General features: G+C 40.6%; 1 protein-coding gene across 1 annotated transcript; it reads left to right on the top strand.

The window, feature by feature from the left end:
* The first annotated feature begins 28,322 nt into the window (after positions 1 to 28,322).
* Positions 28,323 to 121,469, top strand: COL6A5 (collagen type VI alpha 5 chain). Its single transcript, XM_080818735.1, has 40 exons — positions 28,323 to 28,412; positions 29,811 to 30,404; positions 35,080 to 35,712; positions 41,081 to 41,641; positions 45,121 to 45,675; positions 47,673 to 48,248; positions 50,902 to 51,477; positions 53,197 to 53,528; positions 53,642 to 53,723; positions 56,383 to 56,525; positions 57,106 to 57,198; positions 58,751 to 58,804; positions 60,603 to 60,674; positions 61,011 to 61,037; positions 61,148 to 61,192; positions 61,282 to 61,335; positions 63,428 to 63,490; positions 64,395 to 64,460; positions 64,905 to 64,958; positions 68,612 to 68,647; positions 69,132 to 69,194; positions 70,689 to 70,751; positions 71,787 to 71,849; positions 73,211 to 73,273; positions 74,722 to 74,772; positions 74,893 to 74,928; positions 76,353 to 76,415; positions 77,675 to 77,737; positions 80,090 to 80,125; positions 80,242 to 80,278; positions 83,808 to 83,819; positions 85,849 to 86,333; positions 88,711 to 88,795; positions 89,341 to 90,000; positions 92,737 to 92,824; positions 95,183 to 95,391; positions 108,178 to 108,867; positions 110,245 to 110,341; positions 111,079 to 111,323; positions 120,654 to 121,469. Exons 1-40 carry the CDS (start codon positions 28,346 to 28,348, stop codon positions 120,671 to 120,673), a joined length of 7,812 nt encoding a protein of 2,603 aa, XP_080674861.1. The 5' UTR covers positions 28,323 to 28,345; the 3' UTR covers positions 120,674 to 121,469.
* The last annotated feature ends 22,710 nt before the right edge of the window (positions 121,470 to 144,179 follow it).

The following is a 144,179-nucleotide window of genomic DNA, read 5'->3' as shown; positions in this document are numbered from 1 at the left end:
TAGGGTCTCATGAAATGCTTTAATTTCTTTAATAATCAGAAGGAAAAAAATTAAACTTTGAGGGTCAAAAATATTTAAATTTTTTCTTCACATAAAGGCCCACAAAAATCTGTTAAGTTTTGCCTATGACAGGAAAAAAAAAAAAGCATTGTTAAGTATCAAAAGTTATATCAGAAATAGTTTTTAGGGGTGCCTGGGTGGCTCAGTCCTTACATGTTTGCCTTCGGCTCACGTCATGGTCCCAGGGTCCTGGGATCAAGCCCTGCATCAGGCTCCCTGCTCAGTGGGGAGCCTGCTTCTCCCTCTCCCAGTCCTCCTGCTTGTGTTGCCTTTCTCGCTGTCTCTGTCTCTCTTGGTCAAATAAATAAATAAAATCTTTAAAAAATAATTTTTAATTAATTTTATTCTGATGGGAAACTCATAAGGCAAAGTTCATGGGACCTGCAGCTGTCCTAACACAGCTCTGTCGCCATGCTCAATTGTTTATGTGGGTTATCTGTGGTAGCTTTTGCAAGGGCAGAATTGGGTATTTGTACTGGAATCAAAGCCCAAAATATTTACTATCTGGCTCTTTACAGGGAAAGTTTGCTGGCTTTTGGCTTAGTGTGTTAGCACTCATGATATAAAACCAAATTATCTTTATGACCTGGATTTTATTCCTCCTTATTACTTCCACTTACACCATCAATCTTTCAAGACAAAAAATTCTGTTTTTGAATTCCTCACATTCCCTCACCATTTGTTAAAGTTTGGGTGGGGGGATGCCCTTTATGTCAACTCAAAATTTGAAAAGAAGGAAAATCACCAAGTAGTCCATATTTATATTAAATTATCTTCATCCCATACATCATAAAGAATATAAAAAGAATGGGGAAAGGCGCAGTGTTAAGGAAAAAAAAGTTTCTTCACATAACATGCTCTTTGTCATCTGTAAGCCAGTATCTTCTTTGTGTGGCATGAATGCAACACAGTGGCCTCAGGAAAAATCCAGAAGATGACCATGCTAGGAATATTGTTCCTGAACTGTAGTACCTATGGCTTATAATTCTGCTTTTAAAGTTTTAAGAAAATAATTATAGTTTATAAGTTTGGCATAAAATTTCAGATTTATTTTTGGATCCCTCAGGTTTATACTATGATGCGGCCTCAGTTTTGACTATATATTAATGTTGAGAATCAAGTTTGCTTTTAGTCAGCATGCGTTGTGATTCATTTACGTGTAGGACAGCTCCTGGAAGAACAATATACAAACTGGTGTGAGTGTTGTCTGTAGGGAATGGGACTATGTATCAGTCGGGTACACCAAAGTGGAGGTGTCTTAGAAGTAGTCTGTGCAACTAGGAATGAGTAGATTGTTACTGACATTGATTAGAATTTTCAGCTCATTGGGTTAATATAAAGCAGGTCAAGTTGGCTTTACTACTGTTTTATTCACCAAGAGTCTATAGTTTACATTACAGTTCACTCTATTTATAATGACCTGTATCCATCATTCTAGTATCACACAGTAGTTTCACTGCCCTCTGTCCTTTTCCTATTCATGTCACCTTCCCCCACCTCCTGGCAACCGCTGATCTTTTGACTTTTGCCTTTTCTGGATGCTTCTACAGTTGGGGTCGTAGAGTATGTAGCCTTTCAGACTGACTTCATTCACTTAGCAATATGCATCAAAGATTTCTCTGTCTCTTTTCATGGCTTGATAGCTCTTTCTTTTGAACTCTGAATAATATCATAGTGTCCAGATGTCCCACAGTATATTTATCCATTCCACTTGGTGAAGGACACCTTGATTGCCTCCAAATCCACTTCCAGATAAAACTGTGTCTCTCCATGGGTACAGCAAATACCTTATAGTAACCAAGTGCCCCTACTTCATCCCTCCTGTCCCTCGTATCATTATCATTCATTTCACTTACAAACTGCAATCATCAATTACATTATTATTACTATTTTGAAGAAACTATTATTTCTTAGGCTGTTTAAGAATAAGAAGAATAAAGTTTGTGTTTAGCTTTAATTTTTCCTTTTCTAATGTTCTTGTATTATCTACATTTTCCTAATTTCTGTATTCTTGAGGCTCTGGCATCTGGAGTCTTGCTGACTAGGGAGGGACTGCCTCACCCCATGGCTGACTAATTCCTAGAGATAGGAAAGAATTTGCCTGCAAGCCCTTCTTTGTTACGTAAACATACCAAGCTTGAGCCCATACTGGCACCTGACTCCTCTTATTGGGCTCTTGAACTCTGGGACATTATCCCCTTTTCTTAATCATCCCAGGATCATGCTAGACAACCAGAGACTGCTGTGACAGCCCAGAGCCCCCTGCAGTTCTTCAAACTACCCAATTCTAAATCCACCTGGCTTGTTGACTTGGCCGCACTCATTCCTTCCCAGGAAAACTGCAATGAAAGCTCCCACCCTCAGTTCCTCTCTCTTTCTCTGCCTGCTCCTCTTGCCTTAGTTCTTCCTAGATGGCCCTTTGTCCTGTGCTTTGCCTCCTGTTCCTAGGCGGCTGTGAGTAAAATAAACATTTCTTCTTTCATGACAATCATTTTTGTGTCTGCATGTCTTACTATACCTGATTAAAATAAATCCTAGGTACCATTAAAACTTGAATCTTTATGTAGATTCAGGTGTCTGACCTCTATTACTTTCTCTCCCTGAAGAACTTCTTTTAACAAGACAGTTCTAGTGGGGAAAAATTCGATCCATTTTTGTTTGAGAAAATGTGTGTTTTTCTTTCACTCTTGAGGGATAATGTCCCAGGATGCAGAATTCCAAGTTGTTTTTTTTCCTTTTAATGCATTGAATATTCCGCTCCACTCTTCTTGCATGCCTAGTTGCCAAGAAGTCAGATGTAATATTTATCTTTGCTCCTCTGTAGGTAAGGTGTATTTTTTTCTTCTGACTTCTTTCAAGACTTTTACTTTATCTCTGATTTTCTGTACTTGGAGTATGATATGCCTGGATATAGTTTTTGTTGGTGGTGTTGTTTGTTTTTGTTTTGTTTTGGCCTTTATCCTGCTTGTTATCCTCTGAGCTTCCTGGATCTGTGGTCGGTGTCTACATTAATTTGGGGAAGATTCCAGTCATTATTGTTTCAAATACTTCTTCTTGTTAGGTCCGTAGTCAAAGGAGCGAGACTGATACAAAGCGAAAGTCAAGCAAAGCTTTATTTTGCGCGAAGCATCGAGACCCAAACTGACCATTCGGCGCCGCCTCTTACAGAGAGGGCGACCACTCCCTGCCTTACAGACTAGCTTTTATAGAGCAAAGGGCCATGTGGTTGAGCCTGGCCACATACAGGTGGCCAGTGAGATTGTAACACACAGAGAAAGCTGCACAGTCATGCTAGATCACACACGGGTGGCCAATTGAATTACAATTCACCCCATAGTAGCTATTTGTCTTTTTTTTTTTTTTTTTTTTTTTTTTTTTTAAAGATTTTATTTATTTATTTGTCAGAGAGAGTGAGCACAGGCAGACAGAGAGGCAGGCAGAGGCAGAGAGAGAAGCAGGCTCCCTGCTGGGCAAGGAGCCCGACGTGGGACTCGATCCCAGGACACCGGGATCATGACCTGAGCCGAAGGCAGCTGCTTAACCAACTGAGCCACCCAGGCGTCCCTAGTAGCTATTTGAACTAGCCTATCGTCTTGGTCAGAATGGGCGCCCGAAAGGTGGGGCCCACACTCCTTGGTAGCTAGGGAGACAATATGCATACTCTACTGATGGGATGTCTCCACCTGACCCGACTCATCCCTGCATTCGGGCTCTGTTATCTCCACCTGACCTGACCTGCCCTTGTATTTGGGCTCTGTTATCAGGGACTGGTCGACCATATTTTACTGGTTTCCCAGACTTGCTTTTAAGTAAGTTCCCCTGGGGGGGGGGGGGCAGGGTCAGTTTAAGTTTTACTGCATAAACGACAAAATCACTGTTTAACCGGATGGAATCGCTCTGGCTAAATAGGCCCTTACACTTCGATTCCTTTCTCTCTCTCTTCCCCTTCTTATATTCCCACTATAAGTATGTTCTAATTTTTGCAGTTGTCCCACAGTTCTTGCATATTCTATTTCATTTTTTTCAGACTTTATCTCTTTGCTTTCCAGTTTTTAAAGTTTCTATTGACATCTCCTCAAGCTCTGAGATTCCTTCCTCAGCTGCATCCAGTCTACTAATAAGCCCACTAAAGACATTTTTCATTTTGTAAGTGTTTTTGACCTCTTATATTTCTTCTTGATTCTTGATTTTCCCATGTCCTGCTTACATTTCCCATCTGTTCTTGCATGCCATCTACTCTTTCCATCAGAGCGCTTTGCACATTTATCAGGTATTTTAAATTCCTGGACTGATAATGCCAATATCCCTGCAGTTTCTAAGTCTAGTTATGCTGCTCGATCTATCTCTTTAAACTGTGTTTCTACCTTTTAGCTTGCCTTACAATTTTGTGTTGAAAATTGGATATGACGGAGTGAGCAAGAGGGACTGCGATAAGTAACTGTTTAGTGATGGGGTGGTGAAGTGTGGTTGGAAGGGATGGAAGGGAAGCATTCCATCATCCTATGATTGGGTCTTGGTCTTTTAGTGAGCTCGTGCTCCTGGCCTGTGAACTTCAGAGATACTTCTCTGTTTTCTCACCCCCTCTGGTCAGACAGGGGGTTAGGGAGCTGGAGGTAGGTAATTCCCTTCTCCCAGGTTAATACGGTTCTGGTAAAACCCCAGTAGGTTAGATTCTGGTAAAACAGTGTCTCCTGAGGGCGTGTCTTGTTAAGAAGAACAGAACTCTGGAATGTTTCAAAAATGGTTACTCCCCCACACCACCCCTCCTGCTGGAAGCACGGGGGTTTTTCTCAGGTCCTCACTGGAAGAATGTGGTAGAGCTCTTGGGGGTAAAACTTACAGAAGTGTGGGCCTTCCCCTGGAATTTTTAACCCTCCTATTTGTCTACATCGAGCCTCCAACAATTTGTCAGTTATGGTTTATGTTCCTATAGCCTGGCACTAGTTCCCACAGAGGTATCCAGAGAGATGTCTGCACATAGATTTCTGCTCTCATGAGTTGAGATTCTCTGTATCCACCTCTTTCTGCCTCTAATGGAGCCGTGGCTTACCCTCTGACTTCAATTCTCTGATGGATCCAAGAAGAGTTGTTGATTTTCAGATGGTTCATCTTTTTACTTGTGTTAGGACACATCAATGACTTTCAAGCTCCTTACATTCCAAACTGGAACCTGGAAGTTCTGGGATGCTTATGAGAGAGAAACAGGATGCTTTTAATCACTATACTGGAACGACAGTCTTTAACTGGTACTATTCTAGAAAACTACATCGTGTGTTTGTGGATTTTTCCACTCAATTTTTATGTTTGCTTTACTTAGGGAAAAAAAGGAATATTTAATTTAAGAATCAACTAAAAGTGCCCTCAACCCCACACCCTAAAATTAAATATATTTGATAATTTTAAAAAATTGGGATCATACTCCACACATTCAACTTTGCATTTATCCCCTAATCTACTATATACTTTTAATTAAATTTAGCAAGCATTTACTTGCTTTGCACTATATTTGGAGAACCCGAAAGTAGACTAAAACATGACCCCTTCCCTCAAAAATTACACTAAAGATGGATCAACTAAACATGTACATAGAAAGAAACAGTACAGATAATAAAACACACACACATGAGCTATTAAAAACTAATGGTGTAGGCTGAGTGTTTGGGGCAAATGGGAACATGGAAGGTAGATGGAGCCACAGTAATCAGGAGATAGGCCAGGCAGGTCTGAAAGTACAGCTATGATTTGAAGTTGTGTATAAGACAAGGGCTATTCAGGGGCACCTGGGTGGCTCAGTGGGTTAAGCCACTGCCTTCAGCTCAGGTCATGATCCCAGGGTCCTGGGATCAAGCCCCACATCGGGCTTCCTGCTCAGCAGGAAGCCTGCTTTCCTTCCTCTCTCTGTCTGCCTCTCTGCCTACTTGTGATCTCTGTCTGTCAAATAAATAAATAAAATCTTAAAAAAAAAAAAAAAGACAAGGGCTATTCAGGCTTGGGACAGAGGAAGAAACTGTGTGGGTACCATGCTGTTTGGTCAGCTCCAGAGGGACTGGGAATTTGAGAGCTCTCTAGAGGTTCTGGTTCTTCAAAGTTGCAGCAAGAAGGAACCATCCCAGAGGACCCAATCCTGAATTTCCCAGTGGATCTGATATCTAAGCATATTCAAAGTTGCCAGTACATGATGATCAAGATTCTTTTGTCTGTGAACTATCAAACTAGCTCAAGCACAAAATGGGATTTATTGGCTAAAATACCTTAGGATGTCCCAGGTTCATGTCAGGCTGATCAAAGTGTTCAGTTGATGTCGTCACAAACATGTCTCTCTTGATATTGGGGTTCTCCTTCATGGTGGCAAGGTGACGCCAGCAACTGTAGACTTATAGTCCACCAATTTAACATCCTTGCAGTAAGAGAGTGTCTTCCTCCCAATAGATCTACCAAAAGCCCACATATTGGCAGATGCTTATCGGCTCTGAAAGTCTAGGTCAGGTGCTCATCCTTGGATCAGTCACAGAAATTGAGCAGTGCTGGCTTAAGTCAGTTGTTTTCTCCTGGAGTAAGGGCAAGCTCATGATTCCAGCAACTACATGGATTGAAAATAGGGAAAACAGTTTCTTATAAGCAGTTGTGAATGTTGTGCTCACCAAATAGATGTCTATTACAAGATGCTGCATATATATATATATATATATATATATATATATATATAATCTTATATAAAAACACAATGCTACAACCATTACTGATCACAAGTTACAGACAAGGTCATTGAAGGTAAGATGTTTTTCTCTTTGGGACTGTATCCCTGTACTCTCTACAGAGAACTTGCTTAGGCCCTTTGGGGTGGCCTAACCCAGAGGTTCTCAGCCTTGGCTACACATCAGAATCTCCTGGTGTGCTTTTAAAAATCCCAGTGCTGTGGCCACACCCCTGACCAATGGAGTCAGAAAGTCTGGGAGTGGGACCAGGCATCAGAATTTTTTAGTGGTTATCCATCAGCCATGGCTGAAAACCACAAGCCCAGAGAATGAAGAGCAGAGCCTTCAAAACAGCATTCCATTTTGTCAGCAGCAGCACCAATAATGAGGCACAGACTCAAGGAGATCAGACTACCACAGGAAAGCCAACTACCACCCCAGTGGAAATCAGGCATTGAGAATATAGATGGAGATGTTACTAATTTGGGAGTTTTATGATTTCAAGGGCATCTATGGTTCAATGTTATTTATTCCTATGTGGATATAACAAGCCTTTTGAAGTTTTAGCAGATGGAAGTCTCAGAAACATAAGCAAAACATTCTTCTCTCTGGGGATGTTTATTTTTAAAAATCTGGCCTATAAGATTTTGGATGAGATTTTGAAGGGTAATAAATAATACTTGAAAAATGTCAGTCTTTGATGCCTGAGGCCTCTGGTATAGGAACCTTCTGGATGTACTCATGTGTTTTCTGCTCATGTTCTGGCAAGAAGTTTGACTGCCTCCTTTGAGTGGTCCAGACTTTGGAAGTAAGGACCTTCCTGTTTTATGTCTTCAGCAGAAGAACTTGGTTCTGATTCACAAAAGGAAAACATTTTATTGCTGAACTTCAACCCTCTTGTTATGCTTATTCGGGAACCAAGTCTCAGGAGATCACAATTCGAATGATGAATTCCAATGATGAAATTTTTCATCAAACTTGTAGAAGTTCTTAGAATTTCTATCAAGTGGTTTAGTATGCTTTTGTTGAAATTTTTCATAAAATAAAGTTTTATTTTTTTAAAGTTCATTCTTATTCCATTATTTATAACTTATTCTGAAATATCATATTCATTATTCTTTCCAGTAAATATTTACTCTGTACGCATTGTATGTCAGGCACTGGAGTAGGTGCCACAAATCATTATTGTATGTTGGTGTTTGCAGTGACACTTTAGAAATCAACAAGTTCTGATCCTTACTCTTTAGCATTTGGAGCTTTTTATATTTTATCTTTTCACATGACTATTCTGGCTTCCTAAGTAGGATATATGCTCTCAAAGGGACTATTTTATGTCTTTTACTCTTTGTGTCCAAAAGCCTATTAACAGTTCCATTAATTATCTATAAATGGCGATATTGGAAGACTGAGCAAATGACAGCTGGTAGATTTGTTAATTAAGCTGCAGCTCATGTTTCTTAGGTTCCTTACTTGTCTTGGTTTTAGAAGATAGTGGCATAAACATTTCTGCCTTCAGTCCTAATCTAATTTGCTCTGACGAGGATATCCTTAGGATGGAATATAAGTCATTCCCCAAATAAGAAAAAGCTGGGAAACTGTTTCCTTGTACTGATGCTCTGTGCCACCTAGCTGTGGACTCCTCTGTATATTAGGTCCTTGATCTGTCTGCTTGCCCTTTGGGCATAAGGTCACCCTTTGGTTTGGAAAGTGCAGTGAGGGGATCTCTGGTCAAAGTGCCGTTGATGCAAATCTCAGTGCTTCCACAGTATCCCCGGGGCTTCTCCTTGCCTCCTCTTCCTTCAACTAAGAACTGTCATCAGCTCATAACTGCCAACAGAATAAAGTCACTCCTAAAATGCTCCTTAGAGGATTTAGAGCCCTCTGCCTTCTTGCCATCTCAATCCTTGTCTCTTCCTTTAGCCATGTCTTCCACCTCTCCTCATTGCACAGCCTGCACCACAGCCAAAGCAGAAGCTGGCCACCTCCAGGACACACTGGCTGCTTGCTGCTATCCCTGGTCTTTGCTATTCCAGCACCATGGACACCAGAGCTGTCTCTGCCCATTATTTCTGCCTTTTATATTCTAGGCATTCATCAAGTGGAATCCAAAAGCTACCTCTTCTTTGAAGATTTCCTTAATTCTGATGTTTCCCTGCATTTTGTTCAGGCCCTCATTTGAGAGGACACATCATTTTGCCTTATTTGAAGTGTTTGCATCAGTGTTTGCCTTCAGACCTGTCTTCGATTCCTTCTCTGCTTTCTTCCTGAGCACTCACTCTGTGCTGAGCACTGGGGTTGTAAAGAAGCAGCAAACACACTGTGATCTCTGCTCCAAAGAGGTTTACAATCTGGAGGGGGAAGCGGATATGTGAGCAACCAGAATGCAAATTTCAGGAGAGCCAAGATTTTTGTCTCTTTTAGCCACTACTGAATCCAAACTGCCCGCAACATGCAGAGAACAGAGTTATTCTCAAGAAATGTTTGTTGAGTGAATAATCAGAAGTGTAGATGTAGATGCACACGTGGTACATATATGTACATACACGTGTGTGTGTGTGTGTGTGTATGTGTAAATATATAGAAAGAATAAAATAAAGTCCAATGAGACTGCAGAGGAAGGAAGACTTTCCTGAGTCAGTTTCTTTCTTTCTTTTTTTTTTTTTTAAGATTTTATTTTTTTATTTGACAGAGAGCAAGAGAAAGCACAAGCAGGGGGAGCAACAGAGGGAGAGGAAGAAGCAGACTCCCCACTGAGCAGGGAGCCCAATGTGGGCTCAATCCCAGGACCCTGGGATCATGACCTGAGCCAAAGGCAGACGCTTAACTGACTGAGCCACACAGGAGCCTCATTGAGTCAGTTTCTAAGTTATGAATTGGACTTTGCCTGGCAAAAATTCTACTCTTGTTTTAGGCAAGGACTGGGTCTTAACTTTTGTTTTCCCATGTTTCCTACCCTGAGCTTCATGCATCATGATAACTCAGTAAATACTGATGGCACTGAACTGAAGCTGTTTTTAGCTAATCTGGAACACTGGACCCTCACTTCTCACCTGTTTTGCCTGACCTATATTAAAGGACATGTTGGTCCTAGTACTAATGCCAAACTTCTTCCCTCCCCTACCATCTGCTTTCTCGATGAGTTGACCCTAGGGATTAGGAAGGCTTTGCTTTTTCTAACAGTGCAACTAGGACTGTCCACCCTGTGTGGCCTCTGCAGGCTCCCAGGGACTTGTCTAGAATGGTCAATACAGCTTTGTACACTGTTGCTCAGATGTGGAATTTGCTTCCCCCTCATAGAGCATTACTTTATCAATCTCAGGATACTCCAAACATGAAGTTTTGCTTCTAGAAAAACCTGGAATTGCTGCTGTGAGGTTTGTTGAGTAGAAATGACTGGATTGATGGAGCTTCTAGCACCTTCTAAGTAATTAACTTAATTCAACAACTATTTCTTGAGCACTCACTATAGAGCAGGCACTGACCTAGGTCAGTGGGACATTCAGTAGTGAGGAATGAAAGGCCAAATCCTGCCTTCGACAAGCTTGCAGGTGTTTGTGGGGTGTGTGTGTGTGTGTGTGTGTGTGTGTGTGTAGAAGTAGGGGACTAGGAAAAGTAGGGCAGTAACTACAGAACAAGACAAAATGTGACAAGTGCCGAACAAGAGGATGGTCTTGGAAGTCTGAGTGGTTAACTCAGTCTGAGTGTGTTAATAGGTTTGGGGGTGTAGTTGAGAGGGGACATCCTCTCTGTGGAGTAGTGCCATGCGAGAAACAAGACAAGTATGAAAACCAAGGGAAGCAGAGCCATGAGGCATCCACAAGGTGGGCATCCAGTACAGGAAAATAAGATTGGGTAATTATCTGGACTGGCTGTCCCTTCTGAGAGAGAAACCCATGTGCCTCCCTGATATTCCCAGAAATGCACCAAAGCACCAGGGAGGCTGAGACCTGGGCTTTAAGCCTCAGCTCTTCCATGGACCATCTGTGTGACCTTGGCCATGCTGTACAACATCACAAGCCCTCAGCAGGTAGTGAGTGGGGACCTACAGGGAGTCGTAACCAGCTGGAGGCTGTGATTCCTAAATTGTATCCTTCTCCCTCTGCTGGAGCGCCATATCCTGGTCAGTTGGCCTGTTTGGGGTGCAGATACCCTGAGTTAGGGGTGAATACCCAGGGATGGTGGAGAGCAGCCACTGGTGAGAGGGGAATCAGGTTGGAGTGCAGAAGGTGAGATGGCCTGTGTTTGCTTTCTTGCCATCATTTAGTCCATCCTGCTCCTTTGGCTGCAAAGGGAGAGAAAGAGAGAAATGAAACTTGGTGTTTGTAGAATGCTCTTTGTATTATGTTTGATTTAGGATTTAGCAGTATAAACCTCCAATAAACTATTTACATATTTATTTCCAATCCAGTGGGCTCAAGATTGACACCAGTGCCTTTGATGTGTTCCTATAACTTACTGCATAATTGTTGTTTTCTTTCGATGTCTGAACCTGTCAGGAAGTTGGAAGCTTGTTTTGCACCTTGGTATTTCACTCAATTAAGCTTCTTTGTTTTCTTGCTTCACCAAATCACATTTAGATCTCATGCCTTCTGTTTTTAAACAGACCTCCTCGTAGAAAGTACAGTTTACCATTCAGAATGGGGGAGCTTGGTGGAATGTAAACAAGAGAAGGGAGATGATTATTCATTAATCCACTATTACTCTCCTACTTTGTCTCCTGGCAATGGGCAGAGGAGTTTCGTTCTCCATCTCTCCATGGTTGGCCAACATGGGCTGATCATCCCTATGGAAAATAGCAAGGCCACCTCACTGTTGTCTGGTACTGCATGTGGGACCTTCTCTTCAGATGTGCAATTTGGCTATCGATCCCCCCTGAAGTGGGCTTGGGTATTCCCCACGAGACCATGCTGGCTTGAATTCCCAATCAGCCTCTGAAAGTTTGAGCATTTGAAAGTGGGAGAATGTACAAGTCGATTCACATGGCAGCTGTTTGAGCTTGGAGTTTCTTTGTGCCCAAGTCTGGTTTGGGGTATAAATCTTCCAGAATGGCTGACTGGCTTCCTCAAGGTACCGCTTGTTCCTGCCGCTCTCAGCTTCAGGACCTTCCATCTAAGTATCAGAGATACTTAGAGATAAGAGGATCTGTGGAGATATGAGTCAACCTTCTCCTATGTGCTTGGATCCCCGCTCTGATGCCTTGGGACCTCTTTATCCTCATCTTTCGTTACTCTTTCTCTGCTGGTTTGGACAGGATGGCAATTTGCTAGTAGCTGCTATCTTCTTCTACCCAATCCAAACTGGAGAGGTTGGGGAGTTGAGCCGTGGAAAAACCAAGAGCTGCTGATAAGAAATAATTAATAAAGGGTAGCTGCTCAGGAATAAGCGCAGGGCCTGGGGTAGAAGTGCGTGGGGAAGAGGTGGGGCTGGGAGGGGGGTTGGGAGTGGATGGCTTGGTTATAGCACTGCAGATTTTCTGCTCCGAGAGGCTGCTCTCTTCCACCCCACCCCATGCAGAGGGACGCCAGCTTTCACCCTTCCTCAGGAGCACATTACCAGCTGAGGGAATGAAAAATGAGCTTACATGTGCCCATTAGATTTCTCTCAAGAGCATATGAAAGACAAATCAGAAGAGCTTATACTAAAGGAAGCAGAATAGACAAAGCAAATGAAAAGGCGAAGTGAAAAACATCAGCTAGATGCCCAAATAAGAAACCACTCACTCATATCCCCCAATCCCCAACAACCATAATTTCTAAGCAAAAGTATCTTTTTGTGAGAGCACTGGGATCCAGGTAGGAGATTGTGAAACCCGAGGTAGTACAAGAGCAAGGAGAGCCATTTGGAGAAGGCAGGTCCCCACCCAGGTACCTGGGTTTTTTTGTTTTGTTTTGTTTTGTTCTGTTTTTTATTTCTTTTCAGCGTAACAGAATTAATTGTTTATGCACCACACCCAGTGCTCCATGCAATACATGCCCTGCATTATACCCACTACCTGGTTCCCCCAACCTCCCACCCCCCTGCCCCTTCAAAACCCTCAGGTTGTTTTTCAGAGTCCATAGTCTCTCATGGTTCATCTCCCCTTCCAATTTCCCTCAACTCCCTTCTCCTCTCCATCTCCCTATGTCCTCCGTGTTATTTGTTATGCTCCACAAATAAGTGAAACCATATGCTAATTGACTCTCTCTGCTTGACTTATTTCACTCAGCATAATCTCTTCCGGTCCCGTCCATGTTGATACAAAAGTTGGGTATTCATCCTTTCTGATGGAGGCATGTACCTGATTTGCTAACTGTGGTCTCTGCCACAGACCCAGAAACATGTCTGTATCTCCGAGAGCTCAGTTACAGTTTCCCTGGCTTTGGTCCTGTCACCGGTGCTATATATAAGGGGTCTGGCCAGAGTCACCCTCACCTGTGGGCTCTGTAGTGGCCTGTGAATAGCTCAAGTCCCTCTTGGCCATGGTCCAGGAGCCCCTGGAGGTGATGCCATCAAGATGGCCACGTGGGTTTTCCCAACTTTAGTCCCCTTCTCAAGAAGACCAACTAGCAACTACCCATAGGCAAGATACCATTGTGAAAATCCCAAAATCACCCCCAGACAACAGAGATTGAGAAAGACGACTTTAGAAGGTAGGAGGAGCAGTTTCACTTTGATCATGTTGCCACTCCTCCAGACAAGCACAGGGATCACTGGGGGAATCTGCTGGATTCGACCACCGAGGATCAAACAGAGATGAAGCGGAACATGGCTTAGCACAACCAGCACTCACAGCTTGTTGAATCCCACGTCAGTGTGCACTAGCACCTGAGTGAGGGCCGAGCCAGCAGCTCTGCCTATCCACTAAGTCAAGCCCATTGCCCTGTCTGGCCAGGGAGTGGTCTGAATCCCTACCCAGTGGGCCGAATAGACCAGTGAGCTCATTCTATAGCCTCACCCAGGCAAGGAAGCAAATTCTCAGCCTCATGCAACTGCTGAGCATAGCCTCCAGCCCTGCCTGACAAGCATCCTGGGCAGAGAATCTTGGCAGCTATGGAAACTTCTCAGAGCCCTGGTCAGGTGGGGAACCAAGCCAGCAGCCCTGCCCAATTGTTGAGCATAGCCTCTGGCCTTGCATGACCTAAGAGACTGAAGAGTGACCCTGGGCTGGGAGCCCAGCCAGTGACTCTGCCCAGAGACTGTGGCTTCAGTCTACCAAGGTTCCCAGAGAGTGACCCCACCCAACCTCAAAACTCAGTCTCCAGCCCCACCCAACTACAGGATCCTGTGAAAGTCCCTGCCCAGGTAGAGAGTCTGGACAGCAGTGTCACCCAATAGCAGAGCATAGCCAGCGGGCTACCTGATTGTGAAGCTCAGCCTGCAGCCCCATACATTTGAGGGACAGCCTATGCCCCTGCCTGGTTGCAGACAGAGCTCTGTCCAACTGTGAAGCTGTCAAAGGTTTAACATAGTCAAAGTAAAACCAATGAATTGCTGAGGTAGTGATTAGTAAAAATTATTGTGCACAGTTTGCAAACCAGGAACACTCAGACCAGAACATGGAATGAGTCTCAGGTATATTATTTATGGCAGCTTAGAGAGTGAGAAAGCAGTGATCCTTTATTCTTCACAGGAATTGGTTACGATATTAAAATTTTCAGTGGTTACGTCATATCAATTTTAGAAGACAGTTCAAATTTGCTAATCATTTCTAGAGGCACAAGGAAGAAATGATGCAGGTCAAGGTAGCCTTGCAAAAAAAGCTAAATGAAACTTTGCCTTCATGACTAACCAGTTCTGTCTGCTCAGAGAACCTTCAAGGATCATCTCTGTTCATCCCTAATTTTAACAATTCCCTCTGTTCAGGCTTTCTCTCCGCAAGCTGAAAGTTTGTCCAAATCATGATAGCATTATTCTTGGTTACCAAGAATTGGTTAATGTAGTCATGCCAAAGAATCACACATTTGCTTTTTCCATTAGTCGGGTCATCAGGCCAGAGGGCCATGTAATCACTTCTTCATCATTCATGTGGTTATTGTTAATTTCATCCAGTTGTCTGGTCCTGATGGATACCATTTGGCCTATAGAGTGGCTTCTGATAAGAATTTAAAACCTTTGAGAATATATGGCCCACTTGATATGTTAATATGAGAACAGCCAAGGCTTGAGAAACTCTCCAGAGCACTGATTCCCAGGAGCCAAGATTTAACCAATTAAATAAATCAAATGGGTTATAATCAGATTCAGGCGTTACCTCTCTAAGCCCCTGTATGATTTTTTCACAAGTTATCTACATAAGCACATGATGTCTTAGCAAACACACATCTTCCTGACCAGATAAGAACAGGTGAACTTGAGGAGGTCAGATTTCAGGGGGCCGTGTTGCAGGGGGGCTTTCTTCTAAATTAGGCCTCTCTATGATGTCAGCAAGCAGGCAATTTAGTGAGAGGTGTTTCCGTGGAAACAAAAGAAAAACAAAGGTTAATAATTTGAGCAAAGTATAAATTTAGCTTTCTGAGTCTGGAGAGAGGCCAGTTGAGAAGATTTCTAGATGTCGGGTTCTAAGCATCTTTAGATAGAGGAAGACAAGCCGTGGTAATCAGGCAGATTTTCCTCATTTGCAGTGATTGTGCCTGGTGACCTTTCTGAGTGGCCACAGAGGAAAAGGCAAGAGGGTTGTTCACACATTGAGTTGTTGTGCTGTCTCTGAAGTTTATATCAAGTTGTCCAACTTTAGCTTGCATGGCTTTAGGAAAAGGGCAGCTTTTAGTTTCATAGTGGTTCCAAGTCAAATTAGTGGCAGAAAATTGAAAATGTCAGATTGGAGAGTTTTAGACACGTATTGGAGGAGGAGCTAAGAACAACTTAAGTCTTTAAGTAGGGAAAATTCAGTTTTCTTAGGAAGTTCAAGGACTTGATAAAGACAAAACATAGAATCTTTGTTTTTTATGCAGAATACACGATGGTAAAGAAAAATCTTTGTTTACAGACCAGAATCTAAGAAAACTGTGTCCTTTTAACAGAAAGAAAACCAGATGCTAATTTTGTACCAGTATACTTTTGATATTGCATTTCCCCCTTTTTTTTCTTTTTAACTTAACTAAATTCATCATAATCTTAGCTTGACCACACATAAAATTCCTTTCTCAAGATGCCTAGGTGGCTCAGTTTGTTAAGCATCTGCCTTCGACTCAGATCATAATCTCAGGGTCCTGGGATTGAGTTCCACATTGGGAATCCCTGCTCAGTGGGGAGTCTGCTTCTCCCTCTGATGCTCCTGCACTCGTGCTCTCTCTCTCACTCAAAAATATAAAACTTTTTTAAAGAATTCCTTTCTCAAAATTGATTTTCTACAAACCTACCACAGCTTTCTATATCTATATTCTGCATTCTATATTCTTATTCTGCAACAATCATTTTACTTTAGGATAAAATAACCTTTTATTCCCCTTACCAAACATGCATCTCCATTCTTCATACCTTCTTTTATTGAAAACACACTTTCTACTTTTCATGTATAGTCATTTTTTAATCCTTATTTTGTCTAGTAGTTATACAAAAACAAAAACCAGCAGAAAACCAAAACAAACAAAAACTTCCCCAAACCTCTCTTCTTTTGCTCTTAATTTCAACCTTATTAGTTCAAATATTATTTTCTCAATTTCAGAACTTACAAAGCTTATCTGGACAAGAATGCAAGGCAATTGTTACAGAGTAATTACAGATTTACTCTTATAGGAAAACGTAATTGCCTAAATACTACGTTAAATGAATATAAACTCCTATGTAATATAGTTTAAATAAACTGTATCCCTTTTGGGTTTTACAATGTGAGATTCATTCATGTCTATAGGCTCATCCTGACACTGCTCTTTTAGAATGCGAATGACAGAACAGGTAAGGGCAACAGGATCCCCACGTTATTATTCAAGAAGCTTGCTCTATGTTGAGTAGGCAGAATAGAAATTTGGAAAATGGGTCAACAACTTCCAAACTGACAGCAGCAATATAAATATCTGGGAAGCCACCAGCAGAATTCCCAGCCTTGTAAGAAGTTCTAAGCAATGCGGAAAGTTCTTTTAAACAAAGATTGCTATCTGGCTACAAAAAGAGAAGGTAATCAAGTTTGAACCTCTCCCAGAGTGATCACAGCCTGACCTGGGGAGGGGGTCACCACTATGTGTGTACAGGACAGAAATGGTGATTGTTCTTGTATTGGTATTTTTAGTTGGTTGCACAGAACTTTTTGTTACTCAGTTTATTGTTTTATAAGAGCAGTGGCTTTAAAACATGTTGGATCATTTCACGGCAAGAAATATAGTGTATGTTGTGACCCAGCACAGACTTACATATGTAAAACCATATAAGTAACTGAAATAAAAATTCAATAAGCTGGCACATATTTTCTATTTTCAGTATATGCCATGTATATAACACTGTTTTGCACTCTATGAAGTTATTCTCTCTTATTTATATGTAGAATTTAAATCTATAATGAATCAATCTATAAATTATAGATAAAATGAAGATATATATTAGCCACTTTTCTGTATGGATCAATATAGATAATATGTATGTCTTCTATTTAAATAAATATTAATCACCATTCACCAATGGTCTGAGACCACAGCTGGAAAAATGAGAAGTTACAGTAAAGCCTTCTGCTGTAAGAGAAAGCACTCATGGGTGGCCCCATGCTTCTCACCTTCCAAAGGCATGCTTGCTGCATTGCCCACATTCTCTTAGCACCAGCACACACAGTATGCAGAATTCATTTATACCTATTACTCTAAATGTTATGACAGCTTCTCTTTGGTTCATTTTGTATTCTCAGCTCTTCCAACTTTTTCAATGATTTGACAGTTCAAGTTGCTCTCCAGTGAAATCTAGAGAGCACACAATATGAACTACCATAGATTAGCATTCTATAGATTAGCCAGTTTATAAGAATATTTCAAAATTGTTAGAACCATATTCTTTCTCCTAATAATTTTTTTCATTGTGACATAAAACATGTTTATTAATAGACTCAAATGTGTTTTTTTGGGGGGTCTCTGGATAAAAATTAAAAAGCTGAAAGTAGATAAACTTATGTTTAGTATTCAGTGTTTGTCTTATTTGGAAATGATTTAGATATCCAATGAATATCCATTATTCAGTTTAACTTAGTACAAACTTTGATCTTATTTATATTCACTTAAATTACTTGGCTTTAACATTGTGCTTAGATTAGTTCTCAAAATAATTACCATCATCTTAAATTCTTTTCTTGTTGACAAATTTTTTTAAAGATTTTATTATTATTATTATTATTTATTTGACAGAGATCACAAGTAGACAGAGAGGCAGACAGAGAGAGAGAGAGAGGTATGCAGGCGCCCTGCTGAGCAGAGAGCCCGATGCGGGACTCGATCCCAGGACCCTGAGATCATGACCCGAGCCGAAGGCAGCGGCTCAACCCACTGAGCCACCCAGGTGCCCTCTTGTTGACAAATTTTGAAGAAATGCCTGCTTTTATTAAGTCGACAAATTGAAATTAGCTTTTATTTATCAAAGATTATCCCAGGTCATATGAACTTGGAAAAATTTTAGGTTAGTTTCTGTGTTTCTGAGGGTACACTTGATTTATATAAATGCTTAATTTTCTTTGAGCCAATTAAATGGAGCTCTTTACAAATTAATTTTGGCAATACCATCTGGAGATAGAAAAATATCCCATATCCACAATATACACACATAGACATATGTAACATGCAGATAGACACAGAGATCTTATAACTTTTGTTTTAAAACTTTTAGCCATGTCTCAGGTACAAAAGTGAAAAAAATATTTGAATTCAAATTGTGTTTCCGACAAATGGACCAAGTTAAGTAAGCTTACCTGCTCAGATGGCCAAAGTCTTTTACTATAGATTTTTTTATTTGTATGCTGCAGGGATCCTTTCAGAACTATATTTGAAGTTATTTTGTCTTTTAGAAGCTTCTGCATACCAATCAAAGAATGAATTCCATTGTCTCTGAGAGGTTTGGGATCCTTTCTTTTAAGGGCGCCACTTAAGGTGAACCTATCTAAAACAAAGATTCTGCAGAATGGCCATTGCGATTCTGCATATTAAAAACTTCACCCATTTTGCCAGAAAGGCACAAGATAATGGTCCAAGGGCCAAGTAGAATCTATCTTGTCTTTGGATATCCTGAAACACCCTAACTATGAGGGGCTTTATTTTCCAACAGCTGTTCTAAAACATGTGGAATCACATGTTTTCCCTGAAATTTGGACAGGATGGGTGACTTACACACCAGCAAACAAAAGCAGAAACCAGAAAGCAAAGCAGAAACAGAAGACAAGTGTGCACAATACAGTTGGTGAGTTTAGAATGCAGAGAGCAGAACTCAGATCCAAGAAAGACTTCCCTTAAGCCCCAGGGTTAGGGAGAAAGCTGTGAGCTCAGTGGGCCCTGTGGGTACCAACACTTTGTTGCTCACCAGCACTGGAGGTGCTGGAGGTCTTCCATGCATCCCACTTCTAACACCATAAAATGTCAAAAGTTCAGAAGAACCAACATAAAACCAATGAATCACTGAAGTGGTAATTAGCAAAATTCTACACCACAAAGAGACAATTTGCAAAACAGGAGCACTCAAGCCAGAACAAAGAATGAGTCTCAGGGGTGTATTGTTTAAAGGCAGCTTATATAGCAAGAAAGGGTGACTGTTTATTCTTCACAGTGATTGATTACAATATTACAATTTTCGGTGGTTGCCTCATATCAATTTTAAGAAACAGTTCAGGTTTGCTTATGATTTCTAGAGGCAAGAAATGATCCGGGTTGAGTTAGCCTCCTAAAGTAAGCTAAATTAAGCTTTGCCTGATTACTCACTGATTCTGTTTGCTCAGGAACCTTCAAGGCTAGGTTCTATCTGTCCTTGATTTTAACAAGGCCCAGATGGTGGCCTCACCTAAACACAGAGTCCAGCCAGTGGCACCATCCAGTCACAGAGCACAGCCTAAGATTCCACCAGACCAAGAGCAATTGCGGAGCCTGTCCCACAGCATTGCTCAGTCACAGAGTCCAAATGTGGACCCCTTCCAGCCAGGGAGCACAGCCTGTGAGCTTGCTGGACCAGAAATGATTACAGAGCCCTGCTAGGGGCTCTACAAAAATGGAAACACAACATTCTCAAACTTCTGGGATGTAGCAAAAGCATTTCTAAGGGGGAAAGTTTACCACTATCAATGCATACATTCAGAGAAAAAGAAAGATCTCAATTAAATAACCTAAGTTTACATCTCAGGAACAAGAAAAAGAAGAAAAACCTAACCCAAAGTTAGCAGAAGGAAGAAAATAATAAAGATTAGAACAGAAATAAATGGAATAGAGAATAGGGAAACAGTAGAAAAGATTGACAAGAATAGTAGTGGATTCTTTGAAGAGAGAAACAAAATTGACAAAACATTAGGTAGAGTCACCAAGAAGAAAAGAGAGAGGACTCTAATAATGCAATTATAAGTGAATTATAAGTGAAAGAAGAGATATTACAGCTAATACCACAGAAACATAGAGGACCACAAGAGACTACTATGAATAACTGTGCCAACAATTGGATGACCTAGAAGAGATGGATAAATTCCTAGAAACAAAACCTACCAAGACTTAATCGGGGAGGGGCACTTGGGTGACTCAGTCATTAAGAGTCTGCGTTCTGCTCAGGTCATGATCCCAGGATCCTGGGATCTAGAACCCCATCAGGTTCCCTGCTCAGTGGAGAATCTGCTTCTCCCTCTCTCTCCCGCTCCTCCTGCTTGTGTTCCCTCTCTCACTGTCTCTCTCTCTCTCTGTCAAATAGATGAATAAAATCTTAAAAAAAAAAAAAGACCTAATCAAGAAGAAATAGTAAATACAGAGAATGGACCAATGGGTAAGGATACAGAATCAATAATCAAAAACGTTTTAACACAGAAAAGTAGAGGACCAGATGGTTTCACTGGTGAATTGTACAAGACACTTAGAGAAGAATTCTCAAATTTTCCTGAGAAATTGAAGAATAGGGAACACTCCCTAACTCATTTTACAAGGCTGGCATTAACTTACGACGTTAGCTTGAGATAAATACACTATAAGAAAACGACGGGCCACTATATCTGATGAATATGTGTATGCAAAATTCTTTCTTTTTTAAAAGTTTATTTAAATTTAATTTACTTAACATACAGTGTAATTAGTTTCTGATAGACAGTTTAGTGATTCAAAGCTTACATACACAATACCCAGTGCTCTTCACAACAGATGCAAAATTCTTAACAAAATACTAGCAAACTGAATTCAACAACACATTAAAAGGATCATATGCCATGATCAAGTGGGATTCATCCCTGGGATGCTAGGATGATTGAACATGTACAAATCAATAAATGTGATACCTCACATTAGTAGAATGAGAGATGAAAGTCTTATGATTATTTTGATAGGTACAGAAAAGGTACTTGACAAAATTCTACATCCTTTACAGATTAAAACAAACCTCTCAACAAATTGAGTAGAATGAACATACCTCAACGTAATCAAGGCCGTATATGACAAGTATGACATATACTCAATGGTGAAAGGTTGAAGGTTTTTCCTCTAAGATCAGGAACAAGGCAAGGGGGCCCACTATTACTATACTATTCAACATTGTTGAAGCAGATAATCAAGAGGACATGACTGCTAGTTGACTCTCAAGTTTGACCTAGGCAATCAGAAGCCTCTCACCTCTACCCTGTCCTTGGTATATATGCTATATCTACCATTCCCATATTAGGAATTGTCCAAGGACATCACCTCAAGAGAATAAGGTGTGGTTGAGACCATCTAGACAATATATGTGACTGAACGCAGTCAAGGTCTCTACATAAACTTTTGAGATTCTGGTGGGTGACTGTGGAGATTTATTTATCTTGCAGCCACCCAAGAAAAGCCTCATGAGTCATTTCCCTTGTTTATTAAACCTGCCATCTATCAGTCAGGAGTGGTCTGCCTCTTTCTTTACTTTGTCCTTGCCCTCTGGGTATAGGGGCCAGTCTGTGAACCAACAGATATAGTATTAGAGATCCTACTGCAGAGCAATCAGACAAGAAAAGTAACATAGTCATCCAAATTAGAAAAGAAGTTAAATTGTCTTTGTTTGCATATGATACGATCTTATATATGGAAAATCCCAAAGACTACCAAAAAATTCTTAGAACTAATGAAAAAACTCAGTAGGATATAAAATAAACATACAAAAATCAGTTGCATTTGTATATACTAACAATAAACTCTCAGGAAAAGAAAAGAGAAAAAACAATCCCATTTAAATAGCATCAAAAACTATAAAATACTTAGACATTGATGAGAGAAATTGAGAAAGACATAAATAAATGGAAAGATATCTGTGTTCATGGATTGGAAGCATTAATATTATTAAAACATCCATCTTACCCAAAGCTGCCTACAGATTTAATGCAATCTCTACGAAGAATCCAGTGACATTTTTCACAGAAATATTAAAAAACAACACTAGACTTCATATGGAACAACAAAAGACCCCAAATAATCAAAGCAATCCTGAGAAAGTAGAACAAAGCTGAGGTATTACATTTCCTTATTTCAAACTATATGAGAAAGATATAGTAATCAAAACAGGCTGGTACTAACATAAAAACAGATACATAGACCAGTGGAACAAAATAGAGACCTTGGGAATAAACTCATTCATATATGGTCAATTAATTTACAACAAAGGAACCAAGAATATTCAATGGTTAAAAAGATAGTCTTCCCAACAAATGGTATTGGGAAAATAGAACAGCCATGTACAAGGGTATGAAACTGGGCCCCTCTCTTACACCACTGACAAAAATTAACTCCAAATGGATTAAAGACCTAAAAATATAAGGCCCCAAATCATAAAACTTCTAGAAGAGAGCAAAGGGGAAAAAACTCCTTGACACGGCTCTTGGCAACAATTTTTTGTATATTACACCGAAAGCTCAGGCAGTGAAAGCAAAAACAAGCAGGGGTACATCAAACTACAAAGCTTTTCTTCACAGCAAAAGAAATGATCAACAAAATGAAAAGGCAACCTATGGAATGGGAGAAATTATTTGCAAATCTATCTGATATGGAATTAATATCTCAAATATACAAGGTACTGAAACCTGATAACATCCCCCCAACAAAACAAACTCACAAATAATCCAGTTTAAAAATGGACAAAGGATCTGAATAGACATTCTTCCAAAGGAGGTATACAAATGGCCAACAGGTCCATGAATAGGTGCTCAATGTCACTGATCATCAGGGAAATGCAAATCAAAACTACACCCCACATTTATCAGAATGGCTATTACACAAAAGACAAATGATAACGAATGTTGGTGAGAATGTGGAGAAAAAAGAACTGTAATACATTGTTGATGGGAATGTAAATTGATGCAGCCACCATGGAAGACAGTATGGAAGTTCCTCAAAAAATTAAAAATAGAACTACCATATGATTTAGCAATTCCACTCTAGCTACATATCCAAAGGAAATAAAATCACTATTTTGAAGAGGAATCTGTATCGTTGTTTATTGCACCATTGTTTACAGTATCCAAGACATGGAAACAACCTGTCATTGACAGATAAATGGATAAAGAAATGTGATACACACACATGCACACACACACAGCCATGAAAAAAGGAAATCCTGATATTTACAACAACATGGGTGAATCTTGAGGGCATTATGATCAACGAAATAAATCAGATGGAGAAGGCAAATATTGAACAATCTCACTTATGTGTGGAATCTAAGATAACCAAATTCATAGAAACAGAGTAGAGTACTAGTTTTCAGGGGGGTAGGGGAAGGAATGAAGGTAGTCTGAGGATACATACTTCCAGTTATAAGATGAATAAATTTGGGGTATGATTACATCTATGGTTACAGTAACTATAGCACAGTATGGTTACTATAGTTAACAATACCGTATTGTATACTTTAGAGTTGCCAAGAATATAGATCTTAAAAGTTCTCAGCACACATACACATATATACATACACAATGGTAACTATGTGAGGTGATGTATTTGTTAACTAACCTTATTGTGGTAATCATTTCATAATAAACACATATATCAAATAACCAGCAGTACACCTTAATGTAATTTTTCAATTGTATCTCAAGTTGTAAAAAAAGACAATGATTTGAAAATTATGAAACATGCTTTTTGTGGAGTTGGGTATTGGAATATTATTTGATATAACCCAATGGTTAGTAGTTTGGCAATACTCATAAAATCTTAAATATACCTTTGACCTAGTGATTCCACCTCTACACAGTTAAGTTATAGATATATGTACATAATCATGAAATAGTTTATATGCAAAGTTACAATATTTATTTATAGTGTTTATTAAGTGCCTACTATGTGCCAGGAGCTGGTGATATAATGATGAACAAGACAGATAGAAATCCCCATTCTCTTAGAGCTTGATTCCAAGATCTAGGGAGAGAAACACAATAAAAATAAATGAATAAGGGTGAGCTTGGTGGTGGGTATTAAGGAGGATACATAGTACATGGAGCACTGGGTGTGGTGCATAAGCAATAAATTTTGGAACACACACAAAAAATAAAATTAAATTAGATTAAAAACAAATAAATAAATAAGACATGCCTGCCTACCTCACTTGTTGCTGATCCACAATTTTGGTGCCAAGACCTGCAGAGTGGGGACCTAGCTGAAGAGGGAACCAGAGTGGAGCCAAGCCAAGGGTTGCAGGCTGCAGCGGAGCTGCACATGGATGGCCACCCATGATATCTTTGAGGTTCTAGCACCACAGGTGAATAGGGCAACTAAGTTAAGCCTGAGCTGGGTAGAGTCCAGTCTCACTTTCCAAATATACATCCAACCAGAGGAAGGATATATAACAGCTCTGAATATTTATTGACTCCTAAATCAGGATGGCTTTTTAGAGAGGACTTCCTTTTATCCCTGACTTCTAATAATTTCCTCTTCTTGAAAAACATTACAGAAATATGAAGCAAAGAGTTAAAACAAATTCTTTTCTCCATAGACAATCTGTATTAATTGATTGAAAGACTTAACATAATTAAAATAGCAATACTTGGGGCATTGGGGGGCTCAGTCAGTTAAGCATCCAACTTCATTTGGCTCAGGTTATGATCTCAGGGTTGTGAGATCGAGCCCCGCGTCGGGTTCTGCACTCAGCAAGGAGTCTGATGGAGATTCTCTCTCTCCCTCTCCCTCTGCCCTGCAACCTCCTGCTCATGGTCTCTTGTGCTCTCTTTCTCTCTTTCTAAAATTAATAAATCTTTAAAAAAATAAATAGGAATACTTCACAAATTTATCTATATGTTGAAGGCAGTCTCTATAAAAAGTCCATCTGTCTTTGCATAAATTGATGAGATGATCCCAAAAGTCATTTAGAAATACATGCGGCCCAGAACAGCCGAAACGACATTGAAAAAGAACAAAGTTACAGACTGACTTCAAAACTTCCTACAAAGGTAGAATAGTCAAGACTGTGTGGTACTGGCATAAGAATAGACATATAGGTATAAATGAAATAGAATTGGGAGTCCAAAAATAAATTCATATACTTATGGTAAATTTGTTTTTGATATGCATACCAAGACAACTCAATGGTAAAAGAAAAGTCCTTTCAACAAACGGTGCTAGGACAACTGAATATCTACATAAATAAGAGTAGAATTCAATTCCTACCTCATACCACCTACAAAAATAATTCAAAATGGACTAAAGACTGAAATGTAAAAGCTAAAACTATAAAACTCTTAAAAGAAAACATCAGAGTAAATAATCATGAGGTAATGGTGATTTAGCTATGACACCAAAAGCCCTAGTAACAAAAGAAAAAATAGATAAATTGGAGTTAATCAAATTTAAAGTTAGTTGTGTCTTAAAGACAGCCTTAAGAAAAAGGTTACAACCCACAGAGTAGGAGGAGCCTACTTGCAAATTATATATCTGATAATCATCTAACATCCAGTATATATAATAATCATCTAACATCCAGTATATATAATGAGCTCTTATTACACACTAAAAAAAAGATAAATAACCCAGTTAAAAATGGGTCAAGTGTTCAATAGGTATTTCTCTAAGGAAGGTATACAAATTACCAATAAGTAAATGAAAAGATGTTCAATGTCATTCATTCTTAGGGGAATGCAAATCAAAACCATAGTAAGATACCCATTTATACCCACTAGAATAAAAGAAGACAGAAAATAAAAATTGTTGGTGAGAATGTAAAGAAGTTGGAACTTTTATTCATTGCTGGTGGGAATGCAAAATGATGCAACCACTTAGGAAAACAATTTGGCAGTTTCTCAAAATGTTAAACATAAAATTACCATATGACCAAAAATTCCACTCCCGGGAGTCTACTCAAAGTATTTCCTTAAGAAATGAAAACATGTATCCACACAAAAATTTGTACACAAATGTTCATAGCAGCAGTATTCATAATAGTAGAAACAACTCAAGTGTCCATCAACAGAATAGATTTTTTAAAAGATTTTTATGTATTTATTTCACACAGAGAGACAAGTAGGCAGAGAGGCAGGCAGAGAGAAAGGGGGAAGCAGGCTCCCCGCAGAGCAGAGAGCCCGATGTGCGGTTTGATCCCAGGACCCTGAGATCATGACCTGAGCTGAAGGCAGAGGCTTAACCCACTGAGCCAACCAGGTGCCCCCAGAATAGATTTTTTAAAATGTATATCCATACAACAGAATTTTAGCCATAAAAAAGAATGAAGCACTAGTACATGTCACAACATAGAAAAATCTTGAAAATATATTAATGAATAATTCCAAACACAAAAGGCCATATGTTATATGATTCCATTTATAGTAATGTCCAGAATAGGCAAATCAATAGAGAAGAAAAAAAAATCAGTGTTCACCAGGGTCAGTGGGAAAAGGAGGTTGGGGATTAACAACTAACTGGTATGGGTTTTCTTTTGGGGGGGGGGGGTCATGAAAATGTTCCAGAATTAATGATAATAGATATAAATTCTGTGACATACTAAAAAATGTTGAGCACTTTAAAGGGGGTAAATCTTATAGTATGCAAATTATATCTCAATACTAAAATTAATGAATAAGTAAAATATATGGTATATTAGAATATGATGAATATAGATTTAAAAGACATTGTTGCCATGATTCAGCCACTAACTACTGGGGAGCCTTGTTAGTGGCCATCCTTAGCAAAATAAGGGTTTAGCCTCAATGATCTATGGGGTCCCTTCCAAATCTAGATTCCAATGATTCTCTCAACCTTCCTTAATAATCAACAACTTCGGGGGCGCCTGGGTGGCTCAGCGGCTTAAAGCCTCTGCCTTCGGCTCAGGTCATGATCTCAGGGTCCTGGGATCGAGCCCCATATCGGGCTCTCTGCTTAGCAGGGAGCCCGCTTCTCCCTCTCTCTCTCTGCCTGCCTCTCTGCCTACTGTGATCTCTGTCTGTCAAATAAATAAATAAGATCTTTTAAAAAATAATAGTCAAAAATTTCAAAAGAAGTGTTGCGGAAAAAAAAAAAAGGAATTGCTGGAAAAGTCAATTCTAGAAAAAAACCAAGCCCTTATACTTTTGGTATCTGACTTAAGGCAGCTTTATTTTTGCGTATTGGTCATTTGATCTCTTTTCCTCTTTATAAGGAACAACTCTGAATCGATGGAATTTCTAAAGGCTGTAATGTCCCCTGAAGATTTCTGATTGATTGTGAGCTGCATGGAGAGAAATGCTGAGCTTAAGTAATTTGTAAAACTGAGTATCTCTGTAAATGTGGGAACGGATTTCACAAGCATTTCATGAAGAAAGAGACGTGGGTAGCTTTGGCTTTTTTGAGCCAAGGTGTAAACATACACAACAGTCATTATTGACATAAAAATAGAAGGTTAAGGGAGTGCCAGGTGGCTCAATAGTGAAGCCTGACTCTGGTTTCAACCCAGGTCATGATGTCATGGGTCATGGGATGGAGCCCCACATTGGGCTTCATGCTCAGCGGGGAGTCTGCTTGAGGATTCTCTCCCTCTGCAGCCCCCTCAATCTCACTCTCTCTAAAATAAATAGATAAATCTAAAAAAAGAGTAAAGAATATGTGATTTGTGAGGACACAGACTTCGTATGAGACCTATGTACGGTGGTGAAGAGCTTGGGCTCTGCAGTCGCCTTGTCTGGGTTGGGATCCTGGATCTACCACTTCCCAAGCCACTCTGCGCTGTTTCCTCAGATGTCACATAGCCACAGTATTTGTCCCTCCCTGTAGGACAGTTGTGAAGATTAAATTAGACAATACTCATAAAGCACTGAGAAAAGTATCTAAGCCATGGTGAGGACTCAGCAAATGTTAGCATTCTCTGTTTGCAGTAAATACTCCAAATGCTTAATGAGCGTTTATAAACACACCAGGCATTACTTGACAGACACTTGTGTTGTGAATTGCGTTCTAACCCAGGTTCTCCAGTCGTTATGTCTTGTTATACAGTGAGATTTTTTCATATTGTAAATAACTTTTTTTACAGAATACAAGCAAGAAGACTTCATTAACAAAATGAAAATCCTGCTAATCACATTCATCTTAATCCTTTGGACTGAAACATTGGCAGATCATAGTCCAGGTACTGGTATATTTTATGTTTATTATCATTTAAGAACATAAACATTTTTATGGCTTAACTGACTCTCATTTTAATACACAGAAACAAAGGATTTATTTATTTACCAAAAAAATCAAAGCAGACAGCATTGAATTATAGTTGGAGGCACACTGTCAAGCAAACAATCTCTCCAAGATGACAGAGAGCCAAGGGCAAAAGCATGAATTATGCTACACTTGGCTAGAAGAACTTTAATTATTCATTGATTTGCTTAGTTCCCAGTGTTCTGTCTCTTTGTGAATAGAGTCGATCCATTTGTTTTGGAGGTCAGTCTGCATCCTAGGATTCCCTGACAAACTTCTGAGTTACTTGGAAAGAGGGAGCAATCATTAGGCATTTACTAGCACATCCCTGATTTCCAGCGTGGAGGGGGCTGACTACTACAGTAGATCCTGGTGGCGTCTGCCTTGGGCCCAGACCCTCTATCAGGCTGGTACCCCTCTTACCACCCTTGCCCTGGGCCCAGCTGCTGTGAATATTGCCTGTGACAGCTCACAGACAGGGCCCGCTTTCTCAGGAGAATCGCTCTCCGCTCTCCGAGAGTCAGATAATGCAGGAGATTGTGCCCATAGCCTTCCGCTCCTTTCCTGCAGTGCCTGGGGATGGTCTGTAGCCAGTGACTGGCCGAGAGAAGAGTATAAAAAACCCTGAGAGACTATGGACTCTGAAAAACAACCTGAGGGTTTTGAAGGGGCGGGGGGTGGGAGGTTGGGGGAACCAGGTGGTGGGTATTAGGGAGGGCACGGATTGCATGGAGCACTGGGTGTGGTGAAAAAAACAATGAATACTGTTACGCTGAAAATAAATAAAAAATTAAAAAAAAAAACAAACAGCCCTCTTGCCTCAGAGAGCGACATGCTCTGGAATCCTCTCAGATCAGGCAAATACGGGGCTTTGCTCCTCTCCTACTTCCCTTAGCCTGCTTCCCCTCAGTGAAGCCCTCATCCCCGAAGTCCCTATCTCAGATCTGCTTCTAAACTCTCCAACCCAAGACACCTGATTAGCTGATATGGTTTCTAAAAGTTACTCTTAATCCACAGACTACTTGGGGGCTTTCTTGTTTATTCTTTAGTATATTATCGGAGTTTGGGGTTCCCCAGCCAAAGAAAGAAAAAAAAATGTCTCTGGGATAGAGTTGAGAAAGAAAAACATTATTCCTTCACTTTACAAAAGTCCTCGTTTAATATTTTCACAAAAACCAGTCTCGTTTCTTCTGTGTGACCTCCAGAAGACACTTCCCTTGGGATGCTGAATTAGTCTTAACCTAAGACACAGTCTCAAATGAGTATTGTGGTCTCAAATGTAAAGGCTGAACAATCAATCACCTAGTTTAGGTTTGTTGTCATTTTATTCTGATAGAGCCTGGCCCCGAGTATGCAGACGTGGTGTTTCTGGTGGACAGCTCAGATCACCTGGGAACGAAGTCCTTCCCCTTTGTGAAAACGTTCATGAACAAGATGATCAGCAGTCTGCCCATAGAGGCCCACAAGTACCGCGTGGCCCTGGCCCAGTACAGCGACCAGTTCCACAACGAGTTCCAGCTGAGCACCTTCAGGAGCAGGAACCCCATGCTGAACCACCTCAAGAAGAACTTCGGCTTCATGGGCGGCTCCCTGCGCATCGGCCAGGCGCTCCGGGAGGCGCGCAGGACCTACTTCTCCGCGCAGGCCGGCGGGAGGGACAAGAAGCAGTTTCCCCCGATTCTGGTGGTCCTGGCTTCCGCGGAGTCCGAGGATGACGTGGAAGAGGCCTCCAAAGCCCTGCGGGAAGACGGGGTGAGAATCGTGTCCGTGGGGCTGCAGGGTGCTTCCGAGGAGCAGCTGAAGGCCATGGCCACGGCTCAGTTTCATTTCAACCTCCGGTCGGTCAGGGACCTTGGCGCGTTTTCCCAAAACATGACGCAGATCATCAAGGAAGCCACCCAGTACAGGGATGGAGCTGCCGATATTCAAGGTGAGGAAGGCCTGCGTCCCAGGCAGGGGGCTCTGTGCATTCCGCCCTCATCTCCTGTAGCTCCCGTTCTGGTTTCCGTGACTGGCCACACTGAAGTCCTGGATATTTCTACACATCCCTGTCAACTCCACCTGCCGTGTCTGCTTGTGCCTTTTCTCTGACGCATTCCCTTGCACTCCTTCGTCTTCTTATATCTTGGATGACTCCTGACATCATTTAAATCTGAGCCCTATAGTCCTATCCTGTTGGAAGGCTTTCCTTTCACATTTCTTTTTTGTGTGTCACAGTTCCCTGTGCATGCATGAGGCCAGAAGCACCTCCGAGAGTGAAGGATGTCTCATTTCTGTGTCTGTCCCCTCCACCAATGAACTGGTGGCACGTTGAGGGCAGAAGTGGACATGTAGGTCTATCGCTATATTCTTCAGGTCTACACAGTGCCTGACAATGAACTAGCATTCTCTTTCTTAGTGAGCAAATAAATGGAAGTCTTATAGATAAAGAAAGAAGTTCCAGGTCTGTTCTCTGGCCCTCACAGGCCTGGCTTGGTGTGAGGCCCTTGCTGAATGCCCGGTAAATGCCTGTCAGCTAATACAGGGAGATACTTAAGGAGAAGGGTAACTTTGAAATGAGAGCAGGCAGAGAAGAGTATACCCTTGGGTGTACAACAGAGCCACAAGCGGGCTGCCATCTGGAGCCCTCCACCTGCTGTGTTGGCTTAGCCCCTCCTGCCCTGTTTCTTCCTCCTTCCAGGTAAAATCTCTTTAATGAGTGTCAGGATCTACTAACACCAGGACTTTGACTCATTCCCCCTCTCAGTTATGCAATCATCTTGTGCTTACATTTTCCATGTCTAAGATACACCCCCCCCACATACAAATTTTAACATTTTTGATATTAGGATGTGTCTTGGCAGTAATGCTATTTTTTTTAAATTTCTAGGAGCTGCCATTAAATAATAGTATATACTTGAAAGTTGAAGAAATACTTGAAATATTTGAGTGAAGAAATATTGGAAATATTTCTGACAAGCTTATGGTATGACAGGGACCCATGCATAGCTCAGATTAAACTGACTCAGCACCCTTTCCTGTGTAACTTACCACCTTAGCTATCGCATTCCTCCCAACATAAAATTTCCTCCAACTTCTTTCCTGAGAGCCCCCAAGAGTTTCTACTGTGGCAGCAAGACCCTCCCTCAAAGGCTCCATCATCTGTGTTGATACCTGTTGTGTACACAGCTACTTGAGAGCAGTGCCTTACCTCAGTCACTGCAGCTGGCTTCCCTTGGGGACTGCTGTTTCTCAGCTTTATCTCTAAGCAGCCACACATCAGAACCACCAGGTGCTACATCCATCTTCCCGTCAGCCCCTGGAAATCCCTGTATTTCATACAGAAATGCAAAAGACCTCCTCATCTGCTTTCATTCTTTTTTTTTTTTTCTGCTTTCATTCTTGATCCCTTAGGCCAAAAGGAGGAAAACTTATGACCTCATGCCTTGCAGTGTCTCACGTGAAAAATGCTTTATTTGTGTTTTAAGTGAGTGCTCCATGAAGACCTCAAAACAGAAGACTCTTGAGTACAAATGGTTTACTTGGCAGGTGATTGGAGACAGCATTAGGAAGGAATGGGTAAACTGAGATTGGAAGCCACCCATGTGGTGTTGATGGGCAGGCTTCAGAACAGGCCAGAGTACAGCCCCAGGGGAGCACTCAGTAAAGGTCCCAGACTCATGAAAGGCTCCCACCATTCTCTCCAGAGTAAGGTAGAAAGAGTTCCTGGCAAAATGGATTTTGCTGCCTGCCTCTGCACTCAGTTGGTCATGATGGGCCATTCTGAGCAAGTACTATCTAGTTCTAAGACTCAAGGAAGCCACCTGGTGTGATACAAAGTGCTCTGAACACAAGGTCAGAAGACCCAGACACTGCCACTAGCTGGTTGTGTGAACTTGGGGAATTGATGTCATCTCTCTGAGCCTGGCATCAGCATCCCCATTTGTAAGTCATGGGAACTAAGATGACCTTGAAACTTCCTTTCTGCCCCATCATTACTGATTCCATGACTATAGCTACAGCCTAATTCTGTAATAGGACCAGTTCAGGCCTTAATAACAAATAGATTCTCTGAATAATAGCAAATTTATTTCCCTTGTAACATTCTAGCGCCAGTGGTCAAAGTGACCAGCTGTCTCTCCTCTAGTCAGATACTTGGGTTGGTGGTGGCTCTTCTGTCTTCAACGTGTGACTTCCAAGGTGCTCTGGGGATTGTTATACAGCTGGTGGGTGGGAAAAAAGATGAAATATCACCCACGGGAGAGTTTTATAGGATAAGCTTGGAAGAGACACACATTTTTTTGCTCACACTTCATTATCAAGATCTTAGTCCCATGGCCACCCCTAACTGCAAGTGAGGTGGGGAAGTCAGGTCTAGCTCTATGCCCAAGAAGAAGAAGTGGGTTTTAGTGAGTATTTACGAGGTTCTACCACAGTTAGGGTCACTCCTGAGACACCAGGGAATCCCTTTTCTTCCACTCTCCTGATCTCTCACTCCTGCCACCTTGGAAAAATAGCAAGTTTTTATGATTTATGTTCTTCTTTCAGACAGGAAACCCTTCTGTAACCATCCACTCTGGGGACCTGGGAGATCTTCCAGGTGGCTGCTTAGTCTGTGCTCTTCAGGACTGTAGGGTTTTACCACCTTCTTAGAAGGTTCTGTGTGTTGATTGTGCTTCTCTCCTAATTAACTTCACATCAATATGATACAACAAGGTTTTGCTTGATGGGACACTATCCTCGCCTTTAGAGGTTAAGGGTAAGAACTTCAGACTCTGTAAGGTCTAGATTCAGACTCTAGATTGGCTGTTAATGGCCTTAAATAAGTTACTTAACCTCTGAGCTTTCGTTTCCTTACCTATAATGTGAGGATAATAGCGTCTACTTTGATATGTGTGAGATGGCTTGTATGGCATTTGGCACACAGTTTACTATTATTCATAGTAATAGCTATTTGCAAATAAATACTAACCCAATTAGGTCATGCCAGGAGTTGGTTTTAGCTAACTGTGTGGAGTACAGAGTGCATTGGTAGATTTATGAGAATTATCTTTAATTTGAGTTCTCACTAGGCACCAGGTACTGGAGGGATAGCGATAAGACAAATCTTCTGGTTTCTAGAGTTCACAATCCTAGCGGGTAGCTCTTGGCAAGATTGAACTTATCTCTTGGCTATGAGTTCCACAGATATAGTTCTTCTACCTGTGCCTAGAATAGGCTTTTTCTATGCATATGGTGTTCTGTTCCCTGGATTCCAGATTTTTACAACCAACTGCATACCTGGCATCTTCAGTAATATCCCAAACTTAACGTGACTGAAATGGAACTCTTGAATCCCTCTTGCAACTTGTTCTTTCTACTGTCTTCCCTGTCTTGGAAAAAAAGATACCACCAATATCCACTCAGTTGTTCATGCCAAAAAGCTAGTTCTCACCACTTCTTTTTTGTCTTTTAACACTAGCATCCAATTTATCGTCAAATCCCTCTCTGTTCTACCTTTAATTCATGTATCAAAACTATACTGTTGTTTCCTCCTAACTGCTATTATCCTTGTCCAAGAAACATGATCCCTTTCCTGGATTAGGGCAATTGTTTATTAATGGCTATCCCTGAATTTTTTTTTTATCTCTGCTCAACAACTGGGTTGATGTTTTAAAGATTTAAATAAGATCATGTGACTCTCATATGACTTGGACGCTGCTTCTTTCTGGCCTCATCCGTCATTGTTCCCCTCACTCACTATCACCAGCCACTCTGGTCTTTTTTCTTGTTCCCACCTCCTCCTGTTCCTTCTGCCAGAACTCCTCTTCTGGCAGGAATAGGAGTATGTAGCTGAATCCTTCTCTTTGTATCTCAGCCCCAGTGCAAGCCTCTTAAAGAGTACTCCCCTGACTTTTTTTTTTTTTTTTTATCTCAAGTAAGTCAGTCCTTCTCCCACATCCCCAGAAGAGTAACTCAGTTGACTTACTTGTTTCAGTTCCTTGTGAGCACTGAAATAATATAATCTAGTTATCTGTCCTCCCCCTAGAACGTGAGCTTCCTGAGGTCAGAGATATTTCTGTTAATCCATCCCCGCCTAGCACTTGAGAGGGGTGGTAGAGATGGTGGTCGTGGTTATGGTGGTGGTCATGGTGATGGTGGTGGTTGGTAATTGTTGTTGCTGGTAGTAGAGGTAGAGGTAGAGATGGTGGTGGTGGAGGTATAGGTGGTGGTTGGTTGTTGATGGTTGGGGTGATAGTAGAAGTGGATATAGGGGCATTGGTAGGTGGCGATGGTGGTGGAGGTGAGAGTGGTAGCAGTTAGTGGTGGTTGGTGGTGGGGTGGTCATACTGGTAGTGATGGGGGTCATGAATATCATGATGGCACTGATGGTGGGGAGTGATAGAAAAGTTGGTAAGAAGCATTTTTCAGAGAGAAGGAACATTATTGCAAAGACTCTGAAGTCAGTGACCTTGTAAGTCTTGTTCAGAATTTTTATCTGTTGTTTATTAAAAGAAAACAACGCTAACTACATCTGTCATGACCACCTCTGTTCTCACTAATGCCTTTTGACAATCGGTAAAGTGCCTTTCTCACTCTGGGCCAGTAGTTTACACTAATCTTTGTACTTTTTTCTCTCTCCATAGTCTCCTTCCCAGTGGCCTGTCAGAAAGATTCATTAGCTGATCTCGTGTTCCTAGTAGATGAATCAGTTGGCACCAGACAAAATTTAAGGAACCTGCAGAATTTCCTGAGGAACATTACTGCCTCCATGGATGTGAGTTACAACTGCACACGCCTTGGACTTATGAGTTACAGTGATAGAGCCAAGACTATTTCCTTTCTAAATTCAAGCACAACCCAGTATGAGTTTCAGGAGCAAATCCAAAAGCTTTCTGTCCAGGCTGGGAAATCCAATGCTGGGGCTGCCATTGAGAAGATGAGGCTAGAAGCCTTCTCAGAGTCAAGTGGCAGCAGAAGGGCACAGGGAGTGCCTCAGATCGCAGTCTTTGTCACTCACAGACCATCGACTGATGAGGTGCGCGACGTGGCGATACAACTTCGGCTGCAGGATGTGACTGTGTTTGGCATGAATATTCAAGGAGCTAGTGACGTCCAGTTAGAAGAAATAGTGTCTTACCCTCCGAGGCAAATGGTTTCCAAGCTCGAGTCCTATGCAGACTTGGAAGCTTACAGTAAAAACTTCCAGAAAAAACTCCAGAATGAAATTTGGTCCCAAATTTCTACTCGTGCTGAGGGAATGGACCTTGACAAAACTGGTATGTTTTTTTAAAAAATACTTTTCTTATTGTAAAAGTAATATGAGTTGTGGCCTAGAGTAGGGGCAAGAGTGAGGACTGACTGTAATTGCCTGAGAGAACTTCAGTAGTTAGGGAAATATTCTAAGACTAAATTTGGTTCTGGTTGCAAAACTTCACAAATTTACTAAAAATCATCAAATGATTACAAAGGGTAAATTTTTTAGTGTGTAAATTGTACCTCAATAAAATGTAAAGAAGTAATATGTGTTCATTATAAAAAAGTTTAACAATATGATGAACATGAAGAAAAGAAAATCATTTGTAATCCTATCTTTCAGATAAAACCATTTTTAACATTTATTTCTCATGTCATTTGGTTTCTTCTCTTTCCCAATTATGTACATACACTGGCACACACACATATTTTTAATTTATTTTTATTTATTTATTTACTTTGGATGGGGAGGGGCAGAGGGCAGTCACTAACTAGCCACATGTGGCTATTCAGCACTTGAAATGTGGCTAGTGTAACCAAAAATCTGGATTTTATTTAATTTTTCTGAACTTTAATTTTAATTCAGTTTAGTTTTGATAGCCACATGTAGCTGGTGGGTATTGTATCATACAGTGCAGGAATATAATGTTGGGTAATTTAAATCAGTTATGATTACATTTGTGTGTGACCAACAGAAATAAAAACAGCATTTAACTGTGAGGATGAAACTATTTTTTTTAATGTTTCACAAATAAGTCCTAAGGTAGGTAGACAGAGCTGGTGTGGTATACCACAGTGTCAGGAACCCTGTCTCTTTCTACATTCTACATTATTTTTTTGCCATTTGTGGCTTTTATTCCCAGGATCATAGTCCAAGATAATTCTCCAAGCATCACATTCACATCCAGCAAGCAAGAAAGATGAAAAAGGAGGAAGTGGGAAGGTTTCCACTTCCTTTTTTTCAAAGATATTCCTAAAAATGACACATATTTCTGTTTACACCCCAGTGGCCAGAACTTAGTCACATGTCACACCTAGTTGTAAAAATGGGAGCTGGAAAATGTAGTCTTTATTTAGGGCAGCCAAGCACCTTGGTAAAAACTGGGGGTTTGATTAGTATAGAAGGAGACAATAATATTGGGGATAACCAATGTTATCTTCCTTACTTACTTTTCTGTCAACCTTGTATCAAACTTTCATCCATTTCCTTAAATATTATTTTACAACGTTCTTTTTAGGTTGGCAATAAAATTCCATGGTATGAATGGAATATAATTTGCTTAACATACCCTAACTGTTGGATATATACGTCATCACACATATTTTTCCCTTCTGGAAGTCTTGGATAATATCATCCTAATCCTTACATCTTTACACACAACCATAAGTATTTTTGCACTTTTGACCTTTTCTATTATGTTTGTCTTCCATCATTCTAGTGAAGATATTTTAGTTAAGATGCACTGTGAATCCTCTATAGTTTTACTTAGCTCTTTTCAAAGGTACATGCTAAAAGAAACTTGATGTGACTTTGTGTTTCCCTAATTCTGAGATACCTGCTGTTTTCACACATTTCCTTTGCAGATAAAATGCTTCTGAACAGTTGGAACTGGAATTTGGCAGAACTTACATAGAAAAGGCTTGTGATTTTCCAATGATTTTAAAGGCCAATTTTAAACTCAGACCAGTCAATTGAAGGTTTAAGAATTTATTCTGGGCCAGCCCTGGATTTCCTGTGGCATGAATACATTACACACAGGAGCAAGAAACAAGACCTGTGTTCCCTCCTGAGTGACATGTGGGGGAATTTCCCTAGCCATTCTGGTCTAGTACCAACTACGAGGGCATAGGAGGAACGTGTAGTGTGGTCTCTCTTGGAGAGTGACAATGACATGACAAAAAATGATTATTTTCAATATGGAAATTCTAAATGGGAAGGTATAGGACCTAGACTAGAGGCAAGGGCCATGTGAAGGGGATAGCTGTTCTTCATGAGGCCGTAGTCTATAGGTGGCTTCTTACTAATTGAGTAGTTCTCAAAATTTGGTACCTGACTTAGGTTGGGTTCCTCAGAAATAGATGCCAGAAAAAGCTTTGTGTGAAACTGATATATTGGAAAATATACCCAGGGAAAACTGGAGATTAGTAGGAAAGTGAGGATTGGGGCCAGGAAGGAGAGGATGATAAGCCAAGTCCCATAGAGGTTCAATTCTACAGGGCCATTTTAGAGACAGTGTAGTTTAAACATTAGAATTGTCCCAGTCAGGGGGCAGTGTAGCTAGAGAATTTGTATTCTAGCACATGAGAGAATGCACATTTCCAGGCACTTCTTCAAGCCCCATGCAAAGAGGGTTCCAGCACACTGAGTGCAATCTACCCACAGACAGACCTGGTGCAAGCTCTCAGAGTGAACGTGTTAGGAACCAGTGGGCAGAGAAATGGTAGAGTTTGAGGGGATACAGGCTAAGTACCAACAGGGTCAGCTATAAACTTATCAAAGTTTCCTGAGGAATTTATTACTAATTCATTTGTCCAAGCCCTCCCAGAAACCTAGTGAATCAGTCTCAAATTAAGGCCTGGGCACTTGCATTTTAGCGAGCTCCCCTATAAATTCTTGTTAGCAATGTTTGAGAGCCTTGACCTTAGTGAATTTAACATGGTCTAGAGTGTGATGGCCAGGTTTGTAGATTCAGAATGGTCAAACCCAGAGAACCAGTCTATACTGACTTAGTCATTGTCTCTACCACATCTGTCACAGGGTAGGTATCTAGTTAAGTCAGGTTTCATTAAATCAAGAAGAGATTCACTGTAATCAAACCAAGAGACTGATGTATAGAAGAGTGACAGTTATATTTATGATGTCCAGTGCCCAGGGACCTGGACATTCATGTCCTCTGAGAAGTATATTCTCTCCCTATAGGCATGCATACTTAGAAGCTAAATTGAAATCGAGAGATTGCTGGAGGTTGCAGAATCATAGCAATGGAGTTAGTTTTATGATTGAAATGTCTGGTATCATTCAGCTGGGTAGATGATTCTATTTTAAAGTCAAAATATAGATCTCCCTCTCCCTCTCCCTCTCTATCTCTGTCTCTGTATAACTCTACAGGTGAGGGGCTAGGGCACATTCTTCTTCAACATTTTCCAATCGAACATTTTGTGACGATGGCAATGTTCCATATTTATACTATTGGACATGATAGTCACTAGCCACATGGGGATGTTAACTTGAAATGTAGCTAGTTCAACTTAAGAGCTGATTTTTAAATTTCATTGAATTTTAAGTAGTTTAAATTTTTAAATTGACTTTTTAATAGCAATGTGTGATTAGTGGCTAGTGTATTGGACAGCATAGCTCCAGGTGGGCTAGGTGGGCATTGCCTTGGTTACCCACTGTGACTCACATTTTTTCCTGTCCTTCATTGCTGACCACCACTGTATTTATTCTGGAAAACCCCTGATTCTTCTTTATTAGGTATATAAATCAATCCATTCTGGTTGCTGTTAAGTTTTTCTGGCCTGAGATTAATCCTATCTTTTGCAGATAACTGCTTATCTTTGCCTTAATATTTTATGGATTGATTCATAGTTTATTTTTTAATTTTTTTAAAGATTTCATTTATTTATTTCACAGAGAGAGACACAGCGAGAGAAGGAATACAGCAAAGGGAGAGGGAGAAGCAGGCTTCCTGCCAAGCAAGGAGCCCAATTTGGGGCTCGATGCAGGGCTCGATCCCAGGACCCAGGGATCATGACCTGAGCCAAAGGCAGACCCTTAATGACTGAAATGCTCAGGTGCCCCTGATTCATAGTTTAATTCCCAGGTCCCAACTTATTGCCAGTATTTCTGATTTCTTAAGGACCAACTCCCCATAGCCTGAAGTAGTGTCAATAGCTACAAGTTGCCAAAAAGCTGTCAAGAAAGAAAATATTGTGGAATGACTAAATTATCTTATATTTTAAAGATCTGTTCACACACTCGACCAGGTAATTGCACAAATAACCAAAATTTGAAAATACGCTCTTTCTCCTACCCAATTTCAGTGAGTAATTGATAGAGTTGTAAGTAGAGAATTAGTAAAGTTAAAACATGTTTTCATGTTTTAGCATGAACAGAATCTACTCAACAGAGGAAGGAACATTGAAATCTCTATTTTTTTTTAATATTTTATTTATTTATTTGACAGAGAGATCACAAGTAGGCAGAGAGGCAGGCAGAGGGAGAAGGGGGAAGCAGGATCCCTGCTGAGCAGAGAGCCCGATGTGGGGCTTGATCCCAGGACCCTGGATCATGACCTGAGCCGAAGGCAGAGGCTTAACGCATTGAGCCACCCAGGAGCCCCTGAAATCTCTTTTATTTAAAAATTTTTTGTTGAAATCTTGTGATACACCAGGTGTACTAGGTAAAAACAGAGAAGGCAGTTTTTGCCCTTGTGGGGCTGACACTCTGTGGCAGGAAGCAGTATGTGTTCATGAACAAATGAAGAAGATAACTTCAAAAACTAGGATGTCATAGAGAAAATAAGGTAATAGCATAGGCAATGATTGATGTGTTTTAGCTAGAGGGGAAGAGAAGGTCTTTCTGAAGAACTGGCATTTGAATTGGCAAATGATGAGATAGGAAGGAATCAGCTGTGTGGATATTTAGGGGGATGAATATTCTAGGAAGAGAGAAGGGCAAGGACAAAAACAATGAATACCGGTTACACTGAAAAGAAATTAAACAAACAAACAAAAGCCCTGGGGCATTTTCGAAGTAAGGAAAGCAGCTCAGAGTGGTGGGAGCACAGTGAGTAAGATGAAGAATTGCTGAAAACAGGGTCCAAGAGAAAAGCAGGGAGAACATTCAGGCCAAGTTTTTATTTTTAAATTCTAAATGCAGTGATAAACCACTTAAGTAGAAGAGTAATATGATCTGGTTCTAGTTTTAAATATATTGTTCTAGTTGCTCCAGGAAGAAGAGGTTATCGGGGAAGTAAGGCAGTTGGTCATCTTCATTCCATTTCTCAAGGAATGATAAGGCATAAACTGTCCAAAAAGTCACATGTTAATACTAGAAAAACAATTTTAATTGCAGCCTGGAGACTTGGGAATCTGGTCCTTCCTTTTAATTAACTGGCTGTATGACCTGAAACAAAGCACTGGGGGTCACTCTGTTTCAATTTCCCATCATGTTGTCGTGAATTTCAAAGGAGAAAATGGACATGAACAGGTTTGATGTAGCAGACAGACTGTGCAAATGATGAAGGGTTCTCATTCTCTAGAACCTTCATGTCCTCCTGTTCCCCTACAAACCCTCTTGCAATGTTCTCCCCAGAGTCTCTGTAATTAACAAAGAATTCATTTCCTTCTTTTCTTTTCTTTTCTTTTCTTTTTTTTTTTTTCTTGCAGGCTGTATGGATACAAAAGAGGCTGATATCTATTTCCTCATTGATGGCTCAACCAGCATACAGAAGAAACACTTTGGGCAAATCAAGGAATTTATGTTGGCTGTGACAGGAATGTTCAGCATTGGCCCAGACAAAGTCCAAGTTGGAGCGGTGCAGTATTCACATAAGATGAAAGTGGAGTTTTATATCAATGATGGTTCTAATAATGTGAACTTAAGAAATGCTATTTTGAACATCGAGCAACTCAAAGGCAGGACCCATACTGGGGAGGCCCTGGATTTCATGCTGTCAATAATAAAAGAGGACAGGAAGCATAGGACACGCCAGGTTCCCTGTTACCTCATTGTGCTGACGGATGGGAGGTCTGCAGATGAAGTCCTAGAGCCTGCGGAGAGAGTCAGGGCTGAGCAAGTCACCATTCATGCAGTTGGCATCGGGGAGGCTAACAAAGCACAACTCCAACAAATTGCTGGGGGAGAAGAAAGGGTTAGCTTTGGGCAGAACTTTGATTCTTTAAGAAGCATAAAAAATGAAGTTGTTCACAGGATCTGCAAAGAAAAAGGTAAGCAAAACAAAAACGGCTTTATTCTCCATACTTCATTAGGTACTTCAGGCAGACTGATAGCTGGGCTGAGACAAGAAGTGACATGACCAGTTGTCTGGTTAACATTTTGCTAACTTCCTTTATCATCAGGGAGGGATTCAGCACCCACCCCCCCTTTTTTTAAAGATTCTATTTATTTATTTGACAGAAAGAGAGATCACAAGTAGGCAGAGAGGCAGGCAGAGAGAGAGAGGGAAGCAGACTCCCTGCCAAGCAGGGAGCCTGATGCCGGGCTCGATTCCAGGACCCTGAGATTGTGACCCCAGCCGAAGGCAGAGGCTTAACCCACTGAGCTACTCAGGCACCAATTGCCAAGATTGGAAAATCCCTCAGTAGACAGATGCCCTGAGGCCATGTTGAAAGTCGTAAGTAGGAAGGTTGCCAAGAATATTGTGGCCTTGACAAAACCCACCACTATGGTGTGTAAGAGACTCTATTCTGTGTGTGCATGTGTGCACATGTGCACGTGTGTGTGTGTGCGTGCGTGTGAGTATGTGCATGGGCTAATTAAAGCAGATGAGCACAGTGGAAAGAAAATGGGCTCTGGCTTTAGGATCCAACTCACTTTCCTACTTGACCTTCAGACTGCCTCGTCGATTAAGCAAGGGTAACACCTACATCATAGAACCCTCACAGGTTTAGCATAACACACATCAGCCATCATTTCTCTATTCATGCATATCTAGTACACGCATAACAATTGTTTATTTTTATTTGTAACAGAAGCACATATTTGCATTTTCATTCTCACTAAAAATCATGTAGCAAAAGTTAGGAAAAATAATTTTCAAATTCCTGTACCTGATTATGATTTCTCTTGTTAGTAATAGCCACTTACTAATTGAAGATGATATGTGTTGATTGCTAGTATGAACACATGAAAATTCCATGTGCTGAGAGATATGTTAACTTCTTGGTTAAGATAAGGGATGGTGGAGTCAATGAGTCAAAGTTCAAACCCCAGCCTTATTACCTGTGGACCCTGAATGGGTTACATATTGTCTACCTGCCTTCATCCCTGTGTGGAGCCTATAGTGAAGCTTGAAAGTGATAATGCATATGGAAAACTTAAAATAATGCATATGGGCCCATAGTAACTGCTACATAAAAAGGAGCTATTGTAGAAGTTGGCTAAGGTATTCACTGATGAGAAGACAAAAGAATTTTCACTTATTTGAACTTAGAAAAGTGAAAAAGTTTGGGGATTTTCTGAGTCACTAAAATAAAAAAATAGATAAGCAATGCAACTAATGAATCATGGAACTCTACATCAAAAACCAATTATGTACTGTATGCTGGCTAACTGAACATAACTTTAAAAAGCAGAAAATGAAGAAACAAAAAAGAAAAATAGATAAATGGGGCTCACAGCAAAATCAGAAATCCCAATATTGCTCATTGTTCTCCCCATTATGGACAGTAGTTGGGTCTTCAGGATGTTCTAGAAAGAGTACAAGAGCAAAGTTTCCCCAATGTTTCTTGGGGTCGATGCAAAGAAACGTAACAGGGTTCCAGGAAACAGGAAGTAGACTGTATCTCAGTCCTTTCAAGGGAGACAGGCCTGCACCAATGTGAGGAGGTGCAGTACATAATCTCCTGTGGGTCAGGTTGTTGTCGTGCAGGTGCCTGAACACTGGCACACACGAGAGAGGAGACAAGCTATGGACAAGGAAATGAGCCATAAGATGGTAAACAGAGGCAGGGAAACTAAGGAACCAAAGCTGGAGGACCCAGAAAAACACTTGACTAGTCTTACAGCAGATGCATATGGAGCGAAACACAGTGTATTTATTGCTGAGGGGGCAAGAAAAGGGGCTTTAACAGAAAGACCCCAAACTACACAATGCAGAGTATTCTTTCTCTTTTGTATAATGGTCCAGGGGGAGTAGTGGAGGTCTGTAGAGAGACCAGTCCATGCTCAACACATAGCTCCCATCTTTAGGTCAAAAGTGAACCCCTAGTTCTCTTCCCCTTGCATTTGTAGAAAGGGAGAAAGGGCCATATGAGTCCACTACACTCAATTGTTTTAATGTTATGATCCAGACGTGGGAAAGTCACTTCTGCTCATATCTATTGACCAAAACTTAGTGACAGGGCCACATAAAGCTTCAAGGAAGACTAAGATATATGGTCTTTTCCTGGACAATCACCTGGCTAGTTGAAGCTAGTTTCTAGTTGAAACTAGTTGACACAGAAGGATGGGAGACCAGGTATTAGAGGATGGGAAGCAGTCTCATCACAAACAGATATAAGAAGGTAGACCCAGTGAGCACTAAACCACATGTAAAAGTCTACTCCTTTTACATATGTTTCATGGAAGGGAGGCTTCCACATTTCACAGCAGTGGGGCCTTGTCAAGGCCACAAATATATTTAGTGACCTCTCTATTAATGACTTTCAAGATGGTCCCGCAGCTTGGGTCTTAAATGGTGGTTTTAATGTTCCCTGGTGGGCCTTACATAAATTATTAAAAAATAATAAGCATTGTTTTATTCTTTTTGACTAATGCTAATTGTCTATTTTTAAATAGTATGGGGTAGACTCTGTGAGTGTTGAGGGAAGGATTACTTAAGATGGCAATGAGAGCAGGTAGACCAAAAGGATAAAACTAAGGAGATACATGCCAACAACAATATCTACATACTATATGTAGAGAGAGAGATAGATGTACTCACACACACCTGTACAATGGATTAGTAACACTGGTTTTTTTTCTGTGGCTTATAGAAATTGGTCTTCAATGTGTACATCCATGCACATTTATATATATATATATATATATATATATATATATATACACATATATATACACACAAAAATATGTGAATTTCCAGTTGGTACCTTTCTTCAAATTTTATATATAAATAAAGGAACAGTCCATGCTGAATGGATATGCGCTTATTAATACACTTATTATCTCTAGTAAGTTTCTCACCCTGATTTTTAATATTGATTTATAATATTTATCAAATCATGTTAAATTATCCAAGAAAATAATGCAACATAAAGATTGCTTAGAATTTTGTGTTTTTACATTATACATAAAAACCTGAACTAGTAGTCCTATGAGTGTAGGGAATTGATTGCTTTTTCTCTGATTCCTTTTTTTGATCATCATTGCATCCTTTAACACATAACCTGATACTTGGCATTTCATACACCTCAAGAATTATGAATAAATGAATTATGGATAAATGAATATATGCTTTGGAAGTTGCATTTTCTCTTTAAAACTTCGTGGATAATAATTCAGTGGATTTCTGATTCAGAATTCTAGTCAGCAGGCCTCTACAGGTTAAATTTTCAAATGTAGTAGCAGGTGCTTGAGTTAATTTTTGATGTTTTCTGACAATGCATTTATTTCTGTCTTACCATTTCTCTATATTCTGAAAATCCTGTCAACCTGGCTCATTTCCGGTCTTTTTGACAACATGCAGGATGTGAAGACATGAAGGCTGACATCATGTTTCTGGTGGACAGTTCTGGCAGTATAGGACATGACAATTTTGGAAAAATGAAAACCTTCATGAAAAACCTATTAGCCAAGATTCAGATTGGTCCAGATAGAACTCAGATTGGTGTCATTCAGTTCAGCCATCAAACTCAAGAAGAATTCCAACTTAATAAATACTTTACACAAAATGAAATTTCTGATTCAATAGACAGAATGTCTCTCATCAACCAAAACACTTTGACCGGAAATGCACTGACTTCTATAGATGAATACTTCACCCCTGCCAAGGGGGCCCGTGCTATGGCCAAAAAGTTTCTTATCCTCATCACGGATGGAGAAGCGCAAGATCCTGTGAGAGACCCTGCTAAAGCTCTTCGGGACAAAGGTGTGGTTATCTTCTCTGTGGGGGTGTACGGCGCCAATAGGACGCAGCTGGAGGAGATCAGTGGGGATGGCAATTTGGTCTTCCAGGTTGAGAAATTTGATGATCTGAAGACAATAGAAAGCAAACTCATTTTTCGTGTTTGTGCTCTCCATGGTGAGTAACACTGTTATCCTTCAGGACTCTGAAATGTGAGCTGTTGACCTCTTCAGGTGAACAGTGGGTTGTACCATGGGCTTGGACTCTCTCTGGACTGTGGTGTTAAGTTTTAGTCTTATTTATGTTTTATTAAAATACCTGTGACCTCCAGGGATATTCCACTTGAACAATCTTGTCAGCCAGTTTAGCAACAATGTAGTCTGGCTGTGGAGACTTTGAAGCTATTCCAAAAAGTTCTCAGAATTTTCCATTGAACTTCCAACTTTTTACTACCTGAATACCTAGATTTTCCAAAGGAAATTTTTAATCCCAAATGATTCCCCAGAATGTTTCTTGCCTACCTGTAATCCTTGTCAAGTGGTAAATACCTAGAAATACAAATTCTTCTTCTTAGGTAAACGAAATCCAATATCCTAAGCATACCCTCCCCCCACCCCCAAATCCTGTTTTAAAGGATTTCATTGATTCACCTATTTTTCTCCACTTCTATGAGTGAGCTATTTTACATTTGTCTTTTCATGTATCTATCTCTTTGGAAAATTTTAATTTGTTACTTTTTAAAACTGATTGTTCAGGATCATCATTTTTATCTCTCACAAACTGTAATGCTTTTCAAATTGCGTCAAGCAAATCTTCAGTTTGAGTCCATCAACTTTAATGGCTCTTGGATGAGAACTTGGCTATAAATCCACACATAAGACTAAAAACAACTCTGCTTTTAAATCTATCATGTGCCGTTATCTGTGTTTTGGATACAACCAGGACAACACACTGAAGTATTGGTTAATTTGTTGTATGTTGTTCCCCGGGCAACATAGAGACCTCCCTTGGACTATATTATTCAGAATTCTGTGTGAGAAATTTTCACAAGTTAACAAAATGTTTTAGTGTAAACTCTGAGTTTTGGGCAGTGACACTGCAATTTCTCTCATAACAGCTTAATTAAAATGGCAATGATTCTCAAACTCTTGGTAATGTTGAGACATTCTAAGACAGGCCACATCCCCACCTTTGAAATCCATGGAGATCTTCCTGGCATTCCTTCATTTTGATAAACATGATGTTTGTGAAGGCCCTGTCTATAGCATGAGGTGAAATTTCAGCTGACTCACACATCAGATTGACTCATAAATGTCAAATCATGTCATTGCCCCAGGTTCCTACAGATATATCCTGGGCCCACCCACAGCATCTTAGCCTTGAGAATTTGAGACCATTGCCAGAAATAAGGATTGAAGTTACCATACTTGGGTGGGAAGGGGAGAAAGTGAAATTGTAGAAGGCATGTACTTAAGTTACTGAGGGAAGAGAAAGAGGGGAGAGAAACCCCATACTTTGGAGACCTTTCCAGAGTGCTCACTTGACTTCCAATGTGGAGGAGAGCTTCGGGCTGAGCGGAAGTGATAGGGCCTTAGCTCTCCCCCTACTTGGGGTCTTTCGGGGTTCTAATCCAGGAGGCGAGGGGAAGGAGTGGAAATGAAAGCAGAGAGGCATGGTGCACATGGAACAGCTCACCTAGCAGAATCTGAAAAGACAGCTGGAGCCAGAGAGGGTAGGATAAAAATCCCAGCTAATACAGAGAGCCTCCGAGCTCTTTAAAGCAGCAGGCCAGTTTGGCAAACATCAGTCCTATCTCATCATTATACTGATATTAAACTACCTTCTGACATTTCATTTCAGTTGAAAGCCTGCCTAGGAAAACGCATCACTTGTCCTAATGAGATATAGCAGAAACGAGTGGTGTAGCTTAAGAACCACCCACTGCAGAGTCATTGTCAGCTACACTTTCCGTGGAATCATGATCTGGGCAAGTTGTACATCACCGAGTCTCAGTTTCTGACTCTGTAAAATGGCAACAGCCATGTCTAACAAGTGAGAAGCAGTGTCTGGCACATAGTAGGTTCATGGCAGACGTTCGCTTCCTCGCCCTTCTCAGCTGTCTGTGTAGAATACACTGCAGAAAGATTGTGATGCCTGTTTTCTTTCTCTTTCAGATTGCAAAAATATTAAAGTGTTGGACATTGTGTTTGTGCTGGACCATTCAGGCAGCATAAATACAGAAGAGCAAGAAAGCATGATGAATCTAACTATCCATTTGGTGAAGAAAGCAGATGTTGGCAGTGCCCGAGTTCAGATTGGAGCTCTCAAATACTCAGAGTATCCTGAGGTTCTTTTCCACCTTGGGAAATACTCAAACAGATCTGCAGTCATTGAACACCTGAGGAGGCGCAGGGACACAGGAGGGCGTACCTTTACTGCCAGGGCTCTTGATCACACAAACATAATGTTCACGGAAGAACATGGCAGCCGCATCCAGCAAAATGTGAAGCAGATGCTGATCATCATCACCGATGGCGAGTCTGATGACCGAAATCTGCTCAATGACACAGCATTGAAATTGAGAAACAAAGGCATCGATATCTACGCAGTGGGTGTAGGAAAGGCCAACCAACTTGAACTTGAGGCTATGGCAGGGAATAAAAACAATACTTTCCATGTAGATAATTTCAACAAACTGAAAGATATTTACCTGCCTCTGCAAGAAAGAATGTGTATCAGTGCCCGTGAGCGTAAGTTGTAATTTTTAAAGTTTCTCTGGGGGTGGCAATAGAAGGTTAAGAAAAAAATAAATTAAATCTTGGCTTCTCATTACCTGGATGTCATGGGCTGAATCTTTCTCTGCTCAGGCTATTTTCTTATTTCTAAAAGAAATGCATTGATTGAGCAAGATCTGAAAGTTGCCTTTCCATGACAGCATCCGTTGAAGAGCTTATGGAAGAAGGTTTCAGAAATGTTCTTTGAGGTCTTGCTACCCTGTTCCCTTTTTCTTGGCAGAAAGGAACTCTACCTGGGATCATACTGACCTTACCCCATTTCAGGGCCTCTTGTGCTATTCCGTTAATGGTCTCAATGCAACCACTGAATACCAGTTGCAGGCCAGACTCAGAGTTGCATGGTTTCACAGATAGACTTCTGTCTTCAGAGATCCAGGACAGTCTAAATGGGATTATAGACATTCTCTTGGGCCATTTGAAGTTGAAGTAGTCTGTGTGTTTTTCTAGATATGGGCCATTAATACAGACAAAAGGATATGGGAGTTCAATATGGAGTAGTAGAGGCTGGTGGGTAGGCATAGGGAGGGAAGGGACGTAAGTGGATTCCATGAGATACCAGTGGATTAGGGACGGCCACAGGCATCCCACTTGAGGAAAGTGTAAGATTGGCCCTCTGGGCTCAAAGTGAGCAATGAATTTGTTTCCTTGGTTTCGGATACTGAATGATGGTATTATCTTTAATAAAAATTGTGACTTTTCCCAAGGCAGCAGGACCTTTTCAATTCTGCCTGTTCTAGCCTGTCCCTAGACTCCCACCCTAAAATTTGGTCTTCTTGCCTTTCGTCTTGCCACCTTCTAGTCCGTTCTGAGCACTGAGTGATCTTCCTAACACACACTAGATTATGTCACTGCTTTGCTTACAGTTTATAGTTTCTAAATTCCTGAGTTCCATCTAGCCTTGTCCATATCTCCAACCTCATCTGTTGCCACTCCCCACTTTACAATCTCTCCTGTCAATCTGAAATACCTCTGCATCTTTGTACACAACATTCTACCCACCACGAATACACCAGCCCATTTTCCCACACTGTATCTAGTATTTCACATTTCAGCCTTTGTTTGCCAATTTCCTGTCCCAATACCTGACAGTGATCCCACTGGGTATCCCTGATTCTGCACCTTCTATTTCTCCTGGTGGTAGCACCGAACACATATTTGCTATTTTTTTTTATCTATAGCTGTCACAAGACTGATTTCCTTGGGCAGGCATGGCCTCCTGTTTATCACTGGGTCCCCACCAAATCTACTACATCACCAGGACTACAGTCTTTTCCTACAAAGATGGAGTCTGTTTTATTCTCATCTCCCATCCCTACCTTTTAGAGGCAGATACTGAGGCAGAGTCTAGGATACATGGTGTTTATTAGGGATCCACACCCTGTGAAGGAAAGTGGGAAAGAAGGATGGGCAGAAGTAGTTGCACAGTGAAGCATGCTTGACAAAGCTCCAAACCTGGCGAAGAGCTCTGGAGTGTATATTGCCCATCAGTGTTGTCCAGCATCAGACTAAGATGACTGGGTGGTTATGTCCCCTTCCCACTTAGTCCCCAGATATGAGCTTCCCTAAAAGGTCATGGTCTTTTGCAAGACCTCTCTTTGCAGTGAGGCTAACCATGAAGGAGCTGACAGTCTGAGGCCCTCTGTTGACCACACTCCCACAACTGGCAGCAAATTCTTCCTTGAAGGTCTATTTGGGCAGATAACTCTTAGAAAGAATTGTGTGATAGCGGGCATTCTTTGTTCTCAACTGCCTTTACTAATCACCTTTGTGTTGTCCCTATCCCAGCCATTGCATTTGATTGGAACTGAGGGTAGAATATTATCCCTGGGTTTGGGACATTTCACCTTGGATTTCAGGGAGATGACCCTTTGCCCTCTTTATTAGCTATTAGCACTTGTCCCATTGCATTTTAATATTTGGGTTATGATATTATAAAAAACTGCAGCAGAAAAAAATACTGGATTTAAAGATAAAAAGAATGACGTGGTCCAGGTACCCACTCCACTGCATAACAATTGTGTATTCTTAGGCAAGTTACCTAACCTCTAAATTCCATTTCTGTATCTATAAAATGAGATTAATTCCTTATAACATGATCATGAATATTAAGTTACTGTATGCCAAAAACATTTTTTAAAATGGTAATTCTCAACACAAATGTAAAGTGGTAGCATTAATAGTAACAGGAATACTAACCATAATACATGGGTACCATTACCTTGACTTCGGTGAACCTTCCAGTTTGAGTGTATCGAAGGGATTTCTAGCCTTTGCAATTACTTTTTAATGAACTTATTCAATCTATTCAAACTTCTTTCTCTAAGCAACTTTCACTGTCTTTTCAAATGAATCACATAAATATTAAAATTTGAAGCTCTTTGAAGTTATTAAATATATAAATATTAAAATTTTAAGTCTATTATCTTTCTCCTTCCCACTGTTTTTCCTTCTTTCCTTCTTTCCTTCAACCAGTAATTCTCTCTTCTGTTGACTTATCTCAATTTGCTACTAATGTGGGGATTTAGTAAAGCAATTGAAGAATTTGAGGAAAGGGAAAATTTAGAATAATTCGTGAGGAAAATAATTGTTTTGTTTTTCCCAATTGCAGTGTGTGACATTCAAGAAGCTGATGTGGTTTTCTTTTTTGATGGCTCTGACATGGTCTCCCACTCAGAGTTTGTTACCATGACAACTTTTATGTCAGACTTAATTGATAATTTTAACCTTCAGAACCAGAGAATAAAAATCGGGTTGGCTCAATTTGGGAGTGGATTCCAGAAAATTATTGAGTTGAAAAACTCTCTGACAATACCGAAGCTGAAGACTCAAATTCAAACCACCACCAAGAGCAACGGGTTTCCGCGAATTGACCTGGCCCTTGAAAAAGTGAAAGTCATGTTCGAACCATCTTCTGGTGGGAGAAGAAATGCTGGTGTCCTTCAAACTTTGGTTGTCATCACATCCAGGGATCCCTACTACAATGTGGCTGATGAAGTGAAAGTCCTGAGAAACCTCGGAATTTGTATCCTGGTTTGGGGCATAGGGGATGTCCATAAGGAACAACTTCTGCCAATAACAGGCGATTCTAGAAAAATAATCACCCTCAAAGACTTTAATACATTAATGGATGTGGATACGAAAAAAAGAATGGTTCGTGAAATCTGCCAGAGCTGCGGGACCACCAGTAAGTGCTCCCCTTGCTCTGTATTTGTTTTTGATTTAACTGCCACCTTCCTGGGGCTTCATTTCCCCAAGATGTCCTGGCGGCTAGCTGTAGCTGAATGTATTTTTTGAAGAGTGCTCAGTGCAAACAGACCTCTCCTCTGTTTCCAGGAAGCTTGGGATTAGCTAGCCTCCCTCAGAGGTGAGGAAAAAGGTGCAGAGGCTGGAGGAGGTCCTGGGTTGTGTCCTCTGGTCAGTCCTGACCCCTCACTGCAAGCCAGGCTTTGTGCCTCTCTTACCACCGAAAGTCAGTCTCCTAATTCTGCCCCCCTCCACTTGTGGCAGGCCTTGAATAATGCCTTGTGTTCCATGGGAAGTAAGTGAAACAGACTTTGGCTAGTTGGCAGCTTTACTACTTTAACTTTGTCAAACCGTCTTGTAAGGGACTCCGTGTTCCTATGTGTGTCTCTGTGTTGTGTGTCTGTTTGAGCCTATGTGTGTGCATATGTTCTTCTGTTTTTAATGATGGCATTTGTATAATCATAACATAGTAAAGATTTGAATTTGCCCTAGTGATTATTTGATTCCCAGAAGTCAAAAAACCAATGGCTGTAAAGGCCAGGAGGTAAGTGAGTCAAGAGGGGAGGAAGGGAAAGAAATGAAGGGACAGCAATGAGCCATCTGATGGGGAGGTCACTATTCGTTTCAGGTGAGAGTCACCATGTAGGACTCAGGTTCTGTACATTTGGGCTGGGAGTTGGGAGGATGACATCTCAGGATATAACATTTTGTGTAATTTGTACAACATGCAGAAATTCCTCAGCGTGCTTCTGTTTCTGGAGTCATGACTGAAGCCACTTCTTTCACAGAATGGGTTGGTCTTTCCAAGCTTTCCAGATGGTCTATGCCCCATTTGGGGTGCTCAGCTAGAAGCAGATTACAGTGGTGGAAAGGGCACTGGCACCGGAATCCAAAAGCCAGGGTTCTTGCTCTGTGCAGTAGTAACAACTTCCAGGCATCATGATTTCCTTAGTGATAAAATGAGCAATCAGGCAGGGTCAGAAGTGACCAAATGGCAACTTACAGCTGAATTGTATTGGTCCTGTCTAATGTTGACAACTTGTTAAAATTAGTTGACAGCTTTTACAAACTGAAAGTTTTGCACATGAAAAATGGAGATTTCAGGCTTTCCTTGGGAAAAAGAAAGGCAATCTGATTACACCAGACCCATCTCCCGCATGGCTACTCTCAGTGGGAATTGAGTAGTGAACAGACGGGGTGGTCATTCTCCTTTCATTCTCTTTGCTCCCTGTCCATCTAACTCCTTTACATCATCCACCTGGCCTTTGTAGCCATTTACATTTGTGACCTCTGGATTAAAAAATCCCTAAGGATATTTCAAATTCTTAAAATGTTATGATTATATGAATCATAATATGTCATCATTAAAAGAAAAAATATGCATGTGTGTACACGCACATACACACACACACACACACACACACACACAGCCAGCCACTGAAAATGAGGCTAAACCATGATTGGAACTTGAAATATTTGAAAGAGGAGAGAGGAAATATCTGTGTTGATCAAGCAGACAATATCTGCCTTCTTGAACACTGGGTATTAGGGACACTCTAGTCCTGAGCCATGCCATGACCACTCTCCTTTTTTCTGCCTGGTCTGCTCTTCCTTACTCTTGTCTACTCATTAATCTGGCCTCGTTTCTCTTGGTCTCCAGATTGCTTTATGGATGTAGTGGTCGGGTTTGACATTTCCACTCACCTGCTGGGGCAGCCGTTGTTCTATGGCCACCCCCGGCTGGAATCCTACCTCCCAAGCATCTTAGAGGACATCACCTCCATCCGGAGGGTCAGCTGTGGGGCAGGCACAGAGGTGCAGGTGAACGTGGCCTTCAAGGTGAACAATGACCCTGCCAAGTTCCAACTCTACCGGAGAGCAATATTTGACAGCCTGCTGCAAGTCAATGTCGATGGGCCAACTCATCTGAATGCACAGTTCCTACAGTCGCTGTGGGAGACCTTTAATGATAGACCTAAATCCCATGGACAGGTACTCTTGTCACATTCAGTCTCCCATCTCTGCATTCTTTCATTTGTTTCGTCCTCCCCAGTTATATGTTTCATTTTCACATCATCCCATCCTCTGCTTTTCTCTTCCTCTAGGTTCTACTCATCTTTTCAGATGGTCTTGGGGGTGAAAGCGAGATAATGCTTGAAGATCAATCAGACAGGCTCAGAGCAGCAGGTACAGAATTGCAAATTTAAGTGGTGCAACACAGAATGTGCTAATGAGTCCTTTCTTACTCAGGTGTGGTAGATCTTGGGATCTGTCTGGCCATTGGAAGCAGATGCTGTTGATGCCTTCCCCAACCCCCTTGACCAGCCTGTATGGTTATCCCCCAGATACTGCAAATGCCACAGCCACGTGCTTTTACCTGTGACCTTCTACAGTCATGTGTCCTTGGCTGACCTGAACCATTACCTTGGAGTGGGGGGTGGGTTTACACAATGTCCCACCTGGAAATGGAAGGGCGACAATCGATAAAGGGATAGAAAACATAGCACCCTTCCTCAAGTGGGTCAACTCTGATACAGTTTACACACCAGAGTCCTTCATGAGTCATATCAAGGTGAAGACTTTACTGAGGCACATTCTTGCTTACAACATCCTCCTCCCCTTCCTCTATCTCTTTCTCCCTCAATAAACCATGTATACACAAATTCTTCTCTTAGATTATGGTTCCAGGGCTCTTGACCTAGGACACTCCCTACTGTTTCTGATTATCCATGTGAAATCCACATAGATCTTGAAAAGCATTTCTTAGTATACAACCCCTAACCCTCATCCTAGTTTCAGACCAAGCTGGAAGCTAACTGCAGAAGTTTTGAGAGTCTTATGCAGTGACATGAGGCTCCACTGATTGTCAGATGAGATGTATTGTTTGAGACTTTCTGGGTATAGACCCACACTGGTTTCTGGGGTTTAGTGTCCATGGGCAACCTCCCTAGAGGCCATAAAATTTCCTGCTTGATTGCTGGGTTGTATTGTCCTCTTTTCCCACTGTTCTGAGCACATCACGTTCCTTAGTACAACCTCTGGTCCTTTATAGGATCTGGCTCCTCTCCCCACTCTGACCTCCCCTCACTCCCCACACTCAGCATCTCTGGCATACAGAGCCATCCCCTTCTTTCTTCAGCACACCTTCCGCCTCAGGCCCCCATTCCTGGCATACACTTTTCTTCTACCTAGAACTCTCCCAGTCCTTCTCCACTTTCTGTCTCTGGTTCTCTACCTCGACCAGCTTCCATTTGTCCTTCAGGATCAGTGCAGGTATCTCCCAGAAACCTTCCATGACTTTCTAAGACCAAGTTGGGAGCTTCTCCTTTAGGCCTTCAAAGCACCTTGCCATTCCTTCTCAGGACAATTTCCACTTCTCAGAGCAGCCATCTGATTCCTGTCCACCTTTTCCATTGGACTGGACTTCTGTGAAGGGACAGAGTGTGTCTGTCCTACTCATCTTGTGTCCCTGGTATAGTGATTAATACACAATAGGCTTCTAATAAGCAAATATTTGTTTAATGAAAGGATAAGTGGAACAAATGGACTAGTGAGCAAATTAATGAGTGAGTGAATGAATGAATAAATGGAGTCCTGGCTATGGTCAGGAGTTCACCCTGGGCTATCCTCAGGCTCTCAGGGCCTGGGCCCCCAGGGGTGTTCAGCCATGGAGATGACTTCGAGAACTATTATTAATTTACATTCAGAAAAATTTAGAAAACCTCTGAAGATGAACAATGCCCTATCTACCTACCTAACTATCTATTTATTTTTATTAACATATACTATATTATTTGTTTCAGGGCTATAGGTCTGTGAATCATCAGTCTTACACAATTCACAGTGCTCACCATAGCACATACCCCGCCCCCAGTGTCCATCCCCCAGCCACCTTATCCCTTCCACCCCTGTCCCTCAGTTTGTTTCCTGAGATTAAGAGTCTCTTATGTTTTGGCTCCCTCTCTGGTTTCATCTTGTTTCATTTTTCCCTCCCTTCCCCTATGATCCTCTGTCTTGTTTCTCAAAGTCCTCCTATTAGTGGGATCATATGATAATTGTCTTTCTCTGATTGACTTAATTCACTTAGCATAATATCCTCTGGTTCCATCCATGTTGTTGCAAATGACAAGATTTTGTATTTTTAATGGATGCATAGTATTCCATTGCATGTGTGTATATATACCACATCTTCTTTATCCATTCATCTGTTGATGGACAACTAGGCTCTTTCCATAGTTTGGCCACTTTGGACACTGTTGCTATAAACATTGGGGTGCAGGTGCCCCTTTGGATCACTACATTTGTATCTTTGGGGTAAATGCCCAGTAGTGCAATTGCTGGGTCATAGGGTAGCTCTATTCTTAACATCTTGAGGAACCTCCATACTGTTTTTCAGAGTGGCTGCACCAGCTTGCATTCCCACCAACAGTGTAGGAGGGTTCCCCTTTCTCCACATTCTCGCCAACACCTGTCATTTCCTGACAGGTTAATTTTAGCCACCTGACTGGTGTGAGGTGGTAGCTCACTGTGGTTTTGATTTGTAGTTCCCTGATAACAATGTTCTTTCTTAAAAATTGCTTTCAAATACCTAAGAATTGCACCTATCAAAACTTGGTGGTGAGGCATTAAACACAGTTTTCTGCTATTGTTTTTCTGTTGGGTTTGAAGCCTAAACAAGCAAGCAAGCCTGTTTGGTTCTTCATATGTCAAGAGTCCTGCTTCTTCCTATGTTTCCTTTTCCCTTTTCTGATTCTCTGAATATCACTTACCGAGTAGAAATACAACAGGCTTTCTTCTCTTTCACGTGCAACTCCTTTGGTTCGAATCTCTTACGTTTACTGACTAGGACTTGATGCTCTGCTGGTGGTGTCCCTAAATACGACTGCCCACGATGAGTTTTCCAGCTTTGAATTTGGAAAGGGATTTGGTTACAGGACTCACCTGACCATTGGCATGAGAGAGCTGGGCAAGATGCTGTCACAGTACCTGGTGAGTTGTGGAGCAGAAATGCAGTTATTCAAAAGGCCATCAGAATGAAATTGGAATTTTGATGAGTATTTCTAGAGAGCTCCTTGCTTGCCCCACTAACTAAAGTGCATGGTTTTTAGTAGATGAAAAAGTGTGAAAGACCAGAGTAGCATTATTTTTGTTTTTGTGTGTCCTTCCCTCCTTTATTATCTCACCAAATGAAGGCACGGGCATTAAAATCAACAACAACAACAACAAAAACAACCAGCCCCTAGTCACATAGAAAAGCTCCCAGCAGTTTATGCTGCAGTCTGTCAAGGACGAGCCAGGCAGTCTTGTGCAAAGTTGGTCTGTGGCCATCTGTGGGGCAGGTGCCCTTTCTGTAGAGAGAGCATTTTCGGGGAGAGGGGATGCTGTGTCGCAGTTGCTAGCTCAGTGTCCCGTCCTCAGTATGAAGCCAATAGAGCCCCACTGATCCTCTGCAGCCCCTTCCCCAAAGAGAGAGGATAGCTGTGTAGGCGGTGCCTTAGGATCTCTGAATACAGTTCTTAATGCCGAGAAGTTCCTGACCATTGTTGCTCACTCAAGTTTGCTTTTCTAGGGAAACACTGCAGAGAAGACTTGCTGCTGCACATTTTGCAAGTGTTTGGGGGATCCAGGTCCTCGTGGATCCCGAGGACTGCAAGCCACAAAGGTGCCATTCAGTTGTGAAACTATTTTACCCAGTGTGCCTTGATTTGGTGGGTGGGACTGAGGCCACGCGGTGCACTTGCAGTCTTCACTCAATGCCGATGTAATTGCTTCAGACATTTATTTCATGCGACTTCTGAGGTGCAGGAGGCCAGTTTCGAAAGGCTCATTTTGGATACTGCTGTCAAGAATGACTCCCATTTTTCTTCCATATCCTTCTTGATGTTGCTCCTTGGTTTTGCCATTTGTACTTTTGCACCTTTGCAGCTTTGAACAGTTTGAGGAGTGCAAGAGGTGTTGGAGACCGTGGGGAAGGCTGTAGTTCATCAGCAATGAGTGAAACTGAACCACAAAAAGAGCAAGGCATTGCAGATTAACAGCCCTTTAAAAAACGAATTCTAGAAGATCCATTACACAATAGCGTAAATAAATATGTCACGGTGTCTTTGCTAATGGAATGCTCTAAGGTGATGAGGATGAATGAACTGCAGGTACATAAAACAACACGAATAAGTGTTATAAATACAGTAATGGCCAAAAAAAAAAAAAAAAGCAAAATGCAGAAGAATACATGTAGTATGATTCCATTTATAAAAAGTTTGAAAGTGAGCAAAACTAACCAATCATGTCTAGGGATGAATAATTCAGTAGTGAAGTATAAAAAAAAAGGCAAGAAAGTATTGTCATAAAAGCCAAGAGTGTGTCCCCTGGGGTGTTGGTGGGAGTGCTTGGCATTGGCGGGGGTTGGGGGAGGGCGGCAAGTCTGCGTCCTGTTTCTTGGTCATGGTGGTGGCTACATGGACATTCACTTTATAATAATTAAACCATGCCTTTAGATTTTATTTATTTTATGCACTTTTTCAAATGCAGTTTAGATATCATAAGTAATGGAGTCTTATTTTTTTTTTTTAAGAGAGCAAATACTTACTAATAAGTTCTGCGCTGTCTGTCCGTGGGTACGTGATCTTAGGCATTTTACTGAGTTACGATGCTTTGTTCAGCAGTTTCCTCTCCCCTCACTTGGCTCTGGTCAGTCTTAGAGTTACATTCCAAGAGCACAGCCCCCAGGTGTACTGAGCAGAGAGCTGGGACCTCTGTTTTACGGTGAGGAAAGCAAAGCCCTGTTGAAATCTTTGCCGTAAATAAGCCACGAGGCAGTTAAACCCCACGTGGTAGAGGAAGTGATGATCGCCACTGAAATATATGTAACCTCGGGGGGAGAAGTGCTTCTTTTTCCTTGAGCTCTCAGAAAAGCAAAAGGAAATAAAATGATCTCTCTGGAAATGTGATCGATTTGCCTTCTAGGAGAGTTGTAGCGGCTATAGCTGCCTACCACGCAGCCTCTTAGGCGTAGGAACCCCCCAGACACCCTAAGCTGCAAAGCCAGCTCCACAGGTCAGACTCCAGCAGGAGTCTGGGGTTGTCAGATTCTCCCCCAGACTCACAGCCACCCCTGCAGACACTGTGACCAAGTTGAAAGGAGGCAATTGTCTAATGATTCCATAAGTTCAGATTGAAGGGAGCTGACCTAAATGTATTTTCCTCTTTCCTCCCAGGGTTTTCCAGGTCTGAAAGGCAGCAGAGGACACAGGGGAGAGGACGGAGACCCCGTAAGTTTTTCTGACCCTCCCCCGCAACACAAGCAATGATTTTCTTTTGCATGGACAGCTTTATGTTCCTACAGAAGGGGTTTGTTTATATGGGGTGTTTTGGTGGATTTGGAAGAAAATGCGTTTCTCCTTTGCCCCTTTTTTTGGTCTGGATCATGAACACTCACCAAATCCACTTTTGCAGGAAAGGAGGGAGCAGCCTTGCCTACATGTTGCCTGGCATGTTTTTATCAGTGGCAGGGAGGAGGGCATGGTCCTGTCTCCCCTGTGCAGGGCGCAATAGGACTGACTTCTAGTGAGGGGCTGTCTTCAGACCTGGAGCTCAGTGCTTAGTGCACGGAAAGGCACGGCTTCGTGGGTCCATGTAACACAGAGGTTTTCTAATCTCAGTCTTTGTTTGACCCTTAAACCAGAACTCTCACGTGGTTCATCGATCAAATTATGAGGATAGATTGGAAGGAACTGAAATACTTGAGTGGCTCTGTTTGGGGTGGGGAAAGTTCAGGAAGCATCCAGCCTGCATCTCCATCCCCTTAGAATCCAGCTAGCTCTCCACCAGGGCAGCAATATTTAAAACAAAATTATATCATGCTTGGGCAGGTATAATTAAAAGCATAAGCTCAGTTAGACAGCCAAAGGCTGACCTAGACAAGAAACCCTAGCAAGACATTTAACTTCCTCTCAGTCTCCTGATCTATAGACAGATAACATTCCTCTAAGATTCTAGTGTTGACCTAGTTTACAAAATGACCACAAAGGGAGTGCCCTAACCCACCTACCCCATACCTGCAGAAGGGTCTTAGAGCCCACCGACGCAGCATAGAGACTTTGAGTGTGAGTGTCTGGCCACAAGCCCACATCTGGCTGGCAGTCCCGTCAACAGGAGGTCACGATGTTCAGTATCTCTCAGTGTCCTGTGACCATGAGTGCGGCCTCCTACTTTCCTGGGAGTAACCTCCAGAATAAAGAAAGCAAAGCAGGAGGAAGGAAGATCCCTTCTCCCCTAAACTACCAGGGAGGAAATAACCAAGCTCATTGCTAAACAACTATTTATCCAAACAGCAAACCCTAAGGACCCACTTTACAGCCAGATCTGACTGAGCCAGGCACAAGGGACATAATTGGGTAAAGAGAGAGTGGGGGGATTCCTGTCTTCAAGGAGCACCACATTTCTTTTCTCTGGAAATTCATTTTACTCAAGCATTTTCCTGTATTGAAATATTTCCTGGGAGAAACAGGATTGATGGGAGATGCACACACCATTGACCTTGAGCACTCTTCCCCCAGTGGACGGTCTGACTTTGGGACTCTTTCCCCTGGTGGTCCTTTCCATGAGCACTTACACTCCCCATCTTCGAGTTCTGGTAGCAGTGGCTCGTCCTATCAATGGCTTCTCCTCAGCTCCGGTCCCCCGGTACCAGCTGGCTTCAGTACCATCAGCTGTGCTGGCTTCTCCAGGGCCGCCCTGGGACCTTGGCTACCATGCTGGGGCCAACATGTATTACCAGAGTCTTTGAAAGGGGGCTGGAATGTGACGTAACTTCCGAACGTTTGGCTGTGCTGTCTGCTGAGGACAGTGAAGCAACTGGGCTCCTCCTGCACCTCTGTGTGATCTTGGGTCTATAAGGAGGCCTGGAAGGTTGACGGGGAAGACGTGTTGAGTAGAGGGGAGAACCAGAGGTAAATGAATGCATTTGCAGAAGGAAGAGCTTCACTTTTAAAGGGCAAACTGCTGGCAACTTCTGACAAAAGAGTCACTGTGGTTACCTGTTTCACCTGTTTGGCTGCCTTTTCTTAGGGAAGACGAGGAGAATTTGGACCCCCAGGAGATAAAGGGATTGCAGGATGTCCAGGGGAGCATGGTCAAAAGGTGAGGCTCTGCGAGAAATGTGATTTTGAATTCCCTACAACATGCTGTCTCTTCTCCTTCTCTCCCTCCCTTTCTCTCTTCCATGCCCCCCATTGCCTTGTTCCAATTACACATCTATGTCCTCACCTGTGGACTAATTCGACTTCTTAGAAATCTCAATGAGTTCAGAGCCTTCGTTCAATCCCTCTATCATCCCTTTGTGCTTAGAGAGCCAGAAGCAATTAAAGAAACACAATCGCTTCTTTAGGGAGGCAGCCGCTGCCTGCTCCAACAGTCTGTGAATCCAACTGCTGTCTGTCTTTGATGTGTCAGTGAGAGAGATTTCGTCTTTTACAGGGAACCAAAGGATTTTCTGGAAGTAAGGTACTGTAGTTGTCTTCTCAGTGCAATTCGATTTCCTGACGGAATTAGCTTCCCATTAAGCATGTGGCAGAGCCCTCCTCTGACCTGAATGCACTCCTGTTGTCCCTCAGGGAGAACAAGGAGAGGATGGGGTTGACGGACTGGATGGGGGAGAGGTAAGCCGTGCTTCAGGTATCATAACATGGTCAGGAGGTTGATGTATTTCTCTTTAAATGGGAATTTTGTTTTCCTCGACTTCCTTTAGGGCTTTCGTGGATTTCCTGGGGAAAAGGGAGAAAAAGGTGATCCAGGATCTCAGGTAACACTTTCAATACATCAAAGAAGGAGCATTTGGTAACAGGGACAGTCTTAACTGATGTGTGCCAGTGCTTCGTAGGGAGAAGTGTGACAGCTGACCTGACCATGCAGTGAAGTCCTGTTACTACTGAGTAGATGCTGCATTCCCATTTGGGAATTTTCAGAAATTCCAGAGAGAGGGAGTCAAGGCATACAAGGTTCTTCTATGGGCGTGTTCCTCAGAAATCTGAAAATGAATGTTTTTGCCTGTCAGTGGCTTCCATGTTCTCTTTATTGCATCAGGGGAAAAAAGAAAACAACATAAAAAGCAAGAGAAAAATACAGAATTATTTTGATGGCCTCGCTGTAGCAAATCACAGTGAAATTATTTTATCTTAAATTCAATTCAATCCTTATTAACATGTGCCTACCTGGTTCCAAGCAGCTCTGTTTTTATGTTCTGATCCATTTATTCATCCAATATTTTTGAATACCTGGCATATGCCAAGCACTGGGTTATGTGCTGAAGATTCAGAGATGAACCACACGTCCTTATCCTCAAGGATCCTGGGATATTAAAAGACTGACATATTAATAGCCAAAGACAGTGCAGAATGTTTTTGAGGCCATGTTGGCCCAGAGAAGGGCACCTAACTCAGCAGGGTAGGGAGGAAGTCCAGGAAGTCTTCCTAGAGGAAACGATCCCTGAGCTGAAGATGAGAGGCATTAGCAAGACATGGAGGAAAGGGATTCCAGACCGAGGGAACAGCATAAGCAAAGACATGGAGGCTTGGGGGCACTGCAAGTTGAGCATCAGAGTACAGGTAGATGGAGGTGAGGTTCTAGAGGTAGTGGGAAGAGATTGGGAAGGCACTGGTGGGCCATGTGGAGGACTTGGGCTTTTAACCATTAGGCAATCAGGTGTCTTTGAAAGATTTTAAATACAGGGACCACACGTGAATTTGCATATTAGAACTATTACTTGGCAGTGCTGTGGAGGATGTGTCAGAGACGGCATAGATACAAGGCATAGATGAGAGAATCTGGAATAATCAAGATGAGAAGTGATGAAGCCTTCAAGTAAAGCAATGTCAATGAGAACAGACACAAGACATACTAAGGACATAGCAGGGCCCGGGCTGGAACGAGCAGCCAGAGTGCAGGATTTAAGAAAGTACTCCTTCGGGACGCCTGGGTGGCTCAGTTGGTTAAGCGACTGCCTTCGGCTCAGGTCATGATCCCAGCGTCCTGGGATCGAGTCCCACATCGGGCTCCTTGCTCGGCGGGGAGCCTGCTTCTCCCTCTGCCTCTGCCTACCACTCTCTGCCTGTGCTCGCTCGCTCTCTCTCTCTAACAAATAAATAAATTAAAAAAAAAAAAAAAAAAAAGAAAGTACTCCTTCTCAGAGATATGCAAAGTGTGAGTGTCTCCCTAAATTTTGCACCCTAGGTGACTTGCTTCTCTCACCCCAGTTCTGTCTCCAGGACATAAGATCTCTAGATCTAGGTGACCAGAAAAGCAGGAAATGAGGAGTCAGTCAAAATGCCTTCAAGTGCCCTGGTTTGGCCCAGCTGAGTTGGGAACACCTGAGTTTGAGGTGACAAGTGGAAAACTCCTGTGAAGGCTTCCAGTGGGCAGTTTAATCATAAACATCAAAAGTTTCTAGACTGGCTGCAATGTCCAATGTAATACTCACTCCCAATATATGACAATTTAAATTCAAATTAGTGACTGTAAAAAATTCTGCTCTTCATTCGTCCTAGCCACATTTCATGTGCTCAGTAGCCACATGTGGCTAGGGGCTACCATATTAGACAATGCAAATATAGAGCATTTCTATTACCGTAGAAAGTTCTGTCAGATGGTGCTATGCTAGATCATGAGAAATTTCCCATTGCTCAGCCTCCCTATAGATAATTCTGACCATAGGCTTAAAACTGCACTGAGTACTGCCTAAGAAGTCTGAGGAAACTGGCTGGGAGAGAGAAACATGGATCATTTTGTCCGATTAATTTTTGGCCTCCAAAACACACATTTGACATTTTAACACCATTATAAAACCCTCATACAAGCTAACTCAGAAGCTCATATACTTTTTTTTTTTTTTTTTTCAGGGCAGCCCAGGTTCCAGAGGTCCCCCTGGGGGATATGGGGAGAAGGGCTTCCCAGGAGATCCTGTAAGTTACTTGGGTCTAGTCAGCTCTGAATTGTGTAGTTGTTCCAAATTCCTCTCTCCTTTCCCTGGTGTCTCCTGCTAAGCTGTAGAAGAGGGCTTGTCTTGGGATTTGGAGTAGTAGCTGTTGACTGAGAAGTAACTGCTATGGAAAAAAAATCTGTGTGCATCTGACCTTAGCTGATTATTTGAAAATTTGGAACTGGGAACTAAGGTTCGATCCTAATTATCCTTAATGTTACATTGAGACTTTCAAGCTCATTTTGGGGAGAAATTTTCACAATTTTACTTATTGGGCTTCTAATCTTACAGATTCCCTATTTGCAGACTTGATCAAAAAGGAATCTTATTGCATCTCTGAGGGAGTAGCGTAAGCATGTTTGGACTAGTGCATCAGTGACGGTGCCAATACAGAGAAGAGAAAATCATCATGGTTTCATCAGTCATTAGCAAACACTCTTAACACTTCATTTGTCACCAAACCCTCTTCCTTCAAACTTAGGGAAATATTTTCATTTTTTCAAAAATCTATGAATTTCAAATATGGAGAATTTTCTCTCACTTTTCCTCACTTAACCCAAATTAACACAAGATAAAACCAGAGGAGGAGACAAACCATAAAAGACTCTTAATCTCATGAAATAAACTGAGGGTTGCTGGAGGGGAGAAGGGTAGGAGGGGCAGGGTGGCTGCGTGGTGGAGATTGGGGAGGGTATGTGCTATGGTGAGTGCTGCGAATTGGATAAGACTGATGAATCACAGACCTGTACCCCTGAAACAAAACATTATATGATAATAATTTTAAAAAACCAAATTAGCTTCCTACTTTAAAATTGTACCATGGTATGTGGGGAAAAAAAAAAGCTAATATTTCTTGGTTCTAAAATCCTTTTTAAATCTTCCTCCAGGGTAATCCAGGACAAAACAGTAACATCAAGGGACAAAAGGGCTCCAAAGGAGAACAAGGAAGACAAGTAATTGGATCCATTTTACATACATAGCATCTATAGATCTATTTATATATGTATGAATAACTAATTCTGTTACTGAAATGAGACTTTCATAAAGTCTAAATTAATTACTTAGTAAAATATGTAACCCTTCTATAATTGAATAACAACCCTAAGTTCACATTTCGAAGAACCTTATTTCCTGAAACAAGACACATCTGTAGTGGGTTATACTTCCACGGGTAAAATTATTAAGTTTCTGGCAGGTGATATTATATGGGAAACTGATAGTTAGCAGTGCACGTTGCTATGCCATTTTCCTCTCTAACAGATACCCAGTAGTGTTAATATGCAGGTAGATTCTAGCATGACACATTTGTTCTGCTGTTTTAATAGTGCATGAAGTTTTTATGCTGATGTAGTTGTTCAGAATGCCTTACAATCTTGGGGAAACAATTATATTTCTAGGGTAGAACTGGACAGAAAGGGACACCAGGCAGTCCTAATTCCAGAGGAAATAGGGTAAGTATGTTCTGTGAACATTTATTTTCACTCCTTTTCACCCGAAGGCGCCACAGAGGCATTCACAATATTTGCCAGTGCAGAGCTGGCTGGCCCAGGGCTGATACATCGGTGCTATTGTCATCTGGGGCCAGATGATGTGCGGGGCTATGATGCGCTTTTATAAGATGTGTCAGAGCAACCCTGTTCTCTACCCACTAGATGTCAGTAGCTCACTCCCCCCAAGTTGTGACAGATAAAATGTCTGCAGATTTTGCCAGATGCTGGGATGAGGGTAGTGGGGAGTGAGGACAGAGGACAAAATCACTCCTTGTTGAGAACTTCTGTGACAGTCTGCCTTCCTCTTTCCGCCTTCCAGAAGCTTCTGAATATCTTTGGAGACAGTCAGTGCCTCTAACACGAAAGCCCTCCTCCAGCAGCTTAGCATCCTTGAGCTTCTCTAAGAATATGAATTGGATAAACATACTCTCTTTCTCTTCAAGTGTTGCCAATGGGAAAGAAAAGTCACTGATAAATTATTCCTGAATGAACCAAAACACTGGTGACTAGGGCCAAGCCTGCAGTAACCTCCAGACTCTTTATAAGGGCAACTTTATAACATCTCATGTGATATCAAGCCTAAAACAGGGATATTGGATTTCCCATTCTTTTTTAAGAACAACCAAGAAATCACTTTTTTTTAATGGACTACTGAAGTGAGAGGTGACATTTCCAATGTGTTAGAAAACCTTTTATTGGGAGCCTCGGTGGCTCAGTCAGTTAAGCATCTGCCTTCAGCTCAGGTGGTGATCCTGATGTCCTGGGATCAGCAAGGGGTCCGGCTCCTGGTTCTGTGGAGAGCCTGCTCCTCCCTCTGCACCTCCCCCCACCCTCTGTCTCTCATGAATAAATAAATAAAATCTTAAAAGAAAGAAACCCTTTTATAATGCACTCAGAATGAAGACTATGAAAAGACAATAATGTACAGCACCCTAGATCTATCTGACCCTAAGCTTTGTTCAAGAGGGAACGGAAAATAGTTGGCTTCTTTTCTATTACAGACTTGGAGTCTTATCACCTTGAAGTCTGCGGCTGATTGCCTTTCTCTCTGGAACAGATAGTGGAGGAATGTGTTTTAATTCCTTTTGCCTTTGTTTATCTTGAATCATAGTTCTTAGGGATAAGATCTAGTCAGAGGGCTTAGGCTTCCTGGTGCTTCTGGTAAAAATTCTCTGGGACTCTGCAGTCTTCTCCATATGCAAGAATTAAAATTAACCAGAGGAAGCAGCAGAGCAGCAAGATACACTACATGAGATAAATTTTTAAAGATAAGTACGTATTTTTGTTGGTTTAAGAGAAAATACTCTTAGTTTGAGAGAGCTTTATAACTGTCACCATCAGTCAGGCACGTTTTGAAAAGAGATGCTGGGGTGGGGTCGGGGGTTTACTACTTGGACAAACCAGCCAATGACTTGAAGTCACTTCAGAGAGAGGAGGCTCTCAGCGTCCCTCTCCTATTTTCACCAGCTTCCCCACCAAGATCCTACCTTTGCAGTCACTTTTCTTCTGAACTGAACAAGGCAACGTGAATCTAAAGCAACATCAAGCTTTTCTGCCTCTTCCCCCAGCTCTCCAGTGAAGGCCAGAATTCTCTGTGAGGGTCAGAGGATCTTGAGTAGATAGATTCTGAGAACACAAGCAAGTGTGTAGGACACTGCCTCCTCTGTGACAGAAGCCAGCTTATGTGGGTTAGTTGTGCCAGCTGTTGCCAAAACGGTGGACTGATGTGCTGAGAACCAGACGACTTGAAACGACATTATAGGCCCCTTGTTTTTGGCCTGCCGCACACAAAAGCTTGTAAATAATAGTACTTCTAGCATTTATTCTGTGCCGGGTCCTGATCAGATCACTTTCAAATATTAAATCCTCCTAAAAAACCCACTAGATAGATTCTGTTATTATATCCATTTTATAGATGAGAATAATTAAGGACCCTTGAGCAGCTTGCCCAAGATCAGGATAAGTAGCAAGTGGCAGAACTGGGGTTTGAACCCAGACCATCTCACTCCAGAGTCCAGGGTCCTAACCTGGCTAAGGCTTATTGCACAATTATTCTGTACCACACAGGCTTTAAAGGGCAGTGTCGAGCTTAAGAGTGCCTGACTTCTAAAGACATGTCCCTAACCACTGTGGAATATTGTCTGTATACAGAATAAATGCTCTTCTACCCTTTTTAATGGAGTTATGACATCACGGGGTAATAGTGGCCTCAACTTCCATTTGCTAGTTCTTCTCTGCTTTCATCTGTCAAGAGCTCTATTACATACATCAAGGTACAAAGAGCTGACAAGGTACAATGGGTAACTTCTCCCAAAATGCATTTGCATTTTGATAGGAGAGTCCCTGAATGGGGGAAGCAGAACCCCAGTGGAAGAATTCTAATCATCAGCCAACCTGGTAGAGATGATACTTGGTTAGGAAGTTCATTCAAAGGGACTCCAGAAGGTAGGCAGTTGAAAGAAAACCGATTCTCCAATAATTTCCATGGCTACCTTTCTGAATGCATGAATAGAATTGTTTAATTTATTATTATTATTATTATTGATTTTTTTAATTTAAATTCAATTAGCCAACATATAGTACATCATTAGTTTCAGGTGTCGTGTTCAATAGTTCATAGAATTTTTTAAAAGTCTTTAGGAGGACACGTGATGTAATGAGCACTGGGTATTATATAAGATGGGTGAATCACTGACCTCTATCTCTGAAACTAATAATCCATTATATGTTAATTAGTTGAATTTAAATAAAAATTTTAAAAAATGAAATCTTTGTCTTGTACCTAAAGTAGTCATAGTTGTTTATCACAAATTGATGGTTGAGATGTTCCACGGCTTGCTCAAATAGGCAGGGGTGAGGAGGCCATGAAGGTACAGATTTTATTGTTGCTGTTTAGGGGGAAAGAAGTTAGGATCTAGGGTCTGCATCATCTGCGTTGATCACTCGCTGGAAAGGACAGGGTGTGGCAAAGGAGCCACTAGAGGGAGAGCCTGAGCTGGCAATGTGGAGATCACTTCTGGTTAAGTGCAGATTCTCAGCATCAGAGATCAGCCCCTTTCTCAAAGGGGCATGGCAGTGCCATTGAACCGCCATGTAGTTGAGCAGACCCACAGCCGTTTCCTTCTTGCAGAATTCCATGAAAACAGACCTCAGTGGGCCCATGAGAAGCACTGAATTTCACAATTTCTACTCTCCCCTGAGATACATGCAGGGCCTCGGACAGAGAGATGGACGGGACACAGCTTGTCCTCACGTAGGACGCTTCTGATTAGCAGACGGTACTTTGTGGGATTTGTTGAAGAGGGGAGGATAGAAGACAGGTTCTTCAGAATGATTTGATTCTCCAAACAGCCTCCCGAATAATTGTCAGAGGCGGTTAGACGAGCTGGATCTGTAATGACTTTCAGATTGGCTTTCAATCAATCCCCCAAATGTTAGTCTATAATGAAGTGCCCAGTGTGAAAACTTGTCTTTGGAAAGTGCCTCAGGGAAGCCATTTCTGTGAGCTACTCATTACTTACGTCTGTCAGGGAATCAAACAGGCCAGTCTGCCTCTAAAGGACGCTCCATCTGGATACAGACACAACACTAACACTTTGCCTTTTCTGTTCTAGGGAAGGGAAGGCCGAAGGGGGCCCCCAGGTGCCTCGGTAAGTACCCTTTACTTCCTGCATTCCGTGGTAGACGGTCCAAGGAGGTTCCTCACATGCAGATGACCCTGGGAATAAATGAGCATTTGACAAGGACATTGTAGGAAGTGCAGAGCGTTGGACATGGCCCACCAAAGGAGGGAAACACTAGTTCAGCTGCCAGAAACTGGACAGGCCTGGCCGAAGGTAGAACCCTCTTCACAGACACCTCCTAGACCCAAGAACCTGCTGTCTGTTTGCCTGCTTTTCACCCACACTGCGAATCGACTGCACAAGAGTGCAATTCTTTACTAGAATCAGAAACGATCTTGTGTTCATTTTTTAGTATGGGAAAGAGTAAAATCCTAGGCCAAGTAAGGGGTGAGCCAAGATTCAGTCACAATAGTACCCATGTACTATATATTATAGTACTAGATAGTATAAAGAGAGAAAGTATATGGAAACTGTGTGGAAAAAGTGTTAACACTGAAAATTCATTCACCAGGGGGAGCCAGGAAATCGTGGACCTCAAGGTGTTCAGGGAGCCGACGGATTACAAGGCCCCCAGGTGTGTTGAAGAATTTCCTAAATATTGATAAATAATGCTGAGTTATCCTGATGGGAAGAGGGTTGGTAGTTCTGTATAAAAATAAATGACTGAGAAATGTTTACTCTGCTCCTGCCTTCCTCCATGGACCATGTTTCTGGAATTCTACATTTCCCATCATGGGAGAGTGATTTTGTTCCATCAAACCTGCTCCTATTTTGAACAGAGGAAATGGATGCTCTTGTGTTCACCACTGTTGTTATCAGCTTGTTAGTAATAATGAATTATTAAGACCCTAATATTATATTAGTAATGAATATCAGGATCAACAAGTTGGTTTTCCTAAATGGAAGGCCTGCACACAGATCCCATGAAGGAAAGTTAGGAATTGGAAACTGTCATTTAATTCATCTAAAGCTAATTCACACAGGGTGAGTGTCCTTTTAGAATATTAATTATAGGGCTTGACATGAGCCATTTTTTCTTGGCCATATCATTACTGATATGAGCATTGGAGTCTGGACATCTCTGTCTTCCTTCCATGCTGGAAAGATGCTGGGGTCATCCCTAGGTAATGGCCTTGGAAACAGGAGTATTTAGTTACCTTATGGGTCCCACTTTAAGCCAGAACTTGCCTGGAAGGTGTGCATAGACCTGAGGCCTTCTCAAGAGTTCATTTTTCTTTCAGGAGGTTTCAGATGATTCACATTAAGGCAGAATTTGGTATTCTCTTGAGGGTTCTGGGGTTCCTAAACCAAGCCAACAGTTAGCAAATCCTTTAGGTTAAGTAACCATGGGATCAGTCCTGATCTATCCCCAGGCCTTGTAGGGAGACGGGTGACATTACTTCAGCTACTCCAGAGTCCCTTTGATACTTAGGGAGTGAACCACATCTAGTCCAGTGGGTGCAACCACCATTTGCACTGGGCAGCTGGGGCCATTTTATAGCTGGTGCTTTGGTGAGGGCAAAGTTGACCAGCACCTCTGGTTTTTTCTTCTGTGTGAGAGATCTATACGTGTATTGTGTGGTAAATATAGTATGTACACATGTATGTGATAGTAAACGAAGTAGAAAGTGTGCTTACATTCCTCTGCTAAATGTCCTTTTGTGGGAACTTGAAACAACTTTGTTCTCTCTTTTACACATTGATGGTGAGCGCTCTGGCCCAGGTAAACTGCCCCAGCAAAGAATCCATCTGATTGTTGTTTATGTCTTACTTCCTTCTTCTAAGGGCTTTATTTCTCCCTTTGGTTTCCTTTTCATGTCTCCCTGTTAGAGCGGGATGACAGTCTTGGGCCCAGGCAGGGATTCCTTGATAAGTTCTGTACCACTGAGTCTGGTCCTCCCTTCCATTCCTATTGTAAGATACGCTTAATCTCAGAGTTAAAAGGCTACTTGAAGGGTTGGAACAGTGCCTTTCTGTGGACGTGTTTCAAAAGTACATTTCCTCTGCTTCACTGTACCATATTTCTTTTATTTATTTATTTATTTATTTATTTATGTTACCACCGAAGGGGTTAGATGGAATTCCCGGCAGAAAAGGAGAGAAGGGAAGCGAGGGGCATAAAGGACCTCAGGTGAGTGACCCAGGAACCTTAAAGTCAGTGGCCTCCAGCAACACCATTTCTTCCTCCTTCAAAAACATCATCTTCTGTAGTTTATTTTATATTATCTACATATGGGGTATTTTATTTTTCAATTAACTTGGGACAGACTTGGGACAAAAAATCGGGGCAAATTTTTAGCACAACTCCGATTCCTTGCATGTCTCTTAAGCCCTCCTCTCTCTCCTTCACTGGGGTTTTACTGTGAAGGTACAGACCCACTGCATCAGCCTGAAGAAAGCATTCGCAAGAATACGAATTGGGCGGACTTGGGGACATTTCGAAACCCAGTACACTATTCTGGTTTTTCTAAATTTTAAAAATCTATCTGTGCCATGCGTTTCTCCATTGATTGTAGATATTTGAAATTGATTCTACAAAGATCCCTCACTACCCAAATTGATTTGATTTCTCAGTTCAGCTTTGAATTCACCCTCTCAATCTATTTGGCCCTGAGTTTCTGACAGTGAGTAATGACGGTTGGGATGGTGAGGGATTCCTATGAAAAATGTTTTGGAACTGCTCAGTTCTGCAGCTCCAATAGCCGGAGCCCAGAAGGCTAGGAATATGTGTGTTTGCCCAGTCACTGTCCTAGTAACTTTCGCCCATTTGCAGATTGGGACTGAAACACATCCTGCTTTGGACGTGTGCATGGCACATTGCATGCAAATGACAATATCTCGTCCTCACACAATCAGTACATTACAACAAATCTGCTGCACTTAGAACTAACATTTGGCACGTCGAGGGCCCCTTTTCTGTTTCTTACTAAGGCCCCATATGGACCAGCAGTATCCCCGCAGAGGAAGACTCGTGGTCCTCTACAGAGCACTATACCCCGAGTCACCTGCTTTGCGGCAGATGTCTCTCCCCGCTGGGTGGCTGGGTCTCTTGTTAAGGAGGCATCAAGGAGCTGCTGGAAATGACACGAAGAAAAGCAAAACTAATCTAATAGGTTTTCTAAGAATTGCTACAGGGCCAACATATGTGTCTCGCAATTTCATTCAGGGCTCTTCCGGGCCAGTGGGAGCTAAAGGGAACATCGGAAGTCCTGGGCCTTCAGGGAAAAAAGTAAGTGTTATCTCTTTAAGATGTCAAATACTGAGAAAAAAGTACCTCCCTTCTTTTCTGGGTTTCCATGTTAATTCCTCACATGATCTAGGCCCCATCAACCACCTACTGGCTTTCTGCTGATACATTCTTTTGCTTCCATTGAGCAAAGAATTTCTAACTGCTTATCTCTTCCCTGAAACGGCCCCATTTCACTAGAGAGACACAGAGATCTCATACGTCATGAAACAACTCTGAAAAAATCTCTTCACCTCCTTGGTGTCCTGAATGCATGAGTGTGCATGATGACGGAGTCCAGCAGGGGGCTGAGGGGTGTCCAGACTCAAATCTGTTTGTGCATACGGTTCTCTGACTCACCCATCTGTCTCTGATGTGGCTCTGTGGGAGACTGGCAGACTGGAGACTGGCAGACCGCAGACTGTAGGCCCATTCAGAAGCCCACTCCCCTGTTTCAGACCTCTCAGGGGGCTCCCTGCTCTGGGGCCAACTCCTTGGGCCTGGCACCTGTGTGGTCACAGTAGGGGCCAAGCTCAGAAGGGCCCCAGGCTTGGTTTAATGCTGTACTGTCACCATCTTGGAAGTCTCCATATTTGAGCATGGGGCCTGTGCTTTTGTTGTGCACTGAGCCCCGTAAATTATGCAGCCGGTCTTAACCTCCCTGCGGCTCTTTGGAGAATCCAAACTCTAACGAAGTGTTTCGAAGGCCCTCTGACGCTGTTTAGTTCTGAGGTTTCAGAGCTCTTCTCCCTCCTGCCTGCCTGCCCCAGGCTTCTCACCAATGACTTCCCTCTACCCAGACCATCCTCGCTCCTCCCGAATCCTTCTTCGGCTTACCTAACTCAGCCTTCAAGCCCCAGTGCCCCTGCTCCTTCCCTTCAGCCAGCCCTCCTCCCTGGCCCCACCAAACCCAATTCAGAGGCCCTTCCCCTTGGCTGCCATGGGCCCCTGAGTTGGTAACTGCCTGTCTAATCATCTCTCTTCCCAACCAGACTGTTTTTGGCGAGGCCAGGACCACATCTATCTTGTTCGACAGTTTATTTTCCAGGACAGTAAACACGTGTTGGATGGGCAAACACATCAGCCAATGAATCGACTTGCCCTGGAGTAGAGTTTCCACTCTTTGCCTTCTCCTTCCGTCCTTGCATCACACGGGGAAAGCAGTGCTTGCACACGGCCTTGGGCTGTGCTGCTGTTTCCTGCTCTGCTCTCCTTTGGACACATCATCACCGGTTTCCTACACCCATTCTCCTTGCTGAGCATTGAACCCTCACTGAGAGGCTTGAGACTCCCTTCGCAACTTCCTGTGGTGGGAGCCGGGTTTGATTTTACTGATCCAAAGCTCTTCTTGTCTCACTCACTAGGGAGAACCTGGAATTCTTGGAGATCCAGGGCCAGTGGGGCAAGTCGGACAGAGAGGAAGACAGGTATGACATTTTAGGACCCTTATCTTTCCACTGCTCCAAGTGCTCAGTTCTGTGGTAAAGACAAGTGGACTGATGCCATCAGCCTAAGCACCTGGGGTATTGAAAGGTATTTTAGAACCTCCTAGGAAGATGCACTCCCACCCCCTGCAGCTCTCATTCCATAGCTAGTCTGTCTGTTAAAGCAAGGGGAAACAGCCAGAGGGAAAGGGGGCACGCAGAGAGGATAATGGATAAGTCACAGCCGGACATTTCATTATTTTCACAACTGGTATGGCCATATAGATGCATGGTGGTTGAAAAACAGCACTATCCACATCTCTCCCTGTCTTGCAAAACTCTAGGGCAACAACAAGAAGAGGGGAGTAGAGCCAAGGAATGAACCAGCTGTTCTAGTGACTCTGGCCATACCAGCGTCTCTGTCCACGGAGCAGCAGATATAGGAAACATTTTTTCCTTTCTTTTCGAAAATAATGTTTATTATAAATGTTATGTGTAGAAACTGTAGAAAATTTACCAAGCGTAAGAGATGGGAAATAGGGAAGAAAAATTACCCATCATCTCACTATTTTGAAATACATGTTGACATCCTAGAGATACCAAAAAAAATTGCTCAATTTTCCCCTCTTACCAGTATATCATGAGCGTATTTCCATGTCATTACATTACTTTTAATAGCTTCAAAATATTCCACTGAATGTATATACCTTAGTTCATTTGGCCAATCTCTTGCTATTAAATACCTGACTTGTTTTCATTTTTTACTGTCATAAACAGCACAGCAATGAACATTCTTGTATCTAACTAAATTTTTAGGCAAAAATCATAATTTCTATGTAGAAATTTCTAGAAGTAGCACAAATGGTTCAAAGAATATATGCCTATTTAAGTGAGGCTTTGAACTCTTTTGCACAGTGGCCTCAGGAATATTCAAATGATATACGCCCCCATATGTTACATAGGGGAATGCACACTTCAGGGCATGCACACCCACAGTGGGTTTTGTCACTTCCTTTTTTTGATCTTTACCAATTTTATTACCAAAAAATAGCATCTCCTTACTGTTCCAGATTGCATTTCTTTGGTTACTAGTGAGGAGGACATTTTTCCATATGTCTATCAGCCGTTAGCAATTCTTCTTTGGGGAAATTCCTCAGCCATGTCCTTTCAATCAGCCCCTAATATTCCAGGCAAGTAACTGTCACTGACTCCCTTGGTCCTGACTCGTCTTCCCTCTGCTTCCTACAGTGTTTGCAGAGCCGAGCTGGCCAAAGTACCAGGGGACATAGCAGGAAGTGAGGAAAACCCAGCAATGCTCATGTCCCCAGAGCACAAAGTCACTGATAAGGCCCCCTCTACCTGGAAGTCCCTAGTGCTTATCTCCTGCTACCAGTATAGATTGCAATTAAATTTCACTTTTGAGAGATTAAAATGAACTGGTATGTTCACAGGGAGATTACGGCATCCCAGGCTATGGTCAAATGGGACGAAAAGGAGTAAAGGTAAATATGGAAAGTAATTATTTCTTTAATTGACGAAACAAACCTAAATAATGTAAGAAGAAATGATCGTACTGCAGGAGTGGGCTGTTGATCCATTATGTTCTCTTCTGCGAATTGTAGGGCCCAAGAGGATTCCCTGGAGATATGGGTCAAAAGGTACTGTGCACACGACCTTGTTTTGAAACTACCATGATCTTTACTTTCTACTTGAGAATTAAGGTTAAAAAAAAAAACAAAACAAAAAATCAAAAAAGCAGGACAGTTGTTTTTCCAGGGCTTCATGAATAAAGGATGATACTTAACTACTATGAATCTTTAAACTGGAAAAGACTCTCCTGTCCTTCATTGTCTGATGTCCCTGGTCTTGAAACTACCTCTAGACATCTTCTCAAGTCTAGTCCTTCTGTCCTTTTGATTTCTCTGCCTGGAGAAACTCATTTCAAACTCTTGGCTTCAGCTATCACTGTTTGTTCTTTGTCATTGTGGCCTTTGCTTCCCATTGCCTGGAAGGTGACAACATTCTTCTCATGGTCTCCATTTCCACCTTCTCCCTGCTTCGGTTAGTCCCAAACACTGCTCTCACTTGGTGTCTTCCACAGTGTGACCTACACATGTTCCTCTCCCGAACAGTTTCCAGAATTCCTCATTGCCTACCAGATTGAAATCCACCTCTGCATTCTGTCACCAAGGCACACCTTCCATTTCCATCTGAGCAGCTCCTGTTATGTCGTTCTTATACACTGGAATTCTGGATTGAGATAGATTTCTTTCTTTCTTTCTTTCTTTCTTTCTTTCTTTCTTTCTTTCTTTCTTTCTTTCTTTCAAGTGTCCTATCCAGAAGAGTGTCTCCCAATAGTTGGTCCTCAAATTAAAATACAAAATATGGATTACTAGAAATTGAAGTCCAATCAAATCAAATCAACTACAGGAAAACAGCCAGTTTTTGAATCTTCTTAAAAGTGCTTTGAATGGTTGAACTGCCAGAAGAAATTCTTAACTAGAAATTCCTTAACTAGAGAAGAGTGCAAGAGAGAACTGTATAAATAACTGTTAGGACAAGAGTTCTCTTTGTAGAAGACCAATTTTCTAATTTACTGATAAAAGGAGAAAATTAGCATATTTCAGTTTAGAGATAAACATGAAATTAGTTTTTTGATAAATAGGTACTAAAATTCATTTCCTACCAAGGTCAGAGTAAATTTTTTTTTGTTTTACCTTCAGCTTTTTCAGAAATGATCCATGAATTTAGGAAGTAATTAATTATTTAGTATTTTCTGTAGTTAATATGTTTTCCCTGATTTTCAAGCATTTTTTTCTTTAGATATTTTTAAAAATGGATTAGGTAGACATTGACTTGATATTTATTGTATAAATATTTGTATTCTTAGAAAATTAAAAATAGTTTGGAGAATAATTAAGTTTATCAATGACTGAGTTACAAGCAACAGGAGAAGGTGACATTTAATGTTTAAGATATAATATAGTTATAAGATCAATTAAGTTTTAGATTAGAGAGAATTATTTTTATTCTTTCATAGCAAATATTTTAATATATTGATTCCTTATATCTGAATCTTTAGGGTGCTGTCGGTGATCCTGGAACTCCTGGGGGCCCTGGACCCAAAGGATTTAGGGGATTAACAGTAAGTGGCTTATAATTCCAGAAGTAATAAATGTTTCTTTGGAAGACGCTGGCTTTTATGTTGTAATAATAAATGTGGATTATTGATCTAACCCAGGGGCATCTGAAATGCCTCTCCCGGGCTGTGTGACCTTTACCACACCTTTTCAGGGTCTCTATTTCTATAACATGAGACTTGAACTTGACACCAAAGATCACTTTCAGCTCTAAAATTCTATGGTTCCATGAATCTGAACTATTTTAAAGATTTATAGATTGATAACTGGCTATTCCAAAAAATGTCAGTGCTTTCCAGTATTTTCTAAGGCTTATATTAAAGTCCAGAATATTAACCCTGAGCGGATATGCAGCTGACATCTTCCCGGGGTGACCCTGAGAGTTTTCTGACAATTCTACCACCCATGACCAAGGTCATCTCAGGCATTCATTTTAAAGAAGGCTGTTGAGATCTAATTAGCCAAGGGTAGAGTAAAATGTTACAGTTTTTTTAAAAAACAAAACGCTGAGACAAGCATCTTTTTACTTTGAAGTGGGAGTGTAATATCAGTGGTCATTATCAGCATGAAAGAGATGCAATTCAACAGATATTTTCTATCCAGCTGGATAAATTTCATTAGCGTCCATATCCATCACCTTGAAGTATGGGAGGGACACAGCCCACCCGTGTCCTCTTATGTATGTGGAGAATTATTTTTTGTATTGGATCCTTTGCAGATGGGAAGTTTTTAATTAGATCTCTGTGTGCCCTAGTGTATTTGCCTTTTTTTTTTTTTTAGCACCAATCCTAGTTTATGACTAATTTAGATTCAAATGCACAGCCAGTGCCAGAGCAAAGTATGTCACTAAATGGAGAGGCTAAGAGGGAAAGGGAGGTTTTCCAATGGTTAAGAATGGCTATTTACATTATAAGTAAGGAATTTACTTGACTTGAATTAATAGTTGCTTTCTTTAAAAACATTTTTTTTTTTTTTTTGGAAGGGATGTTTGGGTGGCTCAGTAGGTTAGGTGTCTGACTCCTGATTTCAGCTCAGTTCATAATCTCAGGTCGTGGGTTCAAGCCCCACATCGGGCTTGTGCTCAGCCCGGAGTCTGCTTGAGATTCTTGCTCTTCCTCTCCCTTTGCCCCTCCCCCAGCTCATGCACTCTCTAAATAAATAAAATCTTTAAAAAAGTGTTTTTGAAGTGTAAAGTCTCATTAAAACTGAGGTGGTTTCCATGGATATAAACAGTATGGAAACTAAAGCATGTTCTTATCTGCAGCTCACTGTAGGCCTGAAAGGTGAACAGGGACCTCCAGGACCCCCGGGCCCTCCTGGACGGAGAGTAAGTACACCACTAGAACGAAGTAGCCTGTACTAGTTTTTTGGATGTTCCCCGGAGGGGCACAGATTTTAAAGTCAGAGCACTGGGTTCAAGTCCAAGTTCTGCTTCTTGCTAGCTATGTGCCGTTGGGCTGGTCAACCTGCTCTCTCAGTTTACTTCTAAAATGGGACAACAGATCCTGTCCTACCACCTCAAAGGGTAGGAGTGAGGACCAGATTCTCAAATATGAGCACTCTTTGTGACTGAAAAAGTTCAGTGCAAATATTAGCTGTTACTGTTATTTCTTTACTAAAGTTTAAAAATAGGAATGGGCATACGGAAGCTCCATAAAGGTGTCCTGGTAAAGTTTAGCATGCAAGACAAGTTGATAGTTTCCCCCATCACTGCGGTTGTCACCCCATCTTCAAAATGTAGACTCCAGAGAGATCGGGAAATATAACCACAGCTTCCTACTATGCTTCCACTGCAAGAAAAATGTCACCTCTGGGAGCATTCCCAGGCAGAGTCAGGCCCATCTCCCAGGGATGAAACATCCATATCTCTATTTCAGTGCCTCTCCTGTTAGCATAATGATTTATTTACACATCTCTATCCCCTGATGAGCATAGTCAGGTAAGAGCTAAAAGTTGCCAGCGCCTGGGTTTGTGTAGAGGTGTAGGAAGCATTGTGTACAGCCCATCTTGTTCTGTGCACCCTGAGTGTTTTGTGACTACCTGGAGTTCTTCAACTTGGGACCTTAGAGAGAAAACAAAAGCACGGATGTTTTGTGGACGACAATAGAATGAGAGTCAACTGGCTATTAAGGCTTCTCTAATACACCTTTTTTTTCTTTCTTTCACGTCAAGGAGCTGGTGAATATGTAGTCCCCTGGGTGAGAATTAATCTCTGAGCTATGCTGATCTGGTCTGGATTGATTTCCTTTCCAGATTCTGGAGATCTCATGTGGGGGTCCCGCATCTTCCCAGCCTTGTGCTTGGCCCTGCTGGTCCACTAGAGCCTGGTTTCACTGTCCTGGGCTTGCTGCTCTACCAGAACGTGACTTCTCCATCTTGGGTCTGCTGGTCTGCTTGAATCAGATCAGCTTCTTTGTCTTGGGCTCTCAATCCTCAGCCTTTGCTTAAGAACTTGCTTGAAGTTCTTTTCTAACTTGGTCCTTTAGGACAGACGCTCTAGAGCTCTGATCCTCTATAAGATGTGGGCTGCCCCCTCTATTTATTAGCCAAAAACTGTTCTTCTCTCTGTTTTAAATCAATGCATTCTGTTCTGTCTTCTGCCATAACCTACGAAAGGAAGGATGAGACTCTGCCTCTCTCAGTCAGATATGTAATTTCCTGATTCTGGCAGGAAGAATCTGTGCTCCCAGTGGGTAGAATTATGGATGCCACAACATTTCTGGATAACACCAGCAGTACACAATGGGCCACCTCAGCATTCAGCAGACATTTAACTGTTTATTCAATGGATGGATGGGTGGTTGGATGGACAGACGGATGACCCAGTTGTCATTTAGAACAGGGGTCTTACACAGACATCCCTGGTTGAGCCTCTGAGGCCAGTGAAATTGTACAAATGTAAGCCTATAATAGCATTTTCTGGAGCCAGCATAGTAGCATTCACTAGTTCCCCAAGAGATCTGTGTGTGTTGAACATGTTAAGAACTGCTGCAAAGAAGAAGCCTGAGAAAAGGAAGTAATAAGGGGAGAAAAGTTCAAGCTGTGAAGAAAGCATTGCCTTTATTTATTTGTTTATTTATTTACTTATTTATTTTTTAGGAAGCTTCCTTGATTCATTTCAGCCAATGACATGTACTCCTTTGTTTATAACTTACTCTTTGTGTAAAGCTCTTCTTTTGTATAATGCCCATTTTGCTACATAATTATTTCTGGTTCTTTCACAAATGTAGAGGTTGTATGTTACCACCTTGCATTTTAAATTCCTTGATGCATAATACATCTGTACCTCTGAATTCTCAACAAATTCCTCTCCCTGTGGCATGCTTTGGGAAGCCTGCAGTTTACATTTCAAGTTTTCTCATGAGAAGTACCTTCTAAGTGTTATATCCTTAGTACAAACATCTTTAAGAAATACTTTTATTTCTTTACTTCTCACCTCAAAAAGTAATTCAGTTCACTCTGGGCAGACATTAGCTTAACTGATCCAACACCGAAACAAAGAAATTTACACCATTGATTTAAGTGGGGAAATAGCACTGTAATCTACCAGTTCTGGAATACTTTAACTGTTCTCTGCCAGCTGTGTTTTTAAGAATGAGGTATTTTTTTCTTTACTCTTGCTTTGTCACTAAAGACTCCATTTCACATCTCAATAACTTGCTCTGTTTTGTTTTCCTAGGGCATGAAAGGCATGGCAGGGAAGCCTGTATATTCCGTATGTATCTCCTTATTCACAAGTGAAAACCTAACCAGTCCACTGGCCAATAAATATGGCCACTCAGAGGTCACGGTGCTCATGTTTCTGTTCTCTTTCTCTTTTTTTATTTACAGCAATGTGATCTGATCCAGTTCACAAGGAACCATAGTCGTGAGTATCTGTGTGTCATAGGACAAGGGGGTCTATGGATTGGTGAGGGCACTTAGGATGAGTGTGGTGTGGGTATGCAGAATTAGTAAGCTGAATCCACTGGTGGCATGTGTCCTCTGCAACAGCTTTGTCCTGAGTACCTGCTGTAGGAAGAGCTCACATCAAAGATGGGAGGGGAAGGGGTATAAGTAAAAGACTTAAGAAGTGTGATTCATATAGGAGAGAAAATGTGCTTATGGGAAACAAATCCAACTCAAATGGTATGTGAATTAGCTCACATGTTGTACAAAGGTCTGCAAGGGCCTGGTGTTCAAGGGATGAACATGGAGATCTGTGTTTAGTCTGTTAGTTACTTAGTAATGAAGTCTCCTTGGATGGGGTACTCGAATCCAGTTATGGGAAAGTAATGGGGGAGCGGCAAGAGAATATTTTGAGCAGAAGAATAAAGCAGGAGTCAACAAATATATTGTCTTTGGTTAGGAAGAAGGGGAAATGAGGTAGAAAAAGCCCAGTGATCTCATTTCTAACAATTTATCCTAAGGAAATAAAAGAAAAATATATATAGTCAAATATGCTTGTCGAAATACTATTCATTAGAGCAAAATGAATATACCTTTAGACTATTTGCACTTAGAAAATAATTGGGTTATGGTACATCATCTTCTGATCAAATACTAAGCAGATACTGGCTTTTTTGAAGACTCCTATCAGAATATGAATAATATTGTCATTAAAAAGCAGAAAATTAAATTGGATCCTCATTATTTTTACATATAGGTAAATATGTACACAGAAACAAGCTGTCAAAGCAAAAGTAGAAAAATGTTGCCACTTACTTGCTAGAGTGGTAGAATTTTAAATGATCTTTTTTCTTGCTTCCATGTTGACTTACAATGATGCTTATATGATCACTGTCGGAAGAATTTAAGATGGGAGAATTGGAGAGACTTTACTGCAGGAACTGGATAAAGATGTAGTCATTGCAAGTATGGGGTGAGGAAAGAATAAAAAGAAAAACAAGTTTGAAATAAGTACAAGGCCAGAGCGGGAGAGGCTTAGTATCACTGTGGATGAGAGGCAGGAGGAACTGTGAAGGGAAACTTGCTTGGTGGGAAAATAGGATGACTTTAAACATTTTAGAGGTAGGGGGACATTGTGTGAGCTCTAAATTAAGTGATCTCCAGGCAGCTAAATAAACAGACTGTCATAAATGTACGGATCAAGTAAGGAGGCTGCGGTGTTGAAGTCACTCACACACTTGTGGTCCTTGAGGCCACAGGGATGGGCGAGGTCCTAAGGATGTGAAACTACAGAGAAAGAAACAGAAACCCAAAGGATGAATCCAGGAAGACATCTTAGCAGAAAGAGTGGGGCCAAAGGGCAGCAAATGGCATTGCGGAGATGGGGAAGTTCCGCAGATGTCATAGTTTGAAAAGAAGCAGGAAAAGGCCAAGGGAGAGAAGATTCAAATGAAGGGGACCCTGGTGGAAGACATTCCTTGAGAAGTAGAAAGGCTCTCCAGTACCCAGAGGAAGTGAGAACCAGGGCCTGGGGCTCCAGGAGGAGGACAGAGGAAGAGCCATTGTAGGGCAAGGGAGTTCTCCTCAGGAAATCAACAGGTATCTTCCCAAGGAAGAACAAAGGAGAAGGAAGCAGTGCGGGAGGTAAATACCAGGCTGTGGAGGGTTAGGGATTTGAAGACAGTTTTCCAACACTGAACGAAAGAAGTTAGCCAGGAAATTAGGGGGCCAGGGGAGTGTGGGTTCTGTAACCAAACAGTGCTGACCGGGGAGCATGGACCTCCAGAATGCAGAACTGAGATGGCATTTGGGTGACAGGTCTTAGAGCTAATTCAGAGGGCTGGCTTTATAGGTGACATCATGGGGGCCCTGAAGGGTTGGACTCTTGCAGGGCCTCCTGGTCTACCACATTTGTTCCTCAGTCCTGTAGCACCCCAGTCCTGCAACACGCCCATATCCTGAGATGGTGACTGGGACCCCACCCAAAATAGGGGGCTAAGGGGGATGCAGAATGCTGGTGGTTGTGTTAGGAGTTAATTGGACAGTTAGGTGGTCAGGGCCAGGGTCCCCAATAAGAAAACGGGGAGCTGGGACAACTAAGACAAAACCACCCCAGTATCTTATTTTATAGCTTAGACAGGACCACAGTATCATCCTGTCTAGCAGGCTCTGAAGAAGTGACCTTTGCGAGACATCCTGAAACAAAACAGTTAACCATAAAACATCGGTCACTATCAGAGGTTGAGACAGTTAGTCTCCTAATGTCAGCCTAGAAGACCATCAACACGTGAACAATAACCCAAGTAGGTAGTCAGGTGCATGATCAAAGCCCTGATTGGCCCACCTTAGCAGCCCATCCACCAGTTGCAAATAAAATAGGAGGGCCCAAATGATTAGAATTAGGGACATAAGTAAAGAAGAGTTTTAGGAAAAATAAACACGTGAAAAGAGATCAAGTGGTTTCCCCCAAAGTCAAGTGGCTTTGTCACACTCAAACCTGGACAGGTGCGTCCAACTCCAGAGCCCGTGTTTCTAGCCTCACAGCAAGATGCCGGTGAACAAATGGAGGTTCTCAGAGCAAAAGGGATCCATGGCAGGCCTTGAGATGCAGAGGAGGCTCTGGGTTCTGAGTCCCGTCTGTTGGCGGTTAGCACCTCAGCAGCCACAGGATTAAGACAGTTCAAAGGTGTTAATAGGGGTGACATGAGAGAGCATGAGCTGTGGGACAGCAGGGTGGAAGCTAGGTTGTTCCCAGTGCTGATAAAATCTTATTATATCGAAGGGACTCATTTGCTTTTTAAGAATTGAGAACATTAAAAAAAAAAAAAAAAGAATTGAGAACATTAGCAAAGAAATTGTCAGGCCAGTGCTTTCTAAAGATTTACCAACATCTCCCTCAGATTGGTCCCCAACTTATAGAGTAAATCACTTAGAAAAACCAGATGCTGTTTTGCTCAGGAGAAACCCTTAGGGGCTTTCCCAACTCTCCCTAGATACAGAGAGCACTCAAACGCAGCAGCTGTATTTTTAAACAAAGACCAAGATTATTGGGAAATCCCCACATTTCTGCAGGGAAAGAGAGGTTCCCAAGGGGTTCATCTGGGAAGAAAATAAGCCTCATATTTTAGCCTTGCCTTGCTGAATGACGCTCAAGGCTATAGGAAGAGAGACAAAACAAATTGAATTTGAACTATCTTGCCTTTTAATCAGAGGCTCATCTATTCTGCTTCGAAGACAAGTGATCAGTGTTTCAGATTTCAACTGAGATTGTGCTGAAAATTGCTGGCCATGGCTCACAAGGAGAAAAGGTCAGGAAGGTTCCCCATTAGTGAAATTCTGTGTACATGTTCCTCAGGCCTCCAACCTTGGCTTCCTATAATTTAGGAATTAGCCTCATCTGTAAGTAGAGTCAAACAAAATATTAAGGTTTGCTGAAATTTTGTTCTAGGGGATTATTTTTAGTCTGTGCCAAAAATATAACCAATTCTTCTCTCTCTCTGTTTTTACAGCTTGCTGGAAAGGTGAGTATTCTTACTGTACTGTGCTTCTTGTTGAAGTAATTAACTGCATTCTGACAAGACCCATTTAAGAGAAACTCTCAGCCACATGGGGAAAAGGACTTCTTTCTTCTATGCAGACACTTCTATCTTGTGATTATGGCTATAGTTGTCATGTTTCTACCTGATTGTTAAGATGGTGACACCCAGCCCCGATCCCCTTCACACTATTGTGCTTTCTAGGTCTTGTCTCAGTTCACAGTTCAGTCTCTTCACGGAGGGGGCAGCGTTACTGGGGAACTCAGGGACGGGGCTCTGAATGACCACGTTCTTTTGCTCTGTTGCTGACCCTGTGAACACTGGCTTCTTGGACCGGTGATATTTGCTTTCCTGTCTCTGACCCACACACGTCTTTCATCTCACCAAGTGCCTACATCTTGTACACCTGACCTTGCTGTGGATGATCTTCCTGGGGCCTGGACTGCAGTGGGTGTCCCAGGGCACCGTAGATCCCTTGGACTCCCTTGTTGCTGAAGCAGTTATGTCAAGGTGAAGAGCTCCTGGACTTCCAGAATCCTGCTGAAGAAGGCCCATAGGGACTTATTCCAAAAGTTTGCGCTTATCCCAAAATTTGGCATCATGAGCTTTAATTCTGAAAAACAAACAAACAAACAAAAACCCAAAAAACTTACACATATACCCAATTTACCCAATAAAATTTCATGGATTTGAATTAAATTTATCAGATACCCTGCTGGGCCCTAGGAGAAGAAGACAATAAAAATAAACAGAAACTGGTTCTGCTTTCTGGGAGAATCTGTGACAATAGGTCAGTCTTGAAGATGCTTGCCTACCCCTTCTTTAATAATTTTTAGTATTAGGGCTAAGAAGGGAAGAATACTTAATTTTTCATATTTTATTGTTCATTATTGGCTTTGATATTTTTTTCTTCACTGAAAATTCCTTGATTCAAGACATCTCTAGATCAACCTTTCCTCTCCTATCCTATTGCTGAGAACAGTGGGTTGGCGTGTGGGTTATTTAGAGTCTAATGTGCTTGGGGACTTAGCCAGATTGAGTATAGTAGAGCAGCCTATATAGATGAGGGTGTTGGTTTTTTAAATAACCCCTTTTTCTCTTCCTATATTGAGAATTTAATAGCACTTTGAACAGTTAGGTTTGATACATAGTGCAGATTCCCTATGAGATTCCCAAAGCCCAATCATCAGAAGAATATTAGCATTGAGTTGGAAATTGCAGACAGCCCCATTTTTATAACAGCTCATTGCAAGCCTGCTGGGGTCCAGCCACCCTTGCTTTCATTTAAAAGCTGACTTCCATGAGGGCCCTGAGGACCCCTCTCTTGGGAAACAGCCTCTTTGTCCTCCAAATGCTCATCAAGAATAATAGTCACTCTGTACCCTTCCGTGGGGCAATCCTCTCCAGGAAAGAGTCCTTGAGGGCAGGCTTGAATTTCGGTCATCTTTGCATGTATCTTGGCGTATGTCACCTGTCATGTCAGCCAGCATGCTACTGAGTGAATATTTGTTGCCTAAGTGGATGAAAATCTTCCAACTGACTATAGTCATTAGTAGATCATGTCTGAAGATTTTCGAAGACAGTAAACTTTCAAAACCCTCAAAGCTATCGTTTCCTTTTATTCATGTTTTTAAAAATTTACTTACAGTAAAACTCATTTTTTTGTGTGAGTTCCCTTTCAGCACATGCGTAGATTCATGTAGCTACCAACGTGATCAGGATTCAGAACGCTTCTATGAGCCCAGACACTCCCATCAATTTCCTTATAAATAGCAGGCTGATTGTGGGCTGTGAAGTCTGAGCACTCATACCAACACATATGAACGCTCTAGACTCATGTAACACCTTCACGGGAACAACGAGTTACTTGTACGTCCCTCTAGTTCTGGAGCTGGAGGCAGCCCCTCATCTCCCTAGCCCGTGGTGTGAACCAGCCTCAGCCCTGGAAGGAAAGGCACGGGAAGGGCCTCTGATCAGCAAAATGACTTCATACTTCTGCTTTTCATGTTTGCAGAAAAGTGTCCAGTGTACCCAACAGAGCTGGTATTTGCCCTGGACCAGTCCTACGACATCTCTGAACAGAGATTTGATGAAATGAGGGAAGTCATCACATCCATTGTCAATGACCTTAACATCAGGGAAAGTAACTGCCCCGTGGGAGCCAGAGTTGTTGTAGTTTCCTATGACTCAGGCACCAGCTACCTCATCCGTGGGTCAGACTACCATAACAAGAAGCAGCTCCTCCAGCTTATTTCCCAGATGAAATATCGAACCCCCACAGAAACCCAAGACATTGGTAATGCAATGAGGTTTGTGGCCCGGAACGTTTTCAAGCGGACATATGCAGGAGCCAACATGAGGAAGGTCGCTGTATTTTTCAGCAACGGGCAAGCGGCCAGTCGGTCATCCATCATCACGGCCACCATGGAGTTCAGTGCCCTAGATATCAGCCCAGCAGTCTTTGCTTTTAATGAAAGGATTTTCCTTGAGGCTTTTGAGGTAAGAACCTCCCTTGGATAGCGAGGAGTAGAGTTGGAGGTGGGATAGAGGGTCTCTCTTTTTCTGCAATTTCCCCAGCTGTATTGTTGCCAGGATCCATGAAATCTGGTGTCTGATAACAACAGTAGTCAGAAATGACGGTGGCCACACTTGCTCAGTTCCCGCTGTGCACCAGGTGCTGTCCCTAAAACTTTACCTACATGCTCACAGTTCTCTGAAGTGAATGTTGCTGTTATCTCCATTTAAAAATGAAGAAACTGAGGTCCAGAGAGTTTGAGGGACTTCTCCAATTTTGTGCAGCTAATAAATGGTTAAATCAGAATTCCAGCTAAGGCGTGTCTGACAGAAGGGGCCACGAATTTGGGGCTCTACCAGCCCCCTGCAGATCAGGTGTTTCTCACATCTGTCATCTGCTTGCTGTATCTCATTGACTAGCTGGTCTTAACTTATGACAGATGAGGTTTAGGGGCTCTCTGAACCCTGATGTTTTATAAAACATTTAATTAAAATGAATATATGAACCCAAGAGAGGTTTGGATCAACAGATTCTTATGAGAATCTATGTTTCTGCCTCTCCCCCCAAAACTGAAGAATTTCTCCATCTACTGTTCTACTGTTTTTAAACATATTCAGATTGTCCATGAACGACATGCTCCTGGAGCTGGGTGAAGCCATGGTGTCGTCCAAGAGGTTATAAAAGTCTAGATATATACACAAATACCTATATTTCTACTTTAAAAAGAAAAAGAAGCACTCTTTAACACAAAGAGAATTAATCTGTTCATGACACATCCAAGTAGTTTTGGGAATAGGAACCACAGGGAGAGTCACAATAGAAATTGACAGAAAGGATTGTAGGAAGTCAGTTTTCTCTATTAAAAAAGATTATCTCCCAGCATACTAGATTACTTACTTATTTGTTATTTTATGGTATATGTCCCTGCTGCACTAGACTGTAAGGTAGAGATTTTATCTGCTTTGTTCGTTTCTATGTCCCCAGTTCCTAGAATACCACCTGTAACATTATCGACATTTAGTAAGGATTTGTTGGATGAATGAATGAACGAACAAATGAATGAAGATCATATGGTTTATTCCTATGAATAAACTTCCTTGATTTACCAAGGCAGCCTTTAGTCTTTCCACGGGGGACAAGCAAGGTCAAATGCAAAATAATACCCAAAGCATCCAAAGTTCACAAAAGAAATAGTAAGGAATGTGGTAAACACTTTCTGATTATAAGACTGGAATAATTATAAGTATTTTCAAAAGCTCACTCAACACTTTGCAGTAAAACAGGGTGTGGCTTTTCTAACCCTTTACTTTCCCAAGGAGAAAAGGGAAAAAACATGAGTATTCTTGTGATTGAAAGATACCTCATCACCACCTGGGAATGATGGGTTTCTTTCATTGTAATGAAAGTATCTGCCTTCCTGGTGCCTCAAACAGAGTAAATGTCCAATAGATAGCTATTGACTCGCCGAATGAATAAGTGAATTAAAGAATGAATGAATGCCACATATTGCCCATTTCAGTAAATATTAAAGCAAGAAAAGCAATTAAAAAAAACAGATGAAATCAAGCCATGTACTACCAAGAATTTTGAATAGACAATGTTTTTTGTCTACTATCTTTGGAAATAAACTTTTAAACGAGAATTTGTGATTGAGGAAGTCCACTTGACATCTGAAAGATGTACTTTCTTCTAAATAATGTTATTGGGATGGAAATAGTTGGGATCACTGCTTAAAGAGGCCAAAGGAAACTTGTATGTAGATAAGATTTCTGCAGGATCCGATTTCTGCAGGATCCAACTTCAGAAGCTGATGTGTGGTACATAATCGGCTGGTACATAATCAGAAGTATATAGGGGCGCCTCGCTGGCTTAGTCGGTAGAAAATGAGACTCTTGATCCTGGGGTTGTGAGTTTGAGCCCCACATGGGGTACTTAAAAAAAAACCAAAAAAAAAAAAAAAAAGAAGAAGAAGAAGACTGTAAAATTCAGTGATGAATTTCAGAATTGGAAATAAGTGTGAGATTTTAATTCTTGTCCTGGTGGGTAAATCTGATGGTTATCGTGTGATTTTTTTTTTCGCCATAAAATAAAGATGCTGATACCTCCCTTACATACTTCTTTGTGTTGTTTAAAATAAAAGGGGGATGGTGTGTGGGTGTGTGTGTATGTGAGAGAGAGAGAGAGAGAGAGAAGGAGAGAGAGAGAGAAAGAGTGATGTACTGAATAGAAAAGGCTATAATGCAAGATAATGGTAATTAGTTAGGGGTTTTTCAAACTAATCCTTAAAGTAAGCACACAATGGCTTCCTGATAATGGTTAAAGAAAATGATCAAATAAGCATATACTTGTTTTTCTTTACAGTTTGACGACACTGGAACATTTCAGGTGATCCCAGTTTCTCCAAATGAGTCATTAGAAAAATTTCGACGCTGTACACTTTGCTACGGTAAGACCCTTGAGAATTTATTGTGCAGAAACACATGCCTTCTGGGTAAGTTATTAAGTCTGACTTTATCAAATATTTCTGGCTTTGAATATAGATTCCATTTTCAGTTTCCCAGTCTTCCAATACCATACATCAGGGCTTAAATCTCTGTAATATTTAGAGCATCCAGAATGTGAAAATTTGTTAAGAATACTATCCCAATTGTTGTGGGTTTTCTTTGGAGACAGTTTGGTATTGTGTATGTCAAAAACCTCTAAAATATTGAAAATATTTTCTAAATGAGTTAGACATGACTTGCAGACTTCAAGCATACATGCTACCTACATCTGCTTTCAAAAAAACCTTACCAAATTGCCTTCTGGTGGCCACAGAAATATTGGGACATTGAAAATTCTTCATTAACTGAAATAATGTGAGATTAAAGAGGTACTGATCAGATTATTAATACTTGGTAATCAGTCACTGAATCACTTGAAAAAGATCTCAAACAATAGTGTCTTCTTGTGCAGACATTGAATCAATCATGAGTCTCTCTGTATTTTCAGATAAATGTTTTCCAAATGCTTGCATCAAAGAGATTTTTCTACCTGAAAATTCATACATGGATGTAGCCTTCCTCTTAGACAATCCTCGGACTATAGCAAATGATGAGTTTAATGCTGTGAAAACCTTGGTGAGCTCCGTGATTGACAACTTCAACATTGCATCAGACCCTAGAATCTCAGACTTTGGTGATAGGATTGCCCTATTGAGCTATTCTCCTTGGGATAATTCTAGGAGGAAAAAGGCTGTGGTAAAAACAGAGTTTGGATTTACAACTTATAACAGTGGAGTCCTAATGAAGAGGCACATCCAGTCTTCCCTCCAGCGGCTTAAAGGAGAAGCTACCATTGGCCATACCCTACTGTGGGCTGTGGAGAACCTCTTCCCACAAACACCAAACTTAAGAAAACACAAGGTCATTTTTGTTATCTCAGCTGGAGAATATCATGAGAGAAAGGAATTCTTAAAGAAAGTGGCTCTGAGGGCCAAGTGCCAAGGCTATGTCATATTTGTGATTTCCCTGGGCTCTGCATATAAGGAGGACATGGAGGAGTTAGCCAGCTACCCACTTGATCACCATCTAATACAGCTTGGGAGAATTCATAAACCAGATCTGGATTATATTACGAAGTTTCTAAAGCCATTTGTTTATTCAGTCAGACGTAAGTCATTATTTTGTTTTTTCTTCTTTGTTTCGTTAAATTTAGTGTTTGTTAGTAGTATTCATAGCCTAACACATCTTTGAATCTATAGCTAAGCCAAATATACAAATTAGATGGTGAGACAGGGATGGGGGTGGGACACATCCTGCTTCTACTTTGTTTTTACCTTGGCCATAATGTGGTGAGACCTCTTTCATGACAGAATGTCTATTACACAAAATCTCAGCACTACCAGTACAGAGTGACTGGAGGTCTCTGGAGCCACACCTGTTCGACCTAAAGACATTTTAGTAGTCCTTCGATGAGTATTTACATAAAAGTTTGCCCTGTTGCACCTAGTTTTTTTCAACCGTGGCACACCCTGGAGACCTGTATGAAGTTTTAAAGATGGCATAGGCCTATGCTGTTCCCAAAGAGCATAAGCATACAGATCACATAGGAATCTTGTCCTGGTTCAGTATGTATAGGGTGGAGGGTCTGCATTTCTAATAGTCTCCCCGGTGATGTCAATGCTTCTGGTCTAATAATGACACTGAGTAGGAAGGCTTGAGGCCAATGCACTACAAAATGTCACCCATTAGTTGGGTAATATCCCCAAACTGATCTGCAAGAGAGAAATACAGACATTGAGAATAAGCATTCGCAAACCTTTAAGGCAATTTGACATTACCACAGCATACAAGTGCATGAACAGTGTACTCGCTCTCATGTAACAAGATAGAAACCACAAGTGTCAGTCTCCAAAGGATTAGGAATAAAAATACCTTCCTCACAATGATTTGAGAAAATCTCTAGAGCAGTGGTTCTTGACTGGGGATGATTTTGTCCCCTCAAATTTTGTAAATGTCTGGAGATTTTTTTTTTTTTTTTTTTTTTTGGTCACAACCAAGGGAGAGGATACTAGCATCTTGTATGTAGAGACCAACGATGTTGTTAAACAAACAAACAAACAAAAGCTGCAGCCCAAATTGTCAATAGCACTGAAACTGAGAAACCCTGCCTCTAGGGCATCCTACAGAATCTGGGCTGAACCCATTCTTTCTGGGACTCTACCAGGTTTAGATGTAGGTCTGTTGGAACCAATCCCACCACCCTTTAAATTCCAAAGTTGCCCTGGTATTTAAGGAATCTCCAACATCACCATCATGATAATATCTTGAGCTTTCACTCTCCATTGCAGAGAAAGCTCCACCTTTAATTTAATCAATTGTAAGATATACCAATGTATTATGTAAAAAGAAAGAAAAAATGCTTCCAATTAAATGTTGATACCAGCTTCCCTATTAGAGTTTTGTATTTTAGAGTAACTGAAAGAGTCCTTTTAGACAGACAGGCAGATGTCCCTCTTGTGCATGCGTGAACAGGGAATATGCGTGGAATTGACTGGTGGGGGCATTCCTAAATTCACATTCAAAACTGGCCTCCTGGGAGCTGTTTCTTGACTCTAACTCACTGAGATCTATCCTGTTCAATGCAGTATTGTCCTTTATGTCATCGGGATTGATGGCGACACAGCACGTTTGAAAGACTATAAAACAATTCAGAGACGTTCTTGCTGGGCTCTCAAGTTAAGCTTTGCAGTGATTAGAGCTAGCTTGCTTTTGATTGCCACCTGAACAATGTTGATAAATGCATCCAGGTCAGTGCCTGCCCATAACTGCTTGGTTTACTAATACTGCCTGGAAATGTTCCTAAACTACTGACCCTTATTCTACGATTTTTGGTGCCGGCATGTTTACTATTCCCTCGTGCACGGGCGACACCCCCCGTATGACAGTTCCCACCTCACTAACGACAGCTGGCAGATGCAACTGATTAGAAGACAGTCTCATTTCTGAGAAATGGGGGAAAAAATGCTCATCCTAGAACTAGAGAAGTACAACTGTTATAAAACCATAAACATTCTCTGAGCTATTTTCATGGAATTGTGGATCATTCCGTGGCCAAAAGCCTTCTTTAACTAAAAACTATTCTCCTGAATGAGGGAAAATAAGGATATACTTTTTAATACAGAATGAAAGTGGGAAGGGAATACGAGGGCATATTATTTAGGTCAGTAAACTAAGACCTTTTCTTTGATTATTTTCCTCCTAGGAAATTGGTGTTAATGGGTACAACAGCACAGAAATAGCAGCATGTAATAAAATGCTACCCTTTCTAGGTTTGATCCATTAGCATAAATCTGAGTGAAAAGCTTGGTGGATTCAGAATAAAATTTCCCTTAGATCCTATTAGCCTGAGCATGTGGAAATCATGTGTTTCTGCATCACAATTAACCTTTAAATGAACAATTTGAGAAGGTTTGTTTTCCATGGGCCTAGTAATTCTTTGGCTGCAAAACCCTCTAAAATCAGGCGCCTGGGTAGCTCAGTGGGTTAAAGCCTCTGGCTTCGGCTCAGGTTATGATCCCAGGGTCCTGGGATCAAGTCCTGCATTGGGCTCTCTGCTCAGCAGGGAGCCTGCTTCCTCCCCTCTCTCTGCCTGCCTCTCTGCCTACTTGTGATCTCTATCTGTCAAATAAAGAAATAAAATCTTAAAAAAAAAAAAAAACCTCTAAAATCAAGTTTTGAATGCTGTTTCTAGTTGCTACTATTTTCTGTTTCTATCCCAGCCAAGTTTGGCTGAAATATTTTAGTGACATTGATTGCTTCAAGAAGATTCCTTTTGGGATTCTTTTTCTTTAGCAAACATAATTTCTGATTTAAAAACCTAATTCTAACTCTGCTCTCTCCATAGGAGGATTCAATGAGTACCCCCCACCAGAGCTTGAGAATGCCTGCAGACTCGTCTCAGGAGAAGAAGCTTATCAAAATAGTGATCTCTTGTGAGTTAGAAATCTCTTCCTTTTACAAGCGACTGTTAATTGACTGACGGGTGTATAACTGTTGATGGCGGGTTATTAGGTTGAGGAAGCTAATAAGGTCTCTGAAGTAAAGTCTTCCCATATTTTCCATTTTCTATAGCAGAAGCCACACAGCAAGGATGCTTTCTGGATTGATGTTTCTGTAACATCCTCATGAGCTGTATTACAGTTTTGCCTTTCTGTTCGTGGTTTCCTGAGAAAGTTCTACATTGAAATCTACTCCAGAATAGAACCCACAGTATAGCCTTAGCCACCGCAACCTCCCTTCCCATCTCTCCCCAGCATCAGCCCTGAGTTCTAGCCATACTGGACTCTTGTCTGCTTTGCATGAATGGTGGCTTCTCCTTCCTGGGTCTTGGGTCACACCACTTGGAACCCTGTTCTTTCCAGTGAAAGCTTACCCATCATCCATGGCCCCTTTGAAGCCCATTTTTACTTTCAAAATCCTTATTTTCTTGTACCTTCTTATACTTCTGGGGAGGCAGTTATTACAGTTTATCTCAAAGCCTTGTCTCACTGAAGTCTGGAGTTACATGCAGTTCATTGTTTCATCCCCCCAAAAGATGGCATGAAAGACCCCACCATGTAATTGCACATATAAGTATTTTTTTCTTAAAATTGTGTCCTAAGTAACAATATAATTAATCTGAATAAATCTTGAACTTCAAACAGAGTGAGTGGCCCATTTGGTTTCTGTCTGCTTCTCTGTATTTCCCCAAGCTTGGATCCCCAACAGCAGCCTTGAGAAAGCCCAGATTTAAGCCCATAATTACTTCTTCCTCTTAGATTGCAATTAAGCAAAGAGCTTCTCAGAACAGATAAGGTCTCTTACACACATCCAGAAGCACAATGGCAAGATGAAGTGTGCTCAGAATTCATGCAAGTATATATTCCTGTAATTTCAGATTTCATTCACTTAGTAGTTTAACAAGGAAGTGTCCAGCAGCCAACACCTGAAGAACAACATGGCACTGATGTCGTGTGAAGCAATATTTCCCAGCATTGAATAAGTCATAAATTCATTTAAAGTCATAAATTCATTTAAATTCTTATGGAACTGCAGACAAAATATTGTAATGTTATTCAGACATGTACAAACATAAATCTAGTTGTGAATACTATGTTTGTAGTTCTTGTGCAACTATCAGACTAAAATAAATGTGCGTCAAATCCAAGCAAAATCAGTAAGACACAAATTTAAAATGTTAATTTAATATAATGAATGATTCTGCTTTGCCAAAATAGAATTCCTGAAAACTGGAAAAATGTGGTATATATTGGTAAAAAAAAATGTAAAATATGATGCATGTTGCAGAAGGACACCTGCTTTCAGCTTACCTACTCTGTTGCATGAAACCTTAATTCCTCACTGCTGTCTTCACCTGTACTGTTGCAGAAGTGTTGTTCATATTGTGGGTCATCATATCATTTGGCTTTAACTTGTGTGAGTGTGTTATTCATGTGTTATATCTGACCTTTTTATCTTTCCTCATTAACTCCCAATAGTCAAAGTAATACTGCCAGGTACCAAACACTAGTATCGAATACAAATGTGAATGTGAGAGACTGTGGACTCTGAAAAACAACCTGAGGGTTTTGAAGGGGCGGGGGGGTGGGAGGTTGGGGGAACCAGGTGGTGGGTATTAAGGAGGGCACGTATTGCATGGAGCACTGGGTGTGGTGCAAAAACAATGAATACTGTTACGCTGAAAAGAAATAAAAAAAAAATATGAACGTGGACACTGAAATTACATCAAGGTGCATAAATAGAATAAAAATAAGAATCAACTTAATATTGAATATGTTTTCTATCATCATCTAAATAAAAACACATTCTCAAATTATCAGAGAATTCATAAACTCCAAGAATATAAATGTAGACACCATTTTAAGAGATCTGATGTATAGTTTTGTATAGTCTTATTCTTCTCAGAACAGGTCTCGATTTTTATTTTCTCTATTTTCTGTGGAGAGTGACATCAATCTGAGAAATTGTATGGTTGTTCCAAATAACCTGTGATCGACTTTCTTGTCATTTATCTAAAACTATGGCAAATTAGACTCATATTATTCCAAAGTAATAGTTATTAGGCTATAAGCAGATGGGGGAAATGAAGGACAAGTAAGAATAATTTATCAGTTTATTCTGTTTAATAATAACAAATCTTAATGAATGATTTTATTGAAATGAATTTAAATGTTTACCACTTGTTTTCTTCTAAGAAATGACTAAGTAACTATATCAAATTGTTGAGATATTTTATTTGCATTCCCCACGGCAACCAAAATTCATCTAAAAATTCTGTTTTTATCTGCTAGATTTACTCCTGAGCCACATGATATTTCTTCAGGAGAGAACAGCTTCATTGGCCAGGAATTAAGTGCTGGAAAAGACTCTTCCTTTGTGTTGGAGGACATTGGAAGTGACTCTGTGGTTTACATACCAAGTCATATGCTTATGCCACAGGAATTAAAGATCACATACAAGAAAGGTCATGATTCTAAAGAAATTGCAAGTTTAACTTCTGGTAAGGAAACAAAAAGTTGTGATGGAATTTTTAAATAACGGGGTCCTTGTCTTTTAATACTAGCAGAGAACCCAGTAAATGAAGGCTGTTCTCTAAGGTGATTTTTTTTCAAGTTCAAGATGGTCGCTACAGCTGCTGCTATGGTTGAAAATGAAGGTTTACAAGTTAACGGGCACCACTGGGAAGACCACTGATAAAAGCTCTAAGAAATGTCCCTGATGTTCTCACCAGGCTTAAGATTTCTCTAGAAGGTTAGTGTGATGTAGAAGGAAACAATACAGAGACTGTCAGAGCAAAGCAAGGATTAAAATCACTTCAAAAGCTGGCTGGGCCAGTGTCTCAGACTCTGATTGCGTGAGAAGGTATGGTATTTTTGAGGTACTTGGAAATGATAGAGCACAGACTGTCCCTCTGTCTCCTGTATACATTTGGGTGGCAAAGCAAGAATACCTTCTGGCAGGATTTAATACTTTAAAACAAATCAGATAGGTAGGCTTTTTGTCTGTGTTTTCGTTGAAAGGCAGGACATTCTAAACAGACTTGAACCATTTCCAGCTATGCATGTTAAAGGCGTCCAAAATGCTCATTAGACCAGAATACCAGCATTGAATGCACTACGTCAGAAGTAGCACATATGTTGTTAGACAATGCAAGTTTAAAAGGAAAAGGGGCCAATTTTATACCAGTTATTCCTGAAAATGAATCACATTCATTCTAAGTAACTTCCTTGGATAAATACCTTTTCTTTTCCTTGGGTTCAACACTCACATCCTCACCCTGTCCTCCTACTTATGAAATATAAATATTTTCATTTTACCTTTAAGACAACTGAATTTCCTTTTCCAAGCTAGAATTAATAATAAAAAAGTCAACCATTAGTTGAAAAATAGGGCTTAAAAAATGATGTAATTCAGTAAGACAAAATGTCTGTAGTACCTTGGCATCAAGACTTTCAACTGTGTGTATTTTTTAGTTAAGCAATATTTATTATCATTTAGACATAGCTTAAAGAAGAGAATAAGATATTTCTTCTTTTTAATAGATACAATTAATTTTTGGTGTTCATTTTAATGATATGGTACAGGAATTTATAATGGTTCGGTTTAAAAAGAAAAAAAAATGTGGTTTGACAAGGTTAAATACCAAATTATCAATTGGGATCATTTTGGTAAAGGTAAGCACTCTAAAGTCGAATAACTCAGAAATGTGAATCTTTTCAAGAAAAGGCAGATGTGACTGGATATTTAAGAAGAAAAGAAAGAAAAGGAGTTCATCTTTGTTGCCATTTCTAGCAAGCCTTGTTCAGTAATAATAGATTTTTCCATTTGAAAAAGGGGAATCAAGATACTTGTAGCAAAAGGAAGGTTCATTTTGGTCAAAGAAATCATTGTACATGGCTCTACTAGGAAAAAATGTAGATTATTAGTTGTCCCGCCCCACTTCATTTCTCCTATAGTGGGCTGAAGTGTGCTGGGAGTTCCGTGGAGGGTTGTGTCATGTTGTGGTAGCCTGCAAACAGTGTGAGTCTCACACCTAAGATAATAGATATTTTTTATCCTCTAAAATAAATCTGAGTTTCAGATCATAAATGTTGTCTAGGCCGGGATGCCTGGGTGGCTCAGTTGTTAAGTGTCTGTCTTCAGCTTGGGTTATGATCTCAGGGACCTGGGATCAAGCACCATGTCGGGCTCCCTGCTCAGCGGGGAGTCTGCTTCTCCGTCTCCCACTCCCCCTGCTTGTGTTCCCTCTCTCTCTCTCTGCGTCTCTCTCTGTCAAATAAGTCTTTTTAAAAAAAAGTATTGTCTAGGGATTCAGTGCTGTCCTTTCTTTTATCATCTTTAGCCAGTTGCCAAAACCTACTGAGAACTTTCTATATAATGTGCCATCTTCATGGAGAGGACATTGTGGTTCAGATGTTTTATTCAGTTGCTAAGAGATGAACTTTGATTAGTTCCAGATGTACTGCACAAATAAAAGGTTGATAACTGGCATTAACACCCACATGTGTGCTTATTACTCATTTGTAATGTGATTCTCATGGCTGAGGGCTGATCTTTCTGCCCTTGAACTGAGAGTCTTGGGAGAAAGTCAGGAATCTGAACCATTTAAGAAATGTATAGTTTCCAGAGTCCTGTGGGCTGGAAATGAGTTGTGTGTTTTCCATGAGATGCACAATCACTATCTCTCTTCCCTATGCCTCTCCCTCTGCTTCTTACTACCTGCTCTGATGTCCAAGTTTGTCTTCAATTCCATGGCCCTCTCCAATCCTTATAGCAGCTGAAGGACAGTCTGTATGAGAATCACCTGGAAGTCCTTCATAAGCTCAGATTGCTAAGCCCGCCTCAGAATTACTGCTTCATATTTAGGGATGTGAGTGGCAAGGAAAAGGCTAGAAACTTTAAGTGTGGTCCCCACAGCACCAGCAGCACCAGCAGCACCTGGGAAGTCATTAGAAATGCATCTTCTCAGCACTTTCCCCAGACCTACCGAGTCAGAAACTCTGGGGCTGGGGCTCAGCAATCTGAGTTTTAACAAGTAGCTCTAATACAGGTTGTGGGTTTTTTTTTTTCTAAAGATTTTATTTATTTATTTGACAGATAGAGATCACAAGTAGGCAGAGAGGCCCTCGAGGGGGGCGGGGAGCGGAAGGAGGCTTCCCGCTGAGCGGAGAGCCCGGTGCAGGGCTCTGTGCAGGGCTCAATCCCATGACCCTGAGATCATGACCGGAGCTGAAGGTGGCAGAGACTTAACCCACTGAGCCAGCCAGGCGCCCAATATAGGTTGTGTTTTAAGAACCACTGCTCGTCCTGCCACTTTGGCATGCCAAATTAGCTCTTCTCAAGAGAGCTGAAAGTAATTGAGACGCTAGCACCACAGAACAAAAGTGGGACTTCCTGTTTTCAAAGGATTCCAGGTGAACTGCATTATAATTTTTTTTTACTCATCTAAAACCACAGAACAGCCATGCCTCCCTCCATCCAACATCTAAAAAAATAAAACAACAACTACAATACTTTTTAAGACCTAAATATATGAGATAATGTCAAGCATTTTGACCACAACATGTGCAATATAAAAATCCTTTGGAAAATTCAGTTCTTCTTAATTACCGACCAGTGGAATACACATAGTTCTTTGGAATTATGTAATAAAAAGTGGGTGATTTAATTCTAATTAAGTTGTAACTGCTGAGCCAGTGGCAAGCATAGCACTTTCATCAAAGATACTAAGTTAATCAATATTAAAGATATAGTTAGCGGACTTTCAAGATTAAAGGACAGGATAACTTGTAATGAAATGTTAATTACCAACCCAGACTCAGCCTGGGGGGCTCACTCATAGCTTTAAGGGGTTTCAGGCCATAGGATAACATCAGCTAATGTTCTTTTCAATGAATTTTACTGAGAAATGAGAAGTAACATTTTTCCCTTTTTTTTAAAGCCAATATGTCTTTTGACTTTGACTCAATCACAGGGCATTAGAGCTGGAAAGATATTTAATCATCCTCTTACAAATTCACCTGGGGGTGATTTCACTGTATGCACCCTGGGAGACATATTGCAATGTCTGGAGACGATTTTTGTTGTCACACCTGGGAGGTAGTACTGGCATCTAACTGACAGAGGCCACAGATGCTACTAAATATCATACAATCCCAGGACCCTCCCCTCACACCAAAGCACTATCCAGTCAAACTGTCAATAATGGAAGAAACACATTTTTAGAAGAAACTTCATGCCCCCAAGTTCTTTCAGGAAGATTCAGAATAGGGACTCACAATTCCTACACCCTGTCTACTGTTTTCCCGTTATACTATCAAGATTCTGCTAATATTTTTTTTAAGATTTTATTTATTTATTTATTTATTTGAGAGAGAGAGAGAAAGAGAGAATGAGAGTGCATGAGAGGAGAGGTCAGAGGGAGAAGCAGACTTCCCATGGAGCTGGGAGCCTGATGTGGAACTTGATCCCAGGACTCCAGGATCATGACCTGAGCTGAAGGCAGTTGCTTAACCGACTGAGCCACCCAGGGACCCAAAATTCTGCTAATTTTTAAAAAATTATAGAAGTACTGTCATACATAAAATTTACATACAACTAATCTCAAACAATTTAGCAAAAGCTATTTGTAGTGTGGCATATATTCTTTGGTTTTTCCATAAGCCCATAGATTTACATCATATCAGTCCCTTGGATATCCTGCTTCTCACATCGTTATGTCATACATTTTACATATTGCTGCAAGCTTCATACTGGTTTTCTGTATCTCATAACGTTACTTTCAATGAATGAATTTATTTATTTCATTGAACACTTAACTTGTTTCTAATTTTTACTGCCATATATTGAACTTGAATATATTATCTTGACTTCTGCTAAACTTAAGTCCGTGCTAGACTTAAATGCAGCAGAATTGGCTTCTGAATCACCTGTGGAACATCAGGTAAATGTCCTACTTTTATTTCTGTATGTATTCTAAAGAGGAGGGTAGTAATAAAATGGTGGTCATATCTGAATTTTCACGATATGTCTCATGAACTCTTTAGGAAATTTCAACCATCTTGATGTTCTCTGGGGAATAAACTGAGTTTCCTGTTCGTTGCATTTACTTTTGCTTGAGAATTTATTGTCTCATAATTATAGTTTTGGTCATCTTCCATGAAGGTTTTGCATGTGGACAAAACTAACGTGAACTGGTTGTTCAGGGTATGTGGACTATTTTAATTCAAATGCTCATTGAGGTTATTTCTGTATGTCTCAGGCAATCCTTTATTACAAGTAATAAAGCAATGTTCTAGAACACTAGTGACATTTTTTTCAAGGCAGACCACTTTCTTATGGAATAAAGCTTGAATATGTGTAGTAATAGGGTAATAGTGTTGGTGGTAGAGGGGCATCTGATGACAGTGTTGGTGCTGGTTGTGGTGGTAGTGAAGACGGTGGTGGTGAAGGTGTTTGCTGTTGCTGATGGTGGTGGTGGAGGAGGGTGGTAGAGAGGCTGGTGGCACCAATATTGTCAATGGTGGAGATGGAGGTCGGGGTATGTAAGTGGGATGGTGATGATCATGGTGGTGATGCTGGTGGTGGTGGAGTTGTGAAGGTGGGATGGTAGTAGTGGGGGTGGTAGAGGTGAAGGTAACAGTGACAGCCCGCAATGAGGGCTTACCATATGAAAGCACTAGGCTTTTAGGTAGATTTTCCATGATTATTCAGATGTCCTTTCATGTGGCAAATATGTATTGGCTCCTGTTCTGAGCTCAGCCCTGAGCTAGTCTCTTTGGGGGCTTAGGAGTGGTTTTTTGTTTTTTTGTTTTTTGTTTTGCTTTTAAGACTCAGACAGAGGCCCTGTGTTCTAGGAGCTTGTGGTCTGACAGAGGATATTCTGTGTGTACAAAAAAAATGCGTAACACAAGTCAGAAAGTATTCAGTTTTTTTTGTTTTGTTTTGTCAGAGAGAGTGAGCACAGGCAGACAGAGTGGCAAGCAGAGGCAGAGGGAGAAGCAGGCTCCCGACTGAGCAAGGAGCCTGATGTGGGACTCAGTCCCAGGATGCTGGGATCATGACCTGAGCCGAAGGCAGCCGCTTAACCAACTGAGCCACCCAGACGTCCCAGAAAGTATTCAGTTTAATTAAAAGTGCAAATGGAATGCTTTGGGGACCAATATTTATTCTCTGCAGTACAATTCTCAAAGCATCGCATGCACTGTCTCACTTGAGGGATGATTGAACAATGTGTGAGGAATAATCATAACCACAGAAGCTACTGCTTACTTAGCACAACTCTGTGCCAGGCACAGTGTTAAGCACTTTATACACATGATTTTATTTAATCTTTACCAAAAAGTCCATTATTATTGTTATTATTACATTTTGTATTTTTTCAAGATTTTATTTATTTATTTAGAGTATACACATGTGAGCAGGGAGAGGGACAAAGGGCAATAGAGAGAAAGCATCTCAAATAGACTCCTTCCTGAGTGTAGAGCCTAACACAGGGCTTGATCTCACAACCCTGAGATCATGACCCAAGCCAATATCTAGAGTCAGACACTCAACCGAGTGAGCCACCCAGGCTCCCCTATATTTTATATTTTACAAATGAGGAGACTGATGCAAAGGCTAAAAGCTTCAGGCACTTAACTTTAAGTGGCAGAGTCAGGACTCAAACCCATGCCCACTAACTTTTAACTAGGTATGCCATGTTTCCTGGTGATGGCGTTGTCTGCATTTACAGATGAAGAAATAAATCCAATTGCCAAATTTGAGAATAAGTTCAATCACATCATCATTTGGGAGAATTAGTTTAAAATAATTTCAGTAGTACATTTTTATTCCAAAAATTTAATTTCATTTAAAAAAATCCTGTTTATAAACCCATCCAGAGACTATAATGCCAGAATAACTTGGGTTTATAAACTGCTTATAATTTTATCCAGAAGCCAGAGTACAGAATAACACCATAAAGACCAAAATGTTAGATCTGGGTAGTCTGGGTCTAAATAATTCCTAAGGCATGTGTCACTTTTTCTCAGTATGCTGGTACCTTCTGCAGACTTGTTTCAGAGCATGAAGTGGACTGTAGAGTGAGTCTTTCAGACTAAGTGCCACCTAAAAAGTCTAGGTCAAGAAAAATATTTATTCCACATCTTTGGGGGAAGAGGATGAAATCTATTTTAAGACAGTCACTTCTACTTGTTTAGGCAAATGGGGGAAAGAGGACCTCATACAATAAAAGGAGGGAATTTTAAATGTGTCTTTATTTCCCTTTGGCATAAAATTCTTGTGCCTCCCTCCCTTGCTGCCTCAGCTTAGAGCCTGGCCAGTGACCTCAGCAGACAGGAGGGAGGACAGGTCTGGGATGGCATCATTAAATGGAGAGGTACATAAATTATTGCTAACTCCCCTGTAGTTAAACATTCACAAACACAGCAGAATGAGATTTCTAATTTCTGAGAACATGCGTACATATGTGCGTGTGCAAGTTATCATCTACTAATTCTAGTTGGCTGTGCGTTTTTTTCTGATGGAAATTCTCATTTGCGAATAGAGTAACATGGGCAGGATTTTCAGATGTCTGGGACTTTTCTATTTGTTTATCTCCCTCCAAAAATTATATTTGTAGAGTAATTAGGATATGTTAGGCACTGTGCAAACTTTAATTCTCTAAAAAACCTTATAAGGTTTATAGTTTATTATTACTGCTTTTTACATAATGAAACTGAAGTAGGGAGGGATTCAGAGTCATAGAGGTAACAAACAACAGAGACAGGATTCAAAACACCAAAGGTTCTGCTCATAACCAATGTTCCACAATGCCTAGAGAAGAAAAAATTGCAAATTTTATTTAATCATATAGTTGCCTATTTTGGAGGAAAACTTCTTCTAGTGGCTTCACTCAGAAGGAATGGCAATTGACCAAGAACTTCATTTTTCACACTAGGTCTCAGGGCCTTTGGTGAAGTGGTTAATATGATCCTTCATGTGTGCTCTACCCTCATATCCGAGGACCAGTTCTTCTGAGGGAGTTACAGGAGTGGGGGTCAAATCCTTCCTCTACCACTTAGAAGCTGCCGTTTCTTGGCCAAGTAATTTACTTTCTCCAAGCTTCTGCTTGCTCATCTGTAAAAGGGGAATGATGGTAATTCTACCTTCATAGTGCCCTGTGGAAGGTTAACTGAGAGAAGGCATACACAGAGCTGAGCATAAGACCTGAAGTGAACTGAAGGCTCATCAAATACTCAGTGGAAAAGCAGGGAAGAAAACATTGCCAGCCTCATGGGAAATCTTATAAAACAATGTTACTTTAATCTACAGTACAATTGGATAGAAATATATATGTAAGTTAGCCTCGGTTATACTTGGCTTGCCTATACGTGGCTTGCCTATGAAGAACACATGACTAATTTTGACCCCTGGACAGATTCCAAAGCAGATCACTGGATAACTCATGCATATCTTGAGGTTTCCCACAACTGCCATGAAAGGCAGCATAGCTTCTTCACAGAATACTTAATCCCAGTCCAAATGGCTCAAGTCCTGTAGATTCTCCCTTCTAAGTTCCCTTTCCAACCCCACTTCTCCCTAAAGTTATTGGAGCACACATGGTGTTGTGGCTTTAATATTGACCAAAGTTAGACTAATTTCTGAGGCCACTTCCCTGGAAATCTAGCTGGATCCCTCATTCCTTCCAAGCCTCCTCCACAATAAAGTAAGCCAGCCCTTCCTTCTCTGCCATTCTGAGGAAATTCTTCCATAAACTTGAAGATGGGAATTTGGCTCCATGACATTTCCAGAAAATACACAGCATTGCTATGAGCTATGGATATATTGTATCCAATTCCTGCCAGGTTTTCTTGAAAGGAAATATTTTTGAACACCCACTCTCCCTAAGTAAGATGAATTTCGACTCAAAGTTAGAATAATCATACTTCATGTTTGACTAATTTTAGAGTTTTTGAACCATAAGTATCTACATTTAGCTTCTTGATTCTCATGCTAATCCTGTAAGTAGGAAGAGAGCCTATTTTTACAGATTTTGTGGGCGAAAATATGCCTCCTTAGAAAATAATTCTGCTGGGTACTTTGGAAAAAGATGGAGATGTTTCTCAGTTATAAAGAGAAAATTAGGGAAAAGCAGTAAACCTTTTGATATGGGCATGCATGAAAAAACATTTCACTAACATAAGTCGATCCTCCTTTTCCTACAGAACATTTATGAAATACTTTTCCTCATGTTTTAACAAAGTGTGTTGATTATTCTTTTTAAAGAAGCCAAAATGCTATAGTTGGAAAACAAAGATCCTGATGACAGAGCAGGTGGTGGTTATTCATCTCCAGGATTGTAAACATTGTAAACATGACAGACATGTCCATTTAACTGACCTTCATAGCCAAATACACTACAGCTAAGAACTCTAGAAGTGTTTATGTTGGTGATTTTTTAGGGCTAAAGTATGGTACATAGCAGTCACAGCAAGGAGGAATATGAAATAAATGCTTTTGTCTGCACTTCCAATTTCATATCTAATAGTTTAATCCGGGGCTTTTATCTGGATAAAAAAAAATTTCAAAGAATTTAAAGCTAGGTTCCTATGGGGAATGGAAAGCCCAAAAATGTTATACCTGCTTATGAAATTCAAAATCCTATTCAGTTACTACAGATGTATCGATAAAGGAAGAATCTGGTGTATAAATCATGAGTTCTTAGTCCTTTTGTGAGAAGGAAGAGAACATAGGAACATCTCAAACAAAATGGCTAGTTCTCACCTATTAGATATATATTTATATATCTACACACAAACACACATGAACCAGTAGTTTTCAAGACAATAGACATCAGGAAATGAAAGACAATAGACATCAGGAAATGAAAGAAGGATCCCTGAGAGACAAAAACAAATGAAGTAAACCCTATGATTGCCCCAGCTTACTGCCATGGGGCAGGAAGAAAGAACTGGGGTAGAGCCCAATGTACTTCTTGAGATGAGGAGACAGAACTGAGAATCCAGGGAGACCAAGGTGGTCAGAGTTCCCATGACAAAATGCCAGAAAAGAAAGAGCTGCACAGAGAGAGAACCCCAAGAGATCTGCAAAGGGTCCCCTCAGTTATTCAGTAGAGTGGTGAGGGGACATGCCTGTGATGAAATGCCCTGAGCCTGGGAGAAGAACCATCAGAAAAGATTACAGAACAGTGCCAGTTGCTCATAGAGGGCCACGAACAGTGCCTTTTCCTGCCAGAAAGCCTGGAAAAACTCATAATTCATAGAGTATTGGAAAGAAAACTCAGGGAGGTCTTGTCTCAGTAGTGGGGAATAATTAGCCTTAAATTAAGCACTGCTCTAGACTAGCCAAACAAATCATAATAGCATGACCCAAAAGGATCAAACAGTTTGCATGTAGCATGAATATTTGTAAGAATACATAAGTATTCCACATCCAAAAAGGAAAATTTCACAGTATTTGTGGGAAAAAAGAAGCATGAAAACATGACCATAATCAAGAGCTTAATCACTCTAAAACAAACCAGAACTGACACAGATGTTAGAATTAGCAAAGGTATTAAAACAGTTATTATAACTATATCTCATATGTGAAAGAGTTAAGTAGAGATAAGTAGAGGTAAGAAGATATTAAAAAAAGATTCAAATGGAATTTATAGAGATAAAAGTTGCAATGTCTAGGAAGAACAATATACTGGATGGGATTAATAGCAAATTAGGTTTGGTAAAAGAAAACAATCAGTGAACTTGAAGATGTAGTAATGGAATTATCTAAAATAAAACTCGGGGAGAAAAAAGGTTTTTTTGTTTCTTTTTTTTTAATGAAAAGAGCATCAGAATTCTAATACTTGGTAGAAAATCAGCAGGAAGACTTGAGCCACACTAGCAACTAACCTCACCTAATGGATATTTATAGAACACTCCACAAACAACAGAATACATATTCTTTTCAATACATATGAAACACTTACCAAAATAAGTCATATTGTGGGCCATAAAGCAATTCTCAAAATTTTAAGAGATTGAAGTCATACCAATTGTACTCTCTGACCAAAACAGAATTAAATTAAAAATCAATAGCAGAAAGAACTTCAAAAAATCCCTAAGTATTTGGAAACTAAATAAAATGCTTCCAAATAATCCATGGCCAAAGAATAAATCAAAAGAGAAATTAGAAACTATTTTGAGATGAATGCAGATAAAATCACAATATGCCAGAATTTGTGAGATTCCATTAATGCAGGATTTAGAAGGTCATCTATAGCATTAAATACCTATGTTGGTAAAGAAGAAAGTTTTCAAATCAATGACTTCAACTTTCACCTTAAGAAACAGAAAAAGGAGAACCCTGGGTAAGCAGCAGAAGAAAGGAAGTACTATAATTAAAATAGAACTCAATGAAACAGAAAAGAGACAATCAGTAAAACCAAAAGCAGCTTTTTTTTTTTTAGAATATCAATAAAAATCAATAAACCTATAGTCAAACTCACCAGGAAAAAAAAGAAGACACTACTAATATCAGAAATGAGAAAGGAAATAGATATTAAAAGAGTAATCAGAGAATATGATAAATAATTTTTTGCCTGCAAATTAGTTTGGGTGAAATAGACAAATTTCTTGCAGTTCACAAATTACCAGAGCTCATTCAGGAAGTAACCTAAATAGCCCTAAACCTATTAAAGAAATTGAATTTGTAGTTCAAAATTCCCCATGCAGAAAACTCTAAGCCAAAATGACTTCAGTGGCAAATTCAACAAAATACCTAAGGAAGAAATAATACCAATTCTACACAGACTCTTACAGAAAACTAAAGAGGAAGGAATTCTTTCCAGCTCATTCTTTAAGGCCAGATTGCCATGATAACAAAACCACAGACTTTACTTGCAAATGAAAGTAGGCTCCAATATTCCTCATAAACATAGCTGCAAAAATTCTAAACAAAATTTTAAGTAAATCAAATCCAATAATATTAGCTTGATTGTCATAATCATTATGCAAGGTGTAGTGATATCAAAATACTACATTATATACCTTATGATTTTTATATAATTTTTATTTGTCAAAATTCAACAATAGATAAAAAAAGATAATGTGGAGTTTACCCTAGAAATTCAGATTTATTTGAGCTACAAACGTGTAACGGGTCGTTTGCCCTGTTAATAGCATTATTCATGGGATTGTTTTTGACATCCTATTTTATTAAGATTTTATGGCATTAATACAGGTTAATTGATTTATTTGTGAGTATTGTGAGGAGTAAATAAAGTAATAAATATAAAGCATGAATAATGGGGTTTAGCACAGATGGGGATCAATAAATTTTGCCAATTAGAAATCTTCTTACTTGATTAGGTTTATAGACATACTTTTTTCATAGAAAAAAGAACATTGGCCACCTACTTCCTGTCCTTCTGAGCTGGCATTTCCTGTTGTGGCTTCACTGACCAGTCACCATCCACATGAATATGACTGTGGACATGGTTTCGTGATCCCTTAGGCTTAGAGCAGTGCTACTTGAAGGGCAGATCTGCAGCAAGATAAGACATCAGCATCAGAATGTAAATCAAGGCACTGTTTCATTCATTGAGAAAGTCTTGCTGCAAAAAAAAAATAGTCGGCTGAACTAAACAGTATGCTTAGTAATGCGGATGACTTAAAACATGTGCAAGCTCCTTATTTTGTCCTGGGCCAATAAACATTTTGTGGACTGGCACTTTAGGTACCAGCATCTTAGAGTATTTAAGGTCTTACACAGGGTTTGGATTCTAAAGTCAGCATTTATATTTGCTCGCATGACATCACACTATGGTACATATTTTGAACATGTATATAAAGGTATATGTGTTTGTGACATCAATAAATATGACTTTGACATATATGCCTTTTTCTCTTAGAGTGGCTGCATAATAATTAGATCTCATGCAAATGTGTACTTCAGATTTTGTAATCATGTGGAGTGCACTAAAAATAGTTATATGTTTCTCAACTTACATAGGATACTAGCTAGAGGATCAACCAGTCCTTTGACAAATATCTGAGACAGGCTAGCAAATACATTTCTTTTCACATGACAGCACCTATGGCATGCTGGTGGTTTCCCATGCAGTGCGTGGAAACATATTTGGAGAATGCATCTGGGAATAAGTACTATAATTGATTTATGATGTCTGCCATGGGTATGGGAATAACACATGGTAAAATCCCATGATGTTTTTTGGTCATCCTTGGCTAGCAGTTCCAAATTTAGCCTTCTACTGAAAAGAGTGACTTGAGCTATTCTATTGCAGGACATGAAAACCATGGCAGAAAAGAAGAACCAGGTCTTACAAATGAACCTGGAGATACCTCTCTTCAAGAATATTACATGGATGTGGCTTTCCTCATAGATGCTTCCCAAAGAATAGGAAATGATGAGTTTCAGGAAGTGAAAGCTTTTCTAATCTCAGTGCTTGATTATTTTCATGTTGCCTCCTACCCACTGACTTCCATGTTAGGAGACAGAGTGGCAGTCGTGAGCTATTCTCCTCCAGGCTATATGCCCAACAGTGAAGAATGCCCTGCCTACCTGGAATTTGATTTGGTTACTTATAACAGTATACACCAAATGAAACATCATCTCCAAGACTCTTTTCAACAACTCAATGGAGATGTTTTTATTGGCCATGCCCTGCAGTGGACAATTGACAATGTGTTTGTAGGAACGCCCAACCTGAGGAAAAACAAAGTTATCTTTGTTATATCTGCTGGCGAAACCAACCCCTTAGACAAGGAAGTCTTAAGAAATGTAGCTCTGAGAGCCAAGTGTCAGGGCTATACCATATTTGTGTTTTCCTTTGGTCCTATACACAACGACAAAGAATTAGAAGAATTAGCCAGCCACCCACTGGATCATCACTTAGTCCAGCTTGGCCGAACCCACAAGCCAGATTTGAACTATATCATCAAGTTTGTCAAGCCATTTGTTCATTTAATCAGACGTAAGTCATTAAACCTTTTTTCTTCTATTGCTTTTGCAATAGATTTAATGTCTCTGTGTACAGTCCACTAGGTAGCTTAGTAATAACTCCTTACTTCAGTGGAGAGTGGTACGGTCTAAGGTGTGAGTAGGAGGCAGTGAGAAAACCAGAGAAAAATATCAGGCCTTACTGACCTTGAACTTTACTACTGCACTGTCAAGGTCTTTGCCAGAAAACCACCATATAGGCAAAAAGTGTTTTTTAACCCTTATCTGTTTACTATGTACTTGGTACTATGTAGCAACTTCTTTAAATGGATTATATTATTTAATTCTCAATACAGCCCTCAAAGGAAAGTACTAGTATCTCCATTTTACAGGTGAGAAAACAAAGGTTCAGAGACATTAAATAAATTGCCCAAAAGCTTACAGCTTAACAGTTGGCAAATTCTGGACTCAGCCCCATGCATTCTGACCCCAGAGCTGTGCTCCTGTTCTTTAAACTATATTTCAATCCTGTACCCAAAAAGAAGTATACGGATGTAATCAGTAATATCCCACTACCATCACTCTCCAACTGCTCCAAGGACTTCAGTTTTATCTTTCATTGCAAATTACCTTTGGTTTGACTTTAATTCTTTTGAGTCATGGGCATGAATTTCTTCTAGAACCTTTGTCCCAAACAACTGGCTCAGGCATAGCCAAGCAGGGTCTTAAGGGTGTCTTTTTATAGTGGGGCTTTGAGAGTGACTGCTCCAGCCTCTGTCCATGAGTTGCAATTTTAGATGTGGGTATAGTAGAATACCTGAGAGCTTGTGGCGTCAAGCAAATTCTGGCCTGTGCTAGGATTAGGAATGAGACAGAGGCCACATTAGTTACCTGCAGCTCCTGCAAGTTTCCCAGAGAATTAACAGAAATGCAGATTCGCTGCCCTGCACAAAGCCCCAGGGCTCATGTAACCCTAAGGAATTTTGGAATTCAGGATTCATATGTATCATAGCAGTCTTACCACTTGCAAAAAAAAAAAAAAAAAAGGATGCTTCCTTCCAACCCTAAGATAAATAGGACAGACAATTTCAGTAGCTCAATGTGTCTTCTGGAAAGATCTTCCATTTAGAGGAAGAGAAATAGATCTTAGAAGGGATGGAGAGATGTCCTTGAATTGTATCACAAGCCTGTGACATACAGAGCTTGAGAATTTTTGACTCGATCACTGCTTTATCTCATTGACTTTGCCAATGAGATATTGCAAATGTCAGAGGGTGACTACTTTGCCAAGGACTTTATAAAATTAATTTGCTCTTGAAGATACCTTCTAACCACAGGAGAAGATGAACTGACTTGGGCGATAGAATATAGAAGGGTAAAGTTTAGATTAACCAGCGCACTCTTTCTCCAGGTGCCATCAACAAATATCCCCCTGCAGATCTGAGACCCAAGTGTGTTAACATCACCTCTCCCAACCCAAAGAACGTTGGCTCAGGAAACAATGCATTGTGAGTTGGCAAATTCACAGTTTGGGTAATACTACAGCTGGAAACAGTCCTTACAAAAATAATTTTAAATGAATGGTGCTTTAGTTTTCAGGATGCACGTTTGCTTGGGATGTAGAGGTGTGTGTGTGTGTGAGAGAGAGAGAGAGAGACATACTCCTGGTCTGTGATGAATGCACAGATCTGGAGTTAATAGCAGATAGAATATGACCCATATTAGAAAGAACCATGTTTCCATTTATGTTGCTTTTATGAAAAAAAAATGTTCTTTGTAATACCTAATCTAATACCACTCTAATACTGGGTACTGCCAAAACAGAAAACTTATAACATCAAATGCGAGATATAACAATCTTAGAGCAAAATAAAAACGAAAAGAGAAAAAAATTGCAAAAGCAACCAGAACATTCACCATTTAAAAAACAGAACCCATATAAAGACTAGTAGGAAGGATTCTTTTCTGTTTGATTTTGCAAAGTACAACACTAAATACTCAATAAAAATTCAGTGGTGAAAATAAGATTGCTTTGGAGTCCTAAACCATTGTTACAACATTCTAATTTCCTTTGGACTATTTTTTTAAAAATGCCCCTGAGTCAAATTTCATCCACAAACTGCATTTGGACTACTCCAAGCACGTGCATAAAATTTATTGCTGTTCTATGTCTGCCTGTATTTACGTTTAATTCTGCAAGGGACTTGGCTAATGTATTTTTCATCTCTTTTCTCTGTCACCTCAGCCTTATTCCTGAGGTGTATAAAATAGAGACAGGAAACAGTGAGCTGTTTGATGAATTTGGTTCCCAGGAGCAGCATTCCTTTGTATTAGGGATCAGTCCTAGTAATGGTTCTGAGACTGCTACTGATTTGATCCAGAAGTTATACATGCTCTTTTCAACTGGAGAACTGGTGGTGAACAATGAGGAAGAGGCACAATCAGAAGAAATGTCAGCTCTAGCAGATGGTAAACAACAAGATAAAAAAGGTAACCTTGGGTACAATAGAATTGAAGACCCTGAAGTACCTTTGGATTTCCCCTGGTGGAAGCTGAGCGAAGATGAGCAAGGAGAACTCACTGGGACAAGTAGAAATGACAGGATAGAGGTGCCTATCATCTAGGGTTGCAAGGGGTTCCCAAAATGAGGAGGCAGACAAGACATAACTCCAGAAAGGCAAAAAATAAATAAATAAATAAATAAAAAATACGAATCAATGGTGTTGACAAAACCAGAACTGGAAGTAGGTATAGCTGTTTGGTGTGGGGTCGGGGAATGAGATGAGAAAAAGGACCACACAAGACCTGAGTAAGCAAGCAGAGCCCTTCATCCTTGTGCAAAATGCAGTGGGGGAGAGCTATGCAACAAGCCTCCAGTGTTTGAGGGTCTGCCTTCTACCTTAGCAACCCAGGCTTTCCTGCTCTGGGATGTGGGCTTCAAACCAGTGCCTGGAATGGACAAGGCTGTTGTGCTTTCGAGACTTCTCTGGAGGCTGAGGGCAGCTTCTTAGGCAATGTAAGGAGGTATCTCTGGACCTACAGTTAAAGGGAAAAAATGGAAGATGGAGAACAGGAAGCTATAGTAGGCTCTAGAAAAGCTATTCACAATTTTTGTTGTGTATCAAAACTACATGGGAAATCATTTTAAAATAAATATTCTTGGGTGTCTACTAAAGCTGAAAGTATACATATACTATGACTATCAACTTTAATGTATATGCCCTACAGAAAATATATATATTTGTCAAAAGTCATGTATTAGAATGTCCATAAAAGCATTATTTGTAGTAGTCCCAAAGTGGAAACAAAAATGCCCAATAGCAGGTATGATAAATCAATTTTGGTATGATTATATAATGAAATGCCATGTATGTATGCAGTATATATGTACAATATTAAGTATGTAATATATATCACTATATTAATATACAATATTGTAATATATATAATATATATTATATATATCAACACTTCATATATACATCTATACTATATGTATTAGATATGGGTATAATTGTAGGCATAGCTAGTATATAGATATTGAACAAAATCAGCAAAATGATGGAAAATAGGAGAGATGAGAATAAAAGAAATATAGAAAACTATAGAAAGGGAAGGGACGTGTAAGAAAAGAAAAATCAAATATAAATACAATGAAATATCTGTTTCCAGTCAAGATGGACTAAGCCCATATAGCCTCTCTCTCCCACTGATCACAACTGAGAACTCTGGAGAAAACACAAAAAAGCAACCTCCTGAGATCTCTGAAAAGAAACAAAAAGCAGATATATTATAAAGTTTCCCATTGTTTTTTCTGTTTCCTTTTGTGGATTTGGGCTGAGGGCAGACCCCAGTCCTGGAACTGTGTAATGACAGTAAGGCAGGAGGCTAAAACTCAGTACAAACCCCATGTTTGTGGACAGAAGAACTAAGAAAAGGGACCCTTGTTTGTAAGAGGTTGTGGAAGAAATCCCCATTTCCCCTCTTTTTCCTCTCATTTTTTAAAATTTTTTAGAAGATTTTACTTATTTATTTGACAGAGAGTGAGAAAGCATACAAGTAGGGGAGGAGGCAGAAGAATAAGGAGATGCAGGGTCCCCACTGAGCAGGGAGCCTGATGCAAGGGTCAATCTAGGACCCCAAAATCATGACCTGAGCCAAAGGTAGATGTTTAACCAACGAGCCACCCAGGCACCCCTCCTCTCACTATTTTGCCCACTGTTTTGCTCTGAAAGTAGGCAAAGTTTGGAGCTGAGTAGAAGGCTAGCTAGCTAAAATTAAAGAGAAACCTTGTTTTGCTGGCCAGAGGAACTAGGAAGAGAGGCCCTGTTGGCCAGCATGTAGGCATAGCCCCAGAGAGAAGAGAACTGGAGGAGGAGGGGATCCTCTAATTCTAATTATGGGAGCTGCATAAGCCCTGGGCTCTCCACTATGCTGTGCATGGATGGGGAAGACCCAGAACAGGATAGCAAAGGCTTTGCTATCTCCACAGGAGGTAACACAGCACTTGGAACCTACCAGGTTGATTGCCTGCTGACAAAAAATTTAAAATTCTACACAGAATCATACTAGAATTTAGAGTCTATGCAACATAATATTCAAAATTTTAATGATAAAACCTAAAGCTAGGCAACATATAGGGAACCAGGAGATGTGAACTATTCTCAAAGGAAAAGACAAACAACAGACAAAGTCATTGAAGCAGCTATGATAACTATGCTCCATGAGATAAAGGCAAACAACTTGAAATGAACAGAAAGACATTCTCAGCAGAAATGTGTGGCGATGAGCACTGGGTGTTATATGCAACTAATGGACAGGCTCAAAAGCAGAAGGAGGATGACAGAGGAAAGACTCAAAGAACTTGAAGATATATTAATTATATAATCTGAAAGGGATTTTTAAAAATGAACAGAACCTTGAAGACTTGTAAAATAATATCAAAAGGTCTAACATTTGTTTTATTGGCATTCTAGAAGGAAAGTAGAAAGAAAAGAAAGTTAGATTCATTCAGAAGAAAATACATATTAGAGGAAATCATGGACAAAAAATTCCCAAATTAGTAGAAGATATAACTTTACAGAGTTTAAAACCCCACTCAAGAGACATCATTAACTGCTAAAAACAAAAGATAAAGAAAAATCTCAAAGCAGCTAGAGAAAATCTACATATTACAAAAGAAAGGAACAATTCTTCAAATGATGGTAGATTTCTCATTAGAAATCATGGAGGCTGAAAGATAGTGAAACATATTTTTCTTTCACATACTGAAATCAAAGGACTCGGAACACAGAATTTTATATCCAGTGAACATGGCCCTCCAGAATGAAGACAAAATAAAGATATTTCCAGATAAAGGAAAACTAAGAGGATTTGTTGCTAACAGACATGTGCTAAAGGAAAGCAGTGATGGGAGAACCAGGGAGTTAGGGTGAGGCCAAATGACTGAGGATCAGATGGCTGAGAAAACATACTGAGGAGGGGACCCAAGAGGGAAATCAAGGAGGGGATTGGAAAGGGAAGCTGGTTGAGTGAGAAAAAGTGGCAGGTACCAGCTGCAGCTCACCTGTGTACAGAGCCATACTGTCTTTTAAGGTAATTTCATGTAAATGACCCCACTGAGTTCTCTCCAAAACCCTGTGTAAGAGACAGGAAATAATACCCCTCATATTTGGATGGAGAAACTGAAGCTCAAATAGGTTTAGTGCCTTCCTAGGACTTGACCCTAGTCTGGCAGGTCCTGATTTAGTGTGCTTTCCCAATACTGGAGAAAGGAATCAGATCTGAGATAGAGAGGGTAGATGTAAGAGGGAATATCTTAGCTCAGGCTACCATAAAAAATGCCATAGACTGGGGGACTTAAACAACACTAATTTATTTTTTTCATGGTTCTGGAGGCTGGGAAGACCAAGATCAGGGCAAAAGCCAGTTTGGTTTCTAATGAGAGCTCTCTTCCTGGCTTGCAGACAGCCACTTTCTTGCTCTGTTTTCACATGGTGAAGACAGCCCTGGTGTCACTTCCTCTTCTAAGGTCACCACTTTTATCAGATTGTGTCTCCATCTTAAGACCTCATTTAATCTTAGTCACCTTCTTAAAGGCCATATATCCAATATAGTCATGTAGGGTTTCAACATCTGAATTTGGGGGGACACAATAGAGTCCACAGCAGGGGATATAATTAACAACATAATTACAGGAAGAAACCCTATAAATCAGCATTGCCCAAGCTTGTCTATGGATTATAATGACCTGGATATTTGTTGACAGTTCACAGTCCAGCCCACACTCTACATCACTTAGATCTCTGGGAGGGAGACACAGGCAACCATTTTTTTTGAAGTCCCAGAGCAATCCCAATATGCATATAAGTTTGAAAAACACTTCTATAAATTTCTTTTTTTTTTTTAAGATTATTTATTTGTCAGAGGGAATGAGCACAGGCAGACGGAGTGGCAGGCAGAGGCAGAGGGAGAAGCAGGCTCCCTGCTGAGCAAGGGGCCAGATGTGGGACTCGATCCCAGGACACTGGGATCACAACCTGAGCTGAAGGCAGCTACTTAATCAACTGAGCCACCCAGGCGTCCCAACTTCTATAAATTTCTATTCGATCAGTCCTGTTAGGTATCTTGAGGTGAGATTGCTGCTGAAAATGATAAATTTGGTAACTCAAAAGGATTATCAAGTGAGCATTACTGAGACCTTTCTTCTTTGTTATTATTCTCCAAAATTTCTTTCCTCCAGAAGTTTTCTCCATTTTTCTACTTAATTATATATCCTGCATCCAGAAGTTGATGATGTCTTTACTCATTTCCCTCTGAGAGTGCTAGCCAATAACTTGATTGGGTGACATTTGGCCATCTCTTCTCCATGAAGTCAGTCTGAGTCTCTTTAGGAAATGTCAGTTTGGCTTCTTTCTTGGAATCATGCAAGATTAGAATTTGAAAATGGAATGACTTTAGAAATCACTGAGTTGTCTTGTATCTTTTTATAGATAAGGAAATGGAAGCTGCAGACATCTAAAATTGTCTTACCAAAGAATATTCACAGCATCTAGTCCGATACCATTTCGTCACAATGATGTATACCCTACAATTATGTTTCTAGAACACAAATAATCCATGGAAAAAAGATAATAAAATATTTATCTGAAAAAAAATTCATTATCTGGGTTGTTGAAAGATTGGAGATGATACATATGAAGGTCAAAATACACAATGTGCTTGACATGTAATCAGCTAGTATTATCTTACATGAATGATCTAAGTCTGGTAATATATGTGACAATTAAAAATAATCCATTGTGAAGGATGATCAGCCCTTATATGCTGATCTTGCTATGCTTATCTTTGTTTTCCCAGAGAGAGTGAGCTTTTCTTTTCACCTACTCATTTTTCTGATGTTTTGATTTTATCCATCTACTTAATGTACAGACTATTTTGCTCATTAATGTACATTTGCAAGATTTTAATGTGGATTTTTAAGAAGAACAACTGTATTCCTTTTCCCATTATATCACGTTAGGGCTTGTTTATTAGTCTTTATTTTTCTAACATCAAGAACAGTGTTGCTCAAAGTGTGGTCCCTGGACCATCAACATCAGCATCATCTAGGAAGTCACTGGAGATGCAGATCTTTGAAGCCTACCAAAGACCTGCTGAATCAGAAACTCTGGGGTTGGGGCCCTCCAGATGATTCTGATGCAGGCCAGGGTTTGAGAACCACTGACCTAGTGTTACAAATATTGGGCCTAAATTAGTCTTCTTTAATGGAAGTCCTTTTGTTAGATATTAATAGGTAATTGGGAGAAATTTTTCTTGTAAAACACTGATAAGTAGGTATCATTTTTGCAGGACTTCTTAGTGCCTTTATTGGGCTAATCTTCATTGTGGTTCTGAGAGAGGGGCTATCGTCAAACCATTATGACCATAGAATCATTTATCAGGGACTAGTGTTCTATAGAAACCAGTTTGGGAAACAGTAGTTAAAAGAGTAAACCCAGGGGTCACTGGATAAGGATATGGATTTGACTCCTATTTCTGCAGTTACTGGTCATGTGATCATAGGCCCATTATTTTGCCTTTCTGAGGTTTCATTTCTCTACCCGTAAAATGGCCAGAATAATAAAGCCTACATCGTAGGGTAATGTGATCCTTAAATGAATGTAAATTGTTTCAAATATCACTTTACATAGAGGGAAAGCTTAATACATGTTAGCTATTATTTAAAATGATGATGATGATGACAGTGGTGATGACAAATGGCATTAGAGCTGATGGCCATGGTGGAAAGAATGCCAGATTAGGAATGAGGAGATTTGGATGCTAATTTTGGTTCTGTCACCAACTAGCTTTGTGATCTCAAATTTTATCTTGGTCTTCAGCTTTTTTATTTGTGTAATGAGGAGCTTGGGAAGGCCAGTGTTTTTCATACTAAGGGGCACAAAAAGACTTCCCAGGGCATGGATTTCTAAAAATTAGTCTTAAAGGACTCTGTCTACCTGAGAATGTCTCTATTTGAGGAATCATGGAGGGTCTCCTTTCCTGCATTCCCTTTTACAAATGCCCCCCACCTCATAAAAAAAGAAAAAAGGCATATTTCTCAGCCACCCTTTTTTTTTAAGATTTTTTTTTAAAGATTTTATTTATTTGACAGAGATCACAAGTAAGCAGAGAGGCAGGCAGAGAGAGAGGGGAAAGCAGGCTCCCCACCAAGCAGGGAGCTCGATGCGGGGTTCGATCCCAGGACCCTGAGACCATGACCTGAGCCGAAGGCAGAGGCTTAACCCACTGAGCCACCCAGGTGCCCCTAAGATTTTATTTCTAAGTAATCTCTATACCCAACATGGGGCTCAGACTCACAACCCCAAGATCAAGAGTTGCATGTGCTTCCAACTAAGCCTGCTAGGCATCTCTCTCAGCCATTCTGAATCTGATTCTGTGCTCTGCCCAAATGTAAACCCTCCTAGGGAGGCACAAAGTAAGGAGTGGGGAACATGTTGTCAAAGAGTCATTTTAAATACTTGATCTGTAGGCCTCCTTTAAGCCAGGTAAGGCTTCAGGTCTTTCCCATCCTGTACATGTTTCTGTTAAGGAAGAAATGTGTTGCTAGAAATGAGGTATTTGAATTCATGTTTCGATGTTTGAATTCAGTTATACTATAGAGTAAGGATGGTAGGAGTGATGATAAGTTTCATTTAATAATCTGGCCTGCTCCATTCCCCGATCTTGGCAAAAAACACCTCTCTTCAAAGTGAGAAATCCATGAGAACAAAGCAGAGAGCCTATAAGTAAAGTATCAGTGGAGAGCAGGCATTGTTTCATCAGGCCAAAAAAATCATAACAAAACCCTTAATCATTTACCTATCTTGGAATGGAATCATAAGTAAGACATCATCACAGAGACCCTCAGTAACATGCTTATTTCAGTTGGAAGACCAAATCTCCCAAATGAGAAAGCGATGTTAATTTGTTTTACTGTAAGGACTAGTTCTGCCAATTAGGCTATATGGGGATATGTCCCATCAAGAGAATGAGCCAAGTTGGAGCTTCAAGATTCTGAAGAAAAGGGGCGCCTGGGTGGCTCAGTGGGTTAATAAGCCTCTGCCTTCGGCTCAGGTCATGATCCCAGGGTCCTAGGATCAAGCCCCGCATCGGGCTCTCTGCTTGGCGGGGAGCCTGCTTTCTCCTCTCTCTCTCTCTGCCTGCCTATCTGCCTACTTGTGATCTATCTCTGTCAAATAGATAAATAAAATCTTCAAAAAAAAAGATTCTGAAGAAAAAAATACATAAAACAGATTATAAGAAATATTACTTTATCAAAAAATACGGTAACGCATACATGTGAAGTGTGCTTTATTTATCAATATTAAGATTTTCCAGCCACATTTTAGTGTCTCGGGTTAAACACCATACCTGTAAGTGAAAGAATAACTAACTAGTATTATTAATAGCTATTTGATAAGTTCAGTGAAGTGTTTTTGGGTGCATTTCCCAGAAATGAGAAAATGTCATCCAGTGACAGGGTAACAGATTCTTTTGTAAATAAAAGCTTTTGAAAGATTACTGGGTAGTTTTTGGCACATAACTCAGAATTCAAAGAATTGTTTCATATTTGCCATAATAATTTGTTATTGCTATAATAAAATTCCTTCAAAACCCATCTGTCTATGTAAACAATATTTATCAGTGCTTAAATCTATAACAATAAATATTAATAGAATTAATATTAAATTTTGCATCACTCGGGGCATCTGTGGGTTAAAGCCTCTGCCTTCAGCTCGGGTCATGATCCCAGGCCTGCTTCTCTGACTACTTGTGATCTCTAACATAAATAAATAAAATCTTAAAAAAAAAAATTTGCATCACTCTAGCAGTAAATTGTACTAGTAAGTAAAAGTAATAGCCAAAAACTATCCATCTCAATAAGAAGTGCATTTCCAATAAAATTTTTGACTTTTGTTTTGATAGAATTACCAAAATTTAAATATATATGCTGTTTTGATAAATTGTAATGGTATTCCATCAGAAAATGTTAACACATAGAAGCTTATAGTCATAGGAAATAAAAAACATGTGCTTAAATATATTTTTTGATGCAAAGATTTATGATTAGGCAAACAAAAGATTTTAAAGCATGTAAATATATTACAATTAAATGAAATTCTGTGTGGGAAGTGGAATGGAAATACATGTTTACGGAGAAAAATGAACACCACAAAATATCTGACTTTGAACCATGAGCATGTTTACATATATTTTCAATGGAAAATGGGTGCTATCAAATCCTTGTGCTATATATATTCTATTGGGTAAATTAAAAGATAAAGGTGGCAGTTTTATTTCTAAATGTGAGTTTTTATACTATGTCACAAATTACATCCTTTTCAAATGCTTAAACTCATAATGAAAAGAATAATTAGATGTTAACTTTAAAATATGCAAGGCAAGTGTACATGACTGTTTCCTTTGAGATGGGTATGTAAGTAAGTCTGAAGATAAGTACATGGGATCATCTCTCACATCCTGCCTTGGGCAGGTTCCCTGGAGCTGACCCTGCAGTGAGGACTTGTGTACTTGTGATTTATGGTGATGGCGCTCACTCACAGGAGAAACTGAAAGGGAATGGAAGAAGCAAGACAGGGAAGAAGTGGAAGACAAGCAAGGGTGTCATCTCAGGCAAAGGACCATCAAGTACAGCTTTAGCTTGCTACACTCAGATACTCCAGCATATTGAGTTACGCTGCAGAGTCATCCTGACCTGAGCAAGAGTCAGGCTTTCTCACTCTCTTGGTAGATCATTGACAGGACAGGGGCTGTGACTTCCCAGGCACTCATGCTGCAGGTGATTAAAACCACTCCAGTGGTGGGACAGCAGCCCTCCTAAGAATAGTAGGTGTTGATGCTAAAGTGAAAGCTCACACGAGGGTGGTTAGGGAGGAGGAGGGAAGAAGGACAAGAAGGGAAGGCATTTTGTCCTAGAAATTAATGCTAAAAAAGAATATTAGAAGGATTCTGGGCAGAGTCCTTGCTCTGCACATTCCTTCCTGCTCTGAATCAGTGATACCAGCCACTGAATGTGCTAAGTGTGGAATTTCAGATGATGAATGTACCAACGTTTTCCCAGGGAGAATCATATTTATAGTTCTACTTATATGTTGCTCATGTGTACAGATCATCACATCACTCTTTTATTTTGACTCTTGAAAGCAGCAAACTATGTGTGTTCAATTCATATGTGGCAAAAGAGGAGTTGAATCTAGAGCGAACATGATAAACAAATCCAGTGACATTGAGAACAATTCATATTTTTATATTTTGCAGATGGTGAGGACTCAAGATGATCATAGCAGAAAAGGAAGATCGCTCCATTGGCAATGTGTAATTCCATGTGGTTCTAACTAGAAACTATAAATCATCTGTCAGAAGTGGAGTGGTGAGGGGTAGGAACTTTTCATGAAACCAATTGGCTAATAACATGTTAAATTTGTTCTGCTTCAAATCTGAAAGGGAGACTTTTCTGAGTGAAGACATCAGCAAGCATAACTGAGAAACTAGGAATGATTTCATCTCTTCCAAGGACTTGGACAACTGACCAGGAAAAGCTAACGGAATCTTTTCTTCGAGAGCTCTGTATGGTTCAGATAGCAATATGATGCTATATCTGCTTAAAGAAGATTTTGTCATAATTTTCATCACGTCTACATCTCAGATTGGGCAGTTGAAGAAAAAGCAGTTAGAGTTAGAATTTCCTAGGAATGTCTCCTATCTCCTCATAGAATGAGAAACTCTCGTCCATCTCTTCAATTCTGGTACAACTGGTGAATCCAGCCCTGAGTGCCCTATAAAACCCACCTGGCCAGCTGCTGCCACCACGGTCAATGTTTGCTCTTTACCAGAACATTTAGAAAAGAATGGATTTTGTGAGAAAGAAAAAAGCGAAATGAGGCTAATTTTATGAACGGCTATTTTGTCCTGTGATCATTTGTTTTACATTTAACATGCTTTGCTTTATATGTACTTGGTTTTTGCTGGGGAAAAAATTATGGAAAAAATGAATATTCTATATGACCAGAGCTGTTCTTGGGAATTACAATGGAACAAGTGACAAGTTCTAGAATAAAAGCAAGTCTGAGCTGGAAGCTTATTCTGTTCATTTTTAACTACCTGTCATCTAACTCAGGCCCACTGAAACACCAGTACAGGATTAAACATATTTGGAATATATATATATTTACAATAGTGAATTCATTTTTTAAATCTTTCAATTAGGTCAAGGCAACTAGTAATTGCCAAGCAAGTATATTTTGCATATTTTTTTAAAGATTTTATTTATTAATTAGACAGAGAGAGAGAGAGATCACAAGTAGGTAGGCAGGGGGGGCGGGGAGCAGGCTCCCTGCTGAGCAGAGAGCCCAATGTGGGGCTCTATCCCAGGACCTTGAGATCATGACCTGAGCAAAAGGCAGAGGCTTAACCCACTGAGCAACCCAGGTGCCCCTATTTTGTATATATTTTTTTTCTACCTTGATGAATAAAAGCTGAAGTCACATTGCAATCTAGAATTGAATTGCATGACAAGTAATAAATTGATATAAGTAGAGTAGTTTTAAGTAAAGTTTTTTTTTTTTAAAATTTTTTTTAAATTTTTTTATTTTAATAAACATATAATGTATTTTTATCCCCAGGGGTACAGGTCTGTGAATCGCCAGGTTTACACATTTCACAGCACTCATCATAGCCCATACCCTCCCCAATGTCCATTTCCCCACCACCCTCTCCCGTCCCCCCTCCCCCCAACAACCCTCAGTCTGTTTTTTGAGATTGAGTCTTTTATGGTTTGTCTCCTTCCCAATCCCATCTTTTGATTTTTTCTTTTCCTACCTCCCCCCAACCCCGCCCCTGCCTTGCATCTCCACTTCCTCATATCAAAGAGATCATATGATAGTTGTCTTTCTCTGATTGACTTATTTCGCTAAACATGATACCCTCTAGTTCCATCCACGTCGTCGCAAATGGCAAGATTTCATGTCTTTTGATGGCTGCATAGTATTCCATTGTGTATATATACCACCTCTTCTTTATCCATTCATCTGTTGATGGACATCTAGGCTCTTTCCACAGTTTGGCTATTGTGGACATTGCTGCTATAAACATTCGGGTGCACGTGCCCTTTCGGAGCACCACGTTTGTATCTTTAGGATATATACCCCGTAGTGCAATTGCTGGGTCATAGGGTAGCTCTATTTTGAGTTTTTTGAGGAACCTCCACACTGTTTTCCAGAGTGGTTGCACCAGCTTGCATTCCCACCAGCAGTGTAGCAGGGTTCCCCTCTCTCCACATCCTCGCCAGCATCTGTCATTTCTTGACTTGTTAATTTTAGCCATTCTGACTGGTGTGAGGTGGTATCTCATTGTGGTTTTGATTTGTATTTCCCTGATGCCGAGTGATGTGGAGCATTTTTTCTTGTCTGTTGGCCATCTGGATGTCTTCTTTGCAGAAATGTCTGTTCATGTACTCTGCCCATTTCTTGACTGGATTATTTGTTCTTTGGGTATTGAGTTTGCTAAGCTCTTTATAGATTTTGGATACTAGCCCTTTATCTGATTTGTCATTGGCAAATATCTTCTCCCATTCTGTCAGTTGTCTTTTGGTTTTGTTAACTGTTTCCTTTGCTGTGCAAAAGATTTTGATCTTGATGAAATCCCAATAGTTCATTTTTGCCCTTGCTTCTGTTGCCTTTGGCGATGTTCCTAGGAAGAAGTTGCTGCGGTTGAGGTCAAAGAGGTTGCTGCCTGCATTCTCCTCAAGGATTTTGATAGATTCCTTTCTCACATTGAGGTCCTTCATCCATTTTGAGTCTATTTTCATATGTGGTGTAAGGAAATAGTCCAATTTCATTTTTCTGCCCGTGGCTGTCCAATTTTCCCAGCACCATTTGTTGAAGAGGCTGTCTTTTTTCCATTGGATATTCATTCCCGCTTTGTCGAAGATTAGTTGACCATAGAGTTGAGGGTCTATTTCTGGGCTCTCTATTCTGTTCCATTGGTCTATATGTCTGTTTTTGTGCCAGTACCATACTGTCTTGATGATGACAGCTTTGTAATAGAGCTTGAAGTCTGGAATTGTGATGCCACTGACTTTGGGTTTCTTTTTCAATATTCCTTTGGCTATTCGAGGTCTTTTCTGGTTCCATATAAATTTTAGGATTATTTGTTCTATTTCTTTAAAAAAAATGGATGGTATTTTGATAGGAATTGCATTAAATGTGTAGATTGCTTTAGGTAACATAGACATTTTCACAATATTTTTTCTTCCAATTCAGGAGCATGGAATATTTTTCCATTTCTTTGTGTCTTCCTCAATTTCTTTCATGAGTACTTTATAGTTTTCTGAGTATAGATTCTTCGCCTCTTTGGTTAGATTTATTCCTAGGTATCTTATGGTTTTGGGAGCGATTGTAAATGGGACTGACTCCTCAATTTCTCTTTCTTCTGTCTTGTTGTTAGTGTAGAGAAATGCGACTGATTTCTGTGCATTGACTTTATATCCTGACACTTTACTGAATTCCTGTATAAGTTCTAGCAGTTTTGGAGTGGAGTCTTTTGGGTTTTCCACATATAGTATCATATCATCTGCAAAGAGTGATAGTTTGACTTCTTCTTTGCCAATTTGGATGCCTTTAATTTCTTCTTGTTGTCTGATTGCTGAGGCTAGGACTTCTAGCACTATGTTGAACAACAGTGGTGATAACGGACATCCCTGCCATGTTCCTGACCTTAGTGGAAAAGCTTTCAGTTTTTCTCCATTGAGAATGATATTTGCGGTGGGTTTTTCATAGATGGCTTTGATAATATTGAGGTATGTGCCTTCTATCCCTACACTTTGAAGAGTTTTAATCAGGAAGGGATGCTGCACTTTGTCAAATGCTTTTTCAGCATCTATTGAGAGTATCATATGGTTCTTACTCTTTCTTTTATTAATGTATTGTATCACATTGATGGATTTGCGGATGTTGAACCAAACTTGCAGCCTGGAATAAATCCCACTTGGTCGTGGTGAATAATCCTTTTAATGTTCTGTTGGATCCTATTGGCCAGGATTTTGGTGAGAATTTTCGCATCTGTGTTCATCAAAGATATTGGTCTGTAATTCTCTCTTTTGGTGGGATCCTTGTCTGGTTTTGGGATCAAGGTGATGCTGGCCTCATAGAATGAGTTTGGAAGTTTTCCTTCCATTTCTATTTTTTGGAACAGTTTCAGGAGAATAGGAATTAATGCTTCTTTAAATGTTTGGTAGAATTCCCCTGGGAAGCCGTTTGGCCCTGGGCTTTTGTTTGTTTGGAGATTTTTGATGACTGTTTCAATCTCCTTACTGGTTATGGGTCTGTTCAGGTTATCTATTTCTTCCTGGTTCAGTTGTGGTAGTTTATATGCCTCTAGAAATGTATCCATTTCTTCCAGATTGTCAAATTTGTTGGCATAGAGTTGCTCGTAGTATGTTCTTATAATTGTTTGTATTTCTTTGGTGTTGGTTGTGATCTCTCCTCTTTCATTCATGATTTTATTTATTTGGGTCCTTTCTCTTTTCTTTTTGATAAGTCTGGCCAGGGGGTTTGTCAATCTTATTAATTCTTTCAAAGAACCAGCTCCTAGTTTTGTTGATTTGTTCTATTGTTTTATTAGTTTCTATTTCATTGATTTCTGCTCTGATCTTTATGATTTCTCTTCTCCTGCTGGGTTTAGGCTTTCTTTGTTGTTCTCTCTCCAGCTCCTTTAGGTGTAGGGTTAGGTTGTGTATTTGAGACCTTTCTTGTTTCTTGAGAAAGGCTTGCACCACTATATATTTTCCTCTCAGGACTGCCTTTGTTGTGTCCCACAGATTTTGAACCATTGTGTTTTCATTATCATTTGTTTTCATGATTTTTTTCAGTTCTTCTTTAATTTCCTGGTTGACCCATTCATTTTTTAGAAGAATGCTGTTTAGTCTCCATGTATTTGCGTTCTTTCCAAATTCCCTCTTGTGATTGAATTCTAGCTTCAGAGCATTGTGGTCTGTAAACATGCAGGGAATGATCCCAATCTTTTGATACTGGTTGAGACCTGATTTATTACCCAAGATATGGTCTATTCTGGAGAACGTTCCATGTGCACTAGAGAAGAATGTATATTCTGTTGCTTTGGGATGGAATGTTCTGAATATATCTGTGATGTCCATCTGGTCCAGTGTGTCATTTAAGGCCTTTATTTCCTTGTTGATCTTTTGCTTAGATGATCTGTCCATTTCAGTGAGGGGAGTGTTAAAGTCCCCTGCTATTATTGTATTACTGTCGATGTATTTCTTTGATTTTGTTATTAATTGGTTTATATAGTTGGCTGCTCCCATGTTAGGGGCATAGATATTTAAGATTGTTAGGTCTTCTTGTTGGACAGACCCTTTGAGTATGATACAGTGTCCTTCCTCATCTCTTATTATAGTCTTTGGCTTAAAATCTAATTGATCTGATAGAAGGATTGCCACCCCAGCTTTCTTCTGATGTCCATTAGCATGGTACATTGTTTTCCACCCCCTCACTTTAAATCTGGAGGTGTCTTCGGGTCTAAAATGAGTTTCTTGTAGGCAGCATATTGATGGGTTTTGTTTTTTTATCCATTCTGATACCCTGTGTCTTTTGATTGGGGCATTTAGCCCGTTAACATTCAAGGTAACTATTCACATTCAAACTATTAACATTCAAGGTAACTATTGAGAGATATGAATTTATTGCCATTGTATTGCCTGTAAGGTGACTGTTCCTGTATATTGTCTCTGTTTCTTTATGATCTACTACTTTTAGGGTCTCTTTTCGCTTAGAGGACCCCTTTTAATATTTCCTGTAGAGCTGGTTTGGTGTTTGCAAATTCTTTCAGCTTTTGTTTGTCCTGGAAGCTCTTTATCTCTCCTTCTATTTTCAATGATAGCCTAGCCGGATATAGTATCCTTGGCTGCATGTTTTTCTCGTTTAGTGCTCTGAATATATCATGCCAGTTCTTTCTGGCCTGCCAGGTCTCTGTGGATAGGTCCGCTGCCAATCTAGTGTTTTACCCTTGTATGTTACAGACTTCTTTTCCCGGGCTGCTTTCAGGATTTTCTCTTTGTCGCTAAGACTTGTAAATTTTACTATCAGGTGACGAGGTGTGGACCTATTTTTATTGATTTTGAGGTGTGTTCTTAGCATCTCCTGGATTTTGATGTTTGTTCCCTTTGCCATATTAGGGAAATTCTCTCCAATAATTATCTCCAATATACCTTCTGCTCCCCTCTCTCTTTCTTCTTCTTCTGGCATCCCAATTATTCTAATGTTGTGTCGTCTTATGGTGTCGCTTATCTCTCAAATTCTCTCCTCGTGGTCCAGTATTTGTTTGTCTCTCTTTTGCTCAGCTTCTTTATTCTCTGTCATTTGGTCTTCTATGTCACTAATTCTTTCTTCTGCCTCATTTATCCTAGCAGTGAGAGTTTCCATTTTTGATTGCACCTCATTAATAGCTTTTTTTATTTCAACTTGGTTAGATTTTAGTTCTTTTATTTCTCCAGAAAGTGCTTTTATCTCTCCGGAGAGGGTTTCTCTAATATCTTCTATGCCTTTTTCAACCCCGGCTAGAACCTTGAGAATTGTCATTCTGAACTCTAGATCTGTCATGTTACCAATGTCCATATTGATTAGGTCTCCAGCCTTCGGTAGGGCCTCTTATTCTTTTTTTTGAGGTGAGTTTTTCCACCTTGTCATTTTGTCCAGATAAGATTTGCTTTCTCCTGCTGTGGAATTCCGCTGTTCTTGGTGAGTGAAGTTGGTTTTGGATGGGTTTCTTGTTGATCTTCTGGGGGAGGGGCCTGTTGTGATTCTCAAGTGTCTTTGCCGCAGGCTGAATTGCACCGCCCTTGCCAGGGGCTGGGCTAAGTAATCCGCTCGGGTTTGCTTTGGGGAGCTTTTGTTCCCTGAACGCTTTCCGTAGAGTTCTGGAGGACAGGAATGAAGATGGCGGCCTCCCAATCTCTCCTCCCGGAGGAGCCGAGAGCTTGGGGTTCCGCTCCTCAGTGCGCCCCCAGAGCAAAGCGCCCAATCGCCCCACCTCCCTGGCCTGCGGGCCGCGCCTCAAGGAAAGCAGTCAATTGCTGGAATCTGGAGAAAAGCGCCCGGTTGCTTCCTTCTCCGTGGCCTCCGGCCGCGCTCCGAGCCCACCCAGCCTGCAACTGGCACAAGATAACCCCGGGCTGAGAGCTCAGTCCTAGGCTCTGTCGCTGTAGCTGGCTTCCCCACTCCAATACCTGCGAGCTCCGCGGCCCTCAGACACCCTCGGTCCTTCCGTGACCCGCGGGACCTGGGGTTATGCTGACCCCGCCTGGGTTTCTCCCCGGTTTAGCCCCTGGATCCTATTTTGTGTATTTTTAAAGTGACTCTGTTCATTGGGTAATAGTACTGACAATTATGTACTTTTCCCACATAAATTCCCTCAACATTACTATTTTTGTTTGAATAATTTTAAAATAACCCAATCAATTAAAGCTAGGCTGTCAAAAGTTTTGAAGTACCCACATATTGCTCTCTGTGAAGTTCTAAAGCAAACTCTACTCTTTAGTAAAGTTTTGTTTTTCCCTAAGAATCCTCATATGTGCACATGTGTATAAATGTATGTATGAGGGGTGCCTGGGTGTCTCCGTGGGTTAAAGCCTCTGCCTTCAGCTCAGGTCATGGTCTCAGGGTCCCTGCTCAGCAGGGAGCCTGCTTCTCTCTCTCTCTCTGCCTGCCTCTCTGCCTACTTGTGCTGTCTCTGTGTGTGTGTGTGTGTCAAATAAATAAATAAAATCTTTAAAATTTTTTTAAAATTATAAATAAATAAAAATAAATGTATGTTGAGGACTACATCAGATCCCTAAACATGAAGATAACATGCGTTGTCAAGAATGGGAAGCCTAAGGAACTCAGCCTCTGATGATGGGACAGTGGATTGTTCTGCCTTTGAAAAGCTTGTTAGCAGTTCCTAGCAAGGTTGATGATGCATATATCCTACAACCCAGCTGTCCCCGTACTGGATCTATATGCCTGAAGAAGCTCTCACACATGTACACAACGAACCAAATGAAAATACGTTCACCACAGCATTGTGTGTTTCCCTAAAGAGTTGAAACCAACTGAAATGTCCTAAATGTGATATATTGTACACTAAAGCTATATCTGTAAACAGTGGACAAACAAGATAATATTGAAACAAAAGAAGTTGCAGAAGGATACATTAGGACATCATTTATACAACATTTTGAAACCTGAGAAGCAATATTACCTACTGTTTATGATTGTGCACAAGTGTAGTAAAAACATATATAGCACCACCTATATAACACCAAATTCATGATATTGGTTACCTTTCACGGGGAGGGGCAAAACAGGGGTCCAATTGTCATTATAATGTCTTATTTCTTAAGCTGAAAATTAGAAAAATGGTGTTCTTTATTTTTTATACATTTTTGGGTGTCTGACATATTTCATAATTTAAAAAGAGTAAGTCCAGTCATAAAAATAATCATAAAATTCAAGTAAACCCTTATGCTACATCCAACATCATGTTAAGAATTGTGAGGAATTTTAAAATATGTATGCCTGGGCACGTGGGTGGCTCAGTTGGTTAAGCGTCTGCCTTTGGCTCAGGTCATGATCCCAGGATCCTGGCATCGAGTCCCATGCAGGGCTCCCGGCTCAGCAGGGAGTCTGCTTCTCCCTCCCCTTTTCCCTCTCCCTCTGCTGCTCTGAGCCCTGCTTGTGCTCTCTCGCTCTCTCTCTTAAACAAATAAATAAAATCCTAAACTCATGTTTCTATAAAAAAATAAAAATAATAAAAAATAAAAATATGTATAACTCTCCTCACCCTTGATGAGTTTGCATTTAAGTCAAGGTGGCTAGAGTTAGGTAACATCCTAGAACAATGGTTCTCCTTGAACACCAAGCACCAGGGAAACTTGCCCCATCACTGGTATACCACATAAGTCTGATTAATATATAAAATTAGTTTATGTTACCACTGAGTGTACATTCACTTTTCATGTGAATTTTGTGTCTGAGAGGTCACTTAAAGTTGTACAGCACAATCTGATGCACGTAAGAGATAAGAAGAGTGATAGAAAGTGACATTGTTTCACTGGAGGAACAATTATACTCTAAATATAAGGAGCTTTTAAAGAAATGTGTTATGTATTTTGAACATTCCAGCCCCAAATATAATACTTGGGTGTGTGTTGTGGGGACAAAAAAGTTGAGAACCAAGAGCAGAGAATGACCATAGGATGATGAAAAATACTGCACATGAATTCAGAGTGAGGCTGCTAACTAGAGCCAGTAATTGCTTTGGAAATCAAAGGGAAAAAAATCACTTGGGATTTCAATCACTGGAGGACACTTCAAGGAATAAAAGGAATCCACACCAGGTCTGGACTTACAGATCATTAACGCTATCCTTCCAGTTCCTTTAAGATAACAGTACAAACGCCTTCCACGCCTTAAAAGACTGCAAAATCCGACCTTTGCTCACCTTTCCTGTCTAATCTCATCCCCCTGCAAGGAACCTCTTCCCCTCAGTGCGTCCTACTCATCTTTCTGTGCTAGCGCTCACCTGCTTGGGAACACCACCCATAAACTTTGCAAAGCTGGGCTGTAACCTCCCACCACACTGCATATTCTCCTAGTGCTGGATCTCTCCCTTTAGGTCTTCATCAGAGACGGTTATAACAGCTTGTCTAATTCACTTGTCTATGTCCCCAGGAGGCACCCAAGTGATCACCCCTACTTGCCCATCACTGTTCCCCAACACCCGGGATGCCTCCTGGCACTTAAAAGGTATCTGATAAAAATTTGATGAATCTTGAAAGATAAATACGGTTTGGTTTGATGGTGAAGAAGGAAAACTGGCATGAAAAATGACAAGGGGACAATAACCAGCAAAACCTGTGTGCGCGCGTGTGTGTGTGCGCACGCGCGTGCGCGCGCCCCCACCCTGAGGCAATGGGCGGTATGTGAGTAGGGTATAAGGGGAACCAGTGTGACTGGATTGGATATCTGGGAATTGGTGGAAGCGAAAAGTCTTTTCTTTAAAGCTTTAAGAAAAAAAAAAAACAGCACACTTAAAAAAAAACAATCTTGAATCATTCCATACTAGCCCATCTATTTGAATATAGAGTGACCTGTAAGCAAAATTGCATGTCCTCAAGAAGGAGCCATGGCACATGCAGAAAGTACCTATTTTCCTAGAGTTTCTGTGCAGAAACAGCCCATAGCTGAGCACTGCAGCCTTATGTGACATGGGCACTGAATTGCAGAACAGCTGGTCAGAATTACAGATGACTAAGAATCCTGTGATGTCTCAGAGCAACTTTATTTAACATCTTGAATCTGATTCCTAAATCTTTTATCTGAGTGTGAGCAGTGGGGTGGAGAATTTGAATAATCACAGTTGAAAATTGGTGCCACTCTTACAGGACTCACCCACCTTGACAGCCTGGGAGCAGCTCACCTTGTAGCACACTTGGAACTTAGAGTGGTTTGTGCTCGTTAACTATTTTTAGTTTGGGCAGGGAAGGGATGAATGAATAAGCCCTATCTTGCTGATCCTGGCTAATCTTGTTGGCCTCCCTCGTTTCTTTCCAGCTTCTACTTCCCAAACTGAATTTGGATTGTGTGTTGAGAAAAATTCCTATAACAGCTAGAAGTTGTCCTCTCCGCAACTGTGGCTGATAAGGAAGTTCTCAGTTCCTAGGATGAGAACAACAGCTGTGTGGGGGCCTGGCTCATGAAACGCCTGTTTACGGTCTTTTACAAGAGTATTCACAACTCCAGGATGATGGGCTATGATGAAAAGAGATTAGTTAATAGACTAGTAAATAGCATAAATCATCTTTTACCAGGCACCTGGGTGGCTCAGTTGGTTAAGCCACTGCCTTCAGCTCAGGTCATGATCCCGGGGTCCTGGGATTGAGTCCCACATCAGGCTCCCAGCTCCACGGGGAGTCTGCTTCTCCCTCTGACCTTCTCGCCTCTCATGCTCTCTCTCTCAAAAAAATAAATGAATAAAAAAAAAATCATCTTTTACCTTCTCAGTTACTAGCATTTCTACAAAGTAAAGAAGTTTTTTCTAGTATTACATATATGGGTCTATAAGTACTTTGTGTTTCATGGTTTGGGGGGCCACAATCCTAACTACTCAAGGTGTAGCTTATGGACCATGAACCAGCAATATCAGCATCACCTGGGAACTTGTTAGAAATGCAGAATTCTTGGGCTCCACCTCAAGTCAACTGGGTCAGAACCTACAAGTAAAATCTCCAGGTGATTCATATGCACATTTAAGTTTGAGAAGTACTGGCTGAGAATTCACTTGCTGGAAGCTCTGTAAATGACTCGAAGCATTTTGCAGACTTTCAGCTCATGCCATTTGGCATGCCTTATGCCAGAGAAGGGGAATAGAAAGATAAAAACAAGGCGACATATGCCTTGAGCTCATGGTCATCAGGCTGGGAAGACTGACGCAGAAAGAGGTCATTTCACTGTAACGTAGTCAAGCTAAGGTGAGGGTATGCAGAGAACACTGTGATATGGAGGACTCCTTAGCCCAGACAGGGAACCCAGAGAAGGTTCCTTTGAGAAGAGGTTCTTTGAACTGAATGAAAATGATTGGATACAGTTTAGTCAAACAAAAATCAGGTAAATAATCCAGCAAAAAGCAATTGTCTCTCCCAGCTCTTTGTTCTTAAAATAGGTTTTTGTTTAAACCATAAGCTCCATCATCTTCATGGAGAAGGGAATTGACTGTATGCATTTGGTATCGCTAACCCGAAGTTAGGAGTGATGGGAGATGGGCATAGAGAGGTTGGCAAAGGCCAGCCGGAGAGGAGCCTATGTGCCATGGTGGGGAGCTTAGATTCTACTCTGGAGGCGCCAGAGAGGGAGCGCAGTTAGGCTTAATTACAGCTGGTTCTGGCTGAGGAGGGGGAGGGGATTGAAAGAAAGAGAACCAGGCACAGGATAATCAGTTTTCTAGGCAAGAAAGGACTGTGGTGCTCAGGCATGATGCATGGACATAAAAGGGAAATATCTAAAAGGAACAATGAGTGGGGCATGAAAATCTACTAATCCAGACAGAATAAGGGAGAAAATTGGATATCTAGGCCAGTGGTTCTCAAACTTCAGTGTGCATAAGAAACCCCTGGAGGGCTCCCCACCTCCAGTTTCTCTTTCCATAGCCCTGGGGTGAGGCCCGAGAATCTGCAGTTCTTTTTTTTTTTTTTAATTTTTTAATTAAATTTTTAATTTCTTTTCAGTGTAACAGTATTCTTTGTTTCTGCACCACACCCAGTGCTCCATGCAATCCGTGCCCTCCCTAATACCCACCACCTGGTTCCCCCAACCTCCCACCCCCCGCCCCTTCAAAACCCTCAGGTTGTTTTTCAGAGTCCTTAGTCTCTCATGGTTCACCTCCCCTTCCAATTTCCCTTGACTTCCTTCTCCTCTCCATCTCCCCTTGTCCTCCATGTTATGTTGTTATGCTCCACAAATAAGTGAAGCCATATGATAATTGACTCTCTCTGCTTGACTTATTTCACTCAGCATAATCTCTTCCAGTCCCGTCCATGTTGCTACAAAAGTTGGGTATTCATTCTTTCTGATGGAGGCATAATACTCCATAGTGTATATGGACCACATCTTCCTTATCCATTCGTCCGTTGAAGGGCATCTTGGTTCTTTCCACAGTTCGGCGACCGTGGCCATTGCTGCTATAAACATTGGGGTACAGATGGACCTTCTTTTCACTACATCTGTATCTTTGGGGTAAATACCCAGTAGTGCAATTGCAGGGTCATAGGGAAGCTCTATTTTTAATTTCTTGAGGAATCTCCACACTGTTCTCCAAAGTGGCTGCGCCCACTTGCATTCCCACCAACAGTGTAAGAGGGTTCCCCTTTCTCCACATCCTCTTCAACACATGTTGTTTCCTGTCTTGCTAATTTTGGCCATTCTAACTGGTGTAAGGTGGTATCTCAATGTGGTTTTAATTTGAATCTCCCTGATGGCTAGTGATGATGAACATTTAAGCGAAAATGAACTTTTGGGACTTCATCAAGATCAAAAGCTTCTGCACAGCAAAGGAAACAGTCAACAAAACAAAGCGGCAACCCACGGAATGGAAGAAGATATTTGCAAATGACAGTACAAACAGAAGGTTGATATCCAGGATCTATAAAGAACTCCTCAAACTCAACACACACAAAACAGATAATCATATCAAAAAATGGGCAGAAGATATGAACAGACACTTCTCCAATGAAGAGAATCTGCAGTTCTAACAAGTTTTTGGCTGGTATTGACACTGCTCGTCCTAGGGCCACATTTCGAGAATGACTGTTCTAGTGTACCTCAATGATTCTCACTTTTTTTCCTTCTAAATTTTTATTTAAATTCTACTTAGTTAACTAACATAGAGTATGAAATTGATTTCAGGAGTATTTCAGGAACTTAGTGATTCATCACTTACTGTAACACCCCATGCTCATCACAATAAGAAGAGCCTTTTTTTAAAAAAAATTAACATATAATGTACTATTTGCCCCAGAGGTACAGGTCTGTGAATCATCAGGCTTATGCATTTCACGGCACTCACCATAGCACATACCGTCCCCAATGTCCATCACCTAGCCACCCTATCCTTCCCCCACCCCCCTCCACTCCAGCAACTCTCAGTTTGTTTCATGAGATAAAGAGTCTTTCATGGTTTGTCTACCTCCTGATCCTATCTTATTTCATTTTTTCTCTCTCTGGTCCCCATGACCCCCCACCCTGCCTCTCTGATATGAGGATTTGAACAAGCGCCTTTCTTAATGCCCATCACCCATGTAGCCCATTCCCCCATCCACCTTCCCTCCAGCAACTCTCAGTTTGTTCTCTAACCCTAAGGGTCTCTTATGGTTTGTCTCCTTCCTCTCCTTCTCTCCCCCCACCCAACACATTCATCTGTTTTGTTTCCTAAATTCCTCGTATGAGTGAAATCATACTGTATTTGTCCTTTTCTGACTCACGTCACTTAGCACAGTACTCTCCAGCTCTAGCATGTTGTTGCAAATGGCAAGATTTCATTCCTTTTGATGTCTGAGTAATATTCCATTATATATAATGGAATATTACTATATAAATATAATGTAAATACAATATATATTTATATATATTATATATATATAATGCCACATCATCTTCATCCGCTGATGGACATTTGGGCTCCTTCTAAAATTTGGTTATTTTTAATAATGCTACTATAAACATCAGGGTGCATGTTCCCCTTTGAATCTGTATTTTTGTATCCTTTGAATAAATACATAGTGGTGCAATCCTGAGTCATAGGGTATGACTATGACATAAGGTTTAACTTTTTGAGGAACCTCTACTGTTTTCCAGAGTGGCTGCACCAGTCTGCATTCCTACTGACAGTGTAGGAGGCTTCCCCTTTCTCCACATCCTTGCCAACACCTGTTGTTTCTTGTGTTGTTATTTTTAGCCATTCTAACTGGTGTGAGGTGGTGGTATCTCATTGTGGTTTTGATTTGTATTTTCCTGATGCCAAGTGAGGTGGAGTATCTTTTCATATGTCTGTCAGCCATCTGGATGTCTTCTTTGGAAAAATGTCTATTCATGTCTTCTGCCCATTTCTTAACTGGATTATTTGGTTTTGGGGGGGTGTTGAGTTTGGTAAGTTCTTTATAGATTTTGGATACTAACCTTTTATCAGATCTGTCATTTGAAAATATCTTCCCTCATTTCACAGACTGCTTTTAGTTTTGTTGATTGTTCCCTTCACTATGCAAAAGATGTTATCTTGATGAAATCCCAATAGTTCACTTTTACTTTTGTTTCCCTTGCTTCCAGAGGCATGTCTAGTAAGAAGTTGTAATGGCTGAGGTCAGAGAGGTTTCTGCCTGTGTTCTCCTCCAGGATTTTAATAGTTTCCTGTCTCATGTCTTTCATCCACTTTGAATTTATTTTTGTGTATTGTATAAGAAAGTGGCCCAGTTTCATTTTGCATGTTGCTGTCCAGTTTTCCCAACACTATTTGTGGAAGAGACTGTTTTCCATTGGATGTTCTTTCCCACTTTGTTGAAGATTAGTTCAACATATAGCTGTGGGTCCATTTCTGGGTTTTCTATTATTCCATTGATCTATGTGTCTTTCTGCCAATACCATGCTGTCTTGATGACTGAAGCTTTGTAATAGAGCTTAAAGTCTAGAATCATGATGCTTCTAGCTTTGCTTTGCTTTTTCAGGATTGCTTTGGTTATTTGGAATTTTTTGTAGTCCTGAACAAATTTTAGGATTGTTTGTTCTAGCTCTGTGAAAAATGTTGGGAGTATTTTGATAGGGATTGCATTAAAAGTGTAGATTGCTTTGGGAGCATAGACATTTTAACAATGTTTGTTCTTCCAGTCCATGAGCATGGAATTTTTTTCTTCATTATTTGTGTCCTCTTCAATTCTTTCATAAGTGTTCTATAGTTTTCAGAACTTTTACCTCTTGGTTTTATCTTTTACCTCTTTGGTTAGGTTTATTCCTAGGTATCTTATTGTTTCTAGTGCAATTGTAAATGGGATTAATTCTTTTACTTCTTTTTCTGCTGTTTCATTATTAGTGTATAGTAATGCAATAGATTTTTGTACATTGATTTTCTATCCTGCAACTTTGCTGAATTCATGTATTAGTTCTAGCAATTTTTTGGTGGAGAGTTTTAGGTTTTATACATAGAGTATCATGTCATCTGAGAAGCGTGACAATTTGACTTCTTCCTTGCCAGTTTGGAGGCCTTTTATTTCTTTTTGTTGTCTGATTTCTGAGGCTAAGTCTTCTAGTATTATGTTGAATAATACTGGTGAGAGTGGACATTCCTGTCTTGTTCCTGACTGTAGAGGAAAAGTGTTCAGTTTTTCCCCCATTGAGAGGGATATTAGCTGTGGGTCTTTCATATATGGCTTTTATGATGTTGAGGTATGTTCCATCTATGCGTGCTTTGTTGTGGGTTTTTATCAAGAATGGATGCTGTGCTTTGTCAAATGCTTTTTCTGCATATATTGAGAGGATCATATGGTTCTTATCCTTTCTTTTGTTAATGTATATATCACATTGATTGATTTGGAAATATTGAGCTACTCCTGCAGCCAGGAATAAATCCCACTTGATCATGGTGAATAATTCTTTTAATGTACTGTTGGAGTCAATTTGCTAGTATTTTGTTGAGGATTTTTATATCCATGTCTGTCAGGGATATTGGCCTGTAATTCTTCTTTTTAGTGAGGTCTTTGTCTGGTTTTGGAATCAAGGTAATGCTAGACTCTTAGAATGAGTATGGAAGTTTTCTTTCAATTTGTTGTTTTTTTTTTTTTTTTTCTGAAGAGTTTGAGAATAGTTATAAATTCTTTTTTAAATGTCTGGTAGAATTCCCCTGGGAAGCCATCTGCCTCTGGACTTTGGTTTATTGAAGATTTTTGATTGCTGATTCAACTTCTTTGTTGGCTAAGGGTCTGCTCAAATTTTCTTTTTCTTCCTATTTCATCTTTGGTACTTTATATGTTTCTAGGATTTTGACCATTTCTTCTAGATTGTCCAGTTTTTTGGCATACAATTTTTCATGATATTCTCTTATAACTGTTTGTATTTCTGTGATATTGGTTGTGATCTCTTCTCTTTCGTTCATGATTTTATTTATTTAGGTCATTTCTCTTTTGTTTTTGATAAAGCTGGTTAGGGGATTATCAGTTCTATTAATTCTTTCAAATAACTAGCTCTTATTTTCATTGATCTGTTCTACTTGTTTTTTTTTCATTTTTATATGGTTTATTTCTTCTCTAATCTTATTATTTCCTTTCTTCTGCTGGCTTTAGTCTTTATTTGCTGTTTCTTTTCTAGCTCCTTTAGATGCAAGGTTAGTTGTGTATTTAAGACTTTTCTTACTTTGTCAGGTAGGCCTGTGTTGCAATATACTTCCCTTTTTGGACCACCTTTGCTGTATCCCAAAGGTTTTGGACTGTCATGTTTCATTTTCATTTGTTTAGATGGTTTTTTTTTTAATTTCTTCTTTAATTTTCTGGATAACTCATTCAGTTTTTAGTAGGATGTCCTTTAACCTCCATATATTTGTGGTCTTTCCAAATTTTTTCTTGTGGTTGAATTCACATTTCACAGCACTGTGGTCAGAAAATATGCATAATCTGATCTCATCCTTTTGTACTTGTTGAGGGCTGATTTGTGACCCAGTGTGTGATCTATTCTGAAGAATGTTCCATGTGCACTCAAAAAGAATGTTTAATTCAATACTTTAGGATGGAATGCTCTGAATATATCTGTTAAGTCCATCTTGTCCAGCATGTAACTCAAAGCCATGGTTTCCTTGTTGATTTTCTGCTTAGATGATCTGCCTATTGCCATAAGTGGGACATATACGTTCCCTACTATTAATGTATTATTATCAATGAGTTTCTTTATGTTTGTTATTAATTGATTTATATGTTTAGGTGCTTCCACATTGGGGACTTAAATATTTACAACTATTAGATCTTGAAGGGTAACCCCTAACTATGATATAATACCCTTCTTCATCTCTTGTTACAGCCTTTTTTTTTTTTTTTTTAAATCTAGTTTGTTTGAGATAAGTATGGCTACTTTGGCTTTCTTTTGATGTCCATTTGTATGACAGATGGTTCTCCATCCCCTGACCTTCAATCTGCACACATCTTTTGGTCTAAAATGAATCTCTTGTAGGCAGCATATAAATGGGTCTTATTTTTTAATCCATTGCTTATACCCTATGTCTGTTGATTGGAGCATTTACTCCATTTACATTCAGAGTGAATATTGAAAGGTATGAATTTGGTTTCATTGTGTTACCTGTAAAGTTGGTATTTCTGGTGATGTTCTCTATTCCTTTCTAGTCTTTGTTACTTTTGGTCTTCTTTGTGCCCCCTTAAAGAGTCCCCTTTAATATTTCTTGCAGGGTTGGTTTAACGGTTATAAACTCCTTTAGTTTTTGTTTTTCTGGGAAACTCTGTATTTCTCCTTCTATTCTGAATGATAGTCTTGATGGATAAAGTATTCTTGGCTGCATATTTTTCCTATTCACCACGTTGAATATATTCTGCCACTCTCTTTTGGGCTGCCAAGTTTCTGTAGACAGATCTGCTGCAAACCTGATCTGCCTTCCCTTGTAGATTAAGGACTTTTTCCCTTGCTGCTTTCAGGGTTCTTTCCTTGTCTGCATATGTTGCAAATTTGATGATGTTATGTCTTGGTGATGGCTGGCTTTGGTTGAATTTCATGGGAGTTCTCTGTACTTTTTGGATTTTGATGTCTGTTTCCATGCCCAGATTAGGGAAGTTTTCAGCTATAATTTGCTCAATTAAACCTTCTCCTTTTTCTTTTCTTCTTCTGGGACTCTTATGATATGAATATTATTATGCTTTACGGAGTCACTTAGTTCTCTAAGTCTACGTTCATGATCCAATACCATTCTTTCCTCTTTTCTTTCAGCTTTTTCATTTTCCATAATTTTATCGTCTGTATCACTGATTCATTCCTCTGTTTTGTCTATCCTCATTGCTATTACATCCTGTCAGGCTTGTGTCTTGATTATAGGATTTTGTATTTCAATCTGACTAGTTCTTAGTTCTTTTATCTCTGCAGTAAGAAATTTTCTAGTGTCTTCAATGCTTTTGTCAAGCCCAGCTAATTTTAAATTCTATTCAGACATTTAAATTCTGTTCTGTTTTAAATTCTGGTTCAGACATCTTGTTTGTATCTACATTGATTAAATCCCTAGCTGTGAACTCTTCCTGTTCTTTCCTTTGGGGGAAATTCCTCCATGTTGTCATTATGTCTGGGTCGTGTGTGTGTGTGTGTGTGTGTGTGTGAATTTTAGGAAAGGCTGTTGCATTCCTGCTCCTGAGAGTAATTGCTAAGAAGAGGTTTTACCAAAAAAAGAGGAAGAAGGAAAGAAAAAAAGCTAGAGCCTAGGTATCCTAGGTGTGTTTTGGTCTGCTGGTTTGCTTGTTAAAAGAAGCTAGATTTTTTTTAAAAAAAATCACAAAACAAAAACAAAAACAAAACAAAAGGAAGCTAGATCCTAGGTATGTTTTGGTCTGCTCATTAAAAGAAGCTAGACCCAAATTAATTAACTAGTTAATTAATTAATTTGAGTAAAATAAAAGGAACCTAGATCCTATTTCCCTTAGAACTGAAGCTTTGCAGTGCTCCATGATCAGGAGACTTGGTATGTGTGAAGAGTTTGTGCTGGTCTTCTGGTGGAGGAGCCTGCTGCTCTAGGTCTCAGACTTTCGGTAGTGGAGATCACCTGCAGGGTGCAAGGGAGTAGGGCTTAGTGTAAGCATCTCCAGCCTCCACTGGGTGGTGCTGTTTTGCTCCCTGAAGTTTGTCAGCCCTGATGGGCAAGGTGAAATGGCAACTCCCTGCTCTCTAGTCCCTGGAGTGGGGAGCTTGTACCTGACACTCTTCAGAAAACCCTCACAGAAGAGCAAACAATCACCTCCACCAGATCCCTGCCTTCACCTGCCTACATCTGAGTTGTCTGCCTGTTAGGTGGCTCAGCACTCCTTTTAATCTCAGGGGTGTGGCTGGGTTTCAAACTCCAGGTTTTAGAGCTCTCTGCTGCTCCTCTGAGGGAGGGTCTCACTGCACTGTGGCCCTTGGCAGCTTGTCCCAGAAATCTCTTGTGTGACCACACAGAGGTTCAGAGTTTACAGTAAAGAGCAGCCAAAAGCTAGCACTAAGGTTTGTTGTCCTCAGTCAGTGTCTGTTTTCCTGTGCTAGGGAATGGGACAGCTCAATGTCACCTGCAGGTTTTGTCCCTGTGCCACCACTCCCAAATGCACTCCAAGCAGGGGAACCACTTCTCTCCTGTGACCCAGGGGATCCTCAGATGATGCTGTCCACTCCCAGGTCTCTGCCCTTCCTACCAGAGCCCTGCTAAGACTGCCAGGTGTGATCCTGGCAATAGCACAGACCTCCAAACTTCAGACTCTGTGCTCCACTGTTTACAAAAACTTGTGATAGTCAGCCCCTCTCCCCTTCCCAGACCATGGTTTTGGGGAAAGTTTTTCTTGTGCAATTCTCTACATGTGCTTTCACTTTCTTTCTCTCTCTTTTTCTTTCTCTCTTGCTCCTCTCTCAGTGATCAGGGCTCCCTCCCCTCTGCAGGACCCGCAGCTTTTCTCTCCCCAAATCAACTCTCTACAGCTCCTATAGTCCATGATGTGGTGGTTTTTTAATTTATAGTTGTGCAGTTTGGCTCAATCAGTCCTCAAATCAATATTTCTTGGGTGTTCAAAATGATTTGATATTTATCTAGCTGGTTTTGAGTGACGAGGCAAGCCTAAGGTCCCTTATTCTTCTGCCATCCTAACTTGTCTCCAATAGTTGTCACTTTTGACTGCTCACTGAGAGCATCTGAGGAGTTTTTTAAAACTATTGATGTCTGACCCTCACCATACGGATTCGGATTAAATTAGTATGAGGTATAGCCTAAACACTTGGCATTTTTAAAGCTCCAGGCAATTCTGTTGCACAGCTGAACACCAGCTAAATACTACTTAACTATATTAGCAACACAAAGGAGCCATTTTAATGTTTCTTAAATTCATTAAAATTGTTTCTTAGTATTCTTATTTTCTTGTTCCCTCCAAATGCTTCATTCTGTGTGTCTTTGTATGTGTGCGAATACACAGTTTGCCCATTTGGAAGGTCAATATGCTATATGGTGATTACTGTCTAAGAGGGCAGATAACTGAAAAGACCAAACCAAATAGACATTATTTTCACACCCAAGGCAAGAGGAAGAGAGAAAAGAAAAGAAAGGAAGGGAAGAGAAGGGAAGGAAAGGAAAGGAAACCCACTTCACACATGTTGAGTTCTTACTTTCTTACTGTGTACCAGATGCTATAATATGCACTTTATTATTTCCCTTAATGCTGACAACAAAAGGAAGAATGAGATTATCTCTATTTTATAAATGAGGGATCTGGAACTCAGAGAGGGGAGTATAGTCTGAGGAAAAGCAGAATTTATATCTGGGTCTGCTTGGTTCTTCCAAAGTCTGTACTCTTTTCACACATTCTCATGGGAAGAGAAATTTGTTATAAGGTACAGAGGGAAAAAAAAATAGCCCAAGTTAGTCTTCACATGATGGAATTCTAGTCCTAACTCTGTCCCTAACTGGTCATGCCATCATGAGTGAATCCCTACATCTCTGGGCTTTGATTTCTTCATCAATAAAGGGGGATACAAACTGTAATTCATTGGATTAAATGAGATAATACTCAGCACAATGCCTGGCATATGGAAAGTACTCAAGTAATGTTAGCTGTTACTATCTACCCCTCTTCATCACCATCAATACAATCTTTCCCCAAATTCCTTCAATTTATAAACTGAGATTAAGAAGTTGTTACTTTTTTAATATATATCTTACTTATTTATTTGACAGAGAGCACAAGCAGGGAGAGTGGCAGGCAGAGGGAGAGGGAGAAGCGGACTCTCCCCTGAGCAGGGAGCCCGATGCGGGGCTCAATCTGAGGACCCTGGGATCATGACCTGAGCCAAAGGTAGATGCTTAACTGACTGAGCCACCCAGGCGCCCTGTAGAATTTGTTACTTTCTTTGCTATCAGCAGCAATTTTCTGAAACTCTTCAATCAGTGACCTCATCTTGAAAATTGGTCTTTGCTTATAGTCAGCCACTCCCTTCCTGTAACCCTCCCACTTTTCATCACCCCCAGGGTGTCCAGCCAGCTGTAGATGTTTGCTGGTCCCCCACAGCTGTGACAGCAAGTTATAGTGGTGTTTTGGTGACCCTTGCATGTGCTCCATTGGGTCTTACATGCTGTGCTTCTAAGGCATCCGCATGAGAGTCTCATGCCAGACCAGCAGGATTTCTATCCAGTGAGCACATGGATAAACGGATCATACTCCACAGCTTTTAAACAAATGATGTAGTTCTGTTATTTGATATCCTCTAGGGTTAAAGATAGTCCAGGATGCAATTTGGAATTACGGAAAAACTAAGATTTTTTCTTTTACATTCTGGTTATGTAATGCTGGGCTTGTGTCTTAACTTCTTGGAATCTGCATTTTTCTCATCTGTGAAACTGGTTTTGTAAGATTTGGCAGGTGTAAAGTGCATCAAAGAGTGCCTGAATCATAGCAGCTCCTCAGCAGAAGTTAGGAACCATCCCTTGTGATTTTATTTGGGAGGCTAGTGATAACTTTCAAGTGAGACCAAGGAGCAGGGTTGTGTCAAACTTTAGAGATGGCTGATCATGGTTTTATAAGAATTTTACATTTGCTGTCCCAGTGACCTTCTGTCACTGTTTTAAGTAGCAGATTTCTGCAACAGCTTTCACTTCAGCATTCCCACTGGGTACATGTCTAAGATTCTCCTGAACACAGACTGGGATGTGACCTCAGGCACCTTCAGACTCACAGCCATTCCATAGCAATGGTGGGACATAATCGATGGCATTTCATTTTGTATATGCCTTCTAGCACCTACCAGACTGACTCAGACTCCTGAAAACACAGGACTCTGGCAATGTCTGCAACCTGCCTGGTTGGAAGACTTTTCAACTGCCTGAACATATTGCCTGACCTCAGCATCTAGGTCTCTCACTTCAGCACTTATCAATAAGGGGGTGGACATGAACACATAGGACAAGCTCACTTGGTCTCTACACAAACCAGCTAGAGCTGATGTCCCAGAAATGTGTGGATATTTCCAGACAAGTATTTCTCAAAGCAGGGTCCAGAAACCATTTTATCAAAATTTCTTAGGCCTTGTTAAAATGTAGTTCCAGACCCCTCTTCCTAGTAAATTAGGGTCCCTGAATGTTAACACAGAATTTGTATTTTAACACACTGTTCAGGTAATTATTAAGTGTATTGTATTATGCTTTTTGCTTTTAATTTGAGTTGCTATAAAAGTATTACTTACTCAAAATAAAAAAAAAAACCTAAAAGGCGTACTAAAAGACAACAGTTACCTCTTATCCCCTGCCCAGATCCATTTCCTAGAGGTTACCATGTAAACTTTTATTACTTTCTTCCTCTAGTTTTTATTGCTTTGTTTCTAAATAACATGCTAATATTGTAATTTTATGTCCTATTAATTTTACACATCATCTGCTGACTTCCTGTTATGAATAATGAATATTTAGCAATTTACTTGACATAATTATTCAGTGTCACCTTTTTGATATAGTTCCTTAAGTTTTTTATTAAATCAAGGATTAGCATTACTATTTATGACTATATAAAGATTGCCTAGTACTGAGCCAACAGAGAGATTATGCATATGTTCTCTTTCTTACTCAACTTCTGTTTTATCTTAGAATTTCAGCTCTAACAAATAATGGGAAGTTTTATTTTCCAAAATATTCAAATATATCAGATATTTGGTATTTTCTTTCCCTTGCCCTAGGAGACTTCATTCCTAGATTACCCCATTCTTCTGCTCTGAGGGGCTCTTAATTCTGTTTTCCTTGCTTGATTTCCTGTTACCTAGTTCCATGTCCTCCCCTTTTCTCAGGCCTAAAGAGACTTACTTATTTGGGTAAAATATATTCCCCAGTAACTTCCCTAAGAAACAGTATGTGGAGATAAAATTATTCATTACTTACATGCCCCCAAATGTCTTTATTCTGGTTGATGGATTGTATTGGGTTGAGCCGTGTCCTCTTAAAATTCATGTCCACCTGGAACCTCCAAATGTGACCTTATGTGGATATAGCTCC

The sequence above is a fragment of the Martes martes genome (genome assembly GCF_963455335.1).
Source record: "Martes martes genome assembly, chromosome: 1".
In the NCBI taxonomy this organism is placed as follows: Eukaryota; Metazoa; Chordata; class Mammalia; order Carnivora; family Mustelidae; genus Martes; species Martes martes.
The sequence above is the reverse complement of the archived record's forward strand: the minus strand, read 5'-3'. Positions and strand labels throughout refer to the sequence as shown.

Coding starts and splice junctions, on each gene's coding strand:
- COL6A5 (XM_080818735.1), top strand. CDS start 28,346: ATGAAAATCCTGCTAATCACATTCATCTTAATCCTTTGGACTGAAACA. Junction 35,713..41,080: donor AATGGACCTTGACAAAACTG/GTATGTTTTTTT, acceptor TTTTTCTTGCAG/GCTGTATGGATACAAAAGAG. Junction 92,825..95,182: donor TATCAAAATAGTGATCTCTT/GTGAGTTAGAAA, acceptor TTTATCTGCTAG/ATTTACTCCTGAGCCACATG.